This window comes from Bufo gargarizans, chromosome 3, assembly GCF_014858855.1.
Source record: "Bufo gargarizans isolate SCDJY-AF-19 chromosome 3, ASM1485885v1, whole genome shotgun sequence".
NCBI classification, from domain to species: domain Eukaryota; kingdom Metazoa; phylum Chordata; class Amphibia; order Anura; family Bufonidae; genus Bufo; species Bufo gargarizans.
Window position 1 is genome coordinate 347768959 of NC_058082.1, and position 144179 is coordinate 347913137.

General features: G+C 44.7%; 1 protein-coding gene and 2 long non-coding RNA genes across 4 annotated transcripts; 2 read left to right on the forward strand and 1 right to left on the reverse strand.

Moving 5' to 3' along the window:
* Nucleotides 1–31542: 31542 nt before the first annotated feature.
* Nucleotides 31543–41797, forward strand: LOC122931878. The gene is made up of 5 exons (XR_006388248.1): nt 31543–31584; nt 32376–32486; nt 35135–35271; nt 37382–37482; nt 41697–41797. It is a non-coding gene; the product is annotated as an uncharacterized LOC122931878 (long non-coding RNA).
* Nucleotides 41798–42377: 580 nt separating this feature from the next.
* Nucleotides 42378–44674, reverse strand: LOC122932245. The gene is made up of 4 exons (XR_006388289.1): nt 44611–44674; nt 42788–42887; nt 42566–42649; nt 42378–42415 (listed from the first exon to the last, which is right to left on the reverse strand). It is a non-coding gene; the product is annotated as an uncharacterized LOC122932245 (long non-coding RNA).
* OSCP1 (organic solute carrier partner 1) lies at nt 44329–95876 on the forward strand. Of its 2 annotated transcripts, XM_044286539.1 has the most exons (11): nt 44329–44761; nt 57394–57423; nt 67580–67734; nt 76600–76767; nt 77863–77943; nt 78391–78494; nt 79257–79385; nt 82228–82297; nt 85627–85766; nt 89403–89466; nt 95294–95876. In XM_044286539.1, exons 1-11 carry the CDS (start codon nt 44650–44652, stop codon nt 95408–95410), a joined length of 1170 nt encoding a protein of 389 aa, XP_044142474.1. In that variant the 5' UTR covers nt 44329–44649; the 3' UTR covers nt 95411–95876. The 2 variants fall into 2 exon arrangements, with proteins under 2 accessions (XP_044142474.1, XP_044142475.1); XM_044286540.1 differs by lacking the exon at nt 57394–57423.
* The last annotated feature ends 48303 nt before the right edge of the window (nt 95877–144179 follow it).

Consider the following 144179-nt stretch of genomic DNA (forward strand, 5'->3'; position numbering starts at 1 on the left):
ACTTGGGGTATATTTGCTAACATAGATTAGAAATTGTAACCAACAACCCTTTTACCTTTGGAATGATGCATTCTAAGGCCTTTTGTGTAACTAACCAGCTGCCAGGAGATACATGACAGCAGTAAGTGCTATTGTCAATGCAGGGAAAAGCTGTCCTAGAGTACATAGGTATAGTATACTATAGAATATCTCCTCTCGGTCTCCCTGCATTTACAACTGCTCGCTGTCATGTTTCTCCTGGCAGCTAGTTAATTACACAGCTCGCCGGAGATGCGGTAGAATCACTCACTGACTGTGATAAATAGAAGGCATGTAAACATATATTTAGGTGACTTCCTGCAATTTGACGTACTAGTGAGTTATGCTGATCAGAGCGGTGTGTGCCCGATCAGTGCAGGGGCCCGGCAGTCACTAACAGCCAGGCCCCTGCTGTATCCACCTGCGGCATAGGTGTTTGTGATAGGTCAGGGTCTCCATCGGGTCCTCGCGCTGCGGTGACGGGTGACCCGATGGGTGAGAAGGCAGCAAGGCATAGAGTCTTGTCTTCTATGGAGGCCTAGGAGATACAGCACCTTTGCAGACTGGATCAGAACCCCAAAAGTTGAAGTCCCAGAGCAGGAAAAGAATAAAAATTAAAAAAAAGTTTTTCATAATAATAAAAAAAAAAAAAGTTTCAAGTAAAAAAACAAAAGAAAAATGCTCCTTTCCCCTAAAGTTGCAAAAAAATAGAAAAAAAAATACATATTAGGTATTACTGTGTCTGTAACAGCTGGCTCTATAAAAATATCACATGACCACTACCCCCTTAATGCTGTGAAGGAAAAAATAATTACAAAGTCGTATGTACCTCAAAATAGTACCACTCAAACAGCCGCCTCATCCCGCAAAAAATTTAGTCCTTACATAATACAAACCCCTAAAAAATAAGTCTTTCAGAAAATGGAGACACAAACATGATTTTTTTCAAAAAATGCTTTATGTAAAACTGAAACAAACAAAAAAAGATACATATTTAATATCATCGTATCGTAACAACCTTGTAAAAAAACATAAAATAACCGAGCCAAAACAGCCATTTTTTGGTTACGCTGCCTCACAAAAAGCGTAATATAGAGTGATAAAAAATCATATGTACCCCAAAATAGTGTCAATAAAACTGTCGCCTTATCCTGTAGTTTCCAAAATGGGGTCACTTTTGAGCAGTTTCTACTCTAGGGGCGCATCAGGGGGGCTTCAAATGGGACATGGTGTCTAAAAACCAGTCTAGCAAAATCTGCCTTCCAAAAACCATATGGTGCGTCTTTCCTTCTGCGTCCTGCTGTGTGCCCGTACAGCGGTTTACAGGGTAATGGATTATGAGTTTTGTTTGGCTGTTAAGCCTTGTTGTGTTATAGAAAAAATGGACTAAAATGGAAAATTGCCAAAAAGGAAAAATTTTAAATTCATCTCCATTGCATTTACAAAATGATGTCAATGTAAAGTAATAACTATTTTATAACTGTCACTATTTGTTTTAAAAGCAGAGAAATTGACATTTTGAAAATGACGATGCACACGACCGTATTTAATTTAATATTGTGTTTTGTTTATTTTATTTTTTATTTTTTTTGTGGTCCGCAAAAAATCGATGCACAATAAATGCGGATGACGTCCGTATTTTGTGGAACGGAACAGCTGGCCCCTAATAGAACAGTACTATCCTTGTCCGTTATGTGGACAATAATAGGACATGTCCTATTTTTTCATGAGCAGGTGGTCAGTGTTGGGGCCGTGTGTCCGTTTTTTGCTGTCTGTGTTTCACTGACACTCAACAGCTTAAAAATAATTATCCAAGCAACTCTTCTTAATGATCCGTGAAACACGGATGCAACACAGATTGCATCCGTGGTTTTCATAGACTATTATGGACGTGAGGGATCCGGGAACACGGACCAAGATAGGACATGCTGAAAACACTGACCCCCGGACCGTGCTAAATCACTGATGTGTGAATACATACATTAAAATGAATGGGGATGTGTGCTGTCCATGGAGAACACGGACAGCACACGTCCATGAAACACTGATGTGTGAATGAGGCTTTAGGCACCTTTCACATAAGCGAGTTTTCCGCACGGGCTCAATGTGTGACGTCAATGCATAGTACCCGCACTGAAATCTATTCATTTCAATGGGTCTGTGTACATGAGCCTTTTTTATTTATTTATTTTTTCACGCATCAGTTCTGCGTTGCGTGAAAAACGCATCTTATTCTATATTCTGCGTTTTTCACGCAGCCCTGGCCCCATAGAAATGAATAGGGCTTCAGTGAAAAACGCATTGCTTTGTTTTTCACTGAGGGTTGCTAGGAGATGTTGTTTGTAAACCTTCAGTTTATTTATTACGCGCATGAAAAATGCATCAAAATGCATTGCACCAGCGCTGAAAAAACTGAACGCAAACTCAGACAAAATTGGCAACTTATTTGCAAAATGGTGCGAGTTTCACTGAACGCATCCGGACCAAATCAGTCGCGTTCATTTGAAAGAAGCCTAAGGGGAAAAAAATTCCTTCCCTACTCCAATCAGAATAAGGCCCCTTGCAGACCAACATGAGCGGATTAGGGCCGAATGCATTGCAGATGCATTCAGTGAAAAATGCGAGATTTCGTAACCTAGTTCATTCTGTTTTGTATACCATCGCGTTCAGTTTTTATTGTGCGGATGCAATGTGACTTAATGCGTTTTGCACGTGCGTGACTAAAAACCTGAAGGTATACAAACAACATCTCTTAGCAACCATCCGTGAAAAATGCATCGCGTCCGCACTTGCTTGCGGATGCGATGCGATTTTCATGCAGCCCCATTTACTTCTATGGGGCAAGCGTTACGTGAAAAACACAGAATATAGAACATGCTGCGATTTTCACGCAACGCACAGGTGATGCGTGAAAACCAACGCTCATGTACACAGACCTATTGAAATGAATGGGTTCGGATTCAGTGCAGGCGCAATGCTTTCGCATCACGCGTTGCACCCGCGCGGAATACTCTCTTGTGAAAAAGGGGCCTAACTCCCTGGATCAATGACCCCTCTGTAGTAGCTATAGCTTGTAATATTATTACACTCCAGAAATACATCTAGGCCCCTCTTGAACTCTTTTAGTGAACTCGCCATCACCACCTCCTCAGGCAGAGAGTTGCATAGTCTCACTGTTCTTACCGTAAAGAATCCTCTCCTATGATTGTGTACAAACCATCTTTCCCCAGTCGTCTCCATGACACCACATCCTGAGATTGTCTTCCTTTGATAGGACAGGAAAAACACAGAGGTTTAAAACCCCACCCCTTCCCTCCATCGCCAGTGTTTTTTCCTGTCCCATCGGGATAGGAAGCAGGAGGTGTATGGACGCTCTATACGGGCCCACCTGCATGTTTCAGGCCGAGGTCGGATCCTTAGGTTCGGCTCTCCCTCCTCCTCTCATGGCCTGTGCTCGGACGCAAACTGTTGCGCTCCCTGCGAAGATCCCCTCTGCGGCGGTCCAGGGTGATTTCATACAGAGGGGAAAGGAAGATGGCGGCCGGAGCGGCACTAAGATGTGTTCCCTCCGGTCGCCGGTGCATGACATCAGACGCTGGGGGCGGAGTCAGATGTTGGGACGTCATTATCAAGCGCCGCGGGTCCTGGGAGGGAAAAGGTATAAAAACCCACAGGATGGTGTCCGATCAGCGCCTGCTCTCACCCAGAGAGCTATCACTGTGACGTTGGCGATTCGGGAGCAAGCATGAGTGTCCCCATTACGCCGGGCTCTGGAGCCTGAGCCTGCATCAAATCCAGGAACCGTGAGTAGCCTGACTTCATTCATTCTCCCTGGTTAGCTGATCCTTCTCTCCCTTATACTTCCATGGAGAAAAGGATTCTGCTTCTGCTCCTAAGAAAACATTTTTTTTAGTGGCAATAACCTCAGCGAGGCGTGTCTGTGAACTTCAGGCCTCATTTATTCAGGATCCCTTCCTTTCCATTTTTCCGGACAAGCTGGTATTTAGGTTAGACCCAACCTTCTTACCAAAGGTAGTATCTACCTTTCATAGGTCACAGAACATCGTACTTCCCTCCTTCTGTGCCAATCCCAGAAATGACCAAGAAGCTACCTTCCATACTTTAGACGTCAGGCGGGCAGTTCTAAAATACCTAGAAACAACTAGAGAGTGGAGAATCGACAAGAATCTTTTTATCCAATTTTCTGGGCCTAATAAAGGGAAAAAGGCAGCAAAATGTTCTAATTCAAGATGGTTAAAAAGTGCCATCTCAGAAGCTTACAAGAGCAAAGGGAAAGAAGCTCCTCCTTCTCTTAGAGCACATTCGACAAGAGGCATGGCCGCTTCTTGGGCAGAAAGGTCATCAGCCTCTCTCTACAACAAATCTGTATAGCTGCAATTTGGAAGAGGGTCCATACCTTTTCCAAACATTACAAACTAGATGTTTTTTCTAACGAGGATATGGTGTTCGGATGCAAAGTCCTTTGTGTCGTTGTCCCTCCCTAATAATTCTTTGATATTTCTCAGGATGTGGTGTCATGGAGACGACTGGGGAAATTAGTATTACACTCGCCGGTAATCCGGCTTCTTGGAAGTCTCCATGACACCACATACTTCCCACCCAATTTTTTCAGTGATGGATTTCCATTGATTTAAGTTACGTTATCCCTTCATCCTGGGGTTGTCTCATTAAAATATACTGGTGATGGAGGGAAGAGGTGGGGTTTTAAACCTCTGTGTTTTTTTTCTGTCCTATCAGAGGAAGATATCTCAGGATGTGATGTCATAGAGACTTCCAGGAAACCGGATTACCGCTGAGTGTAATACTCATTTCCTCCAGACGCAGAGGATGCCCCCTCACCACCAAAGTCACAGTCCTGGGGATAAATAGATGATGGGAGAGATCTCTGTACTGTCCCCTGATACATTTATACATAGTTATTAGATCTCCTCTTAGTTGTCTTTTTTCTAAAGTGAATAATCCTAATTTTGATAATCTTTCAGGGTACTGTAGTCCACTGATTCCAGTTATTACTTTAGTTGCCCTCCTCTGAACACTCTCCAGCTCTGCCTTGTTCACAGGATCCCAGAACTGTACACTGTATTCCATGCGTTGTCTGACTAGTGATTTGTAAAGTGGTAGGACTATGTTCTCATCACGGGCATCTATGCCCCTTTTGATGCAACCCATTATCTTATTGGTCTTGGCAGCAGCTGCATGACACTGATTTCTACAAATTAGTTTGCTGTTAACTAAAATTCCTAGGTCCTTTTCCATGTCAGTGTTACCCAGTGTTTTACCATTTAGTATGTACGGGTGACTTGCATTATTCCTTCCCATGTGCATAACCTTACATTTGTCAGTGTTAAACCTCAATACACTGGCGATGGAGGGAAGGGGTGGGGTTTTAAACCTCTGTGTTTTTTCCTGTCCTATCGGAGGAAGACAGTCTCAGGATGTGGTGTCATGGAGACTTCCAGGAAACCAGATTACCGCTGAGTGTAATACTCATTTCCTCCAGACGCAGAGAATGTCCCCTCGCCAAAGTCACAGTCCTGGGGATAAATAGATGATGGGAGAGATCTCTGTACTGTCCCCTGATATATTTATACATAGTTATTAGATCTCCCCTTGTCTTTTTTCTAAAGTGAATAATCCTAATTTTGATAATCTTTCAGGGTACTGTAGTCCACTGATTCCAGTTATTACGTTAGTTGCCCTCCTCTGAACACTCTCAAGCTCTGCTATGTCTGCCCTGTTCACAGGATCCCAGAACTGTACACAATATTCCATGTGTTTGTCTGACTAGTGATTTGTAAAGTGGTAGGACTAGGTTCTCATCACGGGCCCATTATCTTATTGGCCTTGGCAGCAGCTGCATGACACTGATTTCTACAACTTAGTTTGCTGTTCACTAAAATTCCTAGGTCCTTTTCCATGTCAGTGTTACCCAGTGTTTTACCATTTAGTATGTACGGGTGACTTGCATTATTCCTTCCCATGTGCATAACCTTACATTTGTTAAACCTCATCTGCCCCTTATCTGTCAAAGCTTCCAATCTATCCAGATCCATCTGTAGCAGTATACAGTCCTCTTCCGTATCAATTACTTTACACAATTTAGTGTCAAATGCAAAAATTGATTATGCAAGCCTTTTACAAGATCATTAATAAATATATTAATGAGAATAGGGCCCAATACTGACCCCTAGGTACTCCACTAGTAACAGTGACCCAATCAGAACCATTAATAACCACCCTACAGACATTTTCTCCCAGTCCAAACATTCTCATTTTATATACAAACCTTTTATGCGGTACAGTGTCAAATGCTTTGGAGAAGTCCAGATATACAACATCCATTGATTCGCCACTGTCAAGTCTAGAACTTACCTCCTCATAGAAACTGATTAAATTAGTTTGGCATGACCGATCCCTCATGAAGCTATGCTGATATGGCGTTATTTGCTTATTTCCGTTGAGATGCTCTAAGATAGCATCTCTTAGAAAACCTTCAAACAGTTTACCCACAACAGATGTTAAACTTACCAGCCTATAGTTTCCGGGCTCTGTTTTTGTACCCTTTTTGAATATTGGCACCACATTTTCCATGCGCCAATCCTGTGGAACACTCCCTGTCAGTATAAAGTCCTTAAATATCAGTAATAAGGGTCTGGCTATGACATTACTTAATTCTCTTAGGATATGGGGGTGTATGCCATCTGGTCCTGGCGATTTGTCTATTTTAATCTTTTTAAGATGCCGCTGTACTTCTTCCTGGGTCAGACAGGGGACTTTTAATGGGGAATTTACTTTTACATTCTGCATTTCATCTGATAGTTTATTTTCCTTAGTGAATACAGTGGGGGGAAAAATATTTAATCACTTTGCTTTCTCCTCATCGCTCTCTGCAACTCCCCCCCTCATTACTCTGTAAAGGGCCGACACCTTTAGATTTATACTTTTTACCATTTATATAGTTGAAGAACATTTTAGGGTTAGTTTTGCTCTCTAGTTTGGCTGCTTTTATTAGTTTTTTACATATTCTATTCTTTTTTTTTTCTTATAGCTTTTCAGTGCTTCCTCGCTACCTTCCTGTTTTAGTGATTTTAAATGCTTACTTTTTGTCATTTATTGCTTTCTTTACAGTTCTATTTATCCACATAGTTTTTTTCTTGTTCCTTAACCTTATATTCCCATAAGGTATGTACCTCTCACAATTAGATTTTAGGATGCTTTTAAAAATATCCCATTTTGTGGCTGTATTATTTTTGTTCCTCCCTGAAGAAACACTCTTTTGAATGATAATTGGAAGGTTATTACTTTATGGTCACTATTTCCCAGGTGTCCCCCGATCTGCACATCTGTTGTTCTGGCAGGTCTATTGGTTAATACTAAGTCCAGTATGGCTGTCCCTCTAGTCGGGTCCTGAACCAGTTGGGAAAGGTAATTGTCTTTGGTTATTGCCAAGAACCTGTTTCCTTTGAGATATAAAGGTTTCAGTTTCCCAGTCTATATCTGGGTAGTTGAAGTCCCCTATAATAACAACCTCATTATGATCTGCTGCCTCGTCTATCTTGTTTAGTAGTATATTAGGTGGTTTATAATAAACTCCTATTAGTAATTTATTATTGTTTTTGCCTCCATGTATTTCTACCCACAGTGACCCCACATGTTCATGTCCCTCACTTATATCTTCTCGGAGTGTGGGCTTTAGACAGGACTTTACATTAAGGCAGACCCCTCCCCCTCTCCATTTTTGGCGATCCTTTCTAAACAGACTGTAACCCTGTACATTAACTGCCCAGTCATAGCTATCATCTAGCCATGTCTCAGTTATTCCCACTATGTCATAGTCCTCCTCACACATTACTAATTCCAGTTCCCCAGTTTTATTAGTCAGGCTGCTGGCATTAGTATACATACAATTAAGAGGTTTATGTATATTTCTTACCCTACATCTTTCCTTCTGAACTGTTCTAGTCAGGGGCGTACACAAAAATCATTGGGCCCCATAGCAAGAATCAGAATTGGGCCCCCTAACTCCGCCCATTACCCACCCCTGGCCCTGGCTCCTCCGCTGCCACACCCATTTGCTAATAAGTAAAGAAATACAATGTATAAATAACCTTTTAAAACTGTTACTGATAAATCATATTTAGAAAAAGCATATGCCTTAGCAACGCTCCTTTAGCGGCGCTCTCTTAAATGACATTTCTGGGCAAGTTTCCTACTATAAACAAGTTTTCTAAATAGGAAACATAATATACTTATCACTGTCCCTATGAAGTCATTAGATGTTTATATTACTGGAGCTCAGGCCTGCAGGAGAAGGAGCGGGGAGCTGATGTCAGGAAGCAGGTTAGTCATCTTCCCTTTGCAGGTTTGGAACGTTCATCTTTCATGCGATCACCTGTCTAAACAGCACTCTACTGCCAGCAAACAAAGATTTTGTATGGGGACGAACAATGACATTAGCGATTGATTCTCCCTATACTGTAGAGTAGATCGCTGCATGTAAATGCATGTTTCTCCTCCACTGACGAGCAGGTGATTGTTTGGAAGGAATGCTTCCTTCATGACAATTGTCTGCTTCATCCAATCATCTGTTCCATGGGTACCCTTAAAGCATGTATAGCTGTTAGTGACTGGTTAACTCCTGTTTCACATCTCCATCTTAGCAAATTTGGCAGGCTCTTCTGGCTGGGAACAGCCTGCCAGATCCGTCACTGCCGGAATTCCATCCGGCCCCATTCACTATAACCGGGACTGGCAGAGATCGGGCGCAACCCGGCAAATATGTCGAGAAGCGTCTGGAAAAATACCGCTGCAGATCTGGTTAACGCAGGTGTGAAACAGGCCTAAAAGAAACACCGGATGTGATGACTTGGTAGAAAGAATTCCCCAATCTTATTGGTTGGGTATGTCGTATGATGATGTGAGGTAGAAGAACAGAGGGAATCCCTATTATGATTGATTGGTCATCATCACATGACCATTGCAGAGGGAAAAAATCTGTTTAGTAGAAATGATATAAACATGAGTAGTGTTGGGAGCGAATATTTGAATCGCGAATATCGACACTTTGAGAATTCACGAATATTTAGAATATAGTGATATATATTCATATTTTTGAATATTCTAGATTTTTTTTCATCTGAACCCATGATCCCTCCCTTCTTCTTGCTTGTGGGCCAATGAGAAGGCTGCAATGTCTTTGTCTGAGCTTAGCAACATCCCTAGCAACCAATAGGAAAATTACCTACCCCTTACTATATAAGAAACTCACAAGAATAGCGTGGTGTTAAAACAGGCAGGAAGTGCTCAAACCCACATGCAGTTATGCACATATATACAGGGGAGCAAATCCTGCACTTGTGGCCCTGTTTTTTTTCATTTTTTTTTCTTTTGATCAAATCTTTTTATTTTAGATCTCTTTTTAATGCATTACAACAAAAATAACACAACAGAGTAATTACAGCCCCCCCATCATGTGCCAGTAATAACAGCCCCCATTATGTGCCAGTAATAACAGCCACCCCATCATGTGCCAGTAATAACAGCCCCCCCATCATGTGCCAGTAATAACAGCCCCCCATCATGTGCCAGTAATAACAGCCCCCCATCATGTGCCAGTAATAACAGCCCCATCATGTGCCAGTAATAACAGCCCCTCCATCATGTGCCAGTAATGACAGCCCCTCATTATGTGCCAGTAATGATAGCCCCATTATGTGCCAGTAGCCACCCCCATTATGTGTCAGTAGCCAGAGACCCCCATTATGTGTCAGTAGCCAGAGACCCCCATTATGTGCCAATAGCCAGACACCCCTATTATGTGCCAGTAGCCACCAGTATTGTACACAAAAAAAAATAAACAAATACTTACCTCCTTGGCAGCGATGCAATGCAGGCCTCTTCCGGCCTGTGTCCCGCGCTGTACGGCTCAGGCGGGACACAGATAGGCTGAAGGCACTAGGCCGGCAGCCTATTAGAGGAAGGGAAAGGGACACGCCTCTCCCTCCCCTGCCTCAGCACAGTCATCTGTATCGCTGTCCTGAGGATTGCCCCCATTGCCCCCCCCCCCCCCCCCCGGATCTGCCAGTGCTGCAGAGCAGAGGCAGAACTCAGTTCACAGATTTCCAGATTTCCCCCTTGCCCCCCCCCCCCCCACCTGCGGACGCCCTGTGATGTCACAAGTTCACAACAATACTTAGTGCACCAATCAGTAATATGTAGTCAGACCTGCTAAAATGTGAAGTTTCACGTATTGCGCCAAAATATTCACATTCGTGCCGATTAGCGCAATTGCGAATATATTGGAGCACTCTAACTGCATATAAAGCTATTGTAATGTTCTGCTGTGCCAATCATTCTCTCCAGTCGCAGGAAACTTCTAGCAGCTTGAAAAATGTAGCAAAAGTGACCCGCGCCTGTATTGCACTCGCATTACGCGAATATTACATTGCCGATTTTTGCAATAAAGAAAATAATCGTGAATTTTCAAATATATGATGAATATTCTACAAAATATTTGCGAAATATCGCGAATTCGAATATTGCCCCTGCCGCTCATCACTAAACATGTGGTGATTTTAAGATTTTTATTATGTATGGTATAATATATTTTTTATGTTAAAAGGGAAATATATATTTTATCTGGAGTTAATTGCATATTTGAGAGACAATTTATCACCCTGCCATGTAGTATGAAGAAGAGGAGGAACAGGCCTATAAAGTCAAACTTTCTCAACCTGGTGATTTATGCCCCTGATGAAGCTGGAGTGAAACTCGAGTCGGTCGGGCCCCACAGAGGGATATTTGGATTTGGGCGGTTTTTTACATTTTACCTTTTGAGCATAATAAATATTGCATGTTGAAACTGCAATACTTCACTATCTGGTGTCTATTTCCTTTTTCTATTAAACTGGTGTTTATCTATTGAGCATAATAAATCTTGCATGTTGAAACCGCTAACAAGCAATACTTCACTATCTGGTGTCTATTTCCTTTTTCTCATAAACCAGTGTTTAGCAGAAGACTAAGGCTTCTTACACACAAACTTTTTTTTTCCGTTCCGTTTTTTTGTGTTCCGTTTGCGGTCCGTATGCAGAACCATTCACTTTAATGGGTCCACAAAAACAATGGAAGGTACTTCGTATGCATTCCGTTTCCATATTTCCATTCCGTTCAAAGATAGAACATGTCTTATTATTTCCCGCAAATCACGTTCTGTGGCTCCATTCAAGTCAATGTTGCTGCAAAAAAAACTGAATGCATATGGAATGCATCCGTATGTCTTCCGTATCCATTCCGTTTTTGCAGAACCATCTATTGAAAATTTTATGCCCAGACCAATTTTTTTATGTACTTACTCTTTAAACGTTATTTTATGCTTCCGTTTCCGTTTGCGATCCGCAAAAAACAGATCACAAGCGGAAACCAAACGGCAAAACGGAACGGGAGTGGAAACACTACTGAAACAAAAAAACGGAAAAACTGATCCATTTGAAATGGACTGCAAAATACAGAAAAAGCCATACGGTCGTGTGCAAGAGGCCTAACAGATAGCGAGGGTATTGATGACATCAAGGGATAGTATTCTGAGGGACTCACTATTTGATGTTTCTGCAACGGGCTGCCCCACCAGAGGCTATGGGTTCCGAGTGTTTAGGATGCCGTGGTATGATGTGGCCCTAATAGTTTTGTGACAAGGTGCTCCTACCTGGATACTGTCGTTCCCTGGGGTTAGGCTCCGTAGCAACAATGGAGTTGTAGTTGGTGGAGTAAGCCCAGACTTAGTAAAGTTCAACGGTTTTTACTTGAATAAATAAACTTGAGTCATCCAAACAATAATTGATCTTTCTCATGGGTCCAGCAGGCTAAGCGTAAACTGGCAGGTGAACTTAAATACTTTGTTTCCCTCTCTGCTGCTGTGCTAATCTTTGGCTTCATTCCTGTTCCTATCAGCTTCACTTACTGTTTCTTATGAGAGTGAGGTATCCTGTGATCCGCTTGCCTCTCACAGGTACTAAGGGGGTCATTTATGAAGATGAAGTTTTGACCTCCTCCCAACTGCCTAATGCAAGGATGCGTCCTGCATTCACTGGCAGGCTGTAGATGCGATTTTTTTAACCCCAGAAAGGTATATGAGACACTGTTTTGTTAACAGCGTCTAATATACCTGCTACCTGGTCCTCTGGTGGTCCCTTTTACTTGGATCGACCACCAGAGGACACAGGCAGCTCTGTAAGTAGCACCAATCCCCACACTACACCCCCCCTGTCACTTATTAACCCCTGGTCACCCCATATAGACTCCCTGATCACCCCCCTGTCATTGATCACCCCCCTGTAAGGCTCCATTCAGACGTCCGTATGTGTTTTGCGGATCCACGGATCTGCTGATCCGCAAAACACGGACACCAGCAATGTGATTTCCGCATTTTGCCAGAACTATATAGAAAATGCCTTTTCTTGTCTGCAATTGCGGACAAGAATAGGACATGTTCTATAGGCTCTACAAAAGATGCAGTATTCGCCAGATCAGGCCTGATCTTGTGCGCACACTTGCGTTCAGTCCACCCCACCACAGTGACAGAATATTTTTTTTCTGATCACTGCAAAAACACAGTAAAATCGCTGCGGCGCTCTAAAGATCACTTTTGAGGGGCATGGCAAGTTCATAGAAGATTTTTTTTTTGTCACAAGTTAGCGGAAATTGTTTTTTTCTTACAGAGTCTCATATTCCACTAACTTGTGACAAAAAATAAAATCTTACATGAACTCACCATATCCCTCACGGAATCCAAATGCGTAAAAATGCCCTGTGAAATCCTAAAGGTACTCATTGGAATTTGGGCCCCTTTGCGCATCTTGGCTGCAAAAAAGTAAATATAGTAAATTGACAACTTTGTATAAAAAAAATGTAAAATGTTGTCATTTACAGAGATATTTCTCACACACAGGATGGGTATATGTAAAAATACACCCCAAAACACATTGCCCTACTTCTCCTGAGTACGGCGATACCACATGTGTGACACTTTTTTGTAGTCTAGGTGCGCAAAGGGGCCCAAATTCCAATGAGTACCTTTACAATTTCACAGGGCATTTTTTACGCATTTGGATTCCAAACTACTTCTCACGCTTTAGGGCCCCTAAAATGCAAGGGCAGTATAAATACCCCACATGTGACCCCATTTTGGAAAGAAGACACCCCAAGGTATTTTCTGAGGGGCATGGCGAGTTCATGTAAAATTTTATTTTTTGTCACAAGTTAGTGGAATATGAGACTTTGTAAGAAAAAAAATAATAATAAATTCCATTTCCACTCTTATTTGTGACAAAAAATAAAAACTTCCATGAACTCACTATGCCCATCAGCGAATACCTTAGGGTGTCTACTTTCCGAAATGGGGTCATTTGTGGGGTGTTTCTACTGTCTGGGCATTGTAGAACCTCATGGAAACATGACAGGTGCTCAGAAAGTCAAAGTGCGTAATTATTTTTTTTGCACCATAGTTTGTAAACGCTATAACTTTTACCCAAACCAATAAATATACACGTATTGCTTTTTTTAAATCAGACATGTAGAACAATACATTTAGAGAAAATTTTATATAGAAATGTAGTTTTATTTGAAAGATTTTACAACAGAAAGTGAAAAATTTCATTTGTTTGAAAAATCATTTCAAATTTCGGTCATTTTTTATTAATATAAAAAAAAGTTAAAATGTCAGCAGCAATGAAATACCACCAAATGAAAGCTCTATTAGTGAGAAGAAAAGGAGGTAAAATTCATTTGGGTGGTAAGTTGTATGACCGAGTCTAAATGTAAGCCAGCTTACTTGTTGTCTTACATTTAGACCATTTTCTATGCCTAAACCAGGCATAGAAAATTATGAATAAGATGGGACTGCCAGCCATCCCCTTCTCTGCACACGCCACAGATTTTTGATTTGGCATGAGCTTGGAAAAGTCACAGATTATGGCGCAACTAACTGTAAAATATGCCTAATATAGGCATATTTCAATATAATAAATGACCCCTTAAGTCCTTTTATATATCAGAAGTGGGCCGCTCTCTGAGCTACTTTCCCAAAGATCCTGCAGCAGTGAGGGGAAACGCTCCCTCACCACACCATGCTGCTTAACTCTCTCGCTCCAGACCCCAATTCCACACTCAACTCTCTACATGTTCCTACCACCCCTACCTCGGGACAGTTTTCACCTAGACCATTTTTTGCAAATCTGACGTGTCACTTTATGTGGTAATAACTTTCATTTATCCAAGCCATTCTGAGGCTTTTTTCTCGTGACACATTGTACTTCATGATAGTCATAAATTTGAGTCAATATATTTCACCTTTATTTATGAAAAAATCCCAAATTTACAAAAAAATTGGAAAAATTCACAATTCTCAAAATTTTTATTTCTATTTAAAACAGAAAGTGATTAACTTTTACTTTACTTTTTCAGTGACAGTATGGAGCGAAGGCCCCCCACCCCCCCTTTTACCTGCACACTGGAATAGAGGCTCTTTATATTATAGTGAGTACTCTTCCCCGGAATAAAAACACGTTGATCGGGGTGTATAATCGACTCTATGGGCCAGATTTATCATGACTCTGACAGCTCACTCCACTTTCACATATGGCTAAAGTCAGTTTTAGCCAAGTCAGATTTATGATCGGCCCTTTAAGACTGTAATAAATGTGGTTTGACGGTAGCAGTTTATCCGTCAGTAAGCAGCTTTACAAAAGTCGCACATATTTATGAAAAAGTTGCACGTTTTTATGAAACAGTCGCATGTTCTATTAAAAAGTCTCATAAGATAAGCATGGTCCTCACTGGAGTGAAATTGCGACTTTTTTGCGACTTTTTAAATAGTCCCAATAGTAAATCTGTCTAGAGATTAATTTACATAAGAAAACACGCCCACTTTCAGAAAACTGGCGAGCATAGTGCAGAGCAGTAAAAATTTGCATATTTGTGCGCAGTTTTAGCGTTTGGGACTTTTTTGGGGACTTTTTCACTCCATTATTCTGACCTGAGCTAATGATAAATCTGGCCCTATAACTTTCCTAAGTCTGATAGACAAAACCTTGGCCATAATTTTAATATCTGTGTTAAGCAGAGATATAGGTCTGTAAGCATCTTTCCCCTTTTTTCCTATTAACACAATAATAGCCTCCATCATAGATCTTGGAAATTCTCTCTCCATGGCTTGAATAGCCTCTACCAGGCAGGGGAGCAACACTTCCTGATACCTCCTGTAAACCTCAAATGGTAACCCATCTGAACCATGAGAAGTGTTGCCTTGGATTGAATCCAAGGCCCTCTGTAAATTACAGAGATTGGTGCATCCAGAGCAGATCTCTGCTCCTTAGATAACCTTGGAAATTCAATGTGATCTAAGTACCGTATTTTTCGCTAGATAATAGGCATCTAGTTTTAAGAGGAGGAAAATGGGGGAAAAAATTATTTGAACTAAGAGATGGGCTAAAACATTTTAACAAAATAACATTTAATGTGCAGACATTACCAAACAGCCAACAGCAGCATTAGGAAACATTATTACTGTAATTAACGGTAACAGATGAGGAAAGATTTACAGTAGAACAATATACCTCTAGTCATCTGGAAACCCCAGTCCTCACTACTGTCCGAACTCAAGCTCAGTGGCTCACTATCAGTGGTATCACTGTCACTGGTGTCGTCATACAGGACACCATCCTCAGAACCGTCCAGGGGATTACTGATGCCACATTTTTTGAAGGATTTTAGAACAGTTTCATCCTTCACTGACTGCCATGAAGACGTCACCCACTCGCAGACTTGGGTGATAGTGGGCCTTTTCATCCATCCACTGGGTGTAAGATCGTGATTCCCAGCAGCCATCCATTTATTCCACTCCTCTCGCATAAAAACCTTAAATGGCTTGTTGATTGAAACATCCAAAGGCTGCAGCTGGCTGGTAAGCCCCCAGGAATGACCGCTAGATGAACCTCTTTTTTGTGGGTTCACTGATATATGCCCTAAACTAGTCAAGCACAAGTAGGGCCAGTTTCTTCAGAAGCCCTCCAGGGCGTTTGGACCACACTTTGTCGACCCATATTCTCATGCTATTCTCATGCATCCACCCTTTGTCCTGTACATGCACAATTATGCCTCTTGGAATAGCCTCTTTTGGCATGTTCTTTCTCTTGAAAATGAGCATTGGTGGCAGTTTTGTCCCATCTGCGCAGCAGGAAACACAACCGTGTAATGGGTTTTCTCATGTCCTGAGGTCTTCACATTATGTTTTTTGTGCCTCTCCACATCAACGGTCCTGTTCTACATCCATATTCCCAATCTGGCCTATTTCATAGCCATTTTTCTTTCTTGCATCCAGCACATATTTGTGAAAAGAAAGAATCTTGGACTCATATTCTATTGGCATTTTTTGTGCAATTCTAGTTTTGGTGCGCATAGCAAGGTCACATCTCCTCATGAATCTGTAGCACCATGATGGGGAACCAGTGAACTCATCAATGCCTTTCTCTGCAGCTAGACGCTTGGCTTCATATATCATTATTTTTGTAGATACTGAGAAGCCATTGTTTCTGTGATATGTGATCCGCTTTCATTTCCACGTCAATCTGTGGCCATTTTGCAGTACACCCACGAAAAGTGTGTTTGCTTGTATCTGCTTTTTGCAGCTGATCCTCCTGTTTCCTCCACTCCCATATCATTTTTTCTGTTGGAGGCGTCCCAAAATGTCTCTCCGCAGCCCTGTTTCCATGTTCTTTGGCGTATTTTATGACCTCCAGTTTAAAAGGGATCTTATATGAAAGTCTTTTCTTTCTAAATTTGGATGCAGCAGGAGACTACAGTAAGGTAGTTTTCTACAACAAAATACAGTAATAAAAGAACCGTCACCATTGTGTCCTTCATAGTCATGGGGACACTAGCTGAGAATATCAGTGGATGACACTGTTATGGGGATCTGTGGATGACACTGTTATGGGAATCTGTGGATGAGACTGTTATGGGGGATCTGTGGATGACACTGTTATGAGAGATCTGTGGATGACAATGTTATATAATTATAACCCCCATCATCCTAAAGAATACACTGATGTACTGTACATTGGAGTATTCTTAAGGTTGAGGGGAGTTATAGTCACATTAAATATTAACACTGTACCAGTATTACGGTAGCTTACATGACTACCGTATAACCCCCCTATGGATGAGGGGGTTATAGTCATATTTAATATAGACACATGACAATTACAGAACAGTCCCTAGACAGTGTTTATATTATGGTAAATATGACTATAACCCCCCTCATCCAAAGGAATGCACCCATGTACTGCAGTATATTTATTTATTTTATGCACTTATATAGCGCCACTGTATTCCGCAGTGCTTTACAGACATTAGCATCCAACTGTCCCCAATGGGGCTCACAATCTAAGGTCCCTATCAGTATGTCTTTGGAGTGTAGGAGGAAACTCACGCAAACACAGGGAGAACATACAAACTCCATGCAGATGTTGTATGTTGTCCTCGGTCAGATTCGAACCTAGGACCCCAGCGCTGCAAGGCACCAGTGCTAACCACTAAGCCACCGTGCTGCATGAGTGGATTCCTATGGATGGGGGTTATAGTCATATTTAAAATAAACACTGTCCAGGGACTGTTCTGTAATTGGCATGTGTCTATATTAAATATGACTATAACCCCACTCATCCATAGCAATCCACCCATACACTGCAGTACATGGGTGCATTCCTATGGATGAGGGGGGGTTATAGTCATATTTAATATAGATACACGCCAATTACAGAACAGTGTTTATTTTAAATATGACTATAACCCCCCACATCCATAGGAATCCACCCATATACTGCAGTACATGGGTGGATTCCTATGGATGAGGGGGGTTATAGTCATATTTGACAAACATTTTTCATTAGGGTACTGTATATTGCCCCTGAGCTGTCCTCTAAGGCAGCAATCTACGGTACCAGGACAGGGGAGAGCTGGTGGGAGAAGTGTAGGGAGCTGATTGGTGGAGGCGGCGGGGAGCAGGACGCGCTCACCACCAATCAGCTGGTGGATGGCCAGGCAGCACAGAGATGGGGATCCTCCTGCTGCTGTGAGTGAAGAACGTGCAGGCTAGTGGCAGTACAGCGTATACAGAGAAGCCGCCAACCCGCCCAACGATAGTGATAGTAAATGGAAGCGCGGGCTGCTGGCATCATTTAGCATTTAGTGAAGCCACCAGCCTGCCCAAGGTGCCGCAATGTATGCACAGGCTGGAGGCTTTACTGAAGGCTGACTTCTGCTGCCAGCCTGCGCTAACTACCGGCCGCCCGCCCACAGTATCCTGGCAGCTCAGGAGCCGTTAGTGAGAGCTCCTGAGCTGCCGCAGTCTGCACATTTGGAGTCTACTTTAGTTTATAAGACGCACTGACTTTTTCCCTCCACTTTGGGGGGGAGAAAAGTGTGTCTTGTAAAGCAAAAACTGTACTCTTCTATCTCCTGTTCAGTTGCTTTACTTTTAGCTCTATATAAAACTGTAAAAGGCATTTCTAATTTCTTCCTGACTCTGAAGGATATTATCTTGTGGTGACCTTAATGCAAGTATAGATGAAGCGCTACCCTGGTTCTACCCCAATAGCGGATAGTAGCTTGCCAGGTTTCCCTGACTCTCTAAAAGCATTGTAGCCACTTATCAGTGGACTCCTGTCTACGGTTATTAATGGAAAACTCAGCTAACGACAAGAAGGAAGACCACTCCTCCTGGTTCTCCGAAACAAAACATCTCAAGTAAGTCTCCAGATTCTGATTAGTGCTCTCCGTCTTTCCGTTCGGCTGAGGATGAAAAGCCGAAGAAAAGGACAATTGTACTCCAAGTCGAGTACAGAACGCTTTCCAGAATCTGGAAACAAACTGAGTCCCCCGATCAAACACCACATCAGAGGAAATGCCATGTAGTTTCACGATGTTATCGACAAACACCTGTGCAACAGTTTTGGCATTAGGTAGAGCAGGCAATGCTATAAAATGTGCCATTTTGCTAAACTAATCAACTACCACCAGGAACACGTTTTTTCCTGAAGAATTTGGTAAATCTGTGATAAAGTCCATGGACAAATGCGTCCAAGGTCTGGAACGGGATGGGTAACAGAAAAAGAGATCCAGAAGGCCGAGTATGTGTCACCTTAGCACGAGCACAGGTACAACAGGCTGACACATAGTCCTCAACACACTTACGCAGCCCCGGCCACCAAAATCTGCGCGAGATTAGATCGACAGTGGATCTACTCCCAGGGTGTCCAGCCAAGACAGTACAGTGATGTTCCTCAAATACCTTGTGACGTAAGTCTGAAGGAACAAACAATTTCCCTGGACGACAAGAGTCCAGTGCATCCTCTTGGGCCTCCAACACCTTAGCCTCAAAATCAGGATATAGGGAAGATTTGACTACAACTTCAGACAAAATAGTACTAGGATCTTTAGAATCACCCCCCAGGAAAGCTGCGCGACAAAGCATCCGCCTTGATGTTCTTAACCCCAGGGCGGTAGGTGACAATTAGGTAGGTTAAATCTGGTGAAAAATAGCTACCGTCTGGCCTGCCTTGAATTCAGTCATTTATCCGACTCAAGGTAAGCCAGATTTTTGTGATCAGTAATTACCGTAATAGGATGAATTGGCCCTTACAACCAATGGCGCCATTCTTCAAAAGCCAACTTAATGGCCAGTAATTACCTATTACCCACGTCATAATTTCTTTCAGCAGTCAAGAGTTTTTTAGAGAAAAAAGCACATGGGTGTTATTTACCAGGTGAAGGACCTTGCGACAAAACTGCTTCCACCCCTACCTCGGATGCGTCAACCTCTACAATGAATGGCTGAGACACGTCCGGTTGCAATAGAATAGGGACTGAAGCAAAACATTCCTTCATAGCAGAAAAGGCTTGTAATGCCGCCTCAGACCAAACAGAGAAATCGCCCCTCTTCCTAGTCATGTATGTTAAAGGTTTAACCACAGTTGAATAGTTCAAGATGAATTTACAGTAGTAGTTGGTGAATCCCAAAAACCACATAAGCGCTTTCAGATTTTCAGGTCGATCCCAGGCCAACACCGCACAGACTTTTTCGGGATCCATACGAAAACCTGAGGATGAGAGCAGGTGACCCAGGAATTTCACTTCCTGAACAGCAAAAACATATTTTCCATCTGAACATACCATTTATTCTCTCTTAGGATCTGTAACACCTGTCTCACATGGTCCTGATGAGTCTCCATGTCTAGAGAATAAATTAGTATATCTTCCAGATATACAACAACAAATCTCCCCACCAGATGATGAAAGATGTAATTGACAAAGTGTTGAAAAACTGCTGGAGCATTGGTTAATCCAAAAGACATGACCAGATTCTCAAAATGACCCTCAGGGGTATTAAAGGCCGTCTTCCATTCGTCCCCTTCTTTGATCCTTACCAAATGATATGCCCCCCTCAGATCCGATTTAAAGAACACCTTGGCACCAACAATTTGATTAAACAAATACGGAATCAAAGGAAGGGGGTAAGGATTACGGATGGAAATACGGTTGAGCTCACGGAAGTCCAGACATGGTCTAAGGGTACCATCTTTTTTTTTTTTACAAAGAAAAACCCAGCAGCCACTGGGGATTTGGATGGTCTGATATGACCCTTCGCCAAGCTCTCGGTGATATACTCTTGCATAGCCTTTCTTTCGGCGCCGAAAGATTATACAACCGAGATTTGGGCAGTTTAGCTCCTGGAATAAGATTGACGGGACAATAATACTCCCGACGCGGAGGTAACTCCTGGTTACCACTCTCAGAAAACACATTAGAAAATTCGGAAATTAACGAAGTGGTGATCACAGTTTTAGTGGTGATCACAGAGAAAGACGCATTAAGACAGTTGTCCATGCAAAAATCACTCCAATCGAGAATCTGTCTCGCTTGCCAGTCGATAGTAGGGTTATGTTTGCTTAACCATGGTAAGCCCAAAACCATCGGAGCAGGCAGACCCTCCAACACATAACATGAGATAGATTCCTGATGGAAATCACCCACTCTAAATGGATGTCATTTACCATCTGCAACAGGCATTTTTGGGTAAGAGGTGCAGAATCAACACAAAGACAGAAAATGCTTCTCTCTAGTGCACTAGTAGTCAACCCATGAATACGAACAAACGGTCCATCAATCAGGTTAACCCCAGCCCCACTGTCGATAAATACCTCGATCTCCACAGTTTTGGACTCTAGCGCCACCTCGGCAGACAGGAGAAATCGGGTACTACAAGTAAATGACAAAAGTACGTTTTCTTGCTCCCCTCCCACACCACCGATAGTAATTTCGGGATTAAGCGTTTTTTGTTTTTGTTTACACCTTGACGCTGAATATACGGACAAATATTCACGAAATGTCCCTTCTTTCCACAACAAAAACAGACTCTCTTCATATAACCAGATCTCACCAGCAGTCCCAGGAGTAGCTCCCCCCCACTTTATAGGCTCCTCACAAGGCGTAACCACAGGTGTCTCTTTACCATAAGTGTCAAAGGAAGCCGCCACCTTATTTGACAGTACGTCCTTAGGGTGAGGACTCTTAGATCTCCCCCTCAGGCGTTTATCCAGACATACAGCAAGGGACATAACTGCTTCCAATGACTCAGGTTTTTCATGAAAGGCCAAATGCGTCCTGCAGCCTCTCAGATAGACACTGACAGAACTGGCTACAGAGAGCAAGATAATTTTACTCCGTATCCGTAGCCTATCTCCTAAATTCAGAGCAATAGATTTCCGCGGAGCGTTCTCCCTGCCGTAAACCACGTAACTTGGTCTCAGCCTGAGAGATCCCATCCGGGTCATCATAAATAAGACCCAAGGCTCTAAAAAATTAATCTACTAACTTGAGGGACGCTGATCCGGTCGGCAGAGAAAAAGCCCAAGACTGTTCATCATCCTTAAGCAAAGAAATTATCATACCCACATGTTGACACTCATCCCCAGAAGAGTATGGACGCTGCTTAAAGTACAACTTACACAATTCTCTGAACCGAATGAAATTGTCACTACCCCCAGAAAATCTGTCCGGGAGGGCAACCTTAGGTTCAGGTCAGGCCTGGTACCCACCATCAGAACCAGCCGCCTGTGGTCTCTGAATCCGGAAGACTGTCGCGCGGAGGTCAGCTACCTCCAATGACAGTCCCTGCAGCTGTTCGACCAGTGCAGACATAGGATCTATAGTTGCACTGACCTGAACAGAATGGCGGTTTTTATGGCAGTAGATAATGTCACGATCAGTGTGGGGGGAAAACTCCACACTGAACACAGGAGGGAAGGGGAACAGTAACTGGGCCTGGAAACTAGGGATAGAACAGGTCATCTCCTAAACAACCCTAATCCGGCTCTAACTACCTAACAATATAAATAGACCTTGAAGGTAGGAATATTTATATGCAGGATACCTAGGCCCTTATTTCCCTATAAGGCCCTGGAATAAGGTTAGAACCAGAGACAACCCATTCCCCCCCAGATGGACGAATGGAAGTCTCTGTCTCAGGGCCAGATACAAAGAACAGAGAATATAACAAACACAAACAAACGCGACATTTTAGGGTACTTTCACACTTGCGGCAGAGGATTCCAGCAGGCAGTTCCAGCCAAAGCCAAGTGTGGATTCAAAAAAAGAGATGTCTCATCCTCCATTTATGATCTGTTCCTGGCTGTGTCTTCGAATAAATTACATAAAAAAACCTGATTGTGTAAACCCAGCCTAAAGGTTGAATTAATCTATATATATAAAAAAGGACGCATGTGTGTATGTACAGTGCTGCCCATAATTATTCATACCCCAGGCAAATTTTGACTTAGTTACTTTTATTCAACCAGCAAGTCATTTTTTGACGGGAAATTACATAGGTGTCTCCCGAAAGATAATAAGACAATGTACAAGAGGCATTATTGTGGAAAAAACACATTTCTCAGCTTTTTTTTACATTTGAGCAAAAAGTGTCCAGTCCAAAACTATTTATACCCTTCTCAATAATCAATAGAAAAGCCTTTATTGGCTATTACAGCAATCAAACGCTTCCTATAATTGCAGACCAGCTTTTTGCATGTCTCCACAGGTATTTTTGCCCATTCATCTCTAGCAATGAGCTCCAAATCTTTCAGGTTGGAGGGTCTTCTTGCCATCACCCTGATATTTAGTTCCCTCCACAGATTCTCAATTGGATTCAAGTCTGGACTCTGGCTGGGCCACTCCAAAACATTAATGTTGTCTGCTAACCATTTCTTCACCACTTTTGCTGTGTGTTTTGGGTAATTGTCATGCTGAAAAGTCCACTGGTGCCCAAGGCCAAGTTTCTCTGCAGACTGCCTGATGTTGTCGTTGAGAATCCTCATGTATTGCTCTTTTTTCATGGTGTCATTTACTGTGATTAGGTTCCCTGGTCCATTGGCTGAAAAACACCCCCAAAGCATTAGATTCCCACCACCATGTTTGACAGTGGGGATGGTGTTCTTTGGGTTGAAGGCTTCTCCTTTTTTTCGCCAAATGGAGGAAACATCATTGTGACCAAACAATTCCATTTTTGTTTCATCGGACCATAACACAGAAGACCAGAAGTCTTCTTCTTTGTCCAGATGAGCTTTTGCAAAGGCCAAGTGAGCTTTTGTGTGCCTTATCTGGAGAAGTGGCGTCCTCCTTGGTCTGCATCCGTGTAACCCAGCAGTGTGCAGCATCCGTTAGATTGCCTGCCTTGAGACATTGCCACCAGCAGAGCCAAGATTCACCAGGATGACCCTGGTGGTGATCCTTGGATTCTTTTTCACCTCTCTAACTATCCTCCTGGCCAGCACAGGTGTCACTTTTGGCTTCCGACCATGTCCTCTGAGATTTTCCACAGTGCAGAACATCTTGTATTTTTTTATAATACTTTGCACTGTAGCCACTGGAACATGAAAACATTTTGAAATGGCCTTGTAGCCCTTTCCTGACTTGTGAGCAGCGACAATGCGCAGGCGCAGGTCCTCACTGAGCTCCTTTGTCTTAACCATGACTGTCCACAAACCAACTGCAGAGAGCTGCTGTTTTTCACCCGTTGAGTTGATTAAAACAGCTGTTCCCAATTAATCAGGGTAATTAGGATGCTTTAGAACAGCTTGGACTATTTGGAATGGTATAGAACTTTGATTTTCCCACAGACTGACAGTTTGTGAAGGGTATGAATAATTTTGGACTGGACACTTTTTGCTCAAATGTAAATAAAAGCTGAGAAATGTTTTTTTTCCACAATAATGCCTCTTGTACATCGTCTTATTATCTTTTGGGAGACACCTATGTCATTTCCCGTCAAAAAATTACTTGCTGATTGAATAAAAGTAACCAAGTCAAAATTTGCCAGGGGTATGAATAATTATGGGCAGCACTGTATGTCTGTATGTTCCGCGAAAACTCCAAAACGCAACCATTCATTTCAACGATACTTGGTATACACATCCCTTGCTACCTGGAAAGAAATCTTGCAGGGGTCTCAGCTCTGAAGGACGTACCGTTCCTAAGATATTCCCAAAAAATGACCTGCATTATCCACTACAAGCCTGCCAGCCTTTCACTTAAATCCTAACTGCCATACACACTGTCACATGTCCCTTATCAGCAAATAGAAGCTCACAGGTCCTACTTCAGGTTGCCAAAACAATAAAGCAGTAACAGCCAGGATTGAGAACTACATCAGCCTATCACAAGAAGGCCAGACAACTCTGGCCACTGTGAAAGTCACTGTTAAAGGGGTGGTTACTGTTAAAAGGGCGGCCACTGTGAAAGTCACTGTTAAAAGGGCGGTCACTGTTAAAGGGGCGGCCACCGTGAAAGTCACTGTTAAAGGGGCGGTCACCATGGAAGCCACTGTTAAAGGGGCGGCCACTGTAAAAGTCACTGTTATAGGGGCAGCCACCATTAAAGGGGCGGCCACTGTGAAAGTCACTGTTAAAGGGGCCATCTCTGTTAAATGGGTGGCCACTGTGAAAGTCACTGTTAAAGAGGCGGCCACCGTGAAAGTCACTGTTAAAGGGGCGGCCACTGTCAAAGTCATTGTTAAAGGTGAGGTCACCGTTAAAGGGGCAGCCACTGTGAAAGTCACTGTTATAGGGGTGGTCACCGTTAAAAAGGGCAGCCACTGTGAAAGTCACTGTTATTTAATATAAAATTGCAATAAATAAATACCCAAGCAACGCCAGGTCATCAGCTAGTCTATATATATAAAAAAGACGCATGTATGTATGTATGCATGTTCCGCGATCACTCAAAAACGCAACCATCGATTTCAACGAAACTTGGTATACATATCCCTTGCTACCCGGATAGAGATCTTGTGGGGGTCACAGCTCTCTAGGATGTACCGTTCCTGAGATATTCCCAAAAAATGACCTGCATTAGCCAATACAAGCCTGAAAATCTTTCTATTCATATGCCAACTGCCATACATATGGTCACATGTCCCTTATCAGCCAATAGAATCTACACACACACACACAGCTTTATTCCAGGTTTCCATAACAACCCAGCCAACCCAAGACGCACAACACATAGGGCACAACTACACTGCTACATGCATCCATCTTGGATGGATTTTTTTGCGACTGTCGTGTTGCAGTCGCAACATGTCGCATGTCGCAGTGCGACAACATAGCCTATCATTTTAAAAATAGTTGAGACAAAATGTCACTTAACACATGTTGTCGTGAAGCCCTAGCCTTAAAGGGGCAGGGCCCTGTGGAAGTCACTGTTAAAGGGACGGGCATAGTGTAGGTCACTGCTAAAGGGACAGGCACTGTGGAGCTCACTTTTAAAGGGGCAGGCACTGTGTAGGTCACTGTTAAAGGGGCGGGCACTGTGGAGGTCACTGTTAAAGGGGAGGGCACTGTTGTGGTCACATAAAGGGGCAAGCAGTGTGGAGGTCACTTAACCACTTCAGCCCCGCTAGGTGAAACCCCCTTCATGACCAGAGCACTTTTTACACTTCGGCACTACACTCCTTTCACCGTTTATCGCTCGGTCATGCAACTTACCACCCAAATGAATTTTACCTCCTTTTCTTCTCACTAATGGAGCTTTCATTTGGTGGTATTTTATTGCTGCTGACATTTTTACTTTTTTTGTTATTAATCAAAATGTAACGATTTTTTTGCAAAAAAATGACATTTTTCACTTTCAGCTGTAAAATTTTGCAAAAAAAACGACATCCATATATAAATTTTTCACCAAATTTATTGTTCTACATGTCTTTGATAAAAAAAAAATGTTTGGGCAAAAAAAAAAAATGGTTTGGGTAAAAGTTATAGCATTTACAAACTATGGTACAAAAATGTGAATTTCCGCTTTTTGAAACAGCTCTGACTTTCTGAGCACCTGTCATGATTCCTGAGGTTCTACAATGCCCAAACAGTAGAAAACCCCCACAAATGACCCCATTTCGGAAAGTAGACACCCTAAGGTATTCGCTGATGGGCATAGTGAGTTCATAGAACTTTTTATTTTTTGTCACAAGTTAGCGGAAAATGATGATGATTTATTTTTTTTTTTTTTCTTACAAAGTCTCATATTCCACTAACTTGCGACAAAAAATAAAAAATTCTAGGAACTCGCCATGCCCCTTACGGAATACCTTGGGGTGTCTTCTTTCCAAAATGGGGTCACTTGTGGCGTAGTTATACTGCCCTGGCAATTTAGGGGCCCAAATGTGTGAGAAGAACTTTGCAATCAAAATGTGTAAAAAATGACCGGTGAAATCCAAAAGGTGCACTTTGGAATATGTGCCCCTTTGCCCACCTTGGCAGCAAAAAAGTGTCACACATCTGGTATCGCCGTACTCAGGAGAAGTTGGGGAATGTGTTTTGGGGTGTCATTTTACATATACCCATGCTGGATGAGAGAAATATCTTGGCAAAAGACAACTTTTCCCATTTTTTTATACAAAGTTGGCATTTGACCAAGATATTTTTCTCACCCAGCATGGGTATAAGTAAAATGACACCCCAAAACACATTGCCCAACTTCTCCTGAGTACGGCGATACCAGATGTGTGACACTTTTTTGCTGCCAAGGTGGGCAAAGGGGCACATATTCCAAAGTGCACCTTTCGGATTTCACCGGTCATTTTTTACACATTTTGATTGCAAAGTACTTCTCACACATATGGGCCCCTAAATTGCCAGGGCAGTATAACTACGCCACAAGTGACCCCATTTTGGAAAGAAGACACCCCAAGGTATTCCGTGAGGGGCATGGCGAGTTCCTAGAATCTTTTATTTTTTGTCGCAAGTTAGTGGAATATGAGACTTTGTAAGGAAAAAAGAAAAAAAATGAAAAATCATCATCTTCCGCTAACTTGTGACAAAAAATAAAAAATTCTAGGAACTCGCCGTGCCCCTCACGGAATACCTTGGGGTGTCTTCTTTCCAAAATGGGGTCACTTGTGGCGTAGTTATACTGCCCTGGCAATTTAGGGGCCCAAATGTGTGAGAAGTACCTTGCAATCAAAATGTGTAAAAAATGGCCTGCAAAATCTGAAAGGTGCACTTTGGAATATGTGCCCCTTTGCCCACCTTGGCAGCAAAAAAGTGTGACACATCTGGTATCGCCATACTCAGGAGAAGTTGGGGAATGTGTTTTGGGGTGCCATTTTACATATAACCATGCTGGGTGAGAGAAATATCTTGGCAAAAGACAACTTTTCCTATTTTTTTATACAAAGTTGGCATTTGACCAAGATATTTTTCTCACCCAGCATGGGTATATGTAAAATGACACCCCAAAACACATTCCCCAACTTCTCCTGAGTACGGCGATACCAGATGTGTGACACTTTTTTGCAGCCTAGATGCGCAAAGGGGCCCAAATTCCTTTTAGGAGGGCATTTTAAGACATTTGGATCCCAGACTTCTTCTCACACTTTTGGGCCCCTAAAAAGCCAGGGCAGTATAAATACCCCACATGTGACCCCCACTTTGGAAAGAAGACACCCCAAGGTATTCAATGAGGGGCCTGGCGAGTTCCTAGAAATTTTTTATTTTTTGCATAAGTTAGCAGAAATTTATTTTTTTTGTTTTTTTCTCACAAAGTCTCACTTTCCGCTAACTTAGGACAAAAATTTCAATCTTTCATGGACTCAATATGCCCCTCAGCGAATACCTTGGGGTGTCTTCTTTCCGAAATGGGGTCACATGTGGGGTATTTATACTGCCCTGGCTTTTTAGGGGCCCTAAAGCGTGAGAAGAAGTCTGGAATATAAATGTCTAAAAATGTTTACGCATTTGGATTCCGTGAGGGGTATGGTGCGTCCATGTGAGATTTTATTTTTTGACACAAGTTAGTAGAATATGAGACTTAGTAAGAAAAAACAAAAACAAAAACAAAAAAAAATTTCCGCTAACTTGTGCCAAAAAAAATGTCTGAATGGAGCCTTACCGGGGGGGGGGGGGGGGGGGGGGGTGGGGGTGATCAATGACAGGGGGGTGATCAATGACAGGGGGGTAATCAATGACAGGGGGGTAATCACCCATATAGACTCCCGGATCACCCCCCTGTCACTGATCACCCCCCCTGTAAGGCTCCATTCAGACATCCGCATGATTTTTTACGGATCCATGGATACATGGATCGGATCCACAAAACACATGCGGACGTCTGAATGGAGCCTTACAGGGGGGTTATCAATGACAGGGGGTGATCAGGGTGATCACCCCCCTGTCACTGATCACCCCCCCTGTAAGGCTCCATTCAGACATCCGCATGATTTTTTACGGATCCATGGATCCATGGATCGGATCCACAAAACACATGCGGACGTCTGAATGGAGCCTTACAGGGGGGTTATCAATGACAGGGGGTGATCAGGGTGATCACCCCCCTGTCACTGATCACCCCCCCTGTAAGGATCCATTCAGACATCCGCATGATTTTTTACGGATCCATGGATACATGGATCGGATCCACAAAACACATGCGGACGTCTGAATGGAGCCTTACAGGGGGGTTATCAATGACAGGGGGTGATCAGGGTGATCACCCCCCTGTCACTGATCACCCCCCCTGTAAGGCTCCATTCAGACATCCGCATGGTTTTTTTACGGATCCATGGATACATGGATCGGATCCACAAAACACATGCGGACGTCTGAATGGAGCCTTACAGGGGGGTTATCAATGACAGGGGATGATCAGGGTGATCACCCCCCTGTCACTGATCACCCTCCCTGTAAGGCTCCATTCAGACATCCGCATGATTTTTACGGATCCATGGATACATGGATCGGATCCACAAAACACATGCGGACGTCTTAATGGAGCCTTACAGGGGGGTGATCAATGACAGGGGGGTGATCAGGGAGTGTATATGGGTGATCACCCGCCTGTCATTGATCACCCCCTGTAAGGCTCCATTCAGACGTCCGCATGTGTTTTGCGGATCCGATCCATGTATCCATGGATCCGTAAAAATCATGCGGACGTCTGAATGGAGCCTTACAGGGGGGTGATCAATGACAGGGGGGTGATCAATGACAGGGGGTGATCAGGGAGTGTATATGGGTGATCACCCGCCTGTCATTGATCACCCCCCTGTAAGGCTCCATTCAGACGTCCGCATGTGTTTTGCGGATCCGATCCATGTATCCATGGATCCGTAAAAATCATGCGGACGTCTGAATGGAGCCTTACAGGGGGTGATCAATGACAGGGGGTGATCAGGGAGTGTATATGGGTGATCACCCGCCTGTCATTGATCACCCCCCTGTAAGGCTCCATTTAGACGTCCGTATGCGTTTTGCGGATCCGATCCATGTATCCGTGGATCCGTAAAAATCATACGGACGTCTGAACGGAGCCTGACAGGGGGGTGATCAATGACAGGGCGGTGATCAATGACAGGGGGGTGATCAGGGAGTTTATATGGGGTGATCATGGGTGATCAGGGGTTTATAAGGGGTTAATAAGTGACGGGGGGGGTGTAGTGTAGTGTAGTGTGGTGTTTGGTGCGACTGTACTGACCTACCTGAGTCCTCTGGTGGTCGATCCTAACAAAAGGGACCACCAGAGGACCAGGTAGGAGGTATATTAGACGCTGTTATGAAAACAGCGTCTAATATACCTGTTAGGGGTTAAAAAATTCGGATCTCCAGCCTGCCAGTGAGCGATCGCCGCTGGCAGGCTGGAGATCCACTCGCTTACCTTCCGTTCCTGTGAGCGCGCGCGCCTGTGTGCGCGCGTTCACAGGAAATCTCGCGAGATGACGCATATATGCGTGACTGTGCGCAGGGCTGCCACCTCCGGAACGCGAATCTGCGTTAGGCGGTCCGGAGGTGGTTAAAGGGGTGGGCACTGTGGAGGTCATTGTTAAAGGGGCGGGCACTGTGGAGGTCACTGTTAAAGGGATGGGCACTGTGAAGGTCACTGTTAAAGGGATGGGCACTGTGAAGGTCACTGTTAAAGGGACGGACACTGTGGAGGTCACTGTTAAAGGGACGGGCACTGGGCAGCTCACTGTTAAAGGGGCAGACACAGTTGAGGTCACTGTTAAAGGGGCGGGTGCTGTATAGGTTACCGTTAAGGGAGCATGCCCCTGAGAAGGTCAATGTCAAGGAAGTGGGGTGCTGTGAAACTCACTGTTAAAGGGGCAGGCTGCTGTACAGCTCAAAGTTAAGGGGACAGGCTGCTGTAGACGTCCCATTGTAAGGAGGTGGGGCACTGTGGGGGTGGCTAGTGTTAAGGAGTGAGGGGCATTGGAGTTCACTGATAAGGGGGGGTACTGTAGAGGTCACAGTTATGGGGGGTACTGTGGATATCTTTTAACGACACACAGAAACATTAAATGAAATAGACGAAATATACCAGTGCGAAGCTGGGTCCTGCTGCTAGTCAAGTCATATAAAACCCATTTAGATTATTCAATAAATTGTATCCCCTGATAGACCCCTGAGCAAGATGGGCCTTTAATCCCCCACCTCCTGCACAAGTGCCATGTGGCACAATACACGGACTGCACTACATATAGAATGGCAGCTTACATCTCAAAAACTGGGTACATTAACAAAGTACCTCGTTTATTATCAGAGAGGCATCAGATTGAGGCAACCTCTAGGCAGGCCAGTCAGCATCCTCTTTCCCCATGGACCTTCACTCCCAAAGTCACTGAAGGGGCCCCCATAATCAATAATCAATCATATTGTAGCATGTTGCTGCTGCGTGAGGAGACGGACCCCCAGAATGATTTTTACTGGTGGGCCCTAGACACCCCAGTCTGACAATGGACATAATGGAGTTATAAAGCTAGGTTCGGGCAACAGGCAACGTGAAGTAAGCAATATTGGTCAAGAGCTGAAATACTGTATATTGTGCAAATAGTCAACATTTCACATGCACGTGTCATCTCATTTCCTTTTGTAATCAAACGGACTTCTCCTTCTATAGATTACAAATGAATTCCTGGATATCACACTTACAGCTACAAGCCTTTGAAAGAAGGTAAGTGCAAGCTCTCTCTTCTGCACTTGAAACTTACTAGACTTGATGTCACACATAGGTTTTTGCCATTTTAGAGGGTTTTTGGTGCATTTTTGCTGTGTTTTTTAGTCATGTTATGTTGAAATCTATGGAAAATGCTAAAAATCTGCATAATGGCATGAGATGTGTTTTTTTTATGGGGTCCATGGCATTCGTTTTAAATCGCAGCGTGCTGTGGGTCTGTTTTTTTCCCCCTTATTGGAGTTTTGTCCTATAGGCATCCATTGTTTTTCCCTGCTTGAGAAAAAACAAGTGCCAGTGTGTTATGTTTTTAATAGTGTTATGTATCTGGTTTGTTTTTATAGTTTTTTTGTTATTTTTGACATTACAGAAGGGGGCATACAAAAAAGCCAGTAAAAATGGCAAATGCTATTATCATTATCTGGCCAAAAATGTCTCACAAATTACCCAAAAAATTCCATGACAAAAACTATGGGGGGCAGTATTAAACGCTAGTCTTTAATCTCTCCCCTGCTTGCTTTTGAAGCATCTCAATTATTAAGCGGCGCAGACTTCTTAATATTTGTGACGCATCTGGGCAGGTCTGTGCAACAAAGCAGAGATCTACAGAAACAAGTTTGATAATATAGATCCCCGCTATTATCGATTATAACACGTGACGGACCACCTACTCTGGCCCCACACTCCTCGTCCTTTGCACAACAGCAGCATGCACCATTTTGATGGCACAGAGGGGATGCTAAATCCCCCCTATATGTACTGTATATTTATAGAAATATGGCTTTCTGCAGATACCATGTCGGTGATCACTCAGCAGCCGGGATATTCCCAACCGGGACTTATGTCTCCTACTGGAGAGTGGAACAGCAACCTGTGTGACTGTTGTTCTGACTGTGGCATCTGTAAGTAAATGGTTTGTGTTACTGTATGTCCATTGTGTGTCTTACAGCCTCAGACATGCACACACCCATGAAACATACACAGTAATGCACAAGGTAGTATCCAAATGATCTACCTATTCTTCCATATCCATTTTTATTACTTTTCTATATTTTGTGCCAAAACCTTGCAACTTAAAGCTGGCCATACACATTAGTCTTTTGTCGGTGGGTTTAGCCGGCACTCTACGGAGCTCAGAACTCACAGGGGTGGACTGGCCATATACTCTGCAGAGAAATTTCCCGGTTGGCCAATGCCAAGGGGCCACCCGAACCCTCCTCATGGTCATTGTCCAGGTACATAACGATCTGATGCTCACAGCATTAATTAATGCTGGGATCATCAGGTACTCTGTGCTGCACCACGGTATTGCTGACCCCACCCACTTCTGTTGTCCCTGCCTACTTGTGTTTCCCCGCCTTTTGTCACTTTGGACTCGCCAGAAATTGGCGCCACTTTTAGTTTTTCTCCAGGTCCACTTTAAGGTCCCAGTCCGCCCCTGCCGAATCTCCTCCAACAGATGGTTTCAGGGGAGACAAGAATGGGCGAGATGAATATTTTTGCTTGATCCTAGTGTTCTCCTGGGAAATATGTGGCCACAAGAAGTGTTTGGCAGAGGCTTTCTCCGCTCTCCCCATAGAATACACAGACCCATTCGGCCAAGCTCAATGTGTATGGTATGGGGAAGCTTGGAAGAAGTCGGGAGAGATAGCTGTCAGACAAACGATTGTTCATGTGACAGCTATTGAATGTGTGTGGACACCTTAAGTGACTACTCCTATATACAGTTCATTATGGGCCATAATATAGGAACGTTCTGGACTGTATTCAGTAATTTTACAAAAGAAAATGGCTCTGATTTATCATGCCTTCACTCCAGAATTCTGGCTTCAAAAGGTTGCATAATGGGGCTTTTGCAACTTGTTGGGGCTTACTTGCACAACCATTTTGTGACTTTTTCCATTTTTACACCATTTTTATTCCAGTTTTGAAATATGGACAGGGAAATGGGTGTGGTTAGTAAGGTTTCACTCTAGACGTATGACTGAACAGCTAAAAAGTCTCAATCTGGAGTAGGAAAACTGGAGTAGCTTTTCTAGACAAAGAGGTTAGGTTTATGAATAGGACAAATTTATCAGACAACATGTGACATATGAGTTCCAGTTCTGGGGTAAGTTAAAAGTAAGTCTACCATGTAGCATAATATGTATTAGTGCCCAGTTACATGATCCTAAATTACAGCCAGATTAATTAGAAAGCAATATGTTAATGTAATGACTAAGATGCTACTGCTGGAAGATAAGGAACGTTAAAACATAGGGCGGCAATTATCAAAACAGATATGTCAGTTTTGTGGCTTAAAAAAGTCACAAGTCATGGCGATGGCACTGTTTTCTGCAACATTTGGTCACTTTTTGCTACCTTTGGGGATCCTCTCCACTTTTCAAAGTGGTCTATGTTTAAAGGCTAAAAGTGAGATTAGCCCTGGATTATTGCTCATTTACTATGTCAAACTTTTGCAAAAGTCGTGAAGAAGTCGCAACCTACGCCAGGTCACTTCCCAGTGTACCACATTGCAGTAATAAATGTTCCCCATAACTTTAATTCTGAGACTGTTAAACCTATCTTTAATTATGCAGTAACAATCGATAATCCGAATATACTCAGAACTCCAAAGATAAGCTTCATCATAGGGTATGAAACCATCTTACCATGATTCACCCATGGTTTATGTGGCAATACAGACCTCTGGTGACTCCAGGGGATGTATCTTCAGCTTGAAGAAAAGTTCTCCATGGTATCTAAACTGGGAAATGCCAGCCCTATGTATGAACCTTGTCCCTCTTGTTCCTCTATTAAGGTCCTGTGCTCACAACTTTTCTTTCAACTGACAATATATTTTCCCTGGAGTCACTAGAGATCTGGATTCCTATATAAAATGCATATGAATCCCAGTAAACCAAGTTTCACACTTGTGTTGTGAGATCCGGCAGGCTGTTCTAGCAGGGAACAGCCTGTCGGGTCTCTCTAGATCCAGCATTGCCGGAAGCCACTGTCTTCCCGTCCGGCCCCATTAAACTATAATGGGGACTTGTGGAGATCTGATCTCAACAAGGCGAATATGCCGAGAATCGGCCGGATGAAAACCGCTGTGTGCATATATTGTCAGTTGAAAGAAAAGTTGTGAGAACAGTACCTTAGCCTGCCGGATCTCACAACTCTAGTGTGAAACTAAGAAGTTCCATACCCTATGCTGAAGCTTATCTTTGGAGCTCTGAACATATATAAGTATGATATATATTAAGACCTGAGAATTAAAGTTCTGCTTAATACTCCGTAACCTGCTTCTCTGGTGGTCACATTAAGAATTGTGCCAATACCCGAAACACTACTTTGATTTTTTTAGTCATGTATTTGGCCTTATCATATAGCAATTAGGTAATATTGTTATGAGGTTTCTAGATGATTCTGTTACTGCATATTTGGAGACAAATTGTCCCAATTTCTCACAGTGTGGGTGACTGTAGTTCCTGTTTCTGGCATATCACTGTCTCTGTGAAAGTGACACAAGCAGAAGTTTTTTTATCAGCATTTGTCTCTGCAATTACAGGTCTTTTTGGACTATGCCTCCCATCATGCTTCAGTTGCTATTTAGCCAACAAGTATGGGGAAAGTTGCCTTTTGCCCTGTGTTCCAGGAGGAATGACTGCGATGCGCACACACATGCGGCTGACCTATGGCATTAAAGTAAGTAATTAGCAGGCTAGTAAAATGCCAGATACACAATACATGCAGAAGTCAGGGGAAAATGATCAGGCATGTTGTATTTCATCTTCTGTTCCTGCAGGAAGTAAGCTGCCATCAGAGGTACTTGCCCATTTAAAAACATGCATGCTTGGCTAAGCATGTGTGGAGGAGAAGGTGGGGATAGCTGTTGGCCATACTAGTGTTTGGACAACAGCTATCTTAAAGGAACACTTCCATCAGTAAAGAGTATTTAAAAACTCAGTATTAGTGGATTTATTTTTACATTTTCCTCTGAATATAGCAGTACTACACAGTTAAAAATAAAATTTAAGGGAACCTGTCACCAGGATTTTGTGTATAGAGCTGAGGACATGGGCTGCTAGATGACCGCTAGCACATCCGCAATACCCAGTCCCCATAGCTCTGTGTGCCTTTATTGTGTAAAAAAACTGATTTGATACATAAGTAAATTAACCTGAGATGTGTCCTGTACGTGAGAGGAGTCCAGCGTGAAGGAGCCCAGCACCGCCCCGCATCCTCAGAATCTCCTCCTTGCTCCCCGACGTCAGAAAGCTAGAGCGCCGTAATATTGCGATGCGCAAGCTAGAGCATGCGCAGTGTCCTCATAGTGTTCCTTCCCCGTGCTGGCATCAGACTCAGGGAAGGAACTGCGCCCACGCTGCTCACGCATTGCGAGATTACGGCGCTCTAGCTTTCTGACGTCGGAGAGAAAGGAGGAGGGGATTCTGAGGATGCGGGGTGGTGCTGGGCTCCTTCACGCTGGACTCATCTCACGGACAGGACACATCTCAGGGTAATTTGCATATGTATCAAATTGTTTTTTTGTACGCAATAAAAGCACACAGAGCTGTGGGGACTGGGTATTGCGGATGTGCTAGCGGCCATCTAGCAGCAAATGGCCTCAGCTCTATACATCAAATCCCGGTGACAGGTTCCATTTAAAATATTGTCCTTTACTAGTAGTGATCACAACGCCTTAAAGGGGTATTCTGCTAATAAATTATGAGTGAATACATTATTGTGGACCTGACCGATGGGGCGCCTACCGATTAATGGAATGGGGTCTCCATGCCCCCTGTATGATTTGACAGGTGGTCAAATGCTATTGGGATTGACGAAGATAGCTGAGTATAGCCCATTGCTGTAGTTTACATGGAGAGATGGAGGGCATTTGTTCAAACAGGACACACAGGACCACTTTCCTAGTGATCCTGGGGGTCTGAGCGGTTGGGTCTTCACTAATCTGGCAGTTCTCACCTATTCAATGTATAGGTGATAATTTGTTATTATTGAAATATCCCTTTAAGTGTATGTTTACTGCAATTGCTCCACCACCATGACTGTGCTACCTCTCCCCTCGGACAGGAATGTGTAAGGCCCACACAAGCATATGGTATAGGGAACTACTTGTTTGTATAGAATGGAGGCCTACTTTCTTGTGTCAAGAAATATAATTTGGATGCTGAAAAAGTAAAACGTGATAAGTTGAAGTGTTAGGTATGGATGCACACAAAACAGTGGATAAAGCTTAATAAAATGGGGTCCTCCGATGCAAGAGACGCTGTTTGTAGTCTGTTAATAAATGGGGTCCTGAACAGAGGATCCCTCTGCTAACTTTTCTAAAATGGGTACTTTCATATACTGTCTGTTAACCAGACAACCCGTTTAAGGCTATGGATGGACAAGTGACAAAATAACCACTTGTGCCAGCCTGTCACAGTCAATCTATGGCTCCATTGTCACCTACATTAGTTGAAAGAGCTTTTACATATGTTACACAATATTTCAAAGACAGTTTGTGGGAATATGTCAAAATGAAGGAAACTGGCAGTTTAACTGCACTTATCCCGGCTTTACAGTGAAATACTCATGTTTCTCATCATTTGTATTTATGTAGAGTGGCTGGATCTTAACCTGTCTTTCCCTTTGGGAAAATAAGGGGCACCAGATGTGCACACCAAGCCAGGCCAAATATGCATGCTTATGGAGGCGTTAGATAGGCTGATGATGATGTTTTCATAACCCAGCAAAAGATACCACAATATCTAACTGGCCAGGCTAATTCGGAGTATTACTATTTGCTTCCCAGGGTACTGTATGCAATGATGCCCTCATGATGCTTTGCTGTGGATGGTGTGAGACATGCAGAATGGCTCGGGAAATGAAACGTCTGCAGCATTAAACCTGAAGGTAGGTCACAAACTTTATATTTCCTTCCTGTCAAGTGAATTGGAAAGTCCAAATTTGAAAGTGGTCTAATGCTCCTCAAACAGCTACCTGATAAGTGTGTATTCGTGTGCATGTACAGTAAGAATTGTGTGAATATTTTAGGCAGGTATGGCAAAAGTGCTGAAAAGTAAGAATGCTTTAAAAAATAGAAGTGTTAAAAGGGAGTCTTTTACCAAATATGACCATTACAGACCACTCAGATCAGGTTCTCCATTACTTTCCCCAGATTACTATGGTACCTCTTATATTGCAGTCCATCGCCGATTTGCTCCAAAAAACACTTTTATACCATGGTAATTAGGTTCTGAAGGTGCCCAGGGGCGGCGTTTATGCGGCCGGTGCCCAGGCCCCTCTGCGCTTTGCTTACCAAACCCCTCCTCTTTCACTCCTCTGGCCCGCCCTCGTTTAATCTGATTACCTCCTCCTCTCCGTCTGAAATCCCGTGGTCAGGGCTGGAGCCATCCTGGTGGAGACATACTATGGGTAATTCATCACTTTAATAATACCATTACAATTACCATTTGTACTGGCACATTTTCTTTTTATGGTTCCTTTATACTAATTTGATATGTATTACAGCCCGTGTGATCTCCTCCAGTGATGCCGCCATTTTTCCTGCATTGTTGTTTTTAAACATTTCTAACTGATTGATGAACTTGTCCAATAAATTACTTTTCTGAATGCAATGCAGACTGGCAATTTATGTTGGTTTAATTGTATGATTCTATACCAAAAGCATTTTTTTAGGTTACTTATATGGTCATGTACCTCTTTTACTAATTAGATTATCAACACTGCTTTGCAGTGGTCATTAGATTTGATATATTTGAGATTTAAGATGCACCACTATTGGCAGTTATTGTGTTTGGTTGTTACTGGAATGAGAGGTGTGAGGACAGTTTGAGATGGACAAGTTCTAGTTTTGAACAGAATGGGAAGTGGAATGGGATTGGGTCAAGAGCACAGGTGCTGATGTGTAGTTTGAAGATTAAGGTGGCAAGGTGGTGATGAATTGTGTTATGTGGGAAGAGCACCGAGTGGTTGTGAAGAGGGGTTGCAGGGATTGTTGGCTGAAACTTTATCGGATTTTGTTAATTTTTATGTTTGAAATATGAGTTAAAGGTATTAAACAATTGTTTGGGGTTATAGGAAAGAGATGATATTACAGTAGTAAAGTAGGCATGCTTAGAAGAGGAGAGTGCAGACTTTAAGTTGAGGACAGCTTCTCTGCATGTGATGAAGTCTTCCTTAGAGTGGGTTTTCTCTCAGTATCTTTCTGCAACTCTGCAGGCTTGTCTCCGTTTTTTTATTTGGTGAGTGCACCAGGGTTGTTCATTGATTTAACAGGTTCTGTTGTGAGCCGAGAGCTGAAGTAATTGTGGTGAAGAAAACAGTAGCTGTGTCAGCGCCATGAAGGAAAGGTATTGTAGACAGCGGTGAGAGAGTTTCAGACTGTGTGAGGGAGTTTCAGGACCCTATAAGGGTCTGCTAGCTATCTAAGATGGAGTTGTTGAGAAATGCAAGAGGTTGTGGTTAGAGAGGGCGAAAAGTTTGAGAGATTAGATAGGGAGCAGAGGTGGGTGAAAACAAGGTCTGGTGTGTCTCCATCTCTGTGGGTGGCTGTGGAGGACCACTGTGTGAGGCCAAAGGAGGAAGTAAGAGATAGGAGTTTGGAGGAAGTAAGAGATAGGAGTTTGGAGGAAGCAGTTGAGTGGCATGTGTCAATTGGGATGTTGAAATCACCCATGATGATGGTGTGGATATCAAGAAGTGTAGTGCCTGGTGCATTAGAGGGGGAGTAGATGCTGATAGAGTGAACTTTAAAAGAAGGGAGATTGAGGAAGGGTGGAGAGGGGTTAAAGGAGCAGCTATCTGATAGGAGGAGGCCAACACTACCATCATGTCTCCACCAGGGGAGAGAAGGAGGCAGGTGAATGGGTCTAAGGTTTAACTGGTGAGAACAGTTTCTGGTAGGGGCTTGGTGATAGAAAAGACAGTGGGGATCAGTTGAGCAGGCCCAAGATTAAGAGATATGTCTCCAGAAGTAAGAAAAAATAGAGAGAGGGGTTAGGGCGGTGATGGCGAACCTTTTAGACACCGAGTGCCCAAACTGCAACCCAAAACCTAATTATTTATCACAAAGTGCCAACACAGCAATTTACCCTGAATACTACAGTCCAGTATAGTATATCTTCCATGTACTTTATTATTTAGCTATAATAGCCTGTGCTGTTCATGGTGCGTCCTGCGCTGAATAAATTGAAGGAAAAGTCTAAGACATATTGGTACACCATAGACTTTTTCCAGGGTGCGGGTGCCCACAGAGAGGGCTTTGAGTGCCGCCTCTGGCACCCGTGCCATAGGTTCGCCATCACTGGGTTAGGGGATACTAAAATATTTTGAGGGAAATAGCTGCAATAATGGTGACTAACAAAAGAAGCATAATTACCTGTTAAAAATGTAGATAGGATGATAATAATAGGATGTGTATTGGTTAGGGTCTTGCCTTTTGTTCACTTCTGGTTCAATTCCTAGTATAATTTCTGTGCATTTACTAGTTACACATAGAATGGTGCACAGGGATGACCCATGTTGCACAGATATGCCTCAAATGTAAGATACGTGTGGGTTAGTGTTGATCGAACTTGCAATCTGCAAGTTCAGCATTCAAGTTCGGGTTATCTAAGAATACTGTAATGCATTCCGTTACCACGGACCATAATGAAATCCTATGACGGCATGCACCACGGAAACCTATAAGATGCATTCCGTATTGAATTCCATTATAACTGGCGATAGACTTCTATTATGAGAGAATGCAATGCGGAATGTCTATTATAGGCTTCCGTGTTGCATGCCGTCGTAGAGTTCCATTATGGTACGTGGTAACGGAATCCGTTATGGAATTCTTAGATAACCCAAAAGCCGAACTTGCAAATCGCTAGTTTGCTTAACACTAGTGTGGGTCCCACCTCTGCCACCCGCTCCTATCTCCAGAATGGGGCCCCTGAAGTGAAGGAGATCACACCACTTATGCGCAGCAGTGTCTCCATCCTCGGCTATTTTCAGAAGTTCCATAGCAGTGAATGGAGAGCAAGCCACGCAAGAGTTGCCACTTCTCCATTCACTGCTATGGGATGGTCAGAAATAGCTAAGCCAGCTATTTACTACCATATCAGGGAATGGAGGGTGGTCATGCATGCGTGTGGGGGGGAGGGGGCCATTCTAGAGATAGGAGCGGGTCCCTGAGCCATATGCCACAAATGCTAAGATGGGACAAAGCCTTTAACTATTGACAGTTGCTCACTGCAAAAAGTCTGTATGTAGCCTTAGCCTTAGATGTCAAGCAATAAGGAAACTGAACTACATATAAATTACCTTTCAATGATAAAATACGAGTTAAAGGGAACTTTTTTTGCTGCCAGTTAAAACCAGGTAATGACCCACATACATTTTTTCTAATCAGTTTTTATTTTCTGAGTGTAGTTTTTTATTAATTTTATTCCCTGAACTTGATTATAGGGACTGCCATCTTTGAGCTGTAACAGCATTTAGAGATATGCAGTCACCATGGGCCATAGACACAATGGATGGGAGCTGACTCATTGAGTTCCATGGGGGAATTTTCTCAGGCATGCTCTGTGACCTGTGTAGAGGTCAGGAAGGAGTAGATAAGCTGAATGGCGGATCCTGTGTTATCTATAGGCAATTACTGTCACGCTAATTCTGCCTATAATAAGTAAATAACCGCAGTAAAGTGATCTGGGCAGACAGAGAAGTGGTACATAAAAAAAATGCTGGATTTTTCTTTAAACATAAATATTGACATAGAGAGTGAAACATCACCAAAAATCCTTTAAAATATTTTTACCATAAAGACATGATTTCAAATATAGGTCATTTTCTGATGACACTTTCCCTGTAAGTAATGGGTACTTACGGCACTTTTGTTATTTAGCTTCAGCGAAGAGCCCACAAAGCATTTGGGGAATCAAGTTGCCTCTTATTCCCTTAAATCGAAAGGCAAATCAATGTGCCGAGCACAACCAGATGACTAACAAACTAGAAATCAGTTTCTTAAATTGGGTTAAACAATTTGGTTATTTCTATTTGTCAACTGTTTTATTACAGAATGTGATGATGTTACAGATTTTTAACTAGTGTCTTTTCTGTAGGTTGATGAAACATCCGATGACATCGCTGCCTGATATTCAATGTATTTCTTCACCAAAATGTCAAATTTTACCAATAAAAACTAAATTGTTATTTAAACTAACTGTCTTTAAGTGTACATTTCTTTTTTCATATACTATTTATTTCTGCCGTGTGTCTCAAGGGTTCCATCCTTCCGTTACTGTTTCCTGTGGTCTCTCGAAGGTTCATTCCTAGTTATGTCCAGTAGGCACTGTCACTATGGGGAAATCAGACCGCTCTATGGTTCCACTCTAACAGCACTCTCTCCAACAGTAAGGTAGCTTACATACCCTAACCATGACTCTCAAACACTCTTGTTATGCCACCTCCTACTGTCTAGTTTACATCCTAGGCCTGATGGCCAGCCAGAACTCACTGTGGCTATCTCATCAGCCCAGGGCTCCTCCTCAAAGAAAATGGATTCTCTCAATGGTGTTTTAGAACGAAGTTTTGGAGGATAATACAAAATGATAAAATATACTTAGAAAAGGAAGAGCTGGTTTGTAGACTACGCATTTTGTTCCTCGGGTTAGCATTAGCAGGAAATTAAAGATATCATTAAAAACAGTTTAGTGCTCTCATTAAGAGAAACAAAATAAGAGTATTGCAGGTTTGATACCTTTTAATGGCTAACAAAAATAGAAGTAATGATGTTACATAGCGAGCTTTCGAGACATCACCAGTCTCTTCATCAGGCGTACTACAAGAATATATGAAGAAACAGCAATATATATACAATTAAAAACAGCGAAACAGATCAATTTGGGTAGTGTAGTTAAAGGCTATTAATCTATTAATGGATATTGTTCACAGAAGAGAAAAACCATAACAAGTTCCAACATTGACTTACCAGACACTGTGCTCTCAGAAACCCCCAAAAAGGGTGGTTCCAATTACCTACGTCTCTTCATGCACCTACACCAGGTTCCAAGCACTATGAAGAAGGGTGTATTGGATATATAGGTTACATACGGGTTTAATGAGGTTTCCAAGACAATATTAAGTGGACCACCTGTCCTCTGACATTTTGTGGCCAAACAATGGCATTGACTCAAGAAAACTATAGTCTTACCGTCCAGAATCTGCGACTAGTGACCGATATGAGCGATTCCTTTTTGACATACATCAGCTTGTACATCAGCACTAACCGATCTGTTCCGTGAACTCTGAACCTAAAATAGAAGTTTTTTTGGCATATTAAATCGCATTTCCTGTTATTACCCAAGAAAGGGAACAGTACAAGTATGAAATGGACAAGTTGGCTTTGCCTTTTATACTCTATATACCATATATATACAGTACAGACCAAAAGTTTGGACACACCTTCTCATTCAAAGAGGTTTCGTTATTTTCATGACTTTGAAAATTGTAGATTCACACTGAAGGCATCAAAACTATGAATTAACACATGTGGAATTATACATAACAAAAAAGTGTGAAACAACTGAAAATATGTCATATTCTAGGTTCTTCAAAGTAGCCACCTTTTGCTTTGATTACTGCTTTGCACACTCTTGGCATTCTCTTGATGAGCTTCAAGAGGTAGTCACCTGAAATGGTTTTCACTTCACAGGTGTGCCCTGTCAGGTTTAATAAGTGGGATTTCCTGCCTTATAAATGGGGTTGGGACCATCAGTTGCGTTGTGGAGAAGTCAGGTGGATACAAAGCTGATAGTCCCATGACCTATATATTGTCCCACTTTGCGATTTTCAAAAGTTGGGAGGTATGCAAGGAGAATGAGCAGAGAGTAGTCACCATTTCATTTTGCTTTCAGGTTATTTGTCACTTTGGTGAGAAAATCCATCCTGTGATTTCTGATTGCCCCGACTTATCCTTTTTGGTGTTACACTTTCATTATTGAGGAGTGCATATACAAGGTAAAGGAAACTATTTACTAAGGGTACTTTCACACTAGTCGTTTTCTTTTCCGGCGCTGAGTTCCGTCACAGGGGCTCTATACCGGAAAAGAACTGATCAGTTTCATCCCCATGCATTCTGAATGGAGAGTAATCCGTGCAGTTTGCATCAGGATGTCTTCGGTTCAGTCTTTTTGACTGATCAGAAGAAAGATAAAACCGTAGCATGCTACGGTTTTCTCTCCAGCCAAAAAAACTGAAGACTTGCCGGAATGCTGGATCCGGCATTTTTTCCCCATAGGAATGTATTAGTGCCGGATCCGGCATTCAAAATGCACAGACCAAAAAAAAGGTGAAAAAAATTAATGCCGGATCCATTTTTCCGCATGACACCAGAAAGACGGATCCGGCATTTCAATGGATTTTTCTCACTGATCAGGATCCTAATCAGTCTTACAAATGCAATCAGTTGGCATACGTTTTGCCGGATCCGGCAGGCAGATCCAGCGACGGAACTGCTTGCCGGATCACTCTGCCGCAAGTGTGAAAGTAGCCTAAGGTGCCTTACTTCCCAGTTAATGGAGGTGGCATATTTCCCCTTCTCTCCACATTAGGAAGATACAGTTAGAGCTTATCATGAATGGTCATGGCAGCACACAGACTGTATGTGCCTGAACATGGGGAATGGCGCGCCCCTGCTTGTGAGTTGTGTCTGCCCTGAAATCTGATCAGAAGAGACGCCATTTTATCCAGATAGAGACCACAGCCAGCCTGAAATGACAGCTAACAGGCACAATCGTCGCCATAACACATATTATACGTAGGCGCAGAGGAGAAAGCCCCTTTAAGAGCCGCAGCATTAGCAAAACCCTCTGTGATTGGCTGAGCCGGAAACCTAGCAACCGAGCCGCGGCGTCCAAGGCCTGCCACACCGGGGAGATCTGATCTGGCGGCTGAGCTGCAGCGGGTTCTCCCCCGTCCTCCACTGTGACAGCAGACACCTCCAGCCGTCCCTTCCCCCCGCCGTCCCAGACTTACAGCCTCCAGCGCTCTCCGGTGTCAGCCGTCCTCCCAGCCATGTCTCTCCGCACCTTGCCGCTTCTCTTCATCAACCTGGGAGGGGAGATGCTCTACATTCTAGACCAGCGGCTGAGAGCCCAGAACATCCCTCCAGATAAGGCCAAGAAGGGTGAGTGGACCTGGTGGTATGGGGGGAGGCCATCCTGTGCCCTGCCTCAGGGGGGGCTCAGTATATAAGCTCAGGTGGGATGTTCTTGGTGTTTTGGACTAGGGCTTGTGCTGTAGACGTTGCCACCACCACCACTCTGGTGACTTGCCCTGCCATCGTTTCCATTGGGCTCTGTTCACACTTCCATTTTTCTGTTCCATCCTAGAGGCTGTTTACGCCATCCTAAAAGGCTGTTCTTACCATGAAAGGCCATGCCGTTTCTTGGCGCTGTTGTGGCTATAATCCGTTGCCGCATGAGTGCTACTTCCCGTTGAAAAACAATGGGAGGTGGTTTCCGCGTGGCCGAGCAGCGTTTTCTGGTGCAGAGTCAGCTCCAAAGTCAAAAACACAATGTGAGACCAATGGCATGCGACGGGCCCCATGACAGTATCTTCTGACAAAACTGACCTGGACCATGTAGAGACAGTATGATATCTGATGTGTGATCCCCAGGAGAAGTTGTCACCTGACTATTGCCTAGTAGTGGTCTCCAACCCGTGGTTGTAGTTTAGTAACAGCTGGGAGAGCCGCACTTTGGAGACCACTGGGCTTGACATGTCCAGACCATCCATTCATGATGCCCAGAAGAGATGTCACAAGTGGCAGCGAATGAGAGTGGACGTGCCTACTGTCACATTGAACCGGACAAGTTTTGTGGGTTTGTTCAGGAATCTGCTATGGTCAGGGCCTATTTTAGACAAAATGTGGTCCTGGGTGGAATTAAAAGTGGGGCCCCAAATCCTGAAGTACTGTCACATTTATTCACTTGACGCAAGGGGAGAAGTCACCGCCGTGGCCCACGATTGGTTGCAGGCAGCATCAAAATGGATGATGACATCCAGGGACCTGAGCAAAGGTCAGAGAGAACCAGAGCCGAGAGCCAGTGTCAGGAAGCAGGTAAGGCACAGTTCACACTTCAGTTATTTGGTCAGTGTTTTCCATCAGTTATTGTGAGCCCAAACCAGTAGTAAAGCCTACACAGAGATAAGGTCTAATGGAAGGATTTCCTCCTGTTCGGTGTTTTTGACCCACACCTGGTTTTGGCTCACTATAAGGGCTCATGCACACGACTGTGCTGTTTTTTGCGCTTAGCAAATTGCGGATCTGCAAAAAACGGATGCCGCCCGTGTGCCTTCTGCAATTTGCGGAACGGAACAGGAGGCCCATTATAGAGATGCCTATTCTTTCCCGCAAAACGGTCAAGAATAGGGCATGTCTCATAATCTTTTGCGGACCCGTTGAAATTAATGGTTCTGTATACGGAACCTAAAAAAACGTTTGTGTGCATGAGCCCTAACTGATGGAAATAACTGAAGTGTGAACTCACCCTAAGGGCTCATGCAGGCGGCTGTTGCTCGTCTACAATATATGGACACTGACCGTGTGCTCACCATATCACGGATGCGGACCTATTCACCTGAATGGGTCTGCAATCCAGGAGAAGCAGTGTGAAACGGAGGCACGGAACTCCACGGAAGCACTGTGGAGTACTTCCATGGTGTTTCTCTCTGTGGCTCCGCACCGCAAAAAAATAGAACATGTTCTATTTTTTTTGCAGTGCAGACTGATCACAAACTGATTCAAGTTGATGGTGCCTGTGCAGTGGGGACTGCAAACTGCGGTCCCCAATGCACGGAACGGCCGGGACACATTTGTGTGCATGAACCCTAAGGCCCCTTTTACACGGGCGAGATTTCCGCGCGGGTGCAATGCGTGAGGTGAACGCATTGCACCCGCACTGAATCCGGACCCATTCATTTCTATGGGGTTGTGCAGATGAGCAGTGATTTTCACGCATCACTTGTGCGTTGCGTGAAAATCGCAGCATGCTCCTCTTTGTGCCATTCCACACAACGCAGGCCCCATAGAAGTGAATGGGGCTGCGTGAAAATCGTAAGCAAGTGCGGATGCGGTGCGATTTTCACGCACGGTTGCTAGAGGACGATCGGGATGGGGACCCGATCATTATTATTTTCCCTTATAACATGGTTATAAGGGAAAATAATAGCATTCCTACTACAGAATGCATCGTACAATAGGGCTGGAGGGGTTAATTTTTTTTTTATTTAACTCGCCTTAATCCACTTGATCGCGCAGCCGGCATCTCTTCTGTCTTCTTCTTTGCTGTGCACAGGTCAAGGACCTGTGGTGACGTCACTGCGCTCATCACATGGTCCGTCGCATGATCCATCACCATGGTAAAAGATCATGTGCTGAGAGCAGTGACGTCATCAAAGGTCCTATTCCTCTAAGAAGAAGACAGAAGAGAAGCTGGCTGCGCGATCAAGTGGCTTAAGGTGAGGTAAATATTATTATTATTTTTTTAACCCCTCCAGCCCTATTGTACTATGCATTCTGTATTCAGAATGCTATTATTTTCCCTTATAACCATGTTATAAGGGAAAATAATACAATCTACACAACACCGATCCCAAGCCCGAACTTCTGTGAGTCTGGGTACCAAACATGCCGATTTTTCTCACGCGTATGCAAAACGCATTACAATGTTTTGCACTTGCGTGGAAAAATCGCGCATTTTCCCGCGACGCACCCGCATCTTATCCGGGCCAAAAACATGACGCCCGTGTGAAAGAGGCCTAAGTGTGCTTCCCTTAGCATGTTTGCCCAGGAGACCTGCTTAAAGCCTTATGCAGACGTCCATGGAACACAGTCCATGAGACACCGGACTGGCATCCTGCTTAGTGCAGGAGCGCACGGCGTCATTGGTTGCTATGACGCCATGCACTTCGTGCCGCCACCGCGGTACAGTAATACACTAGTATAGATCATACGAGTGTATTGCTGTACTGCGGCGGTGGCACAAAGCGCACGGCGTCATAGCAACCTAGGACGCCATGCTGTATTACTGTACTGCGTCATAGCGCGCAATGACAGAGGACAGGTCCTGTATATTCTCTGCAGGCTTTCTCCCAGCCTTTGTCATTTATTGCAGCACAGAGAGAGAGGAGAGAGGGGCCGGCAGCAAATATGTCAGGTCATTAGAGGGTGACATGGATGCAAATGACACTAAATAAACCCACAATTTAAACCATAAATAATGAAATAAAACTCGCAGACAACTATTTTATGGAATAAAAATGGCCGCAGTGCTTTATTATGGGTAACCATAGAAATATAGTATTCAATTAATCAAATGAATCAATTAAAGGGAGTCTGTCAGCACATTTACCCCTTTTTAACCGTTCCCATAACGCTGTAGCCGCGACACAGATGATTAAAACGGTACCTTTATATGCTTTTGTGGACTTGTAAAACTGCCAAAAACGAACTTTGATGCATATGTAAATGAGGGCTCGCAAGTGCCCAGGGGCGGCATCCACAGGCAGCTCTGCCTCTTCGGCTCTTATCCCCGCCCAGCCTCTTCCTCTGTCCGCCCACCTGTTTTCTCTCCCCCTCAGCGAGATCCCGCGCCTACGCGCTGACTTCCTTGGTCGGGGCATGCGCATAAGCTACTGCGATGCCGTGCCAGCAATGGGCATCGCAGTGCTCATGCCCTGGCCAAGGAAGTCATCGCGCAGGCGCGGGATCTCGCTGAGGGGGAGAGAAAACAGATGGGCGGACAGAGGAAGAGGCTGGGCGGGGATAAGAGCCGAAGAGGCAGAGCTCCCTGGGCACTAACGCGGTGGACGCCGCCCTGGGCACTTGCGAGCCCTCATTTACATATGCCTCAAAGTTCGTTTTTGGCAGTTTTACAAGTCCACAAAAGCATATAAAGGTACCGTTTTAATCATCTGTGTTGCGGCTACAGCGCTATGGGAACGGTTAAAAAGGGGTAAATGTGCTGACAGACTCCCTTTAAATAATTCAAACCATTAAACCATATCAATAAATAGACCAATCCTAAACCATCCATATGAACCAAGATCCATTCAGCATGAGCTGAGCGATACAGCCCCACTAAATAAGCAGTGCGACGAAAAAACAGGTTAACATTAGGGGAGGGAGGGAGGGAGGGTGGGCGCCGACGAACTCTTCTTCAACTGGCCCTGAAGTAGCGGCGAACCTGTCAGTATAAAGGGGAGACGTTTCCCGCCGTGGGAGCACTAACAAATCAGAAACCTGGAAATCTCCCCCAGCAACAACTTGTAACCAATCAGAGGCTGAGCTTGACCCGCTGTATCTCATTTTCTGCCAGCCACCAGACCCAGCACAAACCGGACCAAACTGGATCTCCGAATTTCCTTGAGGTAATACCTGAAAAAATAAAGGCGGCAAAACAAACCAGAAAAAGAGGGGGAAAGAACAAATACAATTCATACATATTAAGGTGTCATTGCCCCTATGTGTCCCCCAAGCTAGTCGCTCTGGGGGGCCTGAACATTCTGAACTCACCAGTACACCTCGGGAGCAGGCTAGAGGAGGCTACTACAATCACAGTGCAGGGCCTCAGGTGAGAGAAGGGGCGGGGCCAAGGTCTGCCTGACTGCTGTGGAGCTGGTGTTCTGCCAAATCTCTATACCTTGCGGAAAAGTCTATACCGGAAGTGACGCGGCCGCACAGGAATCAGCTGGAGGAGGGTGTGCGCACTTAGGGGTATAGAGGTTCTGCATCAGATCTCCCTACCCCGCACGCGTGCACAAATCATCAGATCAAATCAGGATGAACTGCAACTGATGATTTCCAGCTGATTCCTGTGCAGCCGCGTCACTTCCGGTATAGACTTTCTCGAGGTATAGAGATTTGGCAGAACACCGGTGCTATGGATGCAGCACCCAGCTCCTCACTACAGCATAATGACCCCGCTGGCTACAGTGGGCAGGAGACCAGGGACCAGCGCTCCTTGCTGTGCTGTCTGTGCTCTTCTCAGGTGTGGTCACCAGCTCTCTTACACATCTGTCTGGGCAGCTCAGCAGGGGGCCCCATTTAGGACCCCCCAACGCAGACCCTGGCTATGGTAGATGCACGGTGGTTACTGTAGGACAACAGTACATAATCGCGTTTAGCTTTGGTTTACATCTTTGCTCAACACTCAGTTTCCGCAGAAAAATTAAAGGGATATTCCGTGTACTACATAGTCTGTATGGGCTCCTTATTTGCAGTTTTATTCTCGATTCTATGAGCAACATCCTGTATGGTCTTTAGAAGGTCTGGTCAAGCATGCTCAGTACTTCAGCAAGCATTCTCAAGAAGAAGCCGTACTCCATTTTTCAGAGAGCAGAGGCACTCAAGAACAGTGGAGGATTCTGGGAATTGTAGTAGAAGGCCTGCTTAGGGTGGTCACATGCAAGAATACGCCTCACCTGTGACGAGAATGGGCTTGATGGGTTGGTAGACTTTAGATCATGAAGAGTGCTTTCTTATAGGCCTCATGAACACGATCATATTCTCCATCTGCTTTTTGCAGATAGCACAGTGACCCACTCATTTTATATGGGTCTGTGCACATGTCCACTATTTTTGATGATCCATGTGGCAAGAAAAATGTGCAAAGTCCCCTTATTTTGTGGATCCGTGGTTTTCGGACTGAAATACGAATACAGTTGTGTGTAGGAGGCCTAACTTAGACTAAAACATGGGGAAGAGTTGAAATTTCATACAGTAGCTGGAATATTCCTTTTTTCTTTCATTATTTTTACTGAAATTCTCCTGTCACATGCTGTTGTGACAGCTAAAAGTTTCTGGGACATTTTACTCACTCTCTTACTGGAATATAGGCCGGTTTCTGCAGCGGTATTCGATTTGTTCTTTCTTCCCACAGTCGTGGCCATTAACCGCCTCCGGACCGTCTAACGCAGATGTGCGGTCCGGAGGCGGCAGCGCTGCGCAGAGTCACGCATATATACGCGTCATCTCGCAAGACGTGAGATGACGCGCTTTGCCGGCCCGCGCATGCGCAGTTCGGGCCGGCATTTCGTCAAGGGGGGTCGCGTCATCAGCTTGCCAGCCAATGATCGCGTCTGGCATTCTGATGATTTAAAAAAAAAAACAATCAGAAGCCAGATAACAGATCATATTAGTAAATATGATCTGTTATATGGCTGCCCTGCTCCTCTGCTGGTCCTTTTCGTCGGTTGGATCCAGCAGAGGAGCAGGCTTCACAGTGAGTACACCACACACTAGCCCCAGATCACCCCCTGCACCCCAATTAACCCTTTGATCGCCCCTGTCAATCACTAGTGAAAGGAAAAAAGTGATCAGTGCAAACTGTCACTTTTTTTTTTCACTGGTATTGACCGTTAGGTTTTAGGATAGTTTAGGCCCCTTGGTTAGGTAGTTTAGGGATCGGTTAGCGCCCAGCCCACCGCACTCACTGATTCGCTGATTAGCGTATCGCTAATCAGCATTTGTACTTTTATAGTATCTGGAAGTGATCAAAACTGATCACGGTCAGATCTATAATAGTATTAGTGTCACTTTAGTTCGCCCTCCACCCAAAACGCAGTGTTTGCCCGATCAGGCCTGATCGGTCGCCCACACGTGCGTTCGCCCACACCCGCCCCACCGCAGTGACAAAAAATATATATTTTTTGATCACTGCACATTCACTTTATGCGCGCTGTGGCGATAAAAAAATCAGTTTTGAGATTTTTTTTATCAACTGCAGCGGCCTCCGGTACTTCGCTAGCCTCCCCTTTGTAAGACAGGCTTGTTTTTTTTCTTGAGTAGTCTCAGGGAATACCCCTAAATTTAGTTGCCCAAATGTCAAACCGGGTATTCTTCTGAAGAGGCCTACAGGCTTCTGACCCAGTCGGATGAGGAATGGGAACCCTCATCTGATGAATCTAGCGGGTCAGAATACGAACCTGTAGAAAGCAGTGGCTCTCTGACCCAAAGTTCGGACGAGGAGGCTGAGGTCCCTGATAGCACCAGGCGTACCCAGCCCCGTGTCGCTAGACCACAGGTTGTGCAGGATCCGCTTCAAGAGCAGCAGAGTGGGGCTGGCGCTGTCGGATTACGTGGTGAGGCATACACCAGCAGCGCAGCCCTCCCTGGACCTAGTACCAGCACTGCCGTACAACCTGGTGAAGTGGCGAGCACCAGAAGGGCAGTTGAAGCTGGTACGGTGGCACGAGCAGTAGTGACCCCGTCGCAGCCACCGCAAAGACGGGCCCGTAGAGCCCCTAGAATCCCAGAGGTGCTGGCAAACCCTGATTGGCAGTCCCCAACTTCAGCCGCACCTGTAGTTCCCCCTTTCACCGCCCAGTCTGGAGTTCGGGTTGAGACAGCTTAGATCGGTTCGGCCCTGGGATTTTTTGAGCTGTTCTTGACTGCGGAGCTCTTAGACATAGTCGTGGCCGAAACAAACAGGTATGCCACACAATTTATAACCGCCAACCCGAGAAGCTATTATGCCCAGCCTTTCCGGTGGAAACCAGTCCAAGTTTCCGAATTTAAAACTTTTCTGGGCCTTCTCCTCAACATGGGTCTAACTAAAAAGCATTAATTGCGGTCATATTGGTCCACGAACCCAATTCATCACATGCCCATGTTCTCTGCTGCTATGTCCAGGGCACGTTTTGAGGCCATCCTGAGTTTCCTGCACTTTAGCGACAACACCGCCTCCCGTCCCAGAGGCCACCCAGCTTTTGACCGGCTCCACAAAATTCGGCCCCCCATAGACCATTTCAACCTGAAATTTGCAGATTTGTATACCCCAGAGCAAAACATCTGCGTAGACGAGTCCCTAATACATTTTACCGGGCGCCTTGGCTTCAAACAATACATCCCAAGCAAGCGCGCCCGGTATGGGGTCAAATTGTATAAGCTCTGTGAAAGGGCCACAGGCTATACCCACAAATTTCGGATCTATGAGGGAAAAGATCAGACCCTGGAGCCGGTCGGTTGCCCTGACTACCTGGGGAGCAGTGGGAAGACAATCTGGGACTTGGTGTAACCCTTATTCGGCAAGGGGTACCATCTTTATGTGGACAATTTCTACACAAGTGTGGCCCTCTTTAGGCATTTGTTTCTAGAACAGATTGGCGCCTGTGGCACCGCGCGAACTAGTCGCGCGGTCTTCCCCCAATGGCTCGTTACCACCCGTCTTGCAAGGGGGCAGAGGGCTGCATTGTGTAACGAAGAACTGCTCGCGGTGAAATGGAGAGACAAGCGTGACGTTTAAATGCTCTCCTCCATTCACGCAGACACGACAATACAAATTGAGCGAGCAACCCGTGTCATTGAAAAGCCCCTCTCAGTCCACGACTATAACCTTCACATGGGAGGGGTGGACTTCAATGACCAGATGTTGTCTCCGTATTTAGTTTCCCGCAGAACCAGACGCTGGTATAAGAAGGTGTCTGTATATTTAATTCAATTGGCTCTGTATAATAGTTTTGTTCTCTACAGTAAGGCTGGGAGAACAGGATCCTTCCTCAAATTTCAGGAAGAGATCATCGAGAACCTCCTGTACCCAGGAGGTTCCGTGGCCCCATCCACCAGTGTAGTTAGCCGTCTACACGAGCGACATTTCCCCAATGTCATTCCTGGTACCTTAACCCAACCGTCACCCCGAAAAAGATGTCGTGTCTGTAGCAGGAGTGGAATAAGGCGTGACACCCGCTATTTCTGTCCTGACCACCCTGCCCTATGCTTTGGAGAGTGTTTCCGGAAGTGCCACACACAGGTACACCTAGCATAGGGATCACATCTCACCAGGACAGGCACACAGGGCTATTAGGGCCCATTTACTCACAGCTGCTGCAAATGTCTCCTTTCACCTGGGACAAAGTGCATAATGTTCTTCGCCACATCTTTGGGCGATTTGCGCTTTGCACATTGACCCATGGGGAAGGAGAGGTTTGTTCTATAAAGGTAAAAAAAAAAAAAAAAAAAACACCAGTAAGCAAAAAGGTTAATGTTTAGTTCAAAAAGTTAAAGTTTATATGTTCTGTTCCAAAGTTAATAAAATTATTGCGTTGCGGCCTGGTTTTTTCTTTTTTTTTTTTTTACCTTCCAGGTGGACCAACCGATCGACTAGCTGTAGCACTGATGTGCATTCTGACAGAAGCATTGCGCTGCTGTCAGATTACACGCAAGTCGGTGTATGCGGCGCTGCAAGACGAGATTTCTACTCTGCAGTAAAAGATACGTTTGCCAAGGCATATGAGCTGAGGAGGAGGAGGAGGCGGCGTTCCTATGCTTTGGCAAACACTTTGTATATAAAAAAAAAATTAAAAAATCCCGGCAATGATTTATTCATCCACATCGATTGATGTGAATGGAGAAATCTGGTTTGCCAGGGCATACGAGCTAAGTGGGTATGGATGTTGGGCGGAGCTCCTATGTCCTGGCAGACGCCTTTCCCCTCCTTTTTTTTTTTTTTTTTTACCAGAGATTTTTTTCATCCACATTGATCGATGCAAATGAAGAAATCTGTGCCGTTCATTTTTTTCTTTCAGCCCAGAGGCTGAACGGAAAAAATTATCTCATTACCTGTTTGCTCAATATAAGGAGAATAGCAGAAACTTCTAATGCTGGCCATACATGTAATGATTACGGAGACCCTCAAATGCCAGGGCAGTACAAACACCCCACAAATGACCCAATTTTGGAAAGAAGACACCCCAAGGTATTCGCTGTGGGGCATATTGAGTCCATGAAAGATTTAAATTTTTGTCCTAAGTTAGCGGAAAGTGAGACTTTGTGAGAAACAACAAAAAAAAAAATCAATTTCCGCTAACTTATGCCCAAAAAAAAAAATTCTATGAACTTGCCAGGCCCCTCATTGAATACCTTGGGGTATCTTCTTTCCAAAGTGGGGTCACATGTGGGGTATTTATACTGCCCTGGCTTTTTAGGGGCCCTAAAGCGTGAGAAGAAGTCTGGGATCCAAATGTCTAAAAATGCCCTCCTAAAAGGAATTTGGGCACCTTTGCGCATCTAGGCTGCAAAAAAGTGTCACACATGTGGTATCGCCGTACTCAGGAGAAGCTGGGGAATGTGTACACATTTTGATTGCAAAATACTTATCACACATATGGGCCCCTAAATTTCCAGGGCAGTATAACTACGCCACAAGTGACCCCATTTTGGAAAGAAGACACCCCAAGGTATTCCGTGAGGGGCATGGCGAGTTCCTAGAATTTTTTATTTTTTGTCGCAAGTTAGTGGAATATGAGACTTTGTAAGGAAAAAAAAAAAAATCATCATTTTCCGCTAACTTGTGACAAAAAATAAAAAGTTCTATGAACTCACTATGCCCATCAGTGAATACCTTAGGGTGTCTACTTTCCGAAATGGGGTCATTTGTGGGGGTTTTCTACTGTCTGGGCATTGTAGAACCTCAGGAAACATGACAGGTGCTCAGAAAATCAGAGCTGCTTCAAAAAGCGGAAATTCTCATTTTTGTACCATAGTTTGTAAACGCTATAACTTTTACCCAAACCATTTTTTTTTTTGCCCAAACATTTTTTTTTTAATCAAAGACATGTAGAACAATAAATTTAGTGAAAAATTTATATATTGATGTCGTTTTTTTTGCAAAATTTTACAGCTGAAAGTGAAAAATGTCATTTTTTTTACCAAAAAAATCGTTACATTTTGATTAATAACAAAAAAAGTAAAAATGTCACCAGCAATGAAATACCACCAAATGAAAGCTCTATTAGTGAGAAGAAAAGGAGGTAAAATTCATTTGGGTGGTAAGTTGCATGACCGAGCAATAAACGGTGAAAGTAGTGTAGTGCCGAAGTGTAAAAAGTGGCCTGGTCATTAAGGGGGTTTCAGCTAGCGGGGTTGAAGTGGTTAACCGCAGACTCAGTGCCTTCCACTGAAAACTATGTGAGGCAGATCCAGCCTAAAGGCCCTACTTTACCTGAAGATAATTGTGAAGATCATTGCTAACGAGCGTTTGTATGAACGCTCGTTAGCGATGGTCCAGCAGTGTAATTAGAATCTTTTAGCAGGTTTAAAAATCCTCGTTTGTTGGCGGCAGATTGTGCTGTGTAATCACCATCTGCTGCCGGTAAGCAAGGATTCATCATGGGGACTGGCGATGGTATAACGATTGTTTCTCCCCTTGGTGAGGAGGAGGTCGCTACATGCAATAGCAGTGGTCTCCTTCACTAGCGAGCAGGCGATTAATGGGGGGAAGGAATGCCTCCCTCCCAACAATCGCCTGCTTCATCTGCAGGTGTTATAGGACCCTTAGTCTTTCCCACAGATTTACAGCACTTATGGTGACAAAACTTTGTCACATATGGAAAGTGAACCGTTTCAGAAAGAGCATTCCATTGAGGTGATTTGACATGGAACAGCCTTTTACCTTTTTTTTTTATTAATTTTTTCTCATCTTGTTCCTCCATTTCAATTTTTATTGGATATAACACATACATCAGGTCGGCGCAGGTCCCACCTCTGGGAACCACTCCTATCTCCAGAATGGGGCCCCTGAAGTAAAGGAGAGTACATCACACATGCACTTCTGTGAGACTTCCCAAAATAGCTGAGCACTTTCTTGCCTATTTCCAACAGTCCTATTGTGGTGAACGGAGAGGTGGCCGCACTTGTGCAGATTGCTTTTCCCTTACTGCTATGTGAATTACGAAAAAGTCCCATAGCGGTAAATGGAGAGGACACACTTCAGTGGGCACGTTCTGGAAATAGGAATGGGTTCCAGAGGTGAGACCCGCACCTATTTTTTCTACATATCCTAATGATATGCCAGTACTAGCCTGTACTAATAAGCATTCTGCTTTAGGACACAAAAACCCCAGAAACCAAAATGCTGGTCTTCATCTCTGTTCTACAGGCGCATGCCCCTTAAAGGGCTTGACAAACTTTCTAAACCTTTTTGGCTGACCTTTACTGAGCCTTAGGATATAAGCATACTCCCCTGCTTCCCCTCCTTTTCATCCAACTCCTTTGTTCTCCAGGTACCATTGCTGCGCTCCAGTCCCCTTTTGCAAACTTCCGGTGGACGAGGGTCACGTGTTCCCCAAGCAGCACGTCATTGGGTCATTTACCACTTGGGAACACCTCACCACTGCGGCATTGACCACAGCAGCGCACGCGACCCCCGTCCACTGGAGCTGGAACTGGTGATTGGTGAACTAAAGGAGGTGGAACCGAGCAGCAGGGAGCAGGTAAGTATGCTTCCCTCCATAGGCTCAGTAGGGTGGACCGTGGAGAGTTAGCCAAAAAGGCTGAAAAAGCTGGACAACCCCTTTAATAATCTCAAGGCCATCCATGTGCCAGAACTGAAATAGCTTGCATAGATTTCGGGTGTAATTTATGGTGGTTTTCTAGTGAAAACTACAATAAATGTGCCGGGCCTAGACAAGTGGGGCTTGTGCTGAAATTTGTGACTTTTTTTCATGCCGTGGGTGGTTGAGTAAATCACCCCCTTTGTATCTTCTCAACAATTTGTTACACTGACATACAGTTTTAGCCTTTTTGTCAAAATAACAAAGAAAAAAATATAGTAATTTAGCAAAACCAGTGTATTCTTACTGACAAAGAGAAGCCCTGTAGTGGAGCTGGTCTAGTAGACGGAAGCCTGGTTGGTCTCTTCCTGACGAGATTTGATAATCCCTCTTCTAATGTCTTTATTCACAGATACAGCTCTCTAAAATGATTCTGTCTCCACATTTTGATCCACATTTTCTTTTCTTTGACCTACCTCTACATAGATGACTGGACAGATCAGGAAAGAAAACGAGGTACGAGGTGCTGTAGACAAGATGGCTCCTCTTTAACTCCTGTTGGCTTATTGCTTCTGCCTGTTGCTCTGTTTGCTTTCGAATGCTTCCTTCACAGTATAGCTAGTGATATTAGTGCAATTTGGCTGGGATTTAAGATTAATATTCCCTCTGAGCCTTTGCTGAGCGGAGCAGTTGGGTGATACATCATGAAAGATGGGCAATCTGTTAATAAGGGTGTACTCCCATGTAGCCACCACGGGGTGAACCTGCAATACTGTGTGACTATCTTTTAAAGGTGATCCCTATCTCTGACTTTTCTGTCTGATAGAGTCAGATAGATGCCAGTGCAGAGCTTCATTTGCCTGGTGGCTCCACATGTGTGACTATCTCCATTTATCTCTCTGTGGTCAGATCTGAATCTATCAGACTTCTGCGGATACTCCATAAAAGTCTTTCCTGCAGTCCTATGTAACACCACAGATAACACAGTGAGATCTCTCTGAGTACAGATAATGTAGTAGATGTAACCTGCAGTCCTATATAACACCACAGATAACATAGTGATATCTTCCTGAGAACAGATAATGTAGTAGATGTCACCTTCAGTCCTATGTACCACCACTGATAACACAGTGATAGCTCTCTGAGTACTGATAATGTAGTAGATGACACCTGCAGTCCTATGTAACACCACAGATAACATAGTGATATCTTCCCGAGTACAGATAATGAAGTAGATATCCCATACAGTCCAATGTAACACCACAGATAACACAGTGAGAACTCTCTGGGTACAGATAATGTAGTAGATGTCACCTGCAGTCCTATGTAACACCAAAGATAACATAGTGATAACTCTCTGAGTACAGATAATGTAGTAGATGTCACCTGCAGTCCTATGTAACACCACAGATAACACAGTGAGAACTCTCTGGGTACAGATAATGTAGTAGATGTTACCTGCTGCCCTATGTAACACCACAGATAACATAGTGATATCTTCCTGAGTACAGATAATGTAGTAGATGTATCCTGCAGTCCTATGTAACACAACAGATAACATAGTGATATCTTCCTGAGTACAGATAATGTAGTAGATATCCCATACAGTCCAATGTAACACCACACATAACACAGTGATAACTCTGAGTACAGATAATGTAGTAGATGTTCCTTGCAGTCCTATGTAACACTACAGATAACACAGTGATATCTCCAAGTACAGATAATGTAGCAGATGGTACCTGCAGTCCTATGTAACACCGCAGATATCACAGTGATAACTCTCTGAGTACAGATAATGTAGTAGATGTCACCTGCAGGCTTATGTAACACCACATATAATATAGTTATAGCTCTCTGAGTACTGATAATGTGGTAGATGTTACCTGCAGTCCTATGTAACACTACAGATAACACAGTGATAATTATAAATACAGATAATGTGGTAGATGTCGCCTGCAGGTGTAACACCACAGATAACATAGCAGATGGCACCTGCAGTCCTATATAACACCACAGATAACATAGTGATATCTCTGAGTACAGATAATGTAGCAGATGTTACCTGCAGTCCTATGTACCACCACTGATAACACAGTGATAGCTCTCTGAGTACTGATAATGTGGTAGATGTTACCTGCAGTCCTATGTAACACTACAGATAACACAGTGATAATTATGAATACAGATAATGTGGTAGATGTCGCCTGCAGGTGTAACACCACAGATAACATAGCAGATGGCACCTGCAGTCCTATATAACACCACAGATAACATAGTGATATCTCTGAGTACAGATAATGTAGCAGATGTTACCTGCAGTCCTATGTACCACCACTGATAACACAGTGATAGCTCTCTGAGTACTGATAATGTGGTAGATGTTACCTGCAGTCCTATGTAACACCACAGATAACACAGTGATAATTATGAATACAGATAATGTGGTAGATGTCGCCTGCAGGTGTAACACCACAGATAACATACCAGATGGCACCTGCAGTCCTATATAACACCACAGATAACATAGTGATATCTCTGAGTACAGATAATGTAGCAGATGGCACCTGCAGTCCTATATAACACCACAGATAACATAGTGATATCTCTGAGTACAGATAATGTAGCAGATGTTACCTGCAGTCCTATGTAACACCACAGAAAACACAGTGATAATTATGAATACAGATAATGTGGTAGATGTCGCCTGCAGGTGTAACACCACAGATAACATAGCAGATGGCACCTGCAGTCCTATGTAACACCACAGATAACATAGTGATATCTCTGAGTACAGATAATGTAGCAGATGTTACCTGCAGTCCTATGTACCACCACTGATAACACAGTGATAGCTCTCTGAGTACTGATAATGTGGTAGATGTTACCTGCAGTCCTATGTAACACTACAGATAACACAGTGATAATTATGAATACAGATAATGTGGTAGATGTCGCCTGCAGGTGTAACACCACAGATAACATAGCAGATGGCACCTGCAGTCCTATATAACACCACAGATAACATAGTGATATCTCTGAGTACAGATAATGTAGCAGATGTTACCTGCAGTCCTATGTACCACCACTGATAACACAGTGATAGCTCTCTGAGTACTGATAATGTGGTAGATGTTACCTGCAGTCCTATGTAACACCACAGATAACACAGTGATAATTATGAATACAGATAATGTGGTAGATGTCGCCTGCAGGTGTAACACCACAGATAACATACCAGATGGCACCTGCAGTCCTATATAACACCACAGATAACATAGTGATATCTCTGAGTACAGATAATGTAGCAGATGTTACCTGCAGTCCTATGTAACACCACAGAAAACACAGTGATAATTATGAATACAGATAATGTAGTAGATGTCACCTGCAGGCCTATGTAACACCACATATAACACAGTGATAACTCTAATGTAGTAGATTATGGATAGTCAGGACTGTATGGGGCTCAGGGCTGGTGCGGCCTTTTCCTTCTCCCTCTTACCTTCTTGCAGTGCAGCAAGAGGGAGGAGAGCAAGCAGCTTTAGGCCCCACACAGAACGTCTTGATGCTTGGCTAGTGTCCGGACTCTTATCAGCAATGTGGGCAGCATGGAATTCCAAGGTCGGGCCTGTGGCGGTGAGCTGGCCTACAAAGGCCCTGAGCAGAAGCACTCTAGAAGTTGCATGGCCATGTGGCTGCGCAGTTTAGAGGTAACACTGCTTGTGATAGCTCATACTTCACAGTGTGCTAGAAACCAAAAATTGGATGATGTTTCAGGACAGGTTGCACTACTAGATATGACCCATTTTCTAGCACTGTGAAGGTAGTGTGGAGTTAAAGAGTTTTGAAGGGAACCTGTCAAATTATAAATTCGATCTGATCTGCCAGCTCCATGTTATAGAGATTGATGATTAGTTTATGGGATAGGACTCCGTATAAGGGTCCATTCACACGTCCGTGGTGTATTGCGGATCCGCAACACACCCGGCCGGCACCCGCTATAGAAATGCCTATTCTTGTCCGCAGCTGCGGACAAGAATAGGACAGTTCTATCTTTTGCAGAGCTGTGGACAGGAAGTTCGGGGCCGAAACCCGTAAGTTTGGGTCCGCGCTCCGCAAATGCGGAAGCGGAGAGCACATAGTGTGCTCTCCGCTTCACGACCGGGCCATAGAGAGTGAATGGGTCCGCATCCGTTCCGCAAAATTGCGGAACGGGTGCGGACCCTTTTGCTGATGTGTAAATGGACCCTCACTTGTATTTTTATTTTTTATTGAAATCCCTGCTCATTCTAAGCTTAGGAGTCCAGTGGGCGGCCCTACTCTGTGACTGACAGCTATCTCTATATGCACACTTATACAAGGAAGTCACTAATTAGGACTGCCCACTGGACTCCTAGGTATAGAAAGGGCAGGGATTTAGATCAAATAATGACACATTATACTAAACCTTTCCCTGTAAACTATATATCAATCTGCTCAGCTCCTCCTGCTCTATAACATGCAGCCTGCCTATTACATTGCATTTTCATGGTGGACAGGTTACCTTTAAGGGATATTCCTATCATAAGGATTAATGGCATATCATTTGGCTGTGTCATCAATATCTGATCAGTGGGGATCAGGCTGCAGAGACCCCTCCAATGCCGAGAACACAGGCTTGTAGAAATGCATGCATATTATTACAGAGACAACCCCATTCACAAGTATGAAGCTGACAGCAACATATCTGCTGTGTATGAATATTCCCTAACAAGGAAGATCCTTTTATTTGTCAGTGAACTCACTAACGTGACCAGACATATTGGAGTGGATTCAGCCCACAGCCATTTCTCCCATAGAAGCAGTGGAGCAGGTATCCCCACTGACCACACAGATTCCAGCTCTCATGAAAATAAAATCAGGGACTCGACTGCACAAGTTGTTCTAAATCTCCCCTACTGTTCCATTCAGATCCCATTTTGCAAATACAAATTGTTATTCAGCTACTTGTAGTGCGCCCATTTATTAAGTGCATGTACATTACCATCATTTCCATATCATCATCATGACGGTCACAAGGAACTTGACCCTTGACCTCTGTAAGGGCAGGAACAGAGAAAGGTTTAAACGAAGAAAGAAGTTGGCGTTATTAATATGGATCTCCCGGTGAGGAGAAGGGTGCTGTGGCACTTATCTTGAACTGCAGGACATGCGGTGCTCCCTGCTGACCGGCGGTTTAGTATCAATGCTGGGCAGGAGAGTGACGGGAGGGCTCGCACTGGTAGATACGGAGCCTGCTCCCAGGGTAGCATCCTCCTTCTGGCCCTGGTGGCTTAAGCTGGAGAGAGCGCTCGGCGCATTAGCGTATTGGATGGCGTCAATTGTGCGTCCAGGAAGTGACGTAGGAGGCGGGCGACGCGCAGTATTTCAAATGCCGGCTGGTAAAATGAGCTGTGTGTGACTGGTCTGAGGTCTGGTGTTCAGGGTGTCAGGCACGAAACCTCAATGGCCAAGAGAGCTTGATGCTCCTACTCAGCCTCCTGTAAGTTCCCTGAGGCGATTGTTCTTTTTCTATGGCACTCTTTGGGGTCGGAATTCACCCTTCCTCATATTAGTCAGGGTCTCCTCTGATTTTGCACACAGCGGTGGTGCACCTATTCCGCAATACATATGTCCATCCATCTAATTTTTTTGATCTGTTCTCGCCTCATAGGTATCTAAGGAGGCTCAGAAGAAACAAAAAAAAACCGGCAAAATATTTCATGTTTTAAAAGGTTACCAGACGGATACCCCCAAAAGATCTGTAAAGAATGCATTTATTCCCTGGGAGGAACGTGTGTCTCTAAGGGGTGAGGTTCTCTCCATGATCCAGGAGGAGGTCAAGGCTTGATTATCCCAGATGTCGGAATCTGACCTCCAAAGAGGCAAAAAATAATTCCACCCTCCTCTTCTGATTCTGATCCCATTTGAGGAATAAGACACCCAGGGTGAAGATAATAAATTCTGTCCCCCTACTTAAATCTGCAACAGCCTTTTTGGCGGATGCTTCCGCAGAATCCATTAGACTTTCAGCCAAAGATGCAGGTCTTTCTAATGCGGCACGTCGTGCCCTTTGGATGAAATCCTGGTCCGGGGACAAAACCTCATAAATGAAATTATGTTATATCCCCTTTTCAGGTGATTACGTCTTCGGGCCAGTCTTAGACAGGATACTTGAAAAGACTTCTGACAAAAAGAAGGGATTTCCTGAGGATAGAACTTATAGGAGGAAAGTGCCCTTTCGTTCCATTAATGGACAAGAGATCCTACAGAGGGAAAGGGAAGTCAGGCCGCTGGAGTTACCCCAAAGGAGGTAAAGGGAGAGGGTTTCTTCTTAATCCACAGAGTAAACCCAGCGATAAACAATGACGCCAGAGTGGTGGGAAGACTGAAGAATTTTCTATCTGCCTGGGAAAATATAACCTCAAATCCCTGGGCCAGGAGGTAGTCAGAGCGGGCTACAAGATAGAATTTTCTTCAGTACCCCTGGGGAGATTTTTTTTATATCGAATCTGGGGTCAAGGAAAGCCCAGAGCAGCATTTGGCAGAGTATCAAAGACCTTATAGGGCTAGGTGTTGTAATTCAGGTCCCAGTCTCAGAACAGGGTCAAGGATTTTACTCCAGTGTCCTTCTGGTAAAAAAGGAAGTTTCATTCCGTATAATTATAAACCTGAGATTCCTCAACAAGTACATTACTTACAGGAAATTCAAGATGGAATCCCTGGGATCTCTAATTCCCCTCATAAAAAGGACGCATGGATGTGTACTGTGGACTTAAAAGATGCTTACTATCACATCCCGATCCACCACAACTCTTAAAAATGTCTAAGATTTGCCATAAAAGACCAACAGGGCAACACTTGCCATTTTGAATTTACAGCTGTTCCATTTGGAATTTCCTCGGCTCCCAGAATATTCACCAAATTGGTAATAGAGATGGTCGCATTCTTGAGACAGAAGGAGCTGAATCTGATCCCCTCTCTAGACGATTTCTTTATAGTAGGAGATACCGTAGATAAATTACTAACAGATCTAGACATCTTTTTATCTACTCTAAAGGAGCTGGGCTGGGTTGTCAATCCTCAGAAATCCTGTCTACACCCATCAACCAGAGTACGGTTCCCGGGAGTCATTCTGGCCTCAGAGAAGGTTCAGGCTTTGGGAGAAAAAATCAGGTCCTTCCAGAGGAAGAGAATCTGTTTGGTGAGAGAGGCTATGAGTTTGCTGGGAACATTGACAGCCTGTATCCCATCAGTAATGTGGAGCCAGCAGCATTCCCGTCCCATGCAGTCCTGGATTCTGGACATCTGGGACAAACAACAAAGGTCGCTAGACCGCAAGGTTCACATTCCAGGCTAGGTAAAGACCTCCTTAAACTGGTGGAAGGTGAGCAGCAATCTTTCACAGGGAGTGACCTGGAGGAAGTCTCCGTTCGTCCAGATCAAGACCGATGCCAGCCAGTCGGGCTGGGGTGCAAAAAATGCAAACTCCTGTTACCAAGGTTTCTGGGCCCTGAGCTGAGTGTAGTGTGGGAAACCTTAAAGGTGGCAGAAGAAGCCCTCCAGAATCACCACCTGAGGATATTGTCAGACAATACAATGATGGTGGTCTAACTCTCACATCAAGGAGGCACAAAATCAAAGAATCTCCTAGACCTTTCGAACAAGATATTTCACTGGGTGGAAAGGAACGTGAGGTCTATATCGGTGACTTACCTCAAAGGGGCCCTTAATCAGGAAGCGGACTTCCTCAGCCGTCACACTTTGGACCAAACAGAATGGTCCCTAAATCCTAAATTTTACCCTTTCTCTGTTCCTGCAGATTGTGTTCCTAACAAAACTGCTTAACCAGAATAACATGGGGGCATTTGCTAAAGGTTTTATGCCACTTTTATAGTGAATTATTTATTTTTGCAAATTATGGCTCATGTCAAATTTGCCCCATAACTTGCGACTTTTCTTCACTTCTCGCGACACTTTTCACAAAGGAAAGCAGGGTGGGAGGCTTATGATGTGGCGGCATGGCCTCCACAGCCCAACAAGTTTTACTGACATTTATGCCAGATCTTCTGGCGTATGGACTGTTTGGAGAGGGCTGTGCCTCGTAATAAATTTGGAGCATTTTATATTAAAGGGATTGGCCACTTTCTGGCTACTTGTGACCAATGTGTAGGTTAGATGATTAGATGGCACTTACTAGTATGGTCTTTGTTGATATTCTGTACTGTTTGCTATATTTCATAATCCATGCCTAACGAGGTCCACACAGAGGTCCTGTCCATAAGTCCATAAAATGGCCACTGATGGAAGATCATGTGACCAGGCAAATCACTTCCATGTGATGTCTCCTTCATTTAAATACACTGCATTTGCACTAAACAGTACAAGTGCAAATCTAACGGAGGAGACATCACAAAGAACGGATTTACCTGGTCACATGACCCTCCATCAGCGGCCATTTTAAGGACAAGACCTCTATGTGGACAGGACAAAAGACTTTCCAAACAAGGGGGAAAACCTTATGAAATATAGAAAATCGTGCTGAATATTAACAAGTAGTAGTCACCATATAATTATCTTACAAATAAAGTTGTCAACTCCTTTAATGCCAGTATATCTGCCCGACAGTGTATCACATATGGTGGATACATGATGATGTCTTCCTCTACTCATTCTATTAATCTCACTGACCAGACCAGTCATTCCGCCATCTATGTCCTATCTGAATTTTTTTCACTCAAACGGCACCATGTCCTATACTAAAGTGATTGTACTGAGTCTCATTTTGCATTTGTTAGGGTGCATTCACACAACCGCAAGTGTTTTGCTGTCCGCAAACCACGGATGCCAGTCATTTGCACACAGCATCATAGTGAGGACCCATTGACTTCAATGGGTCCGTGGTCTGCAAGTTGCGGCAAAGTATAGGAGACCGGCCGCACGGACTCGGAAACACATGGAAGCCCTTTAAAAGTACATAGCGCCTCATGTATCAAAGCTTTCTCACTAAAGTGTAATTATCGCCATTAGGAACCAATCAGAGTTCAGCTTTCTATCTGAAAAATGCACTTGGTAACTAAGGATATATGCAAATTGTGTGGCTGGCCACACCCAACTGCATTTGGTTTCCCCCTAAAAGGTGCATCCTGGTTTCTATGGGCGACAAGGAGACTTTTTCTGTAAGAAAGCTTTGATGCCCATGGTCGTTATTCACTATATATGGTTGGTAAATTTCCTCTTGGCTTATTTTTTTAAGTGTTTTCTTAGATTGAAAAGTATAAACATTTTTTATGGACATGTGGACCTCTGTGGATGTATTCCACTTATCCCGTCTCTAGCACTGTCTGTATGGGCAAGCCACACTCATATCATACATCTTGGATGCGGAATTTTAGCAAATTGGAAAGAACATGGGAGAGATTTATCAAAACTGATGGAAAGGAAAACTGGCTTAGTTGTCCCTAGCAATAAGTCAGATTCCGCCTTTCATTTTTCAAAGCTCCTTTAGAAAATGAAAGCGGTTTGCTTGCCATGGGCATTCTTTACACCATTTTGAGTCAGAGTCATTCAGGCAGAGTATTGCATAAGGTAAGAACGGGCAGAAGAAGCAATAATAGGTGTTGTGTGGGTTACAGATATTGATGACCTTTTCTCAGGATAGCTCATCAATATCTGATCTATGGGTCTAACACCTCCCACTGATCAGCTGTTGGGCATCCACAATGCCAGAAACTATGCAGTGTACAGAGCAGCAGCAGAAGGCTCGGTACACTATGTAGATTCCAGCGCCAGTGTGCTGCAGCTGTACTCCCATTCGCTAGGAGCTGGGCTGCAGTACTGCAACATGGCCACATCACAGCGTACAGAGCTGTCCGTTTCCAGCTCTGTACACTGTATTTAGGGGCAGACTGGAAACTTAAAGTGGCCCTAGAAAAAAACTAAAAGTCGCCCCATGTTGTTGTTGGGTCCATAATGACAGTAGGTAGGGACAACAGAAGTAGGCCAGCAATACTGCAGTGCAGAACAACATACCACCCCAGCAGAACCAAATGCCACAGTGCAGTACAAAATAATTCCGTCTGCGCCACAGTATGACACTCTATTATCATCTTGAGGATGGCAATACAGTTGAATTCAGGAAGGCACCTGTGGCCATTGGCCAAGGGCATAAATTCCTGATGGTTCTTGCATTAATTAATGCTGAGAGCATTAGATTATTATGTGCCTGGCTGACGGTCATGAGGAATCCTTGGGTGGTCCCCTGGCTTTGGCCTAGGGTATATTTCCTTGTAGACTCTATGGCCGGTCTGCCCAAGACTGTATTTATTTTTTTACATATTCTACAGCGCTTTACAGACATTAGCATCACACTGTCCCCAGTGGAGCTTACAATCTAAGTTCCTAGCAATTTGGAGTGTGAGAGGAAACCCACGCAAACACGGGGAGAACATACAAACACCATGGAGATGGTGACCTTGGTCAAATTTGAACCCAGCAACCCAGCGCTTCAAGGCACCAGTGCTAACCATTGAGCTAACGGCTGCCCAAAACAGCTGAACGGTGGGGGTGCCAACAATTTAGAATGACAAGTACACTGCACAACGTTATTACTACATGTTATAGAAGAAATGTCTTACTGTCTGTATTACAGTTATGAATGATATCATCACCACCATGTTTAACAAGAAGTTTATGGAAGAGCTGTTTAAGCCTCAAGAGCTGTACTCCAAAAAAGCCCTCAGGACAGTATTTGACCGCCTGGCCCATGCATCTATCATGAGACTAAACCAAGCAAGTATGGACAAGGTAGGCAGAGATAAAAATGGGGTTAGGAGTCTTCATTGACTGGATTGTGGATATTTAAAGGATATGGACACCTTTTGTAAAAAAAAAAAAAAATATTTACTCTAATTAATTTTTGTGGAGAAAATAATTTCTCCAATTGATTGTGTTTATTTTTCTTTTTTTTCTTTTTGTTCTACAGCCTGCTGTGCTTCCTATGCACAGCAGGCTGCTCTCAGTGAATTTACAGAGAATCAGTCATTTCCCGAACTTGGGTTCGGTTCCAAGTGGTACCTTGGAACCGAACCTGAGTTCGGGAAATGTTTTTTACAGTATAAATCAATTTCTGAAGTTATTATGCGAAGTCTCGCATCAGAGCCAATACATTCTAATACTGTACGGAGGTCCTGCTCCGTACAGTCTTAGAACTAAGTTTTATGCAAATCGACTTCGGATATTTCATCCGAAGTCGATTCGCTCATCTGTAATAACAATGGCTGCACATCAGGCCAAATATCAATATAACGGTGCAGGCCAATGGATCTGGCAACAAATCCAGGACAGTATAAGAATTTAAAAAAATGGCAGCACTCTCACAAAAATGAGTGAAAAGAAAAACACTTTATTCTCCCCTGTGGTCGAACTAGGGATGAGCGAACTTGTGTTTCAAGTTTGGCGTACAAGGTTCAGGTTCAGGTTATGTAATAATTCCGTTATGGATTCTGCTACCACGGACCATAACTAAGGGTTCATTCACGAAAATGCTAAATGCTAAATTTACGGAAAAAGGATACAAATTAGAAATACTTACCCCAATCATCAGAATTGTAGAACGTCTAGACCGCCACACTCTACTAGAAGACAAAAAACCTGAAACAAAAGAAGAAATGAATGACCCCCAGCATAATGAAGATTTAAACATTCCTATCATCACAACGTACAGCACAGGGGTTAATAAATTCAAAAAAATTATATACAAATACTGGGACATTTTGAAATATGATAAAACTATTGGTAACAAGATCCCCAATAAACCCACCTTCATTTTCAAAAAAGCCCCAAACCTGGCCAATTTAGTGGCCCCTTCCATTAAGAATGAGAAAATAAATCCAAAAATATGTGCCAAAAAAGGTTTTCACCCCTGCAGACTGTGCTCTAATTGCAAAATCTTGAGACATCAAGTCAAACCGACATTCCAGATTGAAACCCCGCAAAGCAATTACATAATAAAGGACTACATTACCTGCCATACAAAAGGAGTAATTTATTTCATTAAGTGCCCATGTAGGAAAATATACGTGGGACGAACAAAAAGAGAACTCAGAATCCGGATAAGAGAACATATCAATAACATCAAAAAGAAATCAGAACATCACCCATTATCACGCCACTACACAGAATTTCATCAGGGAAAATTTTTAGGATCCACTTTTGGAGGTATAGAAAAAGTGAAGCAGGACAGGAGAGGTGGCGACTACATCAAAAGTATGTCCAGAACCGAAAGTAAATGGATCTTTAGATGTAATAGCTTAGCCCCTAGCGGACTAAACCAGGAGATAGAATTATTCGCATTCCAGTAATAAATAATCACTAATTAAGACACGAATAACAATTAACTGATTGGTGGTGCCCCATATAGCAGTACATGCAGTTTAAATAAACTGTAAGTACTGCCTTTCTATAATCCAATTAATAAACATGCATCTGAATAAACAATAAATTCCCACCAGAACTCATAGGGATAATAACCATAATCAAGACACTAATCCATTTAAATACGCATATATCGGCACCATTTCTACTCCTAGAACTGTGTTTATCCGTTGCCATAGGAAACCAGACAAGCTATTTAAACCTCCTACGAACAACATGCAGACTAACCCTGACGAAGGAGCCCGTTTTGGCTCTGAAACGCGTAGGTTAAGGTCTTTTGTCCTACGGAGGCCACTATACTTGTACCAGGTGACGTTACCGCAGGCAGGTTTCCCGGGTAACAAACCAAGCTCCCTCACGCCGCGCGTGCTTCCGGCCGGGGCCGCGCTGTCGTTTTGACGGGAGAACAAGAACAGGAGAATAAGAACAGTGCCGCAATCCCAAAAGGATACCAACATCTACATAAAAGGAACCCAGAAGAAGGAGCATAGCCCAGCATCGACGGCGGGATCAGTTTGGAGTAAAGAACGAGCGAAGAACGAGCAAGGTACAGAGGGGAGGGACCACAGCAGCATTAACCATTGATTAATCACCTTTACCACTATTACCTTTACCATCGTAGCAGCACATTACCTGGTGATTCAGACGGATACCAGATAATAGTGCAATCTCAAAGGACTAGCTGATTGTTACTGTGCACCAGCGCTTGTGTCTTTTATCACCTACTGGTGATATAATTTCTTCTTATATATTAAACTAGGGAGAACGGTAGCTCCCTCTCAGACACCTAGCAGCAGGTTCTCCTTATACAGGTAGACTGACACGTAGCAATCTAATAGGAGCGCAGGGGGATCCTCTTTTTATCTTTTCATTCACACGTCCGCATAATGGGTCCACACTCCTTCCGCAATTCATTTTCAATGGGGCCGCAAAAGATGGGGCCGCACTTCCGTTCGGTGGCCCCGCGAAAAAATAGAGCATGTCCTATTCTTGTCCGCAGCCACGGACAAGAATAGGCAGTTCTATCATAGTGCCGGCCATGTGCGGGACGCAAAATGCGGAATGCACATAGCCGGTGTCCATGTTTGGCGGATCCAGAATTTGCGGACCGTAAACCAGTTGCGGACGTGTGACTGGACCATTATGGTCCGTGGTAGCGGAATCCATAACGGAATTCTTAGATAACCTGAACTTGAAACACAAATTCGCTGAACACTAGTCGCAATGTTTTAGCTCATAGCTTGAAAAGAGACTCTGAATGAGCTGAAAACATTGCGACCACAGGGGTGACTAAAGTGTTTGAGTGCAGACTTTTTTTTTCTATATATATATATATATATATATATAAGTTATGTGTTACCGATGTGCCTGTCACCTGTCCTCGGTGAAGTAAGAGCCGGTATTTTATGTGTCAGCAGCAGCTATTGCTAATTGACACCTTTTAGCATAGCTGTCTTAGCTGATCTGGGACAGCTCTTACTGGGAGTAGTCAAAGTGCTGGGTGGGTGACTACTCCCCATGTTCCAGGCCAGGTTTTGCCAAGCATAAAAACCAGCCAGCACTGCCAGGTGTGGTGGATTTACCTCCCTCTGACAGTGGAGCTTAGGACTCTGTGTGCTGTGAACTGAGGGCTGCGCTGGGATTTAACCACCTCCGGACCGCCTAACGCACATGTGCGTTCCGGAGGTGGCAGGCTGGCGCACAGTCACGCATATATGCGTCATCTCGCGAGACGCGAGATTTCCTGTGAATGCGCGCACACAGGCGCGCGCGCGCTCACAGGAACGGAAGGTAAGCGAGTGGATCTCCAGCCTGCCAGCAGCGATCGCTCGCTGGCAGGCTGGAGATCCGAATTTTTTAACCCCTAACAGGTATATTAGACGCTGTTTTCATAACAGCGTCTAATATACCTCCTACCTGGTCCTCTGGTGGTCCCTTTTGTTAGGATCGACCACCAGAGGACTCAGGTAGGTCAGTACAGTCGCACCAAACACCACACTACACTACACCCCCCCCCCCCCCCCGTCACTTATTAACCCCTTATAAACCCCTGATCACCCATGATCACCCCATATAAACTCCCTGATCACCCCCCTGTCATTGATCACCGCCCTGTCATTAATCACCCCCCTGTCAGGCTCCGTTCAGACATCCGTATGATTTTAACGGCTCCACGGATACATGGATCGGATCCGCAAAAAGCATACGGACGTCTGAATGGAGCCTTACAGGGGGGTGATCAATGACAGGCGGGTGATCACCCATATACACTCCCTGATCACCCCCTGTCATTGATCACCCCCCTGTCATTGATCACTCCCCTGTAAGGCTCCATTCAGACGTCCGCATGATTTTTACGGATCCATGGATACATGGATCGGATCCGCAAAACACATGCGGACGTCTGAATGGAGCCTTACAGGGGGGGTGATCAGTGACAGGGGGGTGATTACCCTGATCACCCCCTGTCATTGATAACCCCCCTGTAAGGCTCCATTCAGACGTCCGCATGCGTTCTGTGGATCCGATACATGTATCCATGGATCCGTAAAAAATCATGCGGATGTCTGAATGGAGCCTTACAGGGGGGGTGATCAGTGACAGGGGGGTGATCACCCTGATTACCCTGATCACCCCCTGTCATTGATAACCCCCCTGTAAGGCTCCATTCAGACGTCCGCATGCGTTCTGTGGATCCGATACATGTATCCATGGATCCGTAAAAAATCATGCGGATGTCTGAATGGAGCCTTACAGGGGGGGTGATCAATGACAGGGGGGTGATCACCCTGATTACCCTGATCACCCCCTGTCATTGATAACCCCCCTGTAAGGCTCCATTCAGACGTCCGCATGCGTTCTGTGGATCCGATCCATGTATCCATGGATCCGTAAAAAATCATGCGGATGTCTGAATGGAGCCTTACAGGGGGGGTGATCAATGACAGGGGGTGATCAGGGAGTCTATATGGGTGATCACCCCCCTGTCATTGATCACCCCCCTGTCATTGATCACCCCCCTGTCATTGATCACCCCCCCCCCCCCCCGGTAAGGCTCCATTCAGACATTTTTTTTGGCACAAGTTAGCGGAAATTTTTTGTTTGTTTTTGTTTTTGTTTTTTCTTACTAAGTCTCATATTCCACTAACTTGTGTCAAAAAATAAAATCTCACATGGACGCACCATACCCCTCACGGAATCCAAATGCGTAAACATTTTTAGACATTTATATTCCAGACTTCTTCTCACGCTTTAGGGCCCCTAAAAAGCCAGGGCAGTATAAATACCCCACATGTGACCCCATTTCGGAAAGAAGACACCCCAAGGTATTCCGTGAGGGGCATATTGAGTCCATGAAAGATTGAAATTTTTGTCCTAAGTTAGCGGAAAGTGAGACTTTGTGAGAAAAAAACAAAAAAAATAAATTTCTGCTAACTTATGCAAAAAAATAATAATTCTAGGAACTCGCCATGCCCCTCATTGAATACCTTGGGGTGTCTTCTTTCCAAAGTGGGGTCACATGTGGGGTATTTATACTGCCCTGGCTTTTTAGGGGCCCGAAAGTGTGAGAAGAAGTCTGGGATCCAAATGTCTAAAAATGCCCTCCTAGAAGGAATTTGGGCCCCTTTGCGCATCTAGGCTGCAAAAAAGTGTCACACATCTGGTATCGCCGTACTCAGGAGAAGTTGGGGAATGTGTTTTGGGGTGTCATTTTACATATACCCATGCTGGGTGAGAAAAATATCTTGGTCAAATGCCAACTTTGTATAAAAAAAATGGGAAAAGTTGTCTTTTGCCAAGATATTTCTCTCACCCAGCATGGGTATATGTAAAATGACACCCCAAATCACATTCCCCAACTTCTCCTGAGTACGGCGATACCAGATGTGTGACACTTTTTTGCAGCCAAGGTGGGCAAAGGGGCACATATTCCAAAGTGCACCTTTTCGGATTTTGCAGGCCATTTTTTACACATTTTGATTGCAAGGTACTTCTTACACATTTGGGCCCCTAAATTGCCAGGGCAGTATAACTACGCCACAAGTGACCCCATTTTGGAAAGAAGACACCCCAAGGTATTCCGTGATGGGCACGGCGAGTTCCTAGAATTTTTTATTTTTTGTCACAAGTTAGCGGAAAATGATGATTTTTCTTTTTTTTTCTTTTTTCCTTACAAAGTCTCATATTCCACTAACTTGCGACAAAAAATAAAATATTCTAGGAACTCGCCATGCCCCTCACGGAATACCTTGGGGTGTCTTCTTTCCAAAATGGGGTCACTTGTGGCGTAGTTATACTGCCCTGGCAATTTAGGGGCCCAAATGTGTGAGAAGTACCTTGCAATCAAAGGCCTCTTTCACACTACAGTATGTTGAATTCAGTGTTTTGCGTTCCGTTTTTCACGGATCCGTTGTTCCGTTTTTTGCTTCCGTTGTGCTTCCGTTGTTCCGTTCCGTTTTTCCGTATGGCATATACAGTATACAGTAATTACATAGAAAAAATTGGGCTGGGCATAACATTTTCAATAGATGGTTCCGCAAAAAACGGAACGGATACAGAAGACATACGGATGCATTTCCGTATGTGTTCCGTTTTTTTTTGCGGACCCATTGACTTGAATGGAGCCACGGACCGTGATTTGCGGCCAAATATAGGACATGTTCTATCTTTTCAACGGAACGGAAAAACGGAAATACGGAAACGGAATGCATACGGAACACATTCCGTTTTTTTGCGGAACCATTGAAATGAATGGTTCCGTATATGGACCGTATACGGAACGCAAAAAACGGACCGCAAGACGGAAAAAAAAACGGTAGTGTGAAAGAGGCCAAAATGTGTAAAAAATGGCCTGCAAAATCTGAAAGGTGCACTTTGGAATATGTGCCCCTTTGCCCACCTTGGCAGCAAAAAAGTGTGACACATCTGGTATCGCCGTACTCAGGAGAAGTTGGGGAATGTGTTTTGGGGTGCCATTTTACATATAACCATGCTGGATGAGAGAAATATCTTGGCAAAAGACAACTTTTCCCATTTTTTTATACAAAGTTGGCATTTGACCAAGATATTTTTCTCACCCAGCATGGGTATATGTAAAATGACACCCCAAAACACATTCCCCAACTTCTCCTGAGTACGGCGATACCAGATGTGTCACACTTTTTTGCTGCCAAGGTGGGCAAAGGGGCACATATTCCAAAGTGCACCTTTTGGATTTCACCGGTCATTTTTTACACATTTTGATTGCAAAGTTCTTCTCACACATTTGGGCCCCTAAATTGCCAGGGCAGTATAACTACGCCACAAGTGACCCCATTTTGGAAAGAAGACACCCCAAGGTATTCCGTGAGGGGCATGGCGAGTTCCTAGAATTTTTTATTTTTTGTCGCAAGTTAGTGGAATATGAGACTTTGTAAGAAAAAATAAATAAATAAAAATCATCATCATTTTCCGCTAACTTGTGACAAAAAATAAAAAGTTCTATGAACTCACTATGCCCATCAGCGAATACCTTAGGGTGTCTACTTTCCGAAATGGGGTCATTTGTGGGGGTTTTCTACTGTTTGGGCATTGTAGAACCTCAGGAAACATGACAGGTGCTCAGAAAGTCAGAGCTGCTTCAAAAAGCGGAAATTCACATTTTTGTACCATAGTTTGTAAATGCTATAACTTTTACCCAAACCATTTTTTTTTGCCCAAACATTTTTTTTTATCAAAGACATGTAGAACAATAAATTTGGCGAAAAATTTATATATGGATGTCGTTTTTTTTGCAAAATTTTACAGCTGAAAGTGAAAAATGTCATTTTTTTGCAAAAAAATCGTTACATTTTGATTAATAACAAAAAAAGTAAAAATGCCAGCAGCAATGAAATACCACCAAATGAAAGCTCTATTAGTGAGAAGAAAAGGAGGTAAAATTCATTTGTATGGTAAGTTGCATGACCGAGCGATAAACGGTGAAAGTAGTGTAGTGCCGAAGTGTAAAAAGTGCTCTGGTCATGAAGGGGGTTTCACCTAGCGGGGCTGAAGTGGTTAAGGTTTGAGCCCGGCTGGAGGACTCAGGCCCCTCTAAAGGCGAACAGGCCGCCTATGGACTTGATAAGGCTGAACGGCTAACAGGGTGTGAATTAACACCCAGGAGAAAATGTGACTTTTATTGTTTATGGACTTTCCTTGTGTGTGAACAAACACCAAGCCACCTGCGTTTTGTGATGCACCTTATCTGCATTTTGTTATACACCAGTGTGTGAATAAACACCGCTGTTTGATTCAAGAACTGTGTACTTTGCCTCTATACTGCATCCGCTAGTCCTAACTACCAGAGCGAATACCCACTATATAGTAATTTATCAAACTGATGTAAAGTAGAACTGCCTTAGTTGCCCATAGCAACCGATCAGATTCTACCTTTCATTTTTCACAGCTTCATTGGAAAATGAAAGGAGGAATCTGGTTGCTGTGGGCAACTAAGGAAGTTCTACTTTACACCAGTTTTGATAAATATCCCCCTCTGTGTACTTCTATGTTTACATAGAATTGTGTGTTGTCACACTGTACTAATCTGTGTGGGAAAAGTGACCGCTCACTGTGCGGACTGCACACAATACTGTGTTCAGAAGAGAGTGCATGTAGTGAGAGCTGTCAGTAATGAGGTCTATATAACGCCATGGTTCTGACTGTAGATCGCTGCACTAACGTTATCAGCAGAATTATCTATTGTGTCTACAATTAATGGCCAATCTACAGAATGGAAAGTGAGACATAGATCTGCTGATTACAGGCTGTAGCATACTGTAAGACTCACCATGTTGTGGATTGGAATGAAATATTACAAGTTCCAGCAGCCTATATGTAAGTGGCTGCTAGCTGTGCTGTGTAACAGGATGTGGGGGCGGGGCAGCAGACTTGTGCTGGCGCATGTGAAATCAACAGGAACACCCACAGATTCTCACAGGAGATGATGGCACTGAGCAAAATTCATATCAGAGCATTTTTAAGGGCATGTGAAGCAAAACTGATACCAGTAAACAAGTGCAATTTTATTGTGTACTGCATTACAGTAAGATATGGGGTTATTGATTTTTAGTGCACAAAGGTGTCCATAGCCTTAAAGCTAATTGTATGGATGGTAACTGAGTTGGGTACATGCCTACTAAGTAAAAAAAAATGCTTGGGTCAGGTGCTATGTGCTGTTCAAGTCTACTATGATATCTTCTGTTTTTATTCAAACAGCTTTATGATCTGATGACAATGGCCTTCAAGTACCAGGTTCTATTGTGCCCTCGCCCCAAAGATATCCTGTTAGTTACGTTTAACCACATGGATGCCATCAAAGACTTCATCCGGGACTCTCCAAGCATTTTGAACCAAGTTGACGAGACTTTCCGGCAGCTCATTGATGTAAGAGGGTATACTCTAATGAGAGCATAGGTGGATAGTTTTAAAACTCTCATTAGGCCTCATGCACATGATTGTTGCCTGTTTTGCAGTCCGCAAATTGCGAATCTGCAAAACACTGATACCGGCCGTGTGCATTCCACCCATAAACAACATTACTTTTTTCTTATTGAGTCTATGGGAAAATGTTTCAGTAAATGTCTGGAAAAACACACCACTCCCAGAACATGCTGTGCAATCAAAGAGCAAAAAAACACTAGGTAACTTAAAAATACACTACAAAAAAAGCTGTGTTTATAGGGCATTTATAATTTCATAATGGCAAGCATGTAACAACTGGTCACAGTGGGGCAGATTTACTAATACTGTACATGGCGTACACTTAGACACGCTGTCTAGACCTGCAAAAGATTCATCACAGGGTCTCAACCTGGATCACGAATCAAGTGCAGGGATAGACACTTTTATGTGACTCTGAGGGACATTTGTTAAAGAGCCATTGTTATGTAAAAAAAGGCGCACTTTATGGCATACACCATAATTGGTTACTTTTTAGATTTCTCTACACTTTTCCAATGTGGCAAGAAAGGGGCAGGGCTTAGCAGGAGGCAGAGCTTCCCACGGCCTGGCAAAAGTTATAACTGAAGTCTTTGCGAGCCCCTAGCTGGCGCAGACCAGTATCTAGTGCATGGCACAGCAGAGATGCACCTAACTTATTAAGAGGCAGATGCTTCTTCATAAATTAGGTGCATCTTACTCCAGTGCCAGTGCAGGGAGATCAAGACCCTGTCCCTTTTTCAGACTAAGAGCAGAAACCTTTTTTAATCTTAGATGAGCCAAATTGCGCCACTTTTAAGCATAATTTACACCAATATCTAAGGTGCACTCACATTAGTAAGCCGGGGGCAATAATTTTTGCTCCCCCCAAAAATGCTGTAAAAAAACTGGCGGTTCAGAAAAACAGACGTAGTGTGAAACCACCCTGATATTCCACTTTGAAATGAATGAACTGCTGTATATCGGAGATTTCCATTAGTTGCTATACGTGTTACGTAATTCACACCAGGAAATTACTGAATGTGCTCTTCTTCCTTCCAGATGTATAACTGTCTTCCTGCTGGTGAGTTTCAGCTTGTTAGGCAAACTTTGCTGATCTTCTTCCAGGACATGCACATTAGGGTAAGGACTAATAGTGGGCCATTCATGGTCAGTGCTGATATGTCTTAGTCTTTTAACCACAGGATACAAGAATAGTTGCATTGCTATTGTGTTTTGCAAACTCAGTTTTGCAAGACAGTTTTTTGTATCATGCCCTGTGTATTTTAAGGCACCATTTACACGTCTGCAAATGGGTCCGCAATTTTGCGGAATGGGTGCGGACCCATTCATTCTCTATGAAAACAGAAAAGATGCGGACAGCACAAAGTGTGCTGTCCGCATCTGCATTTCCGTGCTGCAGCCCCGAACTTCTGGGCCGCGGCTCCGCAAAAAATAGAACAAGCAATTGCGGACAAGAATAGGCAGTTCTATGGGGGGTGCTGGCCGGGTGTATTGCGGATCCACAATACACTACGGACGTGTGAATGGACCCTAACAGGTTTTTATACCATTTAAATTATTTTGTAGGTTTCTATTTTCTTAAAAGACAAAGTCCAAAACTCTAATGGGCGTTTTGTTCTGCCAACATCTGGTCCCGTTCCTTGGGGCACTGCGGTACCTGGGCTAATAAGGTGAGCACTGAACAATATTTTTTATTATTTTGGTTACAATGATTATTGCTGGAGAAAGCTGTGCCTGGACATTCATTTTTCCAGCAATGGTCTCAAGTGAATGGTTGATCATATCATGGATCAATGAACTGGGTAATTTCTGGTTCATAGAGAGAGATCCAATTTGGGGATCCCCTCTGATCTCCTTATAGCTAAAGTGGTATCCCGGTTCCATGATATTGATGACCTATTCTCAGGATAAGACGAGTGGCGGTCTGACTTTTGACACCTCCACTGAAGGGGCTGCGGCGCTAGTGCAAGAGCTGCATTCTGTTCAGTATTTACCTGCACACCATCTACATTCTAGCATCGGTGCAGTAATTACAGCTTCCTCTCCCGTTCACTTGGAAGGGACAAATAGTTATTACACTGCAGCGACGCTACAATGCAGACAGCATGCAGGTAAACACTGAAGAGAACGCAGCTCTTGCACTACCGCCGCAGCCCCTTCAAGCGGCCGATTGATGGAGGTGCCAACATTCAGACTGCCACCAATCTAAAATTGATGACCTACCTGAGACTAAGTCATGAATTTTATGAAACTGGAATACCCCTAATATGGCAAATGGATAGGTGGTGTTGTGATTTTTAGATAGAATTCAGACTCCTGTACTCCACTTTGTTTTCAAGATCAATGCTTTTATTATAAATTAAAGGGCGGTTGTGATTTTTAGATCGCCGTTCTTCCCATCATTCATTTACCTGTCCATTTGCTGACTCTAGGATATTCAACTTTAAAGGAGAGGAGGTGAAGACAGTGGAGTTTCAGAATGGTGGAAATTATGTCAGTCCACTGCGGGAAGGGTCTTATGATCTTTTTGGTGACCGAGTTCTCAAACTTGGAACAAATATGTAAGTACTTGTTTGCATAGCGGCTCTATCATTCGCAGTGGGATCCACAGGAAATAACTAGTCATGTTAATCCCTTAATGGCCAGACACCTTTTACTATTTTTACATAAGTGGTTAATGGCCCTATCTATGTGATAAGCCTCATTCACACATTCGTGCTCAAATCCGTGAGAAGGTGGTCAGTGATGCATCCGTGAAGATGTCGATGAAGGATTCGTGTTAGGTTGGTGTGTCCGTTTTTTGCCATCCGTGTTTCACTGACCCTGCACAGCTGAAAAATAATTTTCAAAGCATCCCTTTCTAATGATTTGTGAAACACGGATGCAACACGGATGGCATCCATGTTGCATCTGTGGCTTTTACTGACCCATAGACTGTAATGGGCGTGATGGTTCTGTGAAAATAGAGCATTCAGCAATACTAAAAACACGGACCCACGAACGGTGCTAGAACACTGATGTCTGAATACACACATTAAAATGGGTACGTGTGCTGTCCGTGCAGAACACGTCTGTGGAACACTAACGTGTAAATGAGGCTTTAGACTACCAGATTCATTCCTGTGCTGCTTTTTTTCATGACAAAAAGGGCTGTTTAATTTCTTTTTAAAGAAATATGTATATTTTTTATTTTTTTTATTTAGAGTAAGGTGTAAAAGTAATTTATTTTTTTTTATTTATAAATTTCTAATTTGATATCAAAATATGTTAAAATAGGTTCCCTATTGTAGTTTGTTTGTTTTGATATTTATATAGTCTCAGGTGAATGGGTAGCTATTGTCATATTGTCATTTTTTTTCCATGTTATTTATTATTATTTTTTTTTTTTACCTTTGGATGTATATATTTTTGTTACATAAAATGGTCATTAAAGACCTGCAGGGGCTTTCACACTTTTTAGCTTTTATTATTTTTTATTTTTTTATTTAAATGTTTCCATTTTCCACTGTAAGGCTTGCATTAGCTTTAGGCCTCATGCACACAGCCGTTGTTTGGATCCGCATCCGAGCTGCCGTTTTGGCGGCTCGGATGCGGACCCATTCACTTCAATGGGTCCGCAAAAGATGCGGACAGCACTCCGTGTGCTGTCCACATCCGTTGCTCCGTTCTGCGGCTCCGCTAAAAAAATAACAATGTCCTATTCTTGTCCGCGCTTTGCGGACAAGAATAGGCATTTATATTGAAGGCTGTCGGTGCTGTTCCGCAAATTGCGGAACGCGCACGGACGCCATCCGTATTTTGCGGATCTGCGATTTGTGGACTGCAAAACACACCTTAGTCTGGCCGGGACCTGGCGCTCATGCTAAAATCTGGCTGATCCCCACCGGATCCCATTATAGTCAAAGTACTGTGGTGGTGAACGGCAGTATCCAGCTATGCCGGATCTGGTGAACTTCGGCAGGCTGTTCTTCTGCCGAAACATCCTACCGCATACCTTTGCCATGTATGTAAATGAAGCATCCATAGGAGTCCAAGTTACATTTAAAAAAAACATCCTCTGACATGACATTAGTCTTTCTCAGAGTTGATCTGGGTCTGCTTATGCCAGGGGGACATTAGCGCTTCTATTCATGCGTATTGCTCATCTCATAAATATATATATATATGGGGAAGGACGCTAAAACAAAATAAATCTTTATAATAATGTCTCAGTAAAATATAGGGGTATCTACCCAAACTGCACAAAGCAGCTGATTGAACCGTCACTGATTTATGGGACCAGCCATCATAATACCACTCTGAAGGTGGAACTGCACTGGAGCAGAATGAATGGTGGGTCCCACAAACTAAAACCCACCAACACTAGGGGGCAAATCACCACAGGATCCTAGGTGTGAGACCTGGGTAAAGAAAGTACTGTACAGCTGGATATCTGGTACCAACAGTGGATGTCAGCGCGCAGACATCCACTGCACTGACACAATACAGGTGCAGGACTGAGACAGGGTAAGAGCCGCTGACTCCGACTGGTGTGTCAAGAGCACCGATTCCCCTGACACTGTCCTATATAGTTAGTGCTCAACGTGTTTCCATGCACTAAACGTGCACTTCATCAGGAGCAACATGCACCGTAAATGGAGCCCACAGCCTCTAATATGGATGTTTATCGGAGTCAACGGCTCTTACCCTGTCTCAGTCCTGCACTTGTATTGTGTCAGTGCAGTGGATGTCTGCGCGCTGACATCCACTGTTAGTAGTGATATCTGGTGCTATACTTGGTACCAGATATACAGCTGTACAGTACTTTACCCAAGTCTTACACCTAGGACCCTGTGGTGATTTGCCCCCTAGTGTTGGTGGGTTTTAGTTTGTGGGCCCCACCGTTCATTCTGCTCCAGTGCAGTTCCACCTTCACTAGAGTGGTATTATGATGGTGGTCCCATAAATCGGTGACGGTTCAATCAGCTGCTTTGTGCAGTTTGGGTAGATACCCCTATATTTTACTTTATATAAAGATACTTTATATAAGACATTATAATAAAGATTTGTTATTTTGTTTTAGCGTCCTTCCCCATATATATATATATATATATATATATATATTCGATTGTTCAGTAGGACGCATACCCATTACACCACTCTCTAGTTTTTTGTATTGCTCTTCTCACAAGAAAACACAAAAACCATTATAAACCCCTTCAATCTTTGCCTCAGGGTCCAGGACCCGACCTGCTCGCGCCAGTTTGGGGGATTATTAATGCACTGATGCCAAAGGATGTTGCTGAAAACTTGGAACCTGCCTGCCCTATATAAAAAAAAAACTGTAGATGGCAATTAATGGGTTAAAGTGACCATAAAAAAGAAGATATGTAAAGTCAAGTTTAATGCTATATGTGTTGGCAGGTACAGTGTAAGCCGCTCTGTGGAGACTCACATGTCTGGAACCTTAAAAAGCTCTGCATCACACACCAAGGTAATATCATTTAGGAATGTGAGTGATTTGATTGCTATTAGCCCTAAGTCATAGAGAATCGTTCACATGGGCCGGTTCCCACTGTTCAGCTGCAGTAAAGCCGCATGTACATGCAACAATCACCATCAAGAATTGCTGCTGCTGTGATCGCAGATTCATTGTTTGTTGACCGCACATCCCTGATCTGCTGCCCACCAAACCGGGATTTGGCGTTCTGCAGGAAGATACCTGTGACCTACTGTACGTAACCTTTACACGAGGCAGTGATCACACGAGCATTTGTATGAATGTTGCTGTAATTAGAATTCTAAGAAATTCAGGGGTGTGGAAATCGTATCGCCCGGGACATGCAGTTTCGGGCGCCAGGCAGGTAGTTTGTTCAGTAGCTTTGCCCTGCTGCAGGCAAGTAGCAGGGCTGAGATGGCTTTGTTTACCGGAGCAGTGGATCGGAGCTGGGGGCGTGGAGCGGTGGTGACCGAGCAGTGGGCGTAGAGCAGTGACGCGGGCGTGGTGTGTTGACAGCGTGGGGAGGAAGAAATGACAGAGCTGGAGGGGTGGAGCAATGAAAGGTTCTGTCACGTCTCCGGCTCGGGGGAAGGAGCAGTGACAGAGCCATTACAGAGCCAGGGGCATTGATAGAACTCTCCTCTGCCAGCATCCCTCAGAGGACCCCCTTTCTGCAGGTGTTGTCAAACTGGGAAGGTGAAGGGGGTCCTTTCCATGCCACATCAGCAGCTAATTTGCCTAAACCACCTAGTAGTGTTGAGCAAACTTTGTGTTTTAAGTTCGGCGTCTGGCGAAACCAACCTCGCCACAGTGTTTTGGAGGGGGCTGTTTGCCAGCTTCTTGCCTCAGGATTATGGCCCATACTAACTTTAAAGGAGAAGACAGACCGGCCGCACAGCTTAAATCTGTCTTTGGAATTGTATTTTATGTTATTATGCGTTCGGTTAAATTGTATGTTATGTGAGGGTACCCAGATAGCTAATATTATTGTATTCGTGTATTCTGAGTGCCATTCACCTAATGATATGCACTCAGACTTGAGCTATCTGGGGATATGTTAAATGTCTGTGTTTGCTGTGGGGGTGTGACATTGTGTGTTTGGGTGGTGATTCCTGTCCTGTTGTCTCCACATGTGTATTGGCGATTTCCCTTTGTCCTGAGAGATAATTGGATTACTCCTCGGGTGTCGCCAGGGCAGAGAGGAGGAAACCGTGACGCATTGTGGGGATGTATTGTGTCTGTATCCTGAATTGCTGCATATCTGTCCTGTGTCGCAGTCTCCCTTCTGGTCCCCTGGGGGCGTGGCCACCAAATGGGGACCTGCACAAATACGGGCGGGTAGCCCTCAATAAAGAGTTCCTGTTTTATCCTTCATCATGTTGTGGCTGGTGTTTGGATAACTGATCAAAACTGGGGGATTGCTATATGCTGAAGATTTGCTATACTCCACTGGCATAACTACTAGCTCTTGTAAGAGCTGTTCCTGCTCTCTGGTTTTAGGAGAGGTTCACCCACTGGAGCCTGGAGCCTTGTCGTAGGTCCGGGGTGGGTAGGAGACTGTGAGACCTCAACCAAGCTTCGGCGGTTCGTGGGGTCTTCAGTGCGTACGGTGTCAAGTGGAGTGCTTGGAGTCCTCGGAAAGCACTAGAAGCATCTATCGACGGAGGTACCCGGTCGGGGTGCCAGGAGATCCGTTACAGCGTCTAAAGTTCGAGTTCAGGTTATCGAAGTATCCCGTTATGGATTCTAAACTCCGTTATGGTCCGTGGTAGCGGAATCCATAACGGGATACTTCGATAACCCGAACCCGAACTTTAGACGCCGAACTTAAAGGAAACCTGTCACCATGATTTTGCGCATAGAGCTGGGGACATGGGCTGCTAGATGGCCACTAGCACATCTGCAGTACCCAGGTCCCATAGCTCTCTGCGCTTTTATTGTGTTAAAAAAACGTTTTGATATGCAAATGACCTGATATGAGTCCTGTAGCCGGAGATGAGTCAAGCGGAAAGGAGCCCAGCACCGCCCCGCGTTCTCCGAATCTCCTCCTTGCTGGCTGACATCACAGAGCTGGAGCGCCGAAATCTCGCGATGAGCGAGCTAGCGCATGCGCAGTGTCGGCATCATGTTCATTCCCTGGGCATCAGCACAGGGAACGAACTACGCATCTAGCTCGCGCATCGCAAGATTTCGGCGCTCCAGCTCTGTGACGTCAGTTAGCAAGGAGGAGATTCGGAGGACGCGGGGTGGTGCTGGGCTCCTTTCCGCTTGACTCGTCTCCGGATACAGGACACATATCAGGTCATTTGCATATCAATCAAAACGTTTTTTGAACACAATAAAAGCGCAGAGAGCTATGGGACCTGGGTACTGCAGATGTGCTAGCGGCCATCTAGCAGCCCATGTCCCCAGCTCTATGCGCAAAATCATGGTGACAGGTTCCCTTTAAAACACAAGTTCGCTCAACACTACCACCTAGAGGTACCGGTATTAATGTGCTAAGAGCAAGAGTGTGCACTAAACGAATTGCTGTGATCACATTAAGGCCTCGTTCACACGAGGCAGTGTGTTCCGGCCCGATTCTGTCCAGACTGCACTGGATTGAAGCCGGCTAACTATACTGTGGGGCAGGAGGGGGCGTAGTAATCTGTTGAAGTGATTGGCATCAAAACCATTCCCAATGGCTGCAATGCGATCGGCTGCACAGGATCGCAAGGCACATTATGCCTGCGGTCCAGTCCAAACAAAATGCTGCATTTTGACCGCACCTCAGGCATAATTGTGCCTTGCGATCCCGTGCATCCGATCGCCTGCGGCTGTGGCTACGGTGCCATTCACTTCAATGGATCGTCACGCCCCCTTCTGCCCCACAACATAGTGAGCCGTCCGCGATGTAGTGCATTCTGGACAGAATCATCTGGTGTGAACGAGGACTAAACTTAGTCATTTCACACCACAAAGACTGGAACGCAAGCCAGCCACCTCCCTGCATAAGGAAGCGTGGCCGTGCATTTAAATACGGTTTTGATTTAAAATAATTTTTTGTAACAGGACAAGTAGATTGTCATGAGGGACAAGTAGATGGAGTCCCCGCTTTAGTCCTTCGACAAGTATTTGTTTATTTTTTTTATTTCCACACCCCTGGGGAAAAAAGATCCCAAGATGCCAGTGAATGAAACTTCGGAGGCTACCAAAAAGGTGTTTTGCTATATTTTGATAGATCAAACCAGAAAATCACATAATGGGCCATGTTCAGTAACATAACTTTGCTTTGTCTTCTGTAATTGTTTGCATGTAAGTTTATTTTAGTTTGACCTTTTCAGGAAAATGTGGTGCCAAATCCTCTGGCTAAAGAAGAACTGAATCTCCTTGCCCAGCTTCTTGGTGGTTTGGAGTTAAAGAAACCCTCTAGTACTGACCACAGCTTCCGACTTAACTTATTCATGAATGATGAGGAAGAAGAGTAAGTGGGGGCTTTAACATTTTCCTTGTTTCTTCAGCAGTTGTGTGGGATAAGCTGCACAATTTCCTTTCTACTCAATCTCCCTGCCATTAAATATACCATGGTGATAAGGAGATAAAGCATGCAACCATTCTGTAGTCAGGCTTCATGACAGCTCTACCTTACCTGTGATACCTTCAGGACTCAGCAAGTCATAGGTGCCTGGAGCCATTATGCCAATAACTTGATAGGCCATACTTTAGAGGTCAGTCTAACTGGCTCCTAAAGTTGACTGTGTTTTGTTGAGTTCTAGTATAAGGTCATCCTGCGCTAGTGCCAGATTATTGGAAATTCAGAACTATCAATCAGACTTTGGGAGACATTTCTCAAATCTGCCATGCCAGTTTTGTGGCGTACAAATGTCACAAGCTTGAACTTTTGGACATTTGATGAGCTTCGGCACTTTCAAAAGTGGATTGAAAAGTTGGTCATGATTAGAGATTAGAGCACATTTATGTCTCATTTATGATGTGCTACATTTTAAAAGTTGCATTTCCACGACCGGCAATCCCCTGGCATACTTTCATGGACAGCAGCTAAACCACATCACACTTGTGCCAAATATAATAAAACGGAGTGTTACTTCATAAATTTGGCACAGCAACACAAACCAAAAGCAAACTAAAGGTGCCTTTATATTGCTGAATTTAGGGCTCTTTCACACCTGCGTTTTTGTCTTCCGGCATAGAGTTCCGTCGTCGGGGCTCTATGCTGGAAGAATCCTGATCAGGATTATCCCTAATGCATTCTGAATGGAGTGAAATCCGTTCAGGATGCATCAGGATGTCTTCAGTTCCGGAACGGAACGTTTTTTGGCCGGAGAAAATACCGCAGCATGCTGCGCTTTTTGCTCTGGCCAAAAATCCTGAAGACTTGCCACAAGGCCGGATCCGGAATGAATGCCCATTGAAAGCCATTTATCCGGATCCGGCCTTAAGCTAAACGTCGTTTCGGCACATTGCCGGATCCGACGTTTAGCTTTTTTAGAGTGGTTACCATGGCTGCCGGGACGCTAAAGTCCTGGCAGCCATGGTAAAGTGTAGCGGGGAGCGGGGGAGTAGCATACTTACCGTCCGTGCGGCTCCCGGGGCGCTCCAGAGTGACGTCAGGGCGCCACAAGCGCATGGATCATGTGATCGCATGGCACGTCATCCATGCGCATGGGGCCCTCTGACGTCCACTCTGGAGCGCCCCGGGAGCCGCGCGGACTGTAAGTATACCGCTCCCCGCTCCTACTATGGCAACCAGGACTTTAATAGCGTCCTGGGTGCCATAGTAACACTAAAAGCATTTTGAAGACGGATCCGACTTCAAATGCTTTCAGTACACTTGCGTTTTTCCGGATCCGCCGTGTAATTACGGCAAGTGGAGTACACGCCGGATCTGGACAACGCAAGTGTGAAAGAGGCCTAAGCAGACTATTGTCGGGAAGGAATCGTTCCTTCTCGACAATCGCCTACTCTTCCGTTAAGGAGACCACTGCTATTACATGCAGCAATCTCCTCCACAGTATGGGGAGCAGTGATCGCTAAGGCCATCGCTCATCCCCATACTGAATAATTATTTGCCGGCAGCAGAGTGCTGTTTGGATGGCACAATCTGCTGCTGACATAAGATGATTTAGGTGACTTTACCAACGATTCTATTACCAGATGAGCAAGTTCATAGGGTAATCTCCAGCACCTTTAGGCCCCTTTCACACGGGCGAGTATTCTGCGCGGATGCGATGCGTGAGTTGAACGCATTGCACCCGCACTGAATCCCGACCCATTCATTTCTATGGGGCTCTTCACATAAGCGGTGATTTTCACGCATCACTTATGCGTTGCGTGAAAATAGCAGCATTCTCTATATTCTGCGTTTTTCACGCAACGCAGGCCCCATAGAAATGAATGGGGTTGCGTGAAAATCGCAAGCATCCACAAGCAAGTGCGGATGCGCTGCGATTTTCACGCACAGTTGCTAGGAGACTATCGGGATGGAGACCCGATCATTATTATTTTCCCTTATAACATGGTTATAAGGGAAAATAATAGCATTCTGAATACAGAATGCATGGTACAATAGCGCTGGAGGGGTTAAAAAAATAAAAATAAAATAATTTTAACTCCCCTTAATCCACTTGATCGCACAGCATCTCTTCTGTCTGTCTTCTGTGCTGTGTGTAGGAACAGGACCTGTGGTGACGTCACTCCGGTCATCACATGATCCATCACATGATCCATCCCCATGGTAAAAGATCATGTGATGACCGGAGTGACGTCACCACAGGTCCTGTTCCTCCACACAGCTAAGATGAAGACAGAAGGAGATGCCGGCTTCGCGATCAAGTGGACTAAGGTGAGTTAAATTATTTTATTTTATTTTTAACCTCTCCAGCGCTATTTTACTATGCATTCTGTATTCAGAACGCTATTATTTTCCCTTATAACCATGTTATAAGGGAAAATAATACAATCTACAGAACACCGAAACACCGATCCCAAGCCCGAACTTCTGTGAAGAAGTTCGGGTTTGGGTACCAAACCTGCGCGATTTTACTTCCGCGAGTGCAAAACGCATTACAATGTTTTGCACTGGCGTGGAAAAATCGCGTGTGTTCCCGCAACGCTCCCGCACATTTTCCCGCAACGCCCGTGTGAAAGAGGCCTTAGGCCTCTTCCACACAAGCGAGTTTTACGCGTGGGTGCAATGTGTGACGTGAAACCATAGCACCCGCACTGAATCCTGACCCATTCATTTCAATGTGTCTGTGCAGATGAGCGTTTTTTTTCATGCATCAGTTCTGCTTTGCGTGAAAAATGCAGCATGTTCTATATTCTGTATTTTTCACGCAGTCCTGCCCCCATAGAAGGGAATGGGGCTTCACTGAAAAACGCATGCAAGCAGGTGCAGATGCAATGCGTTTTTCACTGATGGTTGCTAAGAGAAAAACGTATCAAAACGCATTGCACCCGGGCAGGAAAAAATTAACGCAATCGCAGACAAAACTAACTGAACTTGCTTGCAAAATGGTACGAGTTTCTCACTGAACACACCCTGAACGCATCCGGACCTAATCCGTATCGTTTGTGTGAAAGAGGCCTTACACTGGCAGATTATCGCGTTGTTAGTAATGATCTGCCCCAAGATTCAGCCAGTGTAAAGAGGCCTTTAAAACCAACACCAAAAACACAGCAAAAGATGAGTTTCCTCCTTTGTGTTCAAAATCTCATATATCACCTGTTATTCCTTCTTGAAATGTTTGAATGAATTGACAACTGTTACCACTTAATGGTGTGTTTGATACTGTCCAATCAGTGCTGACAATATCAGACTTTGTATGGATATACCCAGGAATGGTAACACCCAGTTGTCAATTTATTCATAAATTCCTATGAGGAATAACATGCAGAATACAAGTATTTATTAAAACAGACACCAGGAGAGTGGACACATCTTCTTTAAGAACACAAGCAGAGTAAGAAAGAACGTGTTTGTACATAGTTCTGAAATCATATGTCTAGTTCTTATCACAATGTACTGTATATGTATGGCACTTACTGTATATGTATATTACCCTGTTTACCACACATTTTTGTTTTTTTCAATATGAAGACACGCAGCACTTACAAGGCCAGAAGAGCTTTCTTATAAAGTTATCAACATTCAAGCCAGTGAAGTAAGTAAAGTGTTAAATGTCAATTAATGATTCTGTATTGTAATTATTGTGTTTGCCACTGGAGAGCCAGATGTATTACCAAAATGGCACGCCCCCAAGTGGCCTCTGATGTTACTTAGGGTACTTCCACACTTGCGGCAGAGGATTCCGGCAGGCATCCGGACGCAAACTGATGGCATTTGTCAGACAGATTCGGATCCGTCTGACAAATGCATTGAAATGCCGAATCTGTCTCTCCGGTGTCATCTGGAAAAACAGATCCGGTATAAAAATGTTTTGCATTTTTAAATTCTGCTCATGCGCAGACCGGAAAGCCGGATCCATTTTGCCGGAACACTTAATGCCGGATCCGGCACTAATACACTTCAATGTAAATTAATGCTGGATCCGGCATTCCGGCAAGTGATCAGTATTTTTGGCCGGAGAGAAAACTGCAGCATGCTGCGGTATTTTCTCCATCCAAAAAAACGTAAGAGGGACTGAACTGATGCATCCTGAACGGATTGCTCTCCATTCAGAATGCATTAGGATAAAACTGATCAGTTCTTTTCCGGTATAGAGCCCCCAGGACGGAACTCAATGCCGGAAACCAAAAACGCAAGAGTGAAAGTACCCTTAGCTGTATCCTTATATTCTGCCTATTCCAAATGTTTACAAGGATTTCCGCTTCTATATGTTTATTAGATGGTGCAGTAAGGGGTGTAATGCTAAGAAGGGATACAAAAGAGCGAAATCTACACAACTGTGTAAACACATAAGCCTTTTCTGTAATTAAACACCCAAGCTTTTTCTACAAGGCACCCACCCCGTTCTAAACTTTTCATAGATTGTGTTTGGACATTTGTAATGTACATCCATAAACCATTTTGGTTTCCAAGGTGATGTTGACATTTGCTCCCTGTACTGAAAAGCAAAGGTAATGTGAATTTCAGACAAACTCAGACTTTCCTTAAAGGGGTTGGCCACCCTAAGTATCAAAAACCCAAAGTGCCCTAGACAATAGCCAAAACCATGACGTATTTCTATCATGTGACGTGTACTGGCCATATATACATTTTCTAGCCTGTTCACCATGACATGCCTCCCTGAAGGAGCTCCCTCAGACCAGCTGTAAAGTGAAAGTAAAAATCCCAGCATGCATTTCAGCAAGCATGTTCAGAGGAGCAGTCACATGACATCCCCGCCCACCTGTGTTCCCATGGAGATAAGAGCCCCTCCGACATTATCAATAACTCGGTCATCAGTGAATAACTGCTGTACAGACACAGCAATAGGAAGTACGGCCCAGTCCCGGCAGCACACAGGAATATGATGCTTATATATCATACATATGTTACTGGGGGAGGGAGGGGCCCTGTTCATAAACTTGCTGTGGGGCCTAGTCATTTCTAGTTGCACCATTGGATGTAAGCCATGAACAGAATGAATAGAGGGGAGATTTATTATTTCCCTTGTTTCTGAAAAGTGGCAGTAAAAAGTTGCAAACTAATGTGTTCGCGACTTTTTAACTGTGCCTTTTAAAAAAATTAAAATTAAAAAAATGGCAGGGAGGGGGCTTGACCAGTCGGATACCAACAAATTTATGTTCATTTCCACCGGTTTTCTGACTCAAATGAAGCCAGAAATCCCCGTCAGCTCTGAGCTGTCAGATTTCTGTTTGGGTGCACGGACTGCCATATGAGGGGGGCTGTTGAGCGGGGGGGGGGGACAGATCTTTGTTGCGCAAGAGCTCTGATGAATACATTTATACAAATCGATCTGCTCACATAGAGAGGAGCATCCTGTCTATCATCACACGACTAAGGCTACTTACACACTAGCGTCAGCCTGCCGGATCCATGCTAACGCTAGCCCACGAGTGCCGCCGGAAGTCCGCTCCGGGCCCATTCACATTCACTGATGTCCAGCATGCAGCGTTTTTTGTCCAGCCGAATCTCAGCATGTTTGCCGTGCTGTGGCCGCATCTCCGACCTGTCCCTATTAAAGTGAATTGGGCCAGAGTGGACTTCGGGTGGCACTCGTGGATCACTGTATACAGTGTACAGGGGGTCACATATCACCATATCCAGTGTGCAGGAAGGAGAGGGCACACAATTATAGATGTTTAGACCAGTGACTGCTGCTGATATCACTGACCTCAGCCATACTGACAGCTCACAAGGGGTTAAAGCTGGCATATCATGTCTGTGATAAGAACACAGAGCAGAGGGGCCATCACCAGGACAGACACTGGAACTGCTCACAGTTTGTGGTCCACGGCGCTGCCCTGGCTCACATGTTGGCAGGATCCTCTCAGTACAGGGGTAACAGAGGGGGCAGAGTGTCACGGATGGTGTTGCAGAAAACTAGAATACAACAAATGAAGATCCGACTGACTTGATCCCAAACTAAGGAACATAAGGGTGAGCCCTGTAAAAGCCCTAGCACTCTCCCTGACTTCTCAACCCATGCAAAGATCTCTATGATAGATAATTGCATGCCCTCGTGCCTCGACTGTATGACACCTGAACACCCTATAATAGTGAGGGGACATGACCAACGGCTCCATACACTTAATACGGAGGGAGTCAGGGTCACCTAGGATCAAGCCAATAGGAAAACACAAATAAAGAAACAGACTTTTCTGTAGAAGCATCAGTTGCAGCATCCAGCATGCACATAATCCAGGAGGTTGTATAAACCGCAAAGTGATGCAGCATGGGAGAGGATTTAAAGGGATGCAATCAGTGCCACTAGATGACAGCTGAGAGAGGGAAAAGAGATGACAAAACGGAACCAAAACAAAAGAACCTCAAGCAGGAGGTTCTGAAGCACGTCTGTCAGTGCTTCTCAGATATCTGGCGGTGACACAGAGCCTGCAGTCAGATCAGCCATCACAGCTTCCCCTCAGTCTCACTTCTTCCTGCAAAAGTTTCTTTATTTCAGCTTTTAACAAGTGTCCCTGATGAGCCCCTGCCAGCCCACAGAAGGAAAGCACCTCTGATACAAGCAGGGTGCTTTAGGACCCAGACAGCAGCAGACTCCTTCAGGCATGGAGGAGGGGCACGTGCAGGGATGGACCAGACAGGCAGCTGTGAGGGCAGGACAGGAGGGGGCGTGGTGAGAGCAGGAGGAGAGGAGCGGGCGTGGTGAGAGCAGGAGGGGAGGAGCGGGCGTGGTGAGAGCAGGAGGGGAGGAGCGGGCGTGGTGAGAGCAGGAGGGGAGGAGCGGGCGTGGTGAGAGCAGGAGGGGAGGAGCGGGCGTGGTGAGAGCAGGAGGGGAGGAGCGGGCGTGGTGAGAGCAGGAGGGGAGGAGCGGGCGTGGTGAGAGCAGGAGGGGAGGAGCGGGCGTGGTGAGAGCAGGAGGGGGCGTGGTGAGAGCAGGAGGGGAGCAGGGGGCGTGGTGAGAGCAGGAGGGGAGGAGGGGGCGTGGTGAGAGCAGGAGGGGAGGAGCGGGCGTGGTGAGAGCAGGAGGGGAGGAGCGGGCGTGGTGAGAGCAGGGGGGGAGGAGCGGGCGTGGTGAGAGCAGGAGGGGAGGAGCGGGCGTGGTGAGAGCAGGAGGGGAGGAGCGGGCGTGGTGAGAGCAGGAGGGGAGGAGGGGGTGTGGTGAGGGGAGGAGGGGGCGTGGTGAGAGCAGGGCAGGAGCGAGTGGCTGCCAATAGCAGGAAAATCATGCAGATCTGCTTAAGGGTCCATTCACACATGCGTGTGTGTTTTGCGGGTCTGCAAAACACGGACACCGGCAATGTGCGTTCCGCATTTTGCGGACCGCACATCGCCGGCACTATAATAGAATATGCCTAATCTTGTCCGCAATTGCGGACACGAATAGGACATGTTTTATTTTTTTCGGGAACGGAAATACGGACAGGCAGCACATCATGCAGCCCATAGAAATGAATAGGTCCGCAATTCTGTTCCGTTCCGCAAAATGCGGAACAGAATTGCAGACGTGTGAATGGACCCTAAGGGTCCATTCACACGTCCGCAAAATGGGTCCGCATCCGTTCTGCAATTTTGCGGAACAGGTGCGGACCTATTAATTTTCATTTGGGATGGAATGTGCTGTCCGCATGCGCATTTGCGGATCCGCACTTCCGAATCCACACTTCCGTTCCGCAAAAAAATAGAATATGTCCTATTCTTGCCTGCAATTGCGGACAAGAAAAGGCATTTTCTATGAGAGTGTTGGTGATGTGCGGTCCACAAAATGCGGAACGCACACTGCCGATTTCCATGTTTTGCGGATCCGCAAAACGCATACGGACGTGTGAATGGACCCTTAGAATATTATATTAGTAAGTGTAATATCTCCCTACTTTCTTTATAGTTTTAATAAGTGCTAACCCCTTTAAGGAATGCATCCAAGAGACATTATTGATCTTCAAGAAATGTTATCGCCTAGATTTCAATAATTATTAAAACCAGACTGTGAAGCATTCTGTTTTTGAAATCCGTTTTTTTTCTGATGGTAGATTTTTTTATTCTATTTTCTGCACCTCAGTACTGGGGCAGTCATCTTTCCTGCGCTCCTATTAAAGGGGTAGTCCAGGAGTAGAATACAGATGACCAACCAGAATATGGGTCATCAATATCTCACTTGTGGAAGCTCGACTCCTGGCTCCCCTCTTTATCAGCTCCCACAGGCACTGCGGCTTCCTCACAGCATACCAAGCGGCAGCAGGAGGACTGAACCAGTGTGCTGGAGAAAGGGGGGGACACCCACTAGCCCCTCCAATCAGCAGTTTCTTGGTATCTCCAGTGCTGGAAGTCAGCATTGGGTCAGAACTACGCAGCTTGTCATTAGCACAATGAACAGAGCTGGTACCCGCATCTTCCATTTAAGTGAAAAGTGCTGTTCTAACCAGCTCCACTTCACAGTGGATGGGGCGGTGTAGTTTCGAGACAGGCCTCCAATACCAGAGCTATCCAGAAACAGATGATTGGTGGGAGTGCAGATTGTGGACCTCCACCGATCAGACATTGAAGGCCATCCGAGAATACCCTTTTAATGTGTAATTTATATCTTTAAGCTAAAGACTGCATAAATACCATATTTTTCGGCCCATAAGACGCACCTAGGTTTTAGAGGGGGACAATAAGAAAAAAATATTTTTCATTACACCTCGGTCAGACCCCCAATGTTAATCAGACCTCAGCTAACAGCCCCAATCAGACCCCCAATGTTAATAAGACCCCAATAAGACCTTAAATCAGACCCCCAATCAGACCTCAGCTCAGACACCAATGTAAATGACCCCCAATCAGACCTCAGATAAGAGCCCCATGCCTCTCATCAGTCCCCATATCAGCCCTTATGCCTCTTCCCCCATTATCAGCTATTATGCCTCTCAGCCCCCATTATCAGCTTTTATACCCCCATTATTAGCCCAAATTATCAGCTTTTAAGCCCCCATTATGCCTCCCCATTATCAGCCCCCATTATCAGCTTTTATGCAGCCATTATCAGCCCCCATTATCAGCTTTATGCCCGCAGCAGCCTCATGTTTTCTAAAATAAAAAAAAACACTTACCTCTCCTGCTCCTGGCCGCTGACGCTGTGCTATGTGAACTGGCGCGCACAGCATGATGTCACAGGGCGACTCACGCTGTGCGCAGCCCTGCACAGCCAACAGCCGAGGACCAGGAAGTGGGGAGTACAGAGCCTTCACCGCTTCCTGGTCCTCCAGTACTAATGAAGCGTTTCCATAATGGAAACGCTTCATTAGTATTCGCCCCATAAGACACAGGGGCATGTGGGGGGCGGGGGTGATGCGTCTTATGGGGCTATAAATGCGGTGGTTATATTTTACGTCAATATTTTTTTGAATTCCTAATCTCTTTTCTAGGACCAAGATAGAAATAAGGAACTTTCTCGAATAATGGGCGAGTTTCAATCTGAAGAGACCCATGTTCAGAGTACCAGCAAGGGGGAGGATCTTCTAGCACTAATGGATGGACTGTGACGATACAAGAGTTCTTTGTAGTTTAGACATGCACCGCTGAAGGCCGAGATGGCGGCTTCTTGCCATGTTACAGCAGACACCTTTGCAATTCATGTACTGTATCGAGCAAGGAGCTTCAACAAGTGGCAGATCACTTTTATAGGTCCCGTTTGTAATATTGATGTGTATATATGTATGTCTATGAATATATTCAATCAGGGTACAAGGTGCTTGTCCTTTACTTCAGCCTTCACAACTTCGAGTCACATGTACAGTAGAAGAAAAGTTCTCCTTTTAGTTCTGAGTTCACAGGTATCCAGTATAATAGGAATAAGAAGGCAGCTTTTTTCAAAGGAGATTATATGGGATTGGAATTCAACGTAATTGGCATAAAAATTGATAGTTTTCAACCAAAGATAACATGTGACCAGGATATTTCTTGGTGTCTACTGTGAAGAAACGTGTACATGTAATAAAGAGGTCACTAGTTTTATCTTTTTTTTTTTTTTTATATATTCTGCACACATAGAAATTATATGGTTAACATGGTTGTCCACTTTTCATTAAGCAGGCCCCTCTGGTGACTGGATGTACAGGTCCTTCTAAAAAAAATAGCATATTGTGATGAAGTTCATTATTTTCTGTAATGTACTGATAAACATTAGACTTTCATATACAAACCGGATTCCCAAAAAGTTGGGACACTATACAAATCGTGAATAAATGCTGAATGCAATGATGTGGAGGTGCCAACTTCTAATATTTTATTCAGAATAGAACATAAATCACGGAACAAAAGTTTAAATTGAGAAAATGTACCATTTTAAGGGAAAAATGTTGAATCAGAATTTTATGGTGTCAACAAATCCCCAAAAAGTTGGGACAAGGCCATTTTCACCACTGTGTGGCATCTCCCCTTCTTCTTACAACACTCAACAGACGTCTGGGGACCGAGGAGACCAGTTTCTCAAGTTTAGAAATAGGAATGCTCTCCCATTCTTGTCTAATACAGGCCTCTAACTGTTCAATCGTCTTGGGTCTTCTTTGTTGCACCTTCCTCTTTATGATGCGCCAAATGTTCTCTATAGGTGACAGATCTGGACTGCAGACTGGCCATTTCAGTACCCGGCTCCTTCTCCTACGCAGCCATGATGTTGTGATTGATGCAGAATGTGGTCTGGCATTATCTTGTTGAAAAATGCAGGGTCTTCCCTGAAAGAGATGACGTCTGGATGGGAGCATATGTTCTTCTAGAACCTGAATATATTTTTCTGCATTGATGGTACCATTCTAGACATGCAAGCTGCCCATGCCACACGCACTCATGCAACCCCATACCATCAGAGATGCAGGCTTCTGAACTGAGCGTTGATAACAACTTGGGTTGTCCTTGTCCTCTTTGGTCCGGATGACATGGCGTCCCAGATTTCCAAAAGGAACTTCGAATCGTGACTCGTCTGACCACAGAACAGTCTTCCATTTTGCCACACTCCATTTTAAATGTTTCCTGGCCCAGTGAAAACGCCTGAGCTTGTGGATCTTGCTTAGAAATGGCTTCTTCTTTGCACTGTAGAGTTTCAGCTGGCAACGGCGGGTGGCACGGTGGATTGTGTTCACTGACAATGGTTTCTGGAAGTATTCCTGAGCCCATTCTGTGATTTCCTTTACAGTAGCATTCCTGTTTGTGGTGCAGTGTCGTTTAAGGGCCCGGAGATCACGGGCATCCAGTATGGTTTTACGGCCTTGACCCTTACGCACAGAGATTGTTCCAGATTCTCTGAATCTTCGGATGATGTTATGCACAGTTGATGATGATAGATGCAAAGTCTTTGCAATTTTTCGCTGGGTAACACCTTTCTGATATTGCTCCACTATCTTTCTGCGCAACATTGTGGGACTTGGTGATCCTCTACCCATCTTGGCTTCTGAGAGACACTGCCACTCTGAGAAGCTCTTTTTATACCCAATCATGTTGCCAATTGACCTAATTAGTGTTAATTGGTCTTCCAGCTCTTCGTTATGCTTATATTTACTTTTTCCAGCCTCTTATTGCTACTTGTCCCAACTTTTTGGGGATTTGTTGACACCGTGAAAATTTGAATCAACGTATTTTTCCTTTAAAATGATACATTTACTCGGATTAAACGTTTGATCTGTCATCTACGTTCTATTACAAATAAAATACTGACATTTGCCATCTCCACATCATTGCATTCAGTGTTTTTTTTCACAATTTGTTTAGTGTCCCAACTTTTTGGGAATCCGGTTTGTATTTTAGATTGATTACACACAACTGAAGTAGTTTAAGCCTTTTATTGTTTTAATATTGATGATTTTGGCATACAGCTCAGGAAAACCCCAACTTCCTATCTAAAAAAATTAGCATATTTCATCCGACCAATAAAAGAAAAGTGTTTTTAATACAAAAAAAGTCAACCTTCAAATAATTATGTTCAGTTATGCACTCAATACTTGGTCGGGAATCCTTTTGCAGAAATGACTGCTTCAATGCGGCGTGGCATGGAGGCAATCAGCCTGTGGCACTGCTGAGGTGTTATGGAGGCCCAGGATGCTTCGATAGCGGCCTTAAGCTCATCCAGAGTGTTGGGTCTTCCGTCTCTCAACTTTCTCTTCCCAATATCCCACAGATTCTCTATGGGGTTCAGGTCAGGAGAGTTGGCAGGCCAACTGAGCACAGTAATACCATGGTCAGTAAACCATTTACCAGTGGTTTTGGCACTGTGAGCAGGTGCCAGGTCGTGCTGAAAAATGAAATCTTCATCTCCATAAAGCTTTTCAGCAGATGGAAGCATGAAGTGCTCCAAAATCTCCTGATGGCTAGCTGCATTGACCCTGCCCCTGATAAAACACAGTGGACCAACACCAGCAGCTGACATGGCACCCCAGACCATCACTGACTGTGGGTACTTGACGCTGGACTTCAGGCATTTTGGCATTTCCCTCTCCCCAGTCTTCCTCCAGACTCTGGCACCTTGATTTCCGAATGACATGCAAAATTTGCTTTCATCTGAAAAAAGTACTTTGGACCCCTGAGCAACAGTCCAGTGCTGCTTCTCTGTAGCCCAGGTCAGGCGCTTCTGCCGCTGTTTCTGGTTCAAAAGTGTCTGTAGCCCATTTCCTGCACACGCCTGTACATGGTGGCTCTGGATGTTTCTACTCCAGACTCAGTCCACTGCTTCCGCAGGTCCCCCAAGATCTGGAATCGGTCCTTCTCCACAATCTTCCTCAGGGTCCGGTCACCTCTTCTCGTTGTGCAGCGTTTTCTGCCACACTTTTTCCTTCCCACAGACTTCCCACTGAGGTGCCTTGATACAGCACTCTGGGAACAGCCTATTCGTTCAGAAATTTCTTTCTGTGTCTTACCCTCTTGCTTGAGGGTGTCAATGATGGCCTTCTGGACAGCAGTCAGGTCGGCAGTCTTACCCATGATTGCGGTTTTGAGTAATGAACCAGGCTGGGAGTTTTTAAAAGCCTCAGGAATCTTTTGCAGGTGTTTAGAGTTAATTAGTGGATTCAGATGATTAGGTTAATAGCTCGTTTAGAGAACCTTTTCATGATATGCTAATTTTTTTAGATATGAATTTGGGGTTTTCATGAGCTGTATGCCAAAATCATCAATATTAAAACAATAAAAGGCTTGAACTACTTCAGTTGTGTGTAATGAATCTAAAATATATGACAGTCTAATGTTTATCAGTACATTACAGAAAATAATGAACTTTATCACAATATGCTAATTTTTTTAGAAGGACCTGTATATTAGGATTGTTCTTGCTGCTTATATCCCTGGGATCAGCTGTTGAAATTGGGGGCTTGTGCTTGTCAAGGGACCATGGAGCATGGAAAGAAATCATGGCAACCACTGGAGGATCAGAGACTGTGTTGCTCCTTTCTCTGACTAGTAGGGGGTTTCTGATTATAGGAATCCCCTGGCTATTACCTCTATAACCCGTAATAAGGGGACCAACCCTAGAAAGGTAGACTGCTTGAATCTGCAGATATATAAATCTTATTGTAATTGAAGCCCATCACTTCTAACTTACATTTTATGAAGTATAATTTATTAATATTAACATAGAAGAACAGCAATGTGGGCGATTTGAAGGCTGGGATAGTCACCACGGGATTGTCCTCTGTGGTGATCATAACTGAAGAGGAACCTTGTCATGGTCCCAGAACCCTTAGCAATGTCATTTGAGTGAATGGCTCTGTGTTCTTTACAGCGTTCACCTACGAATATAATGGAAAATGTGAGGTTAGACATAGAAGCCTGCTTTTAAAGAAACAACTCCAGGAGGCACTTGTGAGACTCCCATCTCTGGATGTTGGCCTTAAGGGAGTTTTATGCTATTACTGGTAATAGCAGAGCGTACAAAAATGTGCAAACCTTAAAGAGGTATTCCCAACTGTTAATGTTCTGGCATATCGCTACACAACGATCCATATGAGTCTGGCTATTGAGCCCTAAGTCAACCATTTGCCCATTCAAGAGAATGTGAACCACCGTTGCTTATTCTTTCTGCGAATTAATGGGAGTCCCAGAAGTCAGACTGCCATCAGTTTCTATGGTAGGTAAACCTCTTATTCTATTAGGCTGGTTTCAGACCAGCGAATGTCACGCTCAGGACTCGCAGCGCAGCTCCCCTACTCAACTTCCAGCACAGCATAGCATTATATTGATTTATGATGCTATATAACCCTTACAGTTCTGGAATGTATTGGATAACACTGACATCATAATGTCACTGTCACTGTTATCCAGTACATTGCAGACCTCTAAATCAATATAATGCTATGTGACCCCAGCAGTGCTGGGAGTTCAGGACGGGAGCTGCGCTGCGAGCACAATGCGTGACACTTGCTTGTTAGAAAAGGGCCTTAAGGTTGCAGATGCAAATCTCCATGACGCTAGTACTTGCAAACTTGATTCCCAAAGTAGAGACCCACATCTAACATCACTGAGGTAAGGGGAGCCAAATGTGGCATGTTTCTTTCAGTTTTCTCTTCTGCCTCTTCTAGGGACCAACAGCCTCAATAGCACATCTGTATAATCTATTTCTTGGTGACATTCTCTTTACTTGCATGAAAAAGATAAATCATATTTTAGCCAACTCTCTTTTGTGGTCACCACTAGAGGGCATCAGTTTTATATTACAAATGCAGTAGGTTTTTTTTCAGCCCTACACAGACTTTTCTGACCTGACTGTCACATGACTCGTTTTCATTTTTCTTCTCTATCTTCCTGGAACCATAACTTTTTTATTTTTCTGTTTGCATATCCATATAAGGGCTTCTTTTTTGCGGCACAAGTTGTACTTTCTAATGCCACCATTTAATGTGGCATAAAATGTAGTGGGATTAAAATTTCAAATTGGGTGGAATTGGGGAAAAAAACCTACAATTTCTCTACCATTTTACGGGTTTGGTCCCTACAGCGTTCCCTTTGCGGAAAAACTGACCTGTGCCCTTCATTCTCTGGGTCAGTATGATTACAACGATACCACATATGTATAGGTTTTACATGTCTAAATTATTATTATTATTTTTTTTTTTACATCACCATATTCTGATCCCCATACCTTTTTTTTTTTATAGTTATATAAATATATGTAATGAGTTTGGGGGCTAATTTTTTTGCGGGACGATCTGTAGTTTTTATTGATACCATTTTGGGGTTTGTGTGACTTTTTGATCACGTTTTATTAGATTTTTTTAGGTAAAAGAAGCAATGAAAAAATGGTGACTCAACCATTTTGATACTTTTTTCTATTACCCCATTCGCCATATTTGAAAAATATTTTTATGTTTCAATAGTACTGGCATTTTCGGACATGGTTATGCCCATAATGTTTTTATATTTTTTTGTTATCTATTTATATTTTTATTCTAAGGAAAGGGGGTGATTTAATTTTTTATTTTATTTTTTACTTTTTTAAATGTTTTTAAGCCAGTCTTGGTGGCTATTTTTAAATTCAATATAAGCGTACTGCATACAGCAGCATAGTAATATTTGAATTGCTGATTTCTTATGTTGGCCTGCCACTTGCTGGCCAACATAAGAACTGCAGCTCTAATACTCTGGGTCTCTTAGAGTGAATTGCCGGCATCCACACGGGAATGTTGGTATTAACCCGGAAGCATGCACTTCCTGTTTTTTCACTCTTTAGATGCCATGATCACACTTGATCACGGCATCTAAAGGCTCTAATGACACGATCAGCATTACTGCCAGTCACGGTCATTAGCCGCGGGCCTCTGCTGTTTGAAACAGCAGAGACCCGCCGACCATGTTGCCTGGTGCTGGCAGCGAATGGCTAATCAAGGGGTGCTATAATACAGTTCAGCAGCACCAAATGTCATAGTGCACTGCTAAGGGTGACCAACTGTCATGCAATGGCATCATCACACTGAGAGATAGGGCTTGGCGTAGGGACTCACTAGGTGTGTCCATTTCCCTTTCCCTAGGTTCCAGGTCTAATACATTTTCCCTTCCCTTCTGTGTTCAGTGTGGAGTGTATTTACCACACTGCACCGTGACATTATCAATCGCCACAAACCGTCATATTTTTTTTTTTTGTCTGTGTCAATGAGTCTATGGATCCTATTGCTACACTGGCTGGACAATTGCAAAGTCTGTCTTTTGAGGTAGCTGACCTTCACACGCAGACCCAGGGATCACAGGCTGCTGGTGTCAGTAGTACTTACCCAGGTTTTCGGGGGGGGGGGGGGGGGGTGACAACTTCATTCGGTTCAGAGAGTCATACAGGGAGTGCAGAATTATTAGGCAAGTTGTATTTTTGAGGATTAATTTTATTATTGAACAACAACCATGTTCTCAATGAACCCAAAAAACTCATTAATATCAAAGCTGAATATTTTTGGAAGTAGTTTTTAGTTTGTTTTTAGTTTTAGCTATTTTAGGGGGATATCTGTGTGTGCAGGTGACTATTACTGTGCATAATTATTAGGCAACTTAACAAAAAACAAATATATACCCATTTCAATTATTTATTTTTACCAGTGAAACCAATATAACATCTCAACATTCACAAATATACATTTCTGACATTCAAAACAAACAAAACAATCAGTGACCAATATAGCCACCTTTCTTTGCAAGGACACTGCAAAAGCCTGCCATCCATGGATTCTGTCAGTGTTTTGATCTGTTCACCATCAACATTGCGTGCAGCAGCAACCACAGCCTCCCAGACACTGTTCAGAGAGGTGTACTGTTTTCCCTCCTTGTAAATCTCACATTTGATGATGGACCACAGGTTCTCAATGGGGTTCAGATCAGGTGAACAAGGAGGCCATGTCATTAGATTTTCTTCTTTTATACCCTTTCTTGCCAGCCACGCTGTGGAGTACTTGGACGCGTGTGATGGAGCATTGTCCTGCATGAAAATCATGTTTTTCTTGAAGGATGCAGACTTCTTCCTGTACCACTGCTTGAAGAAGGTGTCTTCCAGAAACTGGCAGTAGGACTGGGAGTTGAGCTTGACTCCATCCTCAACCCGAAAAGGCCCCACAAGCTCATCTTTGATGATACCAGCCCAAACCAGTACTCCACCTCCACCTTGCTGGCGTCTGAGTCGGACTGGAGCTCTCTGCCCTTTACCAATCCAGCCACGGGCCCATCCATCTGGCCCATCAAGACTCACTCTCATTTCATCAGTCCATAAAACCTTAGAAAAATCAGTCTTGAGATATTTCTTGGCCCAGTCTTGACGTTTCAGCTTGTGTGTCTTGTTCAGTGGTGGTCGTCTTTCAGCCTTTCTTACCTTGGCCATGTCTCTGAGTATTGCACACCTTGTGCTTTTGGGCACTCCAGTGATGTTGCAGCTCTGAAATATGGCCAAACTGGTGGCAAGTGGCATCTTGGCAGCTGCACGCTTGACTTTTCTCAGTTCATGGGCAGTTATTTTGCGCCTTGGTTTTTCCACACGCTTCTTGCGACCCTGTTGACTATTTTGAATGAACCGCTTGATTGTTCGATGATCACGCTTCAGAAGCTTTGCAATTTTAAGAGTGCTGCATCCCTCTGCAAGATATCTCACTATTTTTGACTTTTCTGAGCCTGTCAAGTCCTTCTTTTGACCCATTTTGCTAAAGGAAAGGAAGTTGCCTAATAATTATGCACACCTGATATAGGGTGTTGATGTCATTAGACCACACCCCTTCTCATTACAGAGATGCACATCACCTAATATGCTTAATTGGTAGTAGGCTTTCGAGCCTATACAGCTTGGAGTAAGACAACATGCATAAAGAGGATGATGTGGTCAAAATACTCATTTGCCTAATAATTCTGCACTCCCTGTATAAGTTGTACTTTAAGTTACGCCCACTCTCATCTGGGAAAGAGAGTCAAAGAGCTGGTATTATTATTTTGTTGCTTAAAGGGGACGCTCAGACTTGGGCTTTTTCTCTGCCGACCGGATCACAGTCCCTCCGGTCGGTAGAGAAATTTTTCAGAGTTCTAGGTCTTATCTACAATGGTTCTAGGTCTTATCTACAATGACCTGGATCGGATCTCCCTGTCGTAAACCACGTAACCTGGTCTCGGCCAGGGAGAGCGTTCTGCGGAGATCTATTGCTCTGAATTTAGGAGATGGGCTATGGATACGGAGTGGTATGATCCAGCTCTCCTTAGTCAATTCTGTCAGGGATTGTCTGAGAGGCTAAAGGACGTCTTGGCCTTTCACGAAAATCCTGAGTAGCTGCAAGCGGCCCTGTCGCTTGCCATACGTATGTATAGATACCTGAGAGAGAGATCAAGGGTCCCTCACTCTCAGGACGAACTATTATATAACGTGGCAGCTTCCTCTGACACCTTGGGAGGAGAGACTCCTGAGTTTATGCCTGGTGACAAACCCATGCATCTAGGGGGAGCTACCCCAGAGCCTGCTGGCAAGAGTTCTTGTCATAAGAAGGTAGTATGTTTTTTTTTCTGTGGAAAAAGGGGACATTTTGTTAATGTTTGTCCTTACGTTCTGCGTCAAGGTGAAAACAAGAAGAAAACGTTTTCCCATCCCGATTTCTCCTGTCTGCTGAGGTGGAGCTAGAGTCCAAAACTGTGAGAATTGAGGTGTTTATTGACAGTGGGGCAGGGGTTAACCTAGTTGATGGTCAGTTCGTCCATATGCATGGGTTGACAACAAGTGCAATAGACTCCACACCACTCACTCAGAAATGTTTGTCACAGATGGTGCAGGACATCAGTTTAAGAGTGGGTGATTTTCATCAGGAATCCATTTTGTGTATTGTGCTAGAGGGTCTGCCTGCTCCATTGGTTCTGGTTTTACCATGGTTGAACAAACATAATCCTACCATTGACTGGCAAGCAAGGCAGATTCTCGATTGGAGTGATTATTGCATGGACATCTCTTTCTGTCTTGACCACTAATGCTGTTCCCTCCTTTTTTATTTCAGATTTTTCTGATGTATTTTCTGAGAGTGGTTGCCAGGGGTTACCACCACATCGGGAATATGATTGTCCTATCAATTGTATTCCCGGAGCGAAGTTGCCCAAATCTAGGTTATATAACCTCTCTGAACCCAAAAGAGCGGCCATGCCAAGAGTTTGGCTAAGGGACATATTAGACCTTCCAAGTCCTCAGTGGCGGCTGGTTTTTCTTTGTAAAGAAGAAAGACAGAACCCTTAGGCCATGCCTGGAGTTCCGTGAGCTCAATCGTATTTATGGTCCGTGATCCGTACCCCCTTCCTTTTGATTTCTGACTTGTTTAATCAGATTGTTGGTGTTCTCCAAGTTGGACCTAAGGGGGGCATATAATCTGGTCAGGATCAAGGAAGGGGATGAATGAAAGACAGCGTTTAGTACCCCAGAGGGTCATTTTGAGAGTCTGGTCATGCCGTTTGGATTAACTAATGCTCCTGCAGTTTTTCAGCATTTTGTTAATGATCTCTTTCATCATCTCGTGGGGAGGTTTGTTGTGTATCTGAATGACCTATTAATTTATTCTCCATATATGGAGGACTCATCAGGATCACGTTAGACAGGTGTTACAGATCCTAAGAGAGAATAAATTGTATGCTAAGATGGAGAAGTGTGTATTTGCAGTTCAGGAAGTGCAATTCCTGGGTTACCTACTCTCCTCTTCAGGTTTCGTATGGATCTTGAGAAGGTCCGTGCTGTGTTGGACTGGGATCGACCCGAAAATCTGAAAGCGCTTATGCGGTTTTGGGATTCACCAACTACTATCGTAAATTTATTTTGAACTACTCGACTGTGGTCATACCTTTGACAGACATGACTAAGAAAGGTTCAGATGTCTCAGTCTGGTCTCGTGCGGCATTACAAGCCTTTTCTGCGGTGAAGGAGTGTTTTGCTTCTGCTCCTATACTGGTGCAACCTGATGTGTCACAACCATTCATTGTGGAAGTTGACGCATTCGAGGTAGGGGTAAGAGCAGTTTTTTCGCACGGTTCTTCACCTAGTAAATGGCGCCCATGTGCAGAACAGAATTATGACGTGGGTAATAGAGAGTTGCTGGCCATTAATTTGGCTTTTGAGGAATGGCGTCATTGGTTGGAAGGAGCTATTCATCCTATTACTGTGCTTACTGACCACAAAAATCTGGTTTATCTGGAGTCGACTGAACCCTAGGCAGGCCAGATGGTTGTTGTTTTTCACCAGATTTAATTTCATAGTCTCCTATAGCCCTGGTGTTAAGAATGTCAAGGCTAAAGCTTTGTCACGTAGCTTACCTGGGCTAGATTCGGAAGATCCTGGTCCGATATTGTCTGAAGGGGTAGTCATATCCGCCCTATATCCTGACCTTGAGGCACAGGTGTTGGAGGCCCAGGGAGATGCACCAGATTCTTATCCTCCGGGGAAGTTGTTTGTTCCTTCTGAATTACGTCAGGGTGTTCGAGGAACATCACTGTATGGTTCTCACAGGACACCCTGGGATCAGATTCACTGTCTATCTCATCTCTCGTAGATTCTGGTGGCCTGGGTTGTGTAAGAGTGTTGAGGACTATGTGTCTGTTTTGTAGTACTTGTGCACGTGCTAAGGTGACACATACTCCGCCTTCCGGATATTTACTTCCGTTGCCCATCCTGTCCAGACTTTGGACTTATTTGTCTATGGATTTTATCACAGATTTGCCTAATTCTTTAGGAAAAACTGTTGGTGGTTGTTGATCGCTTTAGTAAGATGGCGCACTTTATAGCATTGCCAGGTCCCCCTTTTGCTAAAACTCTTGCACAAGTGTTTGTCAATAACACAGTATTCCTTCTGATGTGGTGTCTGATAGGGGGACTCAGTTTGTTTCCAAATTCTGGAAGGCGTTCTGTACTCGTCTGGGGGTACAACTGTCCTTCTCTTCTGCCTTTCATCCTCTGTCGAACGGACAGACTGAATGCGCTAACCAGAATCTGGAGACGTATTTGAGATGTTTTGTCTTGGAGAACCAGTAGGAGTGGTCTTCATTTTTGTCTTTAGCTGAATTTGCCATAAATAACCATAGACAGGAGTCCACTGATAAGTCGCCGTTTTTTGTGGCATAAGGGTTCCACCTGCAATTTGGCACATTTTATGGTACGGAAACTTCTGTTATACCGGAAGAGGAACGATTTTCCTCTTCTTTGTCATCTATTTGGCGGAAGATTCAAATAAACTAAAAAGAAATGGGCAATAATTATAAACGTATGGCTGACGTTAAAAGTATATAGAGTTCTACCGAGTGACCCTAGTCTAGTCTTCCAGCAACAATTAAAAGAGATCCTTCAACATGGTCTAGAACAGGGGGTAATTACAAAATCAGAATATGCATATCTTCTCCCTAAGAACCCACAGCTGGCCACCTTTTACTGTCTCCCGAAAATCCATAAGGGAGTAACTCCCCTGAAGGGACGCCCAATCGTATCAGGTATGGACTCTCTGACTCATCATTGTGGGACATACCTTGATCAAACACTAAAAGAATTTGTGTCCTGTTTACCATCCTTTACACGTGACACGATGGATTTCCTTCGAAAAATCGAAACCATCTCCGTCGACTCCCATTGCCACCTTGCGAGTATCGACGTGGAATCCCTATATACATCCATACCACACGATAAAGGTCTAGCAGCTGCGGCCCATTTCCTGAGATCAAGGGGCACTCAGTTTCAAAATCATAACAACTTTATCATGTGCCTCTTGGAGTACACTCTCACACACAACTTCTTCACATATAGCGGGTCCATTTACCACCAGCTCAGGGGGACTGCTATGGGCAGCCCCTGTGCCCCCGCCTATGCAAATCTCTTCCTGGGCTGGTGGGAAGACAAATTTGTGTTCCCCGATCACCAGATGTGGTGGAATAGTGGGATCGTCTTTTGGACCCGCTATATTGATGACATTTTTGTTGTGTGGAGTGACAGCAAAGAGAAATTCTGTGACTTTGTTTCCGCTCTTAATGATAACAATGTGGGGTTAAGATTCACCAGCGAAATTAAATCCAAGAGTATCACCTTCTTGGATGTGGAAGTAACATCGGTAGCAGGAAGTCTGACTACAAATATATATCGAAAACCGACCGCCACAAATAACATTCTGCACTGGAAAAGTCACCACCCACATACAGTCAAAAGAGGTATTCCAAAAGGCCAATATTTACGTATGCACCGTAACTGCTCTGACAAAGAAAACTTTTACCAGGAGTCGAGAAAACTAAGAAACAGATTATTACAGAGAGGGTATCCTAGGTCCACTCTAAGGGAAGCCTTTCAGTTAGCTGAGAACAGGGATAGGAGCGATTTACTAATACCTAAAACAAAGGACAATAAGGACAGTTCAACTATTCGTTTAATTTCTACGTATGATACAGCTAACAGCGAAGTCACCGCCATTCTAAAAACTCACTGGCCAATCCTAATGATGGACAAAGACCTGTCTAAAGCCATCTCCAACTACCCCCAAATAACATATCGCAAGGGGAGGAGCCTCAGAGATAGGCTCGTGCATAGCCACTACACCGGCATAAAAAAGGAGGGGACATGGCTGGATAGACAACCCAAAGGGACATTTAGATGCGGTAGCTGTAAAGCCTGCAGATATATACGTATTTCGAAAACAGTGACCTGCTCCACAACTAATATCGTCCAAACGTTAGACTCCTTCGCTAACTGCAAAACACAGGGAGTTGTCTATATATGTCAGTGTACCTGTCCGAAAGATTACATCGGCAAGACTTTCAGGGAACTTAGACGCAGAGTCTGCGAACACATCAATGACATAGTAAAGAAAAAAGACACCCCCGTTGCCAACCATATTAATGATCAACATGAGGGAGACCCAGATACCCTTAAGTTTCTAGTACTGGAGGTAATTCCTAGACCTCTAAGAGGGGGTGACTGGGACCGGAAGATACTCCAAAAAGAATCCGAATGGATTTATCGATTCCGGTCACAGTCACCAAGCGGTCTCAATGAGCGACTCACATATACATGTTTTATTTGATTGAAAACATGCCGTCATAAACCCCTTAACTCCTCTATCAGAGATTTTTCCTCTGCTCTATCCCATTTAAATATCCCTAATTGTTCGTCCTCTTTTTTGCCAATGCCGGTGCGTGAAGCACCATTTTCTAGGACAAGTGACATACATCATTGTCACTTTAATCATCCCTTCTCACGTCTATGTGGCTCCCATAATATTCCCATATACACGTGAGAATGTTCATATTATGTTATCACTAGAATCCTCCAACTAAATAGCTGGTACCAAAAGGGGCTCAATATTTATGTCATAGTCCTCCCATCACCAAGTTTATCACAAATAAAGGACCATTGAACCATTTTAATCCAATTATTATGGTCAAATCAACAGCTAGTGTGAAGCACACATAGATCAGGAACTTCCAGCATTATTGGCCGCTTATGCGTTCCAATATGCGTTCCATAGACCGGAAGTGACGCATCGCGTCACTACGATGCGGTCCACCGACCGGAAGTGCTCTACTCTCGGCGTCCGGAAACACATGCCGGCACCAGCGCTTAAATAGCAAGCGCAGAGACACTGCTTTGAGCCCTCCAGCCTCCCAGCATACCAGCTGTGCCTGTTACAGGGTCTCCCTCTGTCTGGTGAGTACATTACATCATTTACACCACTGACTTGTCCCCTGATGTTAATGTCTGAGCGGTATATAATATACCTTGTTACATTGATCAGTACACTATGGCTATATGAACACTTGTGACTAAGTACTTACTTGATCAGAATCATGTATGAATGTCAGACACAGAGTACTTTGTTTTTGCAGACCTATATATATGTCTGACATATAGCACGTTCTTTACCCTCAGAATCCATCATATATACGGACAAGAGATATATATCCGTATACACAGCACCATCAAGTATGCCAAGGAGCTAAGTACCATCTTACTTATTTTTCTAAGCACCACAGTTTCTTATAATAGAAATTCTTTTGCTTACTTCATTCCCTACGTTTACTACACTGCCATCACCTCCTGATGAGCTGCCGTATGCAGCTGAAACGCGTTGGGGTTTTCTTTTTATCATTTATATTTGACTTATTATTTTTTCGTTTTGCTTCTCTGGATTAATATTTCCCGATCCAGCTTTGCTAAGTAGGGCATCACTAGGGCCACATCTAGGCTTAGGTACGGGGGCAGGGTGTCTCCACCATTAGGGGACATCCCTGTGCTTCAGGATATAGTTCCGCAGGGTTGTCTAGGGAGAGAAACTTTCCCACAGACCTACCCATCATCATCCCCGTCACTATAGTGATTCACTTGTACTACCTATCTCTAATAGGAGGTTCGCTGTTTGCAATTTTTATATCAAGAGCATCCGAGTATATTGATCACTCTTGCTGACGTTAAAAGTACCCTCTTGGAAGTTGGCTCCAAGGTTTATTGGTCTATACGTAATTATTGCCATTGTTAACCCGGTTCCCTTTGGTCTTGAACTCCCTCAGGCTTTGAAAATTCATAATGTGTTTCATAAGTCGTTGTTGAAGAGATATGTCGAACCTGTTGAACCATCCTTCTTGCCTCCCGCACCTGTCATGGTGGACGGTAATCTAGATTTTCAAATAGCCAGGATAGTGGACTCCCGCATTCTCCGTAAATCCCTGTAGTATCTCGTTCACTGGAAGGGTTACGGACCAGAGAGGATGTGGGGTCCAGCGGCCAAAGTTATTGCTAGTCGTCTGGTGAAAGCCTTTCACAGAGCTTATCCGGATAAAGTCGGTCCTGGGTGGCCAGAGGCCACCTGTAGAAGGGGGGCTACTGTCACGGTCTCTCCTGTGACAGGGGTCAGAAGATCGAGGAGACTGGCTGCACATGATTGACAGTCTCTTTGGTTTCACCTTTCTGTGTTGTTGCTGGGGATGACCACACCTCTTGTCTCAGGTGTAGCTTAAGTGGTCATTCCTTCTCCCCTATTTCGTATTGCCTCACCCATCATGCTATGCTGCTATGCGGTTGATAGTTTCTTGTTATGAAAGTCCTGGTGTTAGTTCTCTCTGAGGTTCCTGCTTGTCCGGAGCTCATCTGGGGAGGAATAGGCCATCTGTGTCCTGACACTATCTGCAGGGCCCTGTTAGGGTAAGATTGGGCTTAGGTTCCTGTGTATGAACATTCCTACCATCATGGTCTGTTCATAGTGATAGCAGTCAGGGCTTGCCGTTGGGACTCACTAGGTGTGACCATTTCCCTTTCCCTAGTTCCAGGCCTAATACCTTTTCCCTTCTGTGTTCAGTGTGGAGTGTATTTACCGCTCTGCTTAGGGTTAAGCGGTAACCTGGTATCAGCGATATAGCGCGGTATTAAGAAACAGCGATATGGCAATATTGCTGTTTCCTAATAACCGCAGTATTTTGTGACGTCATAGAAGCAGTCACATGTGCGCTGACAGCTTCTAAATCTGTGTCCGCTGGCCCCTGCATCCTGCATAACAGTACTCACAACCACATTAGTGGCCGCCCCGGCTCCTCCTAGCTCCCCAAATTCATGTCTCCGCCTACCGACGTCGGAATTGGATAACAGCAGAGGCGAGAGCACAACAGCCAGGCGGGAAAAGTCTCTCCAACTCCCACACACAGAGTCTGCTTGGAGTGAGAGAGACGAGACCTTAAACATAGAATAGAACCGGCCCAGGTGTCATACATAAAGGTCCTATGTCTGTCTTCTGCGGCCTGGTCCTTCCTTCCTGCAACCTGCAGTCTGCACACTGATCTATAATAGCAGGCATTGGGGGGGTGAAAACTTGTTCATACAGTATAAAGTCTCCTTGTGGCTGCCCCACACAGTATAAAGTCTCCTTGTGGCTGCCCCACACAGTATAAAGTCTCCTTGTGGCTGCCCCACACAGTATAAAGTCTCCTTGTGGCTGCCCCACACAGTATAAAGTCTCCTTGTGGCTGCCCCACACAGTATAAAGTCTCCTTGTGGCTGCCCCACACAGTATAACGTCTCCTTGTGGCTGCCCCACACAGTATAACGTCTCCTTGTGGCTGCCCCACACAGTATAACGTCTCCTTGTGGCTGCCCCACACAGTATAACGTCTCCTTTTGGCTGCCCCATACAGTATAACCTCTGCTTGTGGCTGCCCCATACAGTATAACCTCTGCTTGTGGCTGCCCCATACAGTATAACCTCTGCTTGTGGCTGCCCCATACAGTATAACCTCTGCTTGTGGCTGCCCCATACAGTATAACCTCTGCTTGTGGCTGCCCCATACAGTATAACCTCTGCTTGTGGCTGCCCCATACAGTATAACCTCTGCTTGTGGCTGCCCCATACAGTATAACCTCTGCTTGTGGCTGCCCCATACAGTATAACCTCTGCTTGTGGCTGCCCCATACAGTATAACCTCTGCTTGTGGCTGCCCCATACAGTATAACCTCTGCTTGTGGCTGCCCCATACAGTATAACCTCTGCTTGTGGCTGCCCCATACAGTATAACCTCTGCTTGTGGCTGTCCCTGTCCCCATACAGTATAACCTCTCCTTGTGGCTGCCCCATACAGTATAATGTCTCCTTGTAGATTCCCCCATGCAGTATAACGTCACTTTGTGGCTGCCCCCATACAGTATAACATCTCCTTGTGGCCCCCATAGAGTATAAAGTCTCCTTGTGGCTGCCCCACACAGTATAGCATCTCTTTGTGGCTGCCCCATACAGTATAAGGTCACCTTATGGCTGCCCCCACACAGTATATTGTCTCCTTGTGTTTTTTTCTTTTAAACGGGTATTTATCACGATATATATCGTTAGCGCGATACATTTCTTAATATCAATATTGCCCAACCCTGGCTCTGCTTGATGGTAAAAAGGGGAAGGTGCCAGTTGTTGGTTATTTTTGTCTTTTTTGTGATTGAGTGGTTAAGCTCATTGATTGTGTGTCTCCCCGAGAGGAAGGACTGTCAAGAGTTGAGTCAGGTTGTGGTCCTCAGGGAGGGTCATGTCTTGTCTGTCTGTTTGTGTACCATGGAAGGTGCCGTGTCTCTGTTGCCCGGTGAATATACCGCTCTGCAGCTGATGGCTGAGGTGTATGGAGGGAGACAGCGGGGTCCGCAGCTGCGAGTGGAGTGACGTCATGATATTGGAATGTGTGACAGTGAGTACAATGTCTGCAATACTAACAAAGCAATATGTGTGAGATACCGAGTGTGCATGTATGAAGCATCAGAAAATGTTATTTGTTAATAAGCCCAAAGACTTGTGTGTGTTAATGTATGGGAAATGTTCCGTTATGTCTGTCTGTTCTATGTTACTTGTTATGTCTGTGTGGACCAGGAATCTGACCTTGTGTCACATAGCCAAGTTTACCGTTAGCGAAATCACCTCTACTGATGTGATGATGAGGGCAAATTAACCACTTCAACCCCGCTAGCTGAAACCCCCTTAATGACCAGGCCACTTTTTACACTTCTGCATTACACTATTTTCACCGTTTATTGCTCGGTCATGCAACTTACCACCCAAATGAATTTTACCTCCTTTTCTTCTCACTAATAGAGCTTTCATTTGGTGGTATTTCATTGCTGCTGACATTTTTACTTTTTTGGTTATTAATCGAAATTTAATGATTTTTTTTTCACTTTCAGCTGTAAAATTTTGCAAAAAAAATGACATCCATATATAAATTTTTCGCTAAATTTATTGTTCTACATGTCTTTGATAAAAAAAAATGTTTGGGCATAAAAAAAAGGGTTTGGGTAAAAGTTATAGCGTTTACAAACTATGGTACAAAAATGTGAATTTCCGCTTTTTGAAGCAGCTCTGACTTTCTGAGCACCTGTCATGTTTCCTGAGGTTCTACAATGCCCAGACTGTAGAAAACCCCCACAAATGACCCCATTTCGGAAAGTAGACACCCTAAGGTATTCGCTGATGGGCATAGTTAGTTCATAGAACTTTTTATTTTTTGTCACAAGTTAGCGGAAAATGATGATTTTTTTTTTTTCTTACAAAGTCTCATATTCCACTAACTTGTGACAGAAAATAAAAAATTCTAGGAACTCGCCATGCCCCTCACGGAATACCTTGGGGTGTCTTCTTTCCAAAATGGGGTCACTTGTGGGGTAGTTATACTGCCCTGGCATTTTAGGGGCCCATATGCATGAGAAGTAGTTTGCAATCAAAATCTGTAAAAAAATGACCGGTGAAATCCGAAAGGTGCTCTTTGGAATGTGTGCCCCTTTGCCCACCTAGGCTGCAATAAAGTGTCACACATCTGGTATCGCCGTACTCAGGAGAAGTTGGGGAATGTGTTTTGGGGTGTCATTTTACATATACCCATGCTGGGTGAGAGAAATATCTTGGCAAAAGACAACTTTTCCCATTTTTTTTTTTTATACAAAGTTGGCATTTGACCAAGATATTTATCTCACCTAGCATGGGTATATGTAAAATGACACCCCAAAACACATTCCCCAACGTCTCCTGAGTACGGCGATACCACATGTGTGACACTTTTTTGTGCCCAAATTCCTTTTAGGAGGGCATTTTTAGACATTTGGATCCCAGACTTCTTCTCACGCTTTAGGGCCCCTAAAAAGCCAGGGCAGTATAAATACCCCACATGTGACCCCACTTTGGAAAGAAGACACCCCAAGGTATTCAATTAGGGGCCTGGCGAGTTCATAAAAAAAAAAATTTTGGGCATAAGTTTGCGGAAATTATTATTTTTTTTGTTTTTTCTCACAAAGTCTCACTTTTCGCTAACTTGGGACAAAAAGGTCAATCTTTCATGGACTCAATATGCCCCTCAGCGAATACCTTGGGGTGTCTTCTTTCCAAAATGGGGTCAGTTGTGGGGTGTTTGTACTGCCCTGGCATTTGAGGGTCTCCTTAATCATTACATATATGGCCAGCATTAGGAGTTTCTGCTATTCTCCTTATATTGAGCATACAGGTAATGAGATATTTTTTTTTTCCATTCAGCCTCTAGGCTGAAAGAAAAAAATGAACTGCACAGATTTCTTCATTCGCATCGATCAATGTGGATGAAAAAATCTCTGCCCAAAAAAAAAAGCAGGGGAAAGGCGTCTGCCAGGACATAGGAGCTCCGCCCAACATCCATACCCACTTACCTCGTATGCCCTGGCAAACCAGATTTCTCCATTCACATCAATCGATGTGGATGAATAAATCATTGCCGGGATTTTTTTTTTTTACCTTTTATAGAACAAACCTCTCCTTCCCCATGGGACAATGTGCAAAGCGCAAATCGCCCAAAGATGTGGCGGAGTGCGTTATGCACTTTGTCCCAGGTGAAAGGAGAGGTTTGCAGCAGCTCTGTGTGAATGGGCCGTAATGGCCCTGTGTGCCTGTCCTGGTGAGATGTGATCCCTATGCTAGGTGTACCTGTGTGTGGTACTTCCGGAAACACTCCCCTAAGCATAAGGCAGGGTGGTCAGGGCAGTCAGGACAGAAATAGCGGGTGTCACGCCTTATTCCACTCCTGCTACAGACACTACATCTTTTTCGGGGTCACGGTTGGGTTGAGGTACCGGCAACGTCATTGGGGAAATGTCGCTCGTGTAGACGGCTAACTACACTGGTGGATGGGGCCACGGAAACTCCTGGGTACAGGAGGTTCTCGAATGATCTCTTCCTGAAATTTGAGGAAGGATCCTGTTCTCCCAGCCTTACTGTAGAGAACAAAACTATTATACAGAGCCAATTGAATTAAATATACAGACACCTTCTTATACCAGCGTCTGGTTCTGCGGGACACTAAATATGGAGACAACATCTGGTCACCCCTCCCATGTGAAGGTTATAGTCGTGGACTGAGAGGGGCTTTTCAATGACACGGGTTGCTCGCTCAATTTGGATTGTCGTGTCTGCGTGAATGGAGGAGAGCATGTAAACGTCACGCTTGTCTCTCCATTTCACCGCGAGCAGTTCTTGGTTAGGCAGCCCTCTCCCCCCTTGCAAGACGGGTGGTAACGAGCCGTTGGGGGAAGCCCGCGCGACTAGTTTGCGCGGTACCACAGCAGCCAATCTGTTCTAGAAACAAATGCCTGAAGAGGGCCACACTTGTGTAGAAATTGTCCACATTAAGATGGTACCCCTTGCCGAATAAGGGTGACACCAAGTCCCAGACTGTCTTCCCACTGCTCCCCAGGTAGTCAGGGCAACCGACCGGCTCCAGGGTCTGATCTTTTCCCTCATAGACACGAAATTTGTGGGTATAGCCTGTGGCCCTTTCACAGAGCTTATACAATTTGACCCAATACCGGGCGCGCTTGCTTGGGATGTATTGTTTGAAGCCAAGGCGCCCAGTAAAATGTATTAGGGACTCGTCTACGCAGATGTTTTGCTCTGGGGTATACAAATCTGCAAATTTCTGGTTGAAATGGTCTATGAGGGGCCGAATTTTGTGGAGCCGGTCAAAAGCTGGGTGGCCTCTGGGACGGGAGGTGGTGTTGTCGCTAAAGTGCAGGAAACGCAGGATGGTCTCAAATCGTGTCCTGGACATAGCAGCAGAGAACATGGGCATGTGATGAATCAGGTTCGTGGACCAATATTCATGCTTTTTAGTTAGACCCATGTTGAGGAGAAGGCCCAGAAAAATTTTAATTTCGGAAACTTGGACTGGTTTCCACCGGAAAGGCTGGGCATAAAAGCTTCCCGGGTTGGCGGTTATAAATTGTGTGGCATACCGATTTGTTTCTGCCACAACTAAGTCTAAGAGCTCCGCAGTCAAGAACAGCTCAAAAAATCCCAGGGCCGAACCGATCTGAGCTGTCTCAACCCGAACTCCAGACTGGGCGGTGAAAGGGGGAACTACAGGTGCGGCTGAAGTTGGGGACTGCCAATCAGGGTTTGTCAGCACCTCAGGGATTCTAGGGGCTCTACGGGCCTGTCTGTGCGGTGGCTGCGACGGGGTAACTACTGCACGTGCCACCGTACCAGCTTCAACTGCCCTTCTGGTGCTCGCCACTTCACCAGGTTGTACAGTAGTGCTGGTACTAGGTCCAGGATGGGCTGCGCTGCTGGTGTATGCCTCACCACGTAATCCGACAGCGCCAGCCCCACTCTGCTGCCCTTGAAGCGGATTCTGCGCAACCTGTGGTCTAGCGACACGGGGCCGGGTACGCCTGGTGCTATCAGGGACCTCAGCCTCCTCGTCCGAACTTTGAGTCAGACTGCCACTGCTTTCTACAGGTTCATATTCTGACCCGCTAGATTCATCAGATGAGGGTTCCCATTCCTCATCCGACTGGGTCAGAAGCCTGTAGGCCTCTTCAGAAGAATACCCCCTGTTTGACATTTGGGCAACTAAATTTAGGGGTATTCCCTGAGACTACCCAAGAAAAAAAGCAAGCCTGTCTTACAAATGGGAGGCTAGCGAAGTACCGGAGGCTGCTGCGGTTGATAAAAAAAATATCAAAACTGATTTTTTTTTATTGCCGCAGCGCGTGTAAAGTGAATGTGCAGTGATCAAAAAAAAAATTTTTTTTGTAACTGCGGCGGGGCGGGCGTGGGCGAACACACGTGTGGGCGACCGATCAGGCCTGATCGGACAAACACTGCGTTTTGGGTGGAGGGCGAACTAAAGTGACACTAATACTATTATAGATCTAACTGTGATCAGTTTTGATCACTTACAGATACTATAAAAGTACAAATGCTGATTAGCGATACGCTAATCAGCGAATAAGGGACTGCGGTGCGGTGGGCTGGGCGCTAACTGATCCCTAAACTACCTAACCAAGGGGCCTAAACTATCCTAAAACCTAACGGTCAATACCAGTGAAAAAAAAAGTGACAGTTTACACTGATCACTTTTTTCCTTTCACTAGTGATTGACAGGGGCGATCAAAGGGTTAATTGGGGTGCAGGGGGTGATCTGGGGCTAAAGTGTAGTGTTTTGGTGTACTCACTGTGAAGCCTGCTCCTCTGCTGAGACCAACCGACGAAAAGGACCAGCAGAGGAGCAGGGCAGCCATATAACAGATCATATTTACTAATATGATCTGTTATATGGCTTCTGATTGGATTTTTTTTTTAATTGCCAGCCTGCCAGCCACGATCATTGGCTGGCAGGCTGGTGACGAACTGTTGCTTGTAATTTTGCCGGCTCGCGAGATGACGCACGGATGCATCCATGAGGAATAAATCAACCGCCTCCCGGACACATCCGTGCGTTAGGCGGTCGGGAGGCGGTTAACAGTTAAATTTGGAATGTGTAAAAAATAAAATAAAAAAAATAAACATCACAGAGACATAGGGAGGTGTGAGCTCTGGCTTTAGACCAAAAAGGAGTGAAATTATTACAAAGTTTCTCGCAGGAGTGAACACAGGACATTCGGCCTTGATTTTAGACTATTCTGTTCTAGATATTATGAAAAAAACAATGCAAGCTGCAGCATGAAAATAATTAAGTATATGAAATTAGGCTGGACAGAAATCTATGATGAACAGACAAATAATTATTTTTACATGCTGCTGATACTACCCTCCAAGATGGTGCTGAGAGACCCTGCCGCGCCCCTAGCAGCCATCCTAACGGGTAACTTCTTCACCAGCGGCCATCTTAAAGAACCAATCGTATATATGTTTGTGTAACTTGTCAGCTTGGGAGATAGTTGAGTGGATAGACAGAGGGGAGGAATATGCTGGGTGTGTTCTATTTTCCCATTGTGCCATTGTCCCATTGTGTGTTTAAATGGTGATGTCTGTCCTGTTGTCTCCACATGTGTATTGGCGATTTCCCTTTGTCCTGAGAGATAATTGGATTACTCCTCGGTTGTCTCTGGGGCAGAGAGGAGGAAACCATGATGCATTGTGGGGATGTGTTGTATCTGTTCTGTGTCGCAGTCTCCCTTCTGATCCCCTAGGGGCGTGAATTGGTTGCTGTACTTACATTGTATGTGTTGATTGGTTGTATTTCAAAACCCTGTGGGCAGTACTATTTCTGTTTTTTTGTGAATAAAAGAGGCTGTTCTTGAAGTACAGTCAGTTCCTGTTTTAACCCTCAAAGTGAAGTGTTGTCTCATTCTTGGGGGGAGGATTCAAGGTATGCTGTTCCAGTTTGACTGCTAGGATCGTAAACCTATTCGTATGGTTTCCTATTCCACTGTCTACAGCATTCATATATTTGAAGAGGATGTATCTGCTTCTTCGGTTCGGTGATGGTGGTGTCTGCCAGAGTGCTTGAAGACCTCAGGAAACGTTAGGAGCATCCAGCAACGGAGGTACTCAGTCGGGGTGCCAGGTGATCCGTTACATTTGGTGGCAAGCAGCGGGATTTCAACTACCCAGCAAAACAACTTTCGGCAGAATTCTAGCGAATAGAAGAAAGGAAGCCGCAATTCGTGAGTTTACTCATTCGGTTGAAAACGGAACCCGGGAACACATGGAAACTCACAAGCGGCCGGTGAATGGGCACGAACTATGTACTTTTGAAACAAAGTACTTTGAAAGAGTTACTGGAGGCAAGGGGAACAGTAGCCAGCAACAAGACAAAGGCTATATTATTCGCAGAGCTAATGGAGGGAGATAGAGCCGCGGCTGCTGCAGCACCTCCAAGGAGGGAGGAGCCAACAGAATTTGAGAAAGAATACAGGAGCAGGATGGCCCTACTTTCACCAGAACTATGTGACCGGATGGCTGACAGAGTTTTCGGAGATGTGCAGGAATACATCATGCTTCGGAGGTCGCAGATGAACCAGCAGACGGGAGAAAGAGCCACGACGCCTGTTAACATCCTGCCAGGGAAAGCTAAAATCCCTTACCCAGCTTTCAAAAGCTATTCGGAAGCAGAGGGTGAAGTAGATGACCACCTGCAGGATTTTGAACGGTTATGCCAGTTGTACAATATCAGTGCGGAGGATCGGGTACCCCTACTGGCAGGGAGACTATCCGGACGCGCCGCAGAGGCATATCGTGCCGTACCTGACGAGGACAGTACAAACTATGCCAAGGTAAAACAGGCCATTTTAGCTAGGTATGCGATTACCTCCGAGGCCTACCGACTAAAGTTCAGAGACATTAAAAAGCTCACCAGAGACACTCACACAGAATGGGCACACCGCCTACAACGAGCGGCAAAGGGGTGGTTGGAGGCCACCCAAGTTAACACCCTGGAAGACCTGTTCCAACTCATGGTAATGGAACAGTTCTTTGATGGGATACCCGCTCACCTGCAGAATTGGGTGCGGGATCGGAAGCCACGCACTCTACAAGACGCAGCCAAGCTAGCAGATGAGTTTCAAGATACCAGGAGGGAACAGCGCACTCACTCGAAACCAACCTATGGATCTACCACACCAGTACCAGCCGTAAACACAGCCATTCCAGCACGCCCGGGGGTAAGCCATAACACCTACACCCCCAGGTATCAAGCTCGCGCCCCGATACGATGCCACACCTGTAACCAACAGGGACATATGCAGCGGGACTGTCCCCGCAACCGACCACGGCCCAGCTGGAACCCCCCGGCACCCAACAACCGGGCAGCAGTTCATTGTGCCCAAGCGGAACCCTACAGAGTACCCGAGGCCCTAGCTTCCACCGAGGAATCCCTGGGCACCCTCCACGAGGTGAACCCTATCCAAGCCGCCTCTGACAACCGCCAAGGGCACCGACAAGAGGTACAGATGGAAGGGAGAAAGGTACAGGGGTTACGAGACTCTGGGGCCACTATAACGCTGGTCCGCAACCACCTAGTACCCAAAGGCAACCTCACGGGGGAGTGTGTAGCAGGGGGAGCGATCTACAAGATCCCCACGGCCAAAGTCCACTTGAATTGGGGAGCGGGGAATGGGAATGTGGAGGTGGGCCTGATGCAGGACTTACCTGCAGACGTTATTTTGGGCAACGACCTGGGGGAGCTGACTTCAGCATTTGTCCCCCAGTCCACCAGCCATGAAGCTTATCCGGTTGTGACCCGGCAACAGGCTCGCACCACAGCACCACCTAACCACTCCGAGGCTCAAGTAAGCAATGTCCCCCCCATGCCTAATGTCACCCCCTGGGCGTCCACCCTAGAATTTGGGTCCGAAGTGGCCCTAGACCCTTCCTTACAGCTATACAAAGACCGGGTGGATAAGAATCAGGCAGGGTTAGAAGGGGAAAGGTACACTTGGGAAAAGGGACTCCTATACCGCCAAGCTGAAAAGGTAATAGCCAGAGCGATCCCTACACCCATTAAGCAATTAATTGTTCCCCGGAAATATAGATTGGAACTGCTGCGCATAGCGCACGACATACCCCTGTCCGGACACCTAGGGATCAGTCGTACTAAACACCGGCTGACCCAGAGTTTCTTTTGGCCTGGGATCTCCCAGGATGTACGGCGATATTGCCATACTTGTGATACCTGCCAAAGGGTAGGGAAGAGGGGTGACTGATACAAGGCCCGGCTACGATCCCTCCCCATAATTGAGGAACCCTTTAGCCGGGTCGCAGTAGATATAATAGGACCCTTAGCTAAACCCATCCCTTCCGGCAAGAAATACGTTCTAACGGTGGTAGACTACGCCACCAGATACCCTGAGACAGTGGTCTTGACCAATGTGCATGCTGAAACGGTGGCCGATGCCCTGATGCGAATATTCTCCCGCGTGGGATTTCCCTGGGAGGTTATTTCGGATAGGGGCACTCAGTTCACTGCTGAAGTAATGCACCAGCTCTGGAAGATATGTGGGGTACAACAGATTTTGAACTCCGCATATCACCCCCAGTCCAACGGGCTCTGTGAACGTTTTAACGGCACCCTCAAACAGATGATCCGTACGTTCATGGATACCCAGAAAGACTGGGAAAGGTTCCTGCCCCACTTAATGTTTGCATATAGGAAAGTACCCCAACAGTCCACCGGATTCTCCCCTTTCGAACTTCTGTTCGGAAGGAGAGTGAGGGGCCCCCTCGATTTAATCCAAAAACATTGGGAAGGGGAGGGGACCAGTAATGGTACACCTATCGTACCATATGTACTGGGGTTTAGGGAACGCTTGGAGGCTCTAACTCAGACTGTACGGAACAACCTCCAGGCGGCCCAACAACGACAGAGCCGCTGATACGATAGGGGAGCCAGGGACCGCAGCTTTCAAGTCGGACAAAAGGTATTAATCTTACGACCAGTCCCCAAAGACAAGCTGCAGGCTTCCTGGCAGGGCCCATAGATCAGGAGGGCCGGAACGGAGATTTGGGAGAGATACAGTTAGGAGAGCGGCTAAACGCACAAGAACGTGGCCAGGTCCAAAACCTAATCAGGGAAAAAGGGGCCACCTTCTCTAACCTACCCGGGTACACCCCATTGGCCACCCGTAAGGTAGAAACCCCAGACCAGACTCCCCTTCGCCAACCGGCCTACCGTATCCCCAAATCAGTCAAAGGGAGCATGCATAAAGAGCTTGAGGAGATGCTACAGCTAGGAGTGATAGAGCACTCTGAGAGCCCTTGGGCCTCCCCAGTAGTCTTAGTGCCGAAACGGGACAGAACGACCCGTTTCTGCGTAGACTACCAGAGGCTCAACGACAAAACCACCTCCGATGCTTACCCGATGGCCAGGATTGACGAGCTCCTGGATAAAATGGCCAGAGGCCAGTACCTCACCACAATAGATCTGTGCAAAGGGTACTGGCAAATTCCACTAGCCGAGGACGCCATCCCTAAGTCGGCATTTGTCACCCCGTTTGGCCTGTACCAGTTTAAAGTCATGCCATTCGGGATGAAAAATGCCCCGGCTACCTTCCAGAGGATGGTGGATCGGCTACTGGATGGGTTTTAGGAGTACGCTTGCGCCTACTTAGACGATATGGCCATTTTTAGCGACTCCTGGCCTGAACATCTGATCCACATAGGAGCCGTACTAGACCGGATTAGGGAAGCAGGGTTGACCCTCAAACCCAGTAAGTGCCACATAGGGATGGCCGAGGTCCAGTACTTGGGACACCGGGTAGGAAGCGGTCAGCAGAAACCCGAGCCGGCCAAAATAGAGGCTGTCGCACCAAGACACAGGTTTTAGCCTTCCTGGGTACCGCAGGGTATTATCGCAAATTCGTACCCAACTACAGCGCCCTGGCCAAACCCCTCACTGATTTAACCCGCAAGAACCTTCCCAAAATGGTAGCCTGGGCCCCAGAGTGTGAACAGGCATTCCAACAGCTCAAAACGGCACTTGTTAACTCTCCTGTACTTTCTGCTCCCGATCCAACTAAACGATTTCTCGTTCATACAGACGCTTCTATGTTTAGATTGGGAGCAGTACTGAGCCAAGTCGGAGCGGATGGCGGCGAGCACCCCGTGGCTTATTTAAGCAGGAAACTTTTACCCCGGGAAGTGAGCTACGCCGCCATTGAAAAGGAGTGCCTGGCTGTGGTGTGGGCCCTCAAAAATTTGCAACCCTATTTGTACGGACAACCATTTTCTTTACTCACGGATCACAACCCGTTGGTGTGGCTAAACAGGGTGTCAGACGACAATGCCTGGCTGCTGCGCTGGAGTTTGGTGTTGCAGCCTTTTGACTTTACGATCCACTACCGCCCTGGGAAGCAAAACGGCAACGCCGACGGGTTATTCAGACAAACAGACATTGACAAGTGATCCGTGAGTACTCCTCCGGACATCCCCAAGCCGATCCGTTAGGATCAGACTGTGTATGCCGGCTTGGTTCTGGGGGAGCATTGTGGCAAACCCAGCCACTATATACGGTAATTCCTGTACGTATGATGTTAGGGCATGGGTATACCACTTTAAAGAACCAAGCGTATATATGTTTGTGTAACTTGTCAGCTTGGGAGATAGTTGAGTGGATAGACAGAGGGGAGGAATATGCTGGGTGTGTTCTATTGTCCCATTGTGCCATTGTCCCATTGTGTGTTTAAATGGTGATGTCTGTCCTGTTGTCTCCACATGTGTATTGGCGATTTCCCTTTGTCCTGAGAGATAATTGGATTACTCCTCGGTTGTCTCTGGGGCAGAGAGGAGGAAACCATGATGCATTGTGGGGATGTGTTGTATCTGTTCTGTGTCGCAGTCTGCCTTCTGATCCCCTAGGGGCGTGAATTGGTTGCTGTACTTACATTGTATGTGTTGATTGGTTGTATTTCAAAACCCTGTGGGCAGTACTATGTCTGTTTTTTGTGAATAAAAGAGGCTGTTCTTGAAGTACAGTCAGTTCCTGTTTTAACCCTCAAAGTGAAGTGTTGTCTCATTCTTGGGGGGAGGATTCAAGGTATGCTGTTCCAGTTTGACTGCAAGGATCGTAAATCTATTCGTATGGTTTCCTATTCCACTGTCTACAGCATTCATATATTTGAAGAGGATGTATCTGCTTCTTCAGTTCGGTGATGGTGGTGTCTGCCAGAGTGCTTGAAGACCTCAGGAGCATCCAGCAACGGAGGTACTCAGTCGGGGTGCCAGGTGATCCGTTACAGTACTAGCTATTAAGGAATGGGTATGGCCTTCATCCTTAAAGGCCTTACAACGGTTCTTAGGTTTTGCCAATTACTACCGTAAATTTATTAAGAATTTTTCAGTAATTGCAAAACCATTGACCGACCTTACTAAGAAAGGGGCACATTTGGAGAATTGGTCTACTGAGGCCATTTCTTCATTTGAAAAATAAAAAAAGGCATTCAGTAGCGCTCCCATTCTGATCCAGCCAGATCAGGAGAGACCTTTTATTGTGGAGGTGGATCTGTCCAAGGACGGCGCAGGAGCAGTCCTTTCACAAGGTCCTGCTAGCCTCACTAACCTGAGACCGTGTGCCTTCTTCTCCAGGAAATTCTCTCCTACGGAAAGAAACTACAACATAGGGATTAGGGAGCTGCTGACCATCAAATGGGCATTTGAGGAGTGGAGACATTTTCTGGAGGGGGCAAGGCATTGTGTAACTGTTATCACTGACCATAAAAACCTTATGTTTCTCAAGTCTGCTAAGAGGCTGAATCCCCGTCAAGCCAGATGGGCTCTGTTTTTTTACTCGTTTTGATTTTCCCATTACGTTCAGGCCGGGAAGTAAAAATGTGAAGGCGGACGCATTATCTCTGAGCTTCTATGCTTTTCAACCTACTGAGGTACCACCTGAATCCATCCTACCAGCAAAAATCTTCATTGCAGCTCTAACCCAGGATATCTCGGCTCGCATTAGGTCTGAACAACATCTGGCACCGGTATCCACCCCAACAGATAAGTTGTTTGTTCCCGTACAATTTCGTCTCCAGCTGTTGGGTGAGTGTCACGATTCTGCCTTTTGTGGACATCCGGGTGTTGAGGGCACTAAGGATCTGGTTTCTAGATTTTATTGGTGGCCCACTCTAACTAGGGATGTCAAGTCCGACGTGTCAGCCTGTGAGGTTTGTGCCAGGTCCAAGACACCTAGGACTCGCCCTGCTGGTAACCTACGACCCCTACCCATTCCCAGTAGACCCTGGTCCCATATCTCGATGGACTTTATAACTGACCTACCGCTGGCGGAGAGTAAGACTGTGGTTTGGGTAGTGGTCGATAGGTTTAGCAAGATGGTCCATTTCATTCCCCTGTCTAAACTCCCGAATGCCAAAACCCTGCCGTCCATTTTTGTGAAAGAAATTGTTTGATTGCATGGTATCTCTGAAAATATTGTTTCTGACAGGGGTGTGCAGTTTGTGTCCAAATTCTGGAGGGCCTTCTGTCAAAAATGTAAAATTTCATTGTCTTTTTCCTCTGCCTACCACCCTGAGAGTAATGGGCAGACTGAAAGCCTTAATCAGTCTGCTGAACAATTCTTGAGGTTGTATGTTGCTGATGACCAGCAATTATGGGTTACATTTCTTCCATTGGCTAAATTTGCTTTGAATAACTGTGTCAATTCTTCTGCTGGGGTTTCACCTTTCTTTTGTAATCATGGTTTCCATCGACGTTTTCATTCTGGTTCATCCGTCTCCTCCTCTAACCCTGAGGCAGATAGGCTCTCCTCTGAACTGTGCACAGTTTGGGCCCGGGTTCAATCGAACTTAGAAAAGGCTCAAAGTTCTCGGAAACTCAAGGCTTATAGGAGACATTCAAGGGGGGTGAATTGTCAGGTTGGGGATAAGGTATGGTTGTTCTCCAAGAATCTCTCTCTTAAGGTAGATTCTAAAAAGTTTGCTCCTCGTTTTATTGGACCATATAAGATCATGGAGGTGATTAACCCGGTATCATTTAGGTTGAAGCTGCCCGAGTCATTCCACATTCATAATGTGTTCCATAAATCTCTACTTACAAAATATTTTGAACCGGTAGTACCATCGAAAGCCTCGCCTCTGCCGATTCTTGTTAATGATGCTGTCGAGTATGTGGTGTCTAAAATAGTGGCTGTCAGGAAGGTGCGTAATTCCATGCAGTACCTGATTCACTGGAAGGGGTATGGACCTGAAGAGAGATCTTGGGAGGTTCATGCTCCTAGACTTGTTCGAAAATTTCATTTAGAACACACTGAAAGGCCATTGCCTGAAGTCTTGGGTCCGGTGGTCCCTCGCAAAAGGGGGTACTGTAACGGGGTGCCGCAGACCTGCTGCTTAGCTTCGGTAGCGAGGATCTGTGTTTGACCTTGTTCCCAGGGCGGCTTTGCTAGCTGGGAGGCTCCCTGCTCCTAGGTCTGCCTTGAGCGCCGAGCTGATCACTCGGTGCTTGACTGGTCGGTCTGTCGGTCATGTGACGCTGGCCACGTCACATGATCCTTACTCCCCACAATAAATACAGGCAGCCTGCTGGCCACAGGTTGCCTGTTAATTTAGGTTCCTGGCATTTGTTGGATACCTGTTTACTTACCTGATCCTGTTCCCTGACGATCCTTTGCCTGCTCCTCCTGTACTGTGCATCCCTCCTGGTATTTTGACCTCGGCTTCCACCTGACTATTCTCTGCGAACTCCTTTGGTACTTCTTGACTCTCCTGGTATTTATGACCCCGACTTCTCTTGACCATTCTTTGCTTATCCCTCTGTACTGCATTGTCCTCTTGGTTTTTACCCGGTCCGTTCACTATCCGTTATTTGTCTTGTCTGCACTTCCCGCACGTATCCTAAGTTAGGGACTGCTGTCCAGTTGTCCCCTGTCATCAGGACTCGTGAGGCAAGTAGGCAGGGTCAGGGGTGAGGGTGGAGCACAGTTGTCACTATCCTCCCCCCTGTGTGTGTGTGTGTGTGTGTGTGTGTACGTGACTGTTACAGGTAAAAGACATGACTACTTTGTTTTGATAGCTATCCTCTATGAATATGTGACAAATATTGTGACTTCCCCAAAAAGGGGCATCATGAAATGAAATAAATCAGGAAACATAGGGTTATCCCATAGTGGAAGCCCCTCCATTACGTCTGAGTACTCACATAATTTCTTCACTGCCGTCCATACTTGGATGGCCACTCTATGAATGGGTAACAATAGATGTGGAAATAATTGGGGGTTTTCTAACACCGGCCAAAGGTATTGGGTATTTAGGTAGAAAGCCAAATGGGCCTCTGAGTTTGGCATCTGGCTCCTAGGGAGTAACCAGGATTTCAAATATTTCAGTTGGCTTGCCATGTAGTATAGATGCATGTCAGGTAAAGACATACCACCATTTGGGTTTAGGACCAATTAGAGTGGATAGTGATAATTTGGGTCTTCCTGATCCCCAAATAAATGGTGAGAATAATGACTTCAGCTGATGAAAAAATCTATTAGAGACAATATAGGGGACATGTTCCAAAATAACTATCATCTTTAAAAGATTTAAATGAATTAAAAGATCCTGAGTCTTTGGTGATTGTAATTCCTAAGTATTTAAAATGTTGAACAATCGGCAGCTCAAAAAAGTGGTTCTATCATGGACCTTGTATAGTGGAAAGAAAAAAGATTTCGACCAGTTTATACAAAGACCAGAGTATCTGCCAAAATCGTTAATTAGTCGCATTGCCTGAGGGAAAGTGTCTACCACATCGGACATAAATAATACCATATCATCTGCGTACAGACCTACTCTGTCCTCCCTGTCTCCCAGGACAATGCCACAAAACATTTTATCTTGTCTTTTACTAATCGCCAATGGTTCAATGGCCAACGCGAATAATAGGGGTGATAATGGGCACCCCTGTCTAGTGCCCCTACCGAGAATGAAGTAAGAGGAGGGGATACAATTTACGTTAACATTAGACCTGGGATTCTTATACAAAATAGATACCCATTTGATAAAGACCGGGCCAAAACCAAATCTTCGGAGAGTTTTCAGAAGATATGGCCATTCAACCGAATTAAAAGCCTTAGCTGCGTCAAGAGACGCAAAGGCCCATCTTTGCTGTTGTATGGTACCTATTTGTGCCAAAACCTGGACTCTTCTAATGTTTTCCATGTCGATTTCCCCGGCCTAAAGCCAGATTAATCAGAGTGGACGATACTCAGGATACATTTATTCAATCTGTTCGGAAGTATTTTTGCTAAAATCTTATAATATTATACAATATTAAGCAGAGATATTGGTCTATACGACCCACATTCTAGCTGATTTTTGTCCGGTTTTAAGATAACTATTATAGTGGCATCATACAATGACAGGGGTAGGGTGTCTCCAGAAAACGCCTTGGCATACATCTGTTGTAGGGGCTCTATAAGTGGGTCCATATATTTGGTATACACTTCCAATGGAATGCCATCAGGCCCTGGGGACTTCCCATTGGACATAGATGAGAGTGCCAATTTAATTTCCTCAGACGTAATAGGGGCGTCCAGAGAGCCCACATCTTGGGGAGAAAGTTGAGGTAAATCCAATGCAGAAAGGTATTCCTCCATTTCACTTATGGGAACCTGTAAGTAAGATCTATAAAGATCTTGATAAAACTCATGGAAGCGGTGAGCAATCGCCTCTGTTTCGATCAACGTGGATCCTGTGGTGCTATAGACTTTCAACACCGCAGGAGAATGTTGGTTTTGGTGTACTATGTGTGCTAATAATTTACTAGACTGATTACCTAATTCAAAATATGATTGCTTAGTGAAGAAGAGTTTACGTTGAGCCTTTTCTTTCAGGAGGTTGAGGTACTGCGGCCCTGGGAAAGCCATGCATGCTTGTTAGAATCAGAAGGATTGGTGACATATGCAGCCTCCAGACTGATGCAGTCCCGCGCCATATCAGACTCCCGTCGAGCAGAAGCACTTTTAACGTATGCTATAGAAGATTTCAGACAACCCCTGAGATAAGCTTTCAGTGTCTCCCAAAGGGATTCTCAAAGGGGTCCTGACAAGCCAGGAACACTGATAATTGATCAGGAATTCGATCATGTGGCGTCAACAGGGTCAACCAAAAAGGGTGGATTCTCATACTAACAAAGGAACTCATTGTAGTTGCAGTGACAACTAAGTATAAAGGGGAGCGGTCGGAAATACCTCTAATCCCATATTCAACCTGGGAGATACGATGAGCTGCTGATCACATAGTCAATGCGAGACAGAGTTTGGTGGAAAGAGGAATGAAAGGAATAGACGCGGTCAAGGGGGTGTCTGTGTCTCCATACATCCACCTATCCCATCTCCCCCACCAAGTCCGCCAGTGGAGTGGGAGCAACAAGATGGTCTGTCGGAGCGCCCTGTGTAAATCTATCCAACAAGGGGTCAAGTACCATATTACAGTCGCCCATACATAGTGAAGGCTTGTGGATGCGCTGCAGCGAACGCGGCTGCTTGGTTGAGTATCGCCATATTAGCTGGTGGGGGGATATAAACAGCTATAATCACATAATGTATGCAATTAATAAAGGCTAATGTATTGTCCTTCTGGGTCCACAACCAAACTCTCCACCTCCCATCTGACAGACTTGTGTGCCAAAAGGGAGACGCCTCTGGAGTGTGTAGTGTGACAAGCATGTCTTGCCCACTGGACCCAAGGTTTTTGTAGTCTGCTAGACTGGTCTGGAATGAGATGTTTCCTGGATACACAAAATATGAGGGTTGTAACGCCTGATGTGTGAGAAAACCATCAATCTTTTCACTGGGGAGCCAAAACCTTTAACGTTCCATGACAGAATACGTATTTCAGCCATAACATTGGTTAAAAGGAATCCTAATTGGGCATGGATGGGAGCTGTGCTGGATAAGATGAGCTTCACTGGAGCTTTTAGGACATATTTATCCCAGATGTACCATAACCCGAAGGCAAGGGTCTATACTCAGGGCTTCCTATCGAAACCCTTCAATCTTCAGAAGGGCACCCGTCAGGGATGCCCCCTATCTCCCCTTTCATTTAATCTAGCCCTGGAACCACTAGCTAGAGAATTATGTGGATCCAATGTCTTTAACACCTAGGGAAAGTGATGGAGCTATTGAGGGACTTCAGAAGATATTCAGGGTACTCAGTAAACAGGTCCAAGTGTGAATTGCTTCTTTTGGCGCAGGGCTATATCGGCTCTATGGGATTTGGTATTGCTAAACCGTTGACACAACTTACATACCTGGGGATTAAAATAGGAAAATCACTGCATTCCATATATAGATTGAATTACCCACCATTGTTCTCTAAAATTAAAAGGGACCTTGACAGATGGAGAAATTTGCCCCTTTCCCTGATGGGGCGTTTCCACTTGATCAAAATGATGGAGGCGGCGAAGCTGATGTACCCACTTCAAACTATACCTTTGCTTCTACGTTACGCAGATATTGCAGACCTAGAAAAAAAGTTTACATAATTCCTCGGGGGGGGGGAGGGCGGAAGGCGAGAATCGCATTAAAGAAGCTGAAGCTTAGGAAGGAACAGGGAGGACTTAATTTCCGAAATCTAAGGGGATACAATTTTGCTTGCCTTAGCAGACATATATTAGATTGGGCAAACCTGACGTAGTTTTATTCTAATTTGCGTATAGCACGTCAGCTGGCATCACCCTGGAACTTCATGGCCCTCTTACATACTAAGATATCAAAACTCCCGCCTATAGCAAGGCGGTCGCTGATACTCCGAGACACAATCATTACTTGGAAAAATGTGAGAAAGCTTTTTAGCCCCCCTTATCAGTTTTCTAAACACCTACCACTACAGGGTAATCCTAACTTCCCCCCTGGACACAGTGACAAGTTTTTCCTGACCTGGGCGACCAGGGGAGTGACTAAGATAGGAGATTTGCTACATGAAAGAGAGGCTAGATGGGCTTTGCCGAGTGAATTGGAGGAGAAATGGAACTTACTGAGACTAGCTCAGTTTCCTTATTTACAGGTACAAAGCTATGTAAAGGGCTTAATAAGGGACCTATCTACTGAATGGCAGCGGAACAAGTTTGACTCATTTCTGGGGCATAAGAATAAGATGTCTATCTCAGTGATATATAACCTACTTAGAGCAACCTGGGAGGATACAATTTCTGCGACTTTGTGCAAAAAATGGGGAACTCAACTGGGGGTGATGGAGATTGAGACAGTCGCCCGCTTAGGTATTCAGGCAGTGTATAAAGCAGTCCCTAATTAGCGGATGAAAGAAACCCAGTTCAAGATTGTGAAGATATGTGTATTGTGTGACCTGTAATTGTACCGTGTAATTTGTGTATTGGGTCATTTTCGTGGGTTTATTGTCTGGAGATAGTTAAGTTATACAGTGTCTGGACTAATTATCTCCAGGCAAACAAAGGGAGAGACCAAACTGTAAAGCATGTACTATTGGTTGTTTCTTGCCTCCCCCTGGGAAGGCCCCCCCCCCCCTTTCAGGGGGTACAGTATAAATACAAGTTCTGTTCAATAAAGAGAGAGTCTTTTTACAACCTTCATCACGTTTCGGCTGATGTTTGGGTACCTGTAATGTGTGTGGGAGTGATACCGCTGAGATTGCTGGCTGTTATACCTTGGGAATCTACCGAACAAGCAACCGAACGGAGGACTATACTCACTACGTGCTTTTCTGTTCGGGTAAACCAGACGAACCAGACGCTACTACTACGGGGTTCGTTACAATTGGTGGCAAGCAGAGGGATGTCGTAACCTGAAGGGACGTCCCGGACAGGAGAATAAGTGAATGGCTCAGCAGTACGAGCTACTAAAGAGAACCACATTAAAAGACTTGCTGGAAGCTCGAGGCATTGCGGCAAGTAACAAGTCGAAAGCTACACTAATTGCCGAACTCATGCAGAGTGGCGGAGCCAGCAATATGGAGAGAGGAAATACGGAACCAGATGAGCTGGAAAAGAAACTGCAGATGTTTATTCGGCTGCTAGGACCAAATCTCTCGGAAGGGGCTGTGGTATAGGTGATTGCGGATGCCCACAGTGCACATGTAGCACAGCAATCCAGAACCGGGTCAATGCAAGGGGACTCGCTAAATTCCCCTGGATTTTCAAATGGATATCCTAAAAAGGTAAATCATGCTGCTTTTAAAAATTTTGATGACAACGGATCAGATATTGACGGCTTTTTAAAAGACTTTGAACGCCAATGCATGTTAGAGGGAATGGAGGAAGAAAGATGGGTCTCAGTACTCAGCAGCAAGTTAACTGGGCGGGCGACAGAGGCTTATAGAGCAGTACCGGACGAGGACATTCGCAATTATCAAAGGATAAAGGAGGTACTGTTGTCCCGATTTTCCGTCACCCCAGAGGTGTATCGCCTGAAATTCAGAGAATTAAAAAAGACTAGGAAAGACTCTTTCACCGAATGGGCCTGCAGGTTAATGAGGGCAGCACACAACTGGCTGCAGGGATCCCAAGCTTCAATGTTGGAGGATGCTTTGCAGCTCCTCACGTTGGAACAATTCTATGATGATCTGGAGAAGGATCTCAGGCATTGGGTGAGAGATAAAAAACCCAAAACAGTAGAATAAGCAGCAAAATTGGTGGATGAGTATCGGGACACCAGACGGTCGGAAGTCAAAGAGGTACGAGCCAGCTCCAAACCGTTTGTCCCTTTTTCCCCAATACAAAAACCTGTACCCTACCAAGCAACTACAAACACCAGGCATCAACCCAAAATGTGTTTTCTGTGCAACCAACCGGGGCACATTAAGCCCCATTGTCCACTCAGAAACAGAGGGGGCTCACCAGCTGCACATCCTTACAAGGCCACCGCTCACTGTTACCAGCAGGAGCCTAATGTCAACCCTGCGTTCAGTGAAGAACAGTGGAACATTTTGTACGAGGCCAATACGGCACAGGCGGAAACTGACAACCGGAATCATCACCGACAGTGGGTTACCGTAGATGGGGAGGAGGCCGAAGCTCTATGCGAAAAATTCGTCCATCTGCCCGCACCAACCACACTGTGGCAGTTCGAGTAGCAGGGGGGAGCTATCCACAAGCTTCCTACAGCGAGGGGGCACCGGCAGTAAACAGATGGATGTGGACATTATGCAAACTTTGCCGGCCAAAGTATTGTTGGGGAATGATGTGGGTTGCCTTACATCCCATTTGGCTGGCAAATCTCCAATGGAAGGGTTACCCGTTACTACCAGGGCTCAAGCACGGAGGGGAGAAACTGCGCACCCGGAGGAACCTCAGGTAGGACATTTGTCCCTATTGCCCCCCTTGACCCCTACTCCCTTTTGGGATACCCCAGCAGGGTTTGAGCAGGCTCAGAGGGGGAATTCCACCTTAGCAGGTTACAGGAGGGAGGCAGAGAAACCCATGGAAGAGCAGGGGGGAGAATGGTTTAGTTGGGAAAAGGGGCTGTTGTATAGGATAACGGGGGGAGTTGGGAAGGGAGATACCCAAGTAGTTAAACGGCAACTAGTAGTACCCCGAAAGTTTAGGGCGGAACTGCTAAAGCTTAGCCACGATATTCCGTTGGCTGGGCATTTAGGAGTGACCAAACGAAGGATAGGTTAACGCAGACCTTCTTTTGGCCAAAAATTTCTCAGGATATTAAACTATACTGTAGGACATGTGAGATATGTCAGCGGACAGGTAGGAGGGGGTATCGCCAGAGGGCTAAACTTCACCCCCTCCCTATTATTGAAGAACCCTTTAGCAGGGTAGCCATTGATTTAGTAGGGCCGCTCCGCAAATCGGCCACATCTGGAAAGAGCTACATCCTCACGGTGATAGATTTTGCTACTCGGTATCCGGAGGTTGTGTCACGAGGGTGTCAAGAGCCACGTCTGACTCCGTTATACCCGGGGTCAGGAAGTCGCAGCGGGTGGCTGCGCGCTCTATGTCTAAAGATCACGTTGTTTCTTAGTGATTGTTTTCTGTGTTTGCCTTGCAATCCTTTTTGTCTCACTCAGGGATCTGTAGCTTCTCCTCCTCAGCTGTTTCTTGTCTGCCACTCTCAACCTCCTTATATTCTCCTCTCACACTTCTCTAGTTGCCAGTTATAGAGCTTCCTGCCTGGACTTCTATACTGACCCACTGGAGCTGTGAATCCTGGTTGTTGTTCCAGAGTGCTACCCTCCGGATCCCTGTTGGGCTTTTTATTGTCTCCTGTTGTCGCCCACCTGGGATTATATGTTGAGTCTGTATTGTCTGTTCTCCCCTTGGTGTTTTCCTTTAGAGCTAGTGGTGCGGACTAGTGTTCCCACCGCCCTGTTCACTATCTAGGGCTCATCTTAGGGAAAGCCAGGGTTTTAGGCACGTGATCGGCGTACGGGTGAGGAACCCGTCTAGGGACGTCAGGGCAGCCAGGTGCCAGCCGCAAGGTGAGTCAGGGGTCACCACCTTCCCTCTCACTTGGGCAGGGCCTTCCTCTTTCCCTCCCTCTGTGTCACGTATGTGATAGTCACGCCGATCGTGATAGGTTGTGGCTCTGTCCAATATAGAGGCTGAAACCGTGGCAGAAGCTCTAGTAAGAATCTTCACCCGAGTAGGATTCCCGAGGGAAATTCTATCGGACAGAGGGACGCAATTCACGTCCCATCTGACCCAACAATTACGGAAAAGTTGTGGCGTGAAACTCCTGTTCAGTACACTCTATCACCCGCAGACGAATGGACTGTGAACGGTTCAATGGCACTCTGAAACAGATGCTTCGAACCTTCACAGTGTCCAATCCTCACTGGGAAAGATTCCTACCTCACCTCCTGTTTGCTTACCGGGAAGTGCCCCAGGCATCCACGGGGTTCTCCCCCTTCGAACTTCTTTTAGGAAGAAGAGTCCGAGGACCCCTGGATCTCATACGGGAGCACTGGGAGGGCAATACAGGAGAGGAGGGGGTACCTATCGTCCACTATGTGCTGGAGTTTCGGGACCGGTTGCAGGCGTTCACCGAATCTGTTGGCGAGCACGTGCAGATGGCTCAGACCCGCCAAAAGAGATGGTACGATAGGGGTGCCAGAGATAGGGTCTGTGACATAGGTCAGCAAGTCTGGGCTCTGAAGCCGTTTAAGCAGGACAAATTACAGGCCTCTTGGCAAGGCCCTTTTAAGGTAGTAGAGAAGCTAAGCGACACTACGTACATAGTGTGCAAGAGTTCAGATGAGAGGTTCAGACGTGGCTTTCATGTGAACATGTTAAAACCATATTACGAACGGGCAGAGGATATAGCGGCGGTGTGCGCGCCGGCAGGGGAAGATAGTGAAAACTTACCCCTGCCAGATTTACTCACCACTGACCCTATCTCTATAGACCAAGTACAAATAGGCGAGGGGTTAAACCCCAAAGAGAAACAGGCAGCCTCTCAATTACTACAGAGATACAAGGAGATGTTTTCTGCTGTCCCGGGGTATACCTCTGCTGCAGTACACCGAGTAGAGACTCAGGGAGACACCCCCCTGCGACAGCAGCCTTACCGTATCCCTGTAGCTGTTTGAGATAATATGTTAGCGGAGATACAAGAGATGCTGCAGCTAGGGGTGATGGAGCCACCCCAAAGTCCTTGGGCCTCTCCGGTAGTACTGGTGCCAAAGTGAGACGGTACGACTCGGTTTTGCGTAGACTACCGGAAAGCTCAACGACCGCACTATAACAGACGCATACCCCATGCCTAGAATTGACAAGTTACTGCATAAGATGGCTGGGGGTCATTACCTAACCACTCTAGATTTATGCAAAGGCTACTGGCAAATCCCTCCCAAGTCGGCATTCGTCACTCCATTTGGGCTATACCAATTCAAGGTTATACCCTTTGAAATGAAGAATGCGCCGGCTACCTTTCAGAGAATGGCTGACAGACTTCTGGAGGGGTTTCAGGACTTCGTATGTGCGTACTTGGATGACATTGCCATTTATAGTCGCACATGGGAATCCCATCTAGAACACGCAGCCAGGGTCTTAGAGCGCCTCCAGACCTGCCGGACTAACGCTGAAACCGGACAAATGTCATCTAGGAATGGCGGAGGTCCATAGAGTGGGGTCAGGTAAGCAGCGTCCCGAGCCGGCCAAAGTAGAGGCCATTGCTAATTGGCCCCGTCCTACTACCAAGACTCAAGTATTAGCGTTCTTAGGAACGGCGGGGTATTACCGGAAATTTGTCCCAGAATATAGCGCCCTGGCCAAACCCCTGACTGACCTAACAAAAAAAAGCCCTTCCCAAGCTCGTAACCTGGTCTCCGGAGTGTAGCAGAAGCGTTCCAGCAACTAAAGTTAGCCCTCAGCAAGGCACCTGTGTTGGCAGCACCAGACTATAACAAAACCTTTCTTGTGCACACAGATGCCTCCATGTATGGGCTGGGAGCCGTGCTGAGCCAGGTGGGGGAAGATGGGTTGGAGCACCCAGTGGCGTATCTCAGCAGGAAACTTTTACCCCAGGAGGTCAGCTACGCCACTGTGGAAAAAGAATGCTTAGCTCTGGTGTGGGCCTTAAAGAGGCTCCAACCCTATTTGTATGGTCGCCCCTTTACGTTGATGACGGACCACAATCCGCTTGTATGGTTGAACCGCGTCTCAGGGGACAATCTAAGACTATTACGCTGGAGCCTGGCCTTACAACCGTACAATTTTACTATGCAGTACAGGCCAGGCAAACAACATGGGAATGCGGATGGATTGTCCCGTCAACCGGACTTGGACACATAAAAGCTTTCGTTCTTCGGACATCTCTGAGCCAACCCGAAAGAGTCTAGGCGGATATGCCGACCCATGGACTTAGGGGGAGCCATGTGAAGATATGTGTATTGTGTGGCCTGTAATTGTACCATGTAATTTGTGTATTGGGTAATTTTCGTGGGTTTATTGCCTGGATATAGTTAAGTTATACAGTGTCTGGACTAATTATCTCCATGCAAACAAAGGGAGAGACCAAACTGTAAAGCATGTACTATTGGTTGTTTCTTGCCTCCCCCTGGGAAGGCCCCCCCCCCCTTTCAGGGGGTACAGTATAAATACAAGTTCTGTTCAATAAAGAGAGAGTCTTTTTACAACCTTCATCACGTTTCAGCTGATGTTTGGGTACCTGTGATGTGTGTGGGAGTGATACTGCTGAGATTGCTGTCTGTTATACCTTGGGAATCTACCGAACAAGCAACCGAACGGAGGGCTATACTCACTGCATGCTTTTCCGTTCGGATAAACCAGACGAACCAGACGCTACTACTACGGGATTCGTTACAAAGATTCTCCATTTCACTTCTTCCGTATGCCTCAAAGCTACTTGAACAACATGTCCATTCAGTATATTATACTGCATCCCATGTATAGTCCTGTATATTATACTGTCCCCCATGTATACTCCTGTATATTATACTGCACCCCATGTATAGTCCTGTATATTTTACTGCACCCCATGGATAGTCCTATATATTACACTGCCCCCTATGTATAGTCCTGTATATTATACTGTACCCCATGTATAGTCCTGTATATTACACTGTACCCCATGTATAGTCCTGTATATTATACTGTACCCCATGTATAGTCCTGTATATTACACTGCACCCCATGTATAGTCCTGTATATTACACTGCACCCCATGTATAGTCCTGTATATTATACTGCACCCCATGTATAGTCCTGTATATTATACTGCACCCCATGTACAGTCCTGTATATTATACTGCACCCCATGTATAGTCCTGTATATTACACTGCCCCCATGTATAGTCCTGTATATTGTACTGCCCCCCATGTATAGTCCTGTATATTACACTGCACCCCATGTATAGTCCTGTATATTATACTGCACCCCATGTATAGTCCTGTATATCACACTGCACCCCATGTATAGTCCTGTATATTACACTGCACCCCATGTATAGTCCTGTATATTACACAATAGTCCACTGTAAAGTATCAAAAATATCTTTAAAATATTTTTTTATTGTATAAATGTTACATTATAGATAAATATCTGTAAGCACTCCAATCATTTCGCACACAATGTATCACTCCCATCCTCTCTTACACAGTTTATCACCCCCATCATCATACAACCAATGTTTTATTCCTATCATGTCACACACAATGCGTATCTCCCATCATTTTATACATAATTCATCACTCCCACCATCTCTTACACATTATATCACTCCCATCATCTAACACATCGGGTGAGATTAACAGTTAAACAGTCCTTGTTGCCCATAGCGACCAATCACAGCGCAGCTTTTATTTTCAAAGAGCCAAATACGAACTGAAATCTGCGATGTGATTGGCTGCTACAGGGACCAAAGTCCTCTGGGGTCATATATCCCACCCCTCTTCCCAAAATCTATGTGAAGAGAATGAACAAACATGAAGAAAATTTTAGACAAGAACATGTATGTACATGATGTGGTATTAAAAACGTGAGTCCAGTACATCCAATATGGCCGCTCTCATGCTAAGGCACTTATTGTGATGTCATCAATAGATGCTTGTCCCCCTGGCCCCCCCTCCTCTGGCATGACGTTTTTACTTGTGATGTCATAATGGGGCATGACTCATTTACTTATGACATAATAATCAGGGGGTGTGGTCTAATCCCATAAATTGGGGTCACGCCCTGACAGCAGTGTCAGTATCTCTAGCTGTCTCTCACCATGGGGAAGTCCTGGAAGAAGAGGAGGTTGGTGCCAAAGACGATTCCTAAGGTGAATGCTGTAGAGAAAATGGATGTCGGCCCTCGACAATATCCCGATGATGTTGATATGAATTCTGATCACAGTGATGAGAAAATGGATGTTGGCCCTCGCCAATATCCGGACGACGTGGAGATGGAGGACCTTCCGGGGAACACCAGCAACATCAGGGCCTTAAGTACCCGGAAGAGAAAGCGGCCAAGCTGTATTATCTGCCGCCGGCCGTAACATCTGCCGATAGGCCCTTATTATACCATCTGCCCCTTGGCCACCATATAACATCTGCTGCTTGGCCCCACTTACCATCTGCCACCTGGGGCCATTTACCATCTGCGGCTTGGGGCCATTTACCATCTGCAGGTTGGGGCTCACTTACCATCTACCCCTTGGGGCCATATACCATCTAGTCCTTGGGGCCCACTTACCATCTAGCCCTTGGGGCCACTTACCATCTATAGATGGTTTTACCATCCAAACCATCTGAAATTCCAATAAAGACGAGCAGGGCCCCACCAGGTCCGGTAAGTTTGGCCGCTTCCCTCCGTCTTCTTCTTGTGTTTTTGTAAACAGTTTTTTTTTATTTAGGTATTTTCTCTTCTAGGATCCGACTACAAAATAACATCAGGAACCTCTGGTGACAATATTCTGTCCCTGAAAATCTGCCAGAGGTGCGACCCACGAACTCCTCTCTACAAGTTAGCGGACCTGAATCCAGCCAATCCTGAAGACGGAACCAGAGCTGCAGAAAAGTCATTTAAAACCTTTTATAAATAAACATAGTGTTTTTTGTTTTTAAAAATTGTGTTTTATTTCTCTTAATTATCAAATTGCACAAATCGTACTCAGCTGCTATTTTCTATGGGTATCCTAAGGGTATAGTAAGTAAGCTCAGAGCTGGATCCTAAAGGGGCGCGTTACCAATATTTAAAAAGGTAATATTTAAAGTTACACATTTTTCCATAAAATCTGCATGTGCTAAAGTTTGTGACTGTTATTATAGCCGGAAAACTAGTACAAGTCTCAAATAAATGATCCCCCAGGTAATACTCCATCCACTAGTGATATCTCCATTAAGGGTAGGTTAATAAAGTACATTCAAGATGGCCGCTCTCATACTTAGCCACCCTTTGTGATGTCATCATTAGAATCCTGGCACGATAACGCTTCTTGTTTCCTTAGAAACACTATCTGTGATGTCATCGGCTACAGAGTCTGAGTGTCATAATCAGTGGCATGACTGCGGGGCATAGATAGGGGGTCAGCACCCATCACCTGAGTGGCCCCCTATCCAGATAATGCCACACCATGACTACTAGTAATACAGCTAAATAGTGACTGAATATTACCACCGTACTGTTACTAACAGACCACTGTAGGAAGATCAGTATTACCCCCATACATTAATAAGGCTGCACATGTGTCCATCCAGTTCAGCCTGTTATCCTCTAAGTTGATCCAAAGGAGGGCAAAAAAATTCCATGAAGTAGAAACCAATTTTCCTGCTTTTAGGGGTAAACATTCCCTCCCGCCAAGATGACAATCCATCTCGTTTCTCTGCGGAGCAGAGCTATTTTACCATTACCACCCCTAGATCCCAAGTGGATTCTATCAATACCTCTCACTGTGAGACCCCGTGGATCAGACCTGTGAAATCTACGAAAGTGCCGTGGAACTGCTTGCAATGTATCATAATCTTTTTCGGGTACTTCTGAGGCTGCTTTAATTTTATTAACATGTTCCAACACCCGGACCTTAAGAGCCCTGGTCGTCATGCCAATGTAAATAAGTTGACATGGGCATGTAATCAGGTATATAACTGCTTCTGTGTTACAGCTGATGTTGTGCAGGATCTTGAAGTTCTTATTGCCAGATGAATCACAGAAGGCAGTAGATCGAACCATATATGGTATTTACATGCACATATGTGAGTAAATAAATCACAAATTTAATAAGAAGCACTGACAATAGTGCTATATAAAAATACATAGTCGATCGATGTTGCAACGGCTCACGTACCATAGACAGTGCATCAACACCTAAATATTGCAGCACCGGATGACCACCATGTGTGTTAATACATATAATAGTAATACAATCATATTGATAATGTTAATGATAACCATATTGATAAGAGTGTACAAAAGCATATAATTCATAATCGCTAAAAAAGTGCATCCTGCTAAGCAGATAATACATCTCAGGAAAGTGATACTACCAATAAAGGTGATGCATACACCCGGAAAAAGTGAAACATACATATGAAAACATGACACGTATATAGAGCACTGACATGCGGGGTGGGGATGTCGAGGATGGCCCCGCCTGCAGCAAAAACTGCCCATGGGGTCAGCCGAGGCATCCCCAACCCACCAGGCAATGGACACAGTCTCAAGCAGTCGTAGACATCAGCGGCCAACAATACAGGAGTAACATGATGTAACGCAAGGAGAGAGACACCAACCATGGTTGCAGTGATGGCATTACTGACCCGCCACACAACGAAGAGAACCACCAACACATGGTGTTATATAATATGATGTTCTCTACAGGGACAATTGCCAGCATTAGCAAGCATCAAAAGGAAAAAGGAAAAACAATGCCCAAATAACAGCAGGTAGGGGTGAGAGTGTCCGAGGCGGCACCACCGGCGGCCAATGGGGTCGACCGAGACACTCCCAACCCAACCCAAAAATACATACTATACCCACCAAAGATGGAAATATCAAATATCACATCAATTATAATGTGGGGGATGCACATACACTTGATGCATGAAATACACCATAGGATGCAATTTTCTATAGGCATGTAATTAAGTGTTCATCCAGAGTCTGCCATTCATCCCAGACGTATCTTCTCCCAGTAGATGGTTAGGTCCGCCACCGTATCCCAGGTATACAAAATAGACAATCTCGAAGAAAAGAAGAGAATATTATAGTAAAAAATAATAAAACTTACTATACCCTGTTGATTAAAATTCGCGCAATTCTTATAGGAAGGAGGAGAAGCTGTTAGATTCATTCAAGCCATATGGGGTGACAGTGTCTGCATGTAAATATCAGTGGATCTGCAAAACACATACGGACGTCTGAATGGAGCCTTACAGGGGGGTGATCAATGACAGGGGGGTGATCAGGGGTTAATAAGGGGTTAATAAGTGACCGGGGGGGTGTAGTGTAGTGTGGTGCTTGGTACTACTTACAGAGCTACCTGTGTCCTCTCGTGGTCGATCCAAGCAAAAGGGACCACCAGAGGACCAGGTAGCAGGTATATTAGACGCTGTTAACAAAACAGCGTCTAATATACCTTTCTGATGCGATTTTTTTTAACATCTACAGCCTGCCAGCGAATGATCATCGCTAGCAGGCTGTAGTTTAACTTCTCAGCCTTGCGCCGCTGTGAACGCGCACATGCGCGTGCATTCACCCGAAATCTAGGGTCTCACGAGATGACGCCAATAGGCGTCTGTCACCACCAGACATCTGAGAAGCTCTGACAGATGTCTTTCAGAACCTCCTCCTTGAGCTTCCTTTTTGTTTTGCTTTCCTTTACTCATCTCGTTAGCCTCTCTCAGCTGTCATGTAGTTGCACTGATTGCATCCCTTTAAATCCCTTCCCAGACTGCTTCATTTAGCGGTTTATATTCCTTCCTGGAGTGTGTGCATGCTGATCCTACTTCTGGTCTTCTACAGATAAGTTTTGTTCATTCATTTGTGTTTTTCTGTTTGCTGGATCCCAGGTGACCCTGACTCCCTCCGTATCAAGTGTAGGGAGCCGGTGGCCGTGTCCCCTCACTATTATAGGGTGTTCAGGTGTTATACAGTCGAGGTTCGAGGATATGCGATCATCTACCATTGGGATTTTCGCATAGGCTGAGCAGTTAGGGAGAGAGCCAGGTCTGTTGCAGGGCTCTCCCTTTTGTTCCTTAGTTTTGGATCCAGTGAGTCGGATATTCATTTTGTGTCTTCTAGTTTCCTGTACACCTTCCGTGACATTATAAACCGCCAAAACTGTCTCAAGCATGGATCCGGTTTCACTTTTGACAGAACGCATGAAGGGTCTTTCATTGGAGGTAGCAGATCTCCGTGAGACTCTTTCTCAGTTTCAGGTGACCGGTTCAGCTTGCGTTCATGGAGTTTGTTCTGAGCCTAAGATCTCGCTCCCGGATACGTTCTCCGGGGGTAGTGAGAATTTTGTTCGTTTTAGATAGGCTTGCAAACTCCATTTTCGCCTTCTTCCCCATTCCTCTGGTGATGAGGAACGGAGGGTGGGGATCATCGTTACAAAGATTCTCCATTTCACTTCTTCCATATGCCTCAAAGCTACTTGAACAACATGTCCATTCAGTATATTATACTGCACCCCATGTATAGTCCTGTATATTATACTGCACCCCATGTATAGTCCTGCATATTACACTGCCCCCATGTATAGTCCTGTATATTATACTGTACCCCATGTATAGTCCTGTTTATTACACTGTACCCCATGTACAGTCCTGTATATTATACTGCACCCCATGTATAGTCCTGTATATTACACTGCCCCCCATGTATAGTCCTGTATATTGTACTGCACCCCATGTATAGTCCTGTATATTATACTGCACCCCATGTACAGTCCTGTATATTACACTGCACCCCATGTATAGTTCTGTATATTGTACTGCACCCCATGTATAGTCCTGTATATTACACTGCCCCTCATGTATAGTCCTGTATATTACACTGCACCCCATGTATAGTCCTGTATATTACACTGCACCCCATGTATAGTCCTGTATATTGTACTGCCCCATGTATAGTCCTGTATATTACACTGCACCCCATGTATAGTCCTGTATATTATACTGCACCCCATGTATAGTCCTGTATATTACACTGCACCCCATGTATAGTACTGTATATTATACCGCACCCCATGTATAATCCTGTATATTACACTGCACCCCATGTATAGTCCTGTATATTACATTGTACCCCATGTATAGTCCTGTATATTACACTGCACCCCTTGTATAGTCCTGTATATTGTACTGCACCCCATGTATAGTCCTGTATATTGTACTGCACCCCATGTATAGTCCTGTATATTACACTGCACCCCATGTATAGTCCTGTATATTACACTGCACCCCATGTATAGTCCTGTATATTATACTGCACCCCATGTATAGTCCTGTATATTACACAATAGTCCACTGTAAAGTATCAGAAATATCTTTAAAATATTTTTTATTGTGAAAATGTTACATTATAGATAAATATCTGTAAGCACTCCAATCATTTCGCACACAATGTTTCACTCCCATTCTCTCATACACAGTTTATCACCCCCATCATCATACAACCAATGTTTTATTCCTATCATGTCACACACAATGCGTATCTCCCATCATTTTATACATAATTCATCACTCCCACCATCTCTTACAC

Bases quoted from the DNA above. Each gene is read 5' to 3' on its own strand.
- OSCP1 (XM_044286539.1), top strand. From the start codon at position 44,650: ATGTCTCTCCGCACCTTGCCGCTTCTCTTCATCAACCTGGGAGGGGAG. The intron at 57,424-67,579 runs GTACGAGGTGCT...TCTGTATTACAG, and splicing joins AGATCAGGAAAGAAAACGAG to TTATGAATGATATCATCACC. The intron at 78,495-79,256 runs GTGAGCACTGAA...TGCTGACTCTAG, and splicing joins GCGGTACCTGGGCTAATAAG to GATATTCAACTTTAAAGGAG.